This window comes from Rhinoderma darwinii (assembly GCF_050947455.1).
Source record: "Rhinoderma darwinii isolate aRhiDar2 chromosome 5 unlocalized genomic scaffold, aRhiDar2.hap1 SUPER_5_unloc_2, whole genome shotgun sequence".
In the NCBI taxonomy this organism is placed as follows: Eukaryota; Metazoa; Chordata; class Amphibia; order Anura; family Rhinodermatidae; genus Rhinoderma; species Rhinoderma darwinii.
In genome coordinates, this window is record NW_027461776.1 from 1,518 (window position 1) to 139,747 (window position 138,230).

Below are 138,230 nucleotides of genomic sequence, written 5' to 3' on the forward strand. Positions count from 1 at the left end.
TCTCACATTCCCGCATTGTTACATTGTATCTCACATTCCCGCATTGTTACATTGTATTTCACATTCCCGCATTGTTACATTGTATCTCACATTCCCGCATTGTTACATTGTATCTCACATTCCTGCATTGTTACATTGTGTCTCACATTCCTGCATTGTTACATTGTATCTCACATTCCCGCATTGTTACATTGTATCTCACATTCCCGCATTGTTACATTGTGTCTCACATTCCTGCATTGTATCTCACATTCCCGCATTGTTACATTGTATCTCACATTCCTGCATTGTTACATTGTGTCTCACATTCCCGCATTGTTACATTGTGTCTCACATTCCCGCATTGTTACATTGTATCTCACATTCCCGCATTGTTACATTGTATCTCACATTCCCGCATTGTTACATTGTATCTCACATTCCCGCATTGTTACATTGTATCTCACATTCCCGCATTGTTACATTGTATCTCACATTCCCGCATTGTTACAATGTGTCTCACATTCCCGCATTGTTACATTGTATCTCACATTCCTGCATTGTTACATTGTATCTCACATTCCCGCATTGTTACATTGTATCTCACATTCCCGCATTGTTACATTGTATCTCACATTCCCGCATTGTTACATTGTATCTCACATTCCCGCATTGTTACATTGTGTCTCACATTCCCGCATTGTTACATTGTATCTCACATTCCCGCATTGTTACATTGTATCTCACATTCCCGCATTGTTACATTGTATCTCACATTCCCGCATTGTTACATTGTGTCTCACATTCCCGCATTGTTACATTGTATCTCACATTCCCGCATTGTTACATTGTATCTCACATTCCCGCATTGTTACATTGTGTCTCACATTCCCGCATTGTTACATTGTGTCTCACATTCCCGCATTGTTACATTGTGTCTCACATTCCCGCATTGTTACATTGTGTCTCACATTCCCGCATTGTTACATTGTGTCTCACATTCCCGCATTGTTACATTGTATCTCACATTCCCGCATTGTTACATTGTATCTCACATTCCCACATTGTTACATTGTATCTCACATTCCCGCATTGTTACATTGTATCTCACATTCCCGCATTGTTACATTGTGTCTCACATTCCCGCATTGTTACATTGTATCTCACATTCCCGCATTGTTACATTGTATCTCACATTCCCGCATTGTTACATTGTGTCTCACATTCCCGCATTGTTACATTGTGTCTCACATTCCCGCATTGTTACATTGTGTCTCACATTCCCGCATTGTTACACTGTGTCTCACATTCCCGCATTGTTACATTGTGTCTCACATTCCCGCATTGTTACATTGTGTCTCACATTCCCGCATTGTTACATTGTGTCTCACATTCCCGCATTGTTACATTGTGTCTCACATTCCCGCATTGTTACATTGTGTCTCACATTCCCACATTGTTACATTGTATCTCACATTCCCGCATTGTTACATTGTGTCTCACATTCCCGCATTGTTACATTGTATCTCACATTCCCGCATTGTTACATTGTATCTCACATTCCCGCATTGTTACATTGTATCTCACATTCCTGCATTGTATCTCACATTCCTGCATTGTTACATTGTATCTCACATTCGCGCATTGTTACATTGTGTCTCACATTCCCGCATTGTTACATTGTATCTCACATTCCCACATTGTTACATTGTGTCTCACATTCCCGCATTGTTACATTGTATCTCACATTCCCGCATTGTTACATTGTATCTCACATTCCCGCATTGTTACATTGTATCTCACATTCCTGCATTGTTACATTGTGTCTCACATTCCCGCATTGTTACATTGTATCTCACATTCCCGCATTGTTACATTGTATCTCACATTCCCGCATTGTTACATTGTATCTCACATTCCCGCATTGTTACATTGTGTCTCACATTCCCGCATTGTTACATTGTATCTCACATTCCCGCATTGTTACATTGTATCTCACATTCCCGCATTATTACATTGTATCTCACATTCCCGCATTGTTACATTGTATCTCACATTCCCGCATTGTTACATTGTATCTCACATTCCCGCATTGTTACATTGTATCTCACATTCCCGCATTGTTACATTGTATCTCACATTCCCGCATTGTTACATTGTATCTCACATTCCCGCATTGTTACATTGTATCTCACATTCCTGCATTGTTACATTGTATCTCACATTCCCGCATTGTTACATTGTATCCCACATTCTCGCATTGTTACATTGTGTCTCACATTCCCGCATTGTTACATTGTGTCTCACATTCCCGCATTGTTACATTGTATCTCACATTCCCGCATTGTTACATTGTGTCTCACATTCCCGCATTGTTACATTGTGTCTCACATTCCCGCATTGTTACATTGTGTCTCACATTCCCGCATTGTTACATTGTATCTCACATTCCCGCATTGTTACATTGTATCTCACATTCCAGCATTGTTACATTGTATCTCACATTCCCGCATTGTTACATTGTATCTCACATTCCCGCATTGTTACATTGTATCTCACATTCCCACATTGTTACATTGTGTCTCACATTCCTGCATTGTTACATTGTATCTCACATTCCCGCATTGTTACATTGTGTCTCACATTCCCGCATTGTTACATTGTATCTCACATTCCCGCATTGTTACATTGTGTCTCACATTCCCGCATTGTTACATTGTATCTCACATTCCCGCATTGTTACATTGTGTCTCACATTCCCGCATTGTTACATTGTATCTCACATTCCTGCATTGTATCTCACATTCCCGCATTGTTACATTGTATCTCACATTCCCGCATTGTTACATTGTATCTCACATTCCCGCATTGTTACATTGTGTCTCACATTCCCGCATTGTTACATTGTGTCTCACATTCCCGCATTGTTACATTGTGTCTCACATTCCCGCATTGTTACATTGTGTCTCACATTCCCGCATTGTTACATTGTGTCTCACATTCCCGCATTGTTACATTGTGTCTCACATTCCCGCATTGTTAAATTGTGTCTCACATTCCCGCATTGTTACATTGTGTCTCACATTCCCGCATTGTTACATTGTGTCTCACATTCCCGCATTGTTACATTGTGTCTCACGTTCCCGCATTGTTACATTGTGTCTCACATTCCCGCATTGTATCTCACATTCCTGCATTGTTACATTGTATCTCACATTCCTGCATTGTTACATTGTATCTCACATTCCCGCATTGTTACATTGTATCTCACATTCCCGCATTGTTACATTGTATCTCACATTCCCGCATTGTTACATTGTATCTCACATTCCCGCATTGTTACATTGTATCTCACATTCCCACATTGTTACATTGTGTCTCACATTCCCACATTGTTACATTGTATCTCACATTCCCGCATTGTTACATTGTATCTCACATTCCCGCATTGTTACATTGAATCTCACATTCCCGCATTGTATCTCACATTCCCGCATTGTTACATTGTGTCTCACATTCCCGCATTGTTACATTGTGTCTCACATTCCCGCATTGTTACATTGTATCTCACATTCCCGCATTGTTACATTGTATCTCACATTCCCGCATTGTTACATTGTATCTCACATTCCCGCATTGTTACATTGTGTCTCACATTCCCGCATTGTTACATTGTATCTCACATTCCCGCATTGTTACATTGTATCTCACATTCCTGCATTGTTACATTGTATCTCACATTCCCACATTGTTACATTGTATCTCACATTCCCGCATTGTTACATTGTGTCTCACATTCCCGCATTGTTACATTGTATCTCACATTCCCGCATTGTTACATTGTGTCTCACATTCCCGCATTGTTACATTGTATCTCACATTCCCGCATTGTTACATTGTATCTCACATTCCCGCATTGTTACATTGTATCTCACATTCCCGCATTGTTACATTGTGTCTCACATTCCCGCATTGTTACATTGTGTCTCACATTCCCGCATTGTTACATTGTGTCTCACATTCCCGCATTGTTACATTGTGTCTCACATTCCCGCATTGTTACATTGTGTCTCACATTCCCGCATTGTTACATTGTGTCTCACATTCCCGCATTGTTAAATTGTGTCTCACATTCCCGCATTGTTACATTGTATCTCACATTCCCGCATTGTTACATTGTGTCTCACATTCCCGCATTGTATCTCACATTCCTGCATTGTTAAATTGTGTCTCACATTCCCGCATTGTTACATTGTGTCTCACATTCCCGCATTGTTACATTGTGTCTCACGTTCCCGCATTGTTACATTGTGTCTCACATTCCCGCATTGTATCTCACATTCCCGCATTGTTACATTGTATCTCACATTCCCGCATTGTTACATTGTATCTCACATTCCTGCATTGTTACATTGTATCTCACATTCCCGCATTGTTACATTGTATCTCACATTCCCGCATTGTTACATTGTATCTCACATTCCCGCATTGTTACATTGTATCTCACATTCCCGCATTGTTACATTGAATCTCACATTCCCGCATTGTATCTCACATTCCCGCATTGTTACATTGTATCTCACATTCCCGCATTGTTACATTGTGTCTCACATTCCCGCATTGTTACATTGTGTCTCACATTCCCGCATTGTTACATTGTATCTCACATTCCCGCATTGTTACATTGTATCTCACATTCCCGCATTGTTACATTGTATCTCACATTCCCGCATTGTTACATTGTTTCTCACATTCCCGCATTGTTACATTGTATCTCACATTCCCGAATTGTTACATTGTATCTCACATTCCTGCATTGTTACATTGTATCTCACATTCCCGCATTGTTACATTGTATCTCACATTCCCGCATTGTTACATTGTGTCTCACATTCCCGCATTGTTACATTGTATCTCACATTCCCGCATTGTTACATTGTGTCTCTCATTCACGCATTGTTACATTGTGTCTCACATTCCCGCATTGTTACATTGTATCTCACATTCCCGCATTGTTACATTGTATCTCACATTCCCGCATTGTTACATTGTATCTCACATTCCCGCATTGTTACATTGTATCTCACATTCCCGCATTGTTACATTGTATCTCACATTCCCGCATTGTTACATTGTATCTCACATTCCCGCATTGTTACATTGTGTCTCACATTCCCGCATTGTTACATTGTGTCTCACATTCCCGCATTGTTACATTGTATCTCACATTCCCGCATTGTTACATTGTATCTCACATTCCCGCATTGTTACATTGTATCTCACATTCCCGCATTGTTACATTGTGTCTCACATTCCTGCATTGTTACATTGTGTCTCACATTCCCGCATTGTTACATTGTATCTCACATTCCCGCATTGTTACATTGTGTCTCACATTCCCGCATTGTTACATTGTATCTCACATTCCCGCATTGTTACATTGTGTCTCACATTCCCGCATTGTTACATTGTGTCTCACATTCCCGCATTGTTACATTGTATCTCACATTCCCGCATTGTTACATTGTATCTCACATTCCCGCATTGTTACATTGTATCTCACATTCCCGCATTGTTACATTGTATCTCACATTCCCGCATTGTTACATTGTATCTCACATTCCCGCATTGTTACATTGTATCTCACATTCCCGCATTGTTACATTGTATCTCACATTCCCGCATTGTTACATTGTATCTCACATTCCTGCATTGTTACATTGTATCTCACATTCCCGCATTGTTACATTGTATCTCACATTCCCGCATTGTTACATTGTATCTCACATTCCCGCATTGTTACATTGTGTCTCACATTCCCGCATTGTTACATTGTATCTCACATTCCCGCATTGTTACACTGTGTCTCACATTCCCGCATTGTTACATTGTATCTCACATTCCCGCATTGTTACATTGTGTCTCACATTCCCGCATTGTTACATTGTATCTCACATTCCCGCATTGTTACATTGTATCTCACATTCCCGCATTGTTACATTGTATCTCACATTCCCGCATTGTTACATTGTATCTCACATTCCCGCATTGTTACATTGTATCTCACATTCCCGCATTGTTACATTGTATCTCACATTCCCGCATTGTTACATTGTATCTCACATTCCCGCATTGTTACATTGTATCTCACATTCCCGCATTGTTACATTGTGTCTCACATTCCCGCATTGTTACATTGTATCTCACATTCCTGCATTGTTACATTGTATCTCACATTCCCGCATTGTTACATTGTATCTCACATTCCTGCATTGTTACATTGTGTCTCACATTCCCGCATTGTTACATTGTGTCTCACATTCCTGCATTGTTACATTGTATCTCACATTCCCGCATTGTTACATTGTATCTCACATTCCTGCATTGTTACATTGTGTCTCACATTCCTGCATTGTTACATTGTATCTCACATTCCCGCATTGTTACATTGTATCTCACATTCCTGCATTGTTACATTGTGTCTCACATTCCTGCATTGTTACATTGTATCTCACATTCCCACATTGTTACATTGTGTCTCACATTCCCGCATTGTTACATTGTATCTCACATTCCCGCATTGTTACATTGTATCTCACATTCCCGCATTGTTACATTGTATCTCACATTCCCGCATTGTTACATTGTATCTCACATTCCCGCATTGTTACATTGTATCTCACATTCCCGCATTGTTACATTGTATCTCACATTCCTGCATTGTTACATTGTATCTCACATTCCCGCATTGTTACATTGTATCTCACATTCCCGCATTGTTACATTGTGTCTCACATTCCTGCATTGTTACATTGTATCTCACATTCCCGCATTGTTACATTGTATCTCACATTCCTGCATTGTTACATTGTGTCTCACATTCCTGCATTGTTACATTGTATCTCACATTCCCGCATTGTTACATTGTATCTCACATTCCCACATTGTTACATTGTGTCTCACATTCCTGCATTGTTACATTGTATCTCACATTCCCGCATTGTTACATTGTATCTCACATTCCCGCATTGTTACATTGTATCTCACATTCCCGCATTGTTACATTGTATCTCACATTCCCGCACTGTTACATTGTATCTCACATTCCCGCATTGTTACATTGTATCTCACATTCCCGCATTGTTACATTGTATCTCACATTCCCGCATTGTTACATTGTATCTCACATTCCCGCATTGTTACATTGTATCTCACATTCCCGCACTGTTACATTGTATCTCACATTCCCGCATTGTTACATTGTATCTCACATTCCCGCATTGTTACATTGTATCTCACATTCCTGCATTGTTACATTGTATCTCACATTCCCGCATTGTTACATTGTATCTCACATTCCCGCATTGTTACATTGTATCTCACATTCCCGCATTGTTACATTGTATCTCACATTCCCGCATTGTTACATTGTGTCTCACATTCCCGCATTGTTACATTGTATCTCACATTCCCACATTGTTACATTGTATCTCACATTCCCGCATTGTTACATTGTATCTCACATTCCCGCATTGTTACATTGTGTCTCACATTCCTGCATTGTTACATTGTGTCTCACATTCCCGCATTGTTACATTGTATCTCACATTCCCGCATTGTTACATTGTATCTCACATTCCCACATTGTTACATTGTATCTCACATTCCCACATTGTTACATTGTGTCTCACATTCCCGCATTGTTACATTGTATCTCACATTCCCGCATTGTTACATTGTATCTCACATTCCCGCATTGTTACATTGTATCTCACATTCCTGCATTGTTACATTGTCTCTCATTCCCGCATTGTTACATTGTATCTCACATTCCCGCATTGTTACATTGTGTCTCACATTCCCGCATTGTTACATTGTGTCTCACATTCCCGCATTGTTACATTGTGTCTCACATTCCCGCATTGTTACATTGTATCTCACATTCCCGCATTGTTACATTGTATCTCACATTCCTGCATTGTTACATTGTGTCTCACATTCCCGCATTGTTACATTGTGTCTCACATTCCCGCATTGTTACATTGTATCTCACATTCCCGCATTGTTACATTGTATCTCACATTCCCGCATTGTTACATTGTATCTCACATTCCTGCATTGTTACATTGTATCTCACATTCCCGCATTGTTACATTGTATCTCACATTCCTGCATTGTTACATTGTATCTCACATTCCCGCATTGTTACATTGTATCTCACATTCCCGCATTGTTACATTGTGTCTCACATTCCCGCATTGTTACATTGTATCTCACATTCCCGCATTGTTACATTGTAGCTCACATTCCTGCATTGTTACATTGTATCTCACATTCCCGCATTGTTACATTGTATCTCACATTCTCGTATTGTTACATTGTGTCTCACATTCCCGCATTGTTACATTGTATCTCACATTCCTGCATTGTTACATTGTATCTCACATTCCCGCATTGTTACATTGTATCTCACATTCCCGCATTGTTACATTGTGTCTCACATTCCCGCATTGTTACATTGTGTCTTACATTCCCGCATTGTTACATTGTATCTCACATTCCCGCATTGTTACATTGTGTCTCACATTCCCGCATTGTTACATTGTGTCTCACATTCCCGCATTGTTACATTGTGTCTCACATTCCCGCATTGTTACATTGTGTCTCACATTCCCGCATTGTTACATTGTGTCTCACATTCCCGCATTGTTACATTGTGTCTCACATTCCCGCATTATTACATTGTATCTCACATTCCCGCATTGTTACATTGTATCTCACATTCCCGCATTGTTACATTGTGTCTCACATTCCCGCATTGTTACATTGTATCTCACATTCCCGCATTGTTACATTGTATCTCACATTCCCGCATTGTTACATTGTATCTCACATTCCCGCATTGTTACATTGTATCTCACATTCCCGCATTGTTACATTGTATCTCACATTCCCGCATTGTTACATTGTGTCTCACATTCCCGCATTGTTACATTGTATCTCACATTCCCGCATTGTTACATTGTATCTCACATTTCCGCATTGTTACATTGTGTCTCACATTCCCGCATTGTTACATTGTGTCTCACATTCCCGCATTGTATCTCACATTCCCGCATTGTTACATTGTGTCTCACATTCCCGCATTGTTACATTGTATCTCACATTCCCGCATTGTTACATTGTGTCTCACATTCCCGCATTGTTACATTGTATCTCACATTCCCGCATTGTTACATTGTGTCTCACATTCCTGCATTGTTACATTGTATCTCACATTCCCGCATTGTAACATTGTATCTCACATTCCCGCATTGTTACATTGTATCTCACATTCCCGCATTGTTACATTGTGTCTCACATTCCCGCATTGTTACATTGTGTCTCACATTCCCGCATTGTTACATTGTGTCTCACATTCCCGCATTGTTACATTGTATCTCACATTCCCGCATTGTTACATTGTGTCTCACATTCCCGCATTGTTACATTGTGTCTCACATTCCCGCATTGTTACATTGTATCTCACATTCCCGCATTGTTACATTGTGTCTCACATTCCCGCATTGTTACATTGTATCTCACATTCCCGCATTGTTACATTGTGTCTCACATTCCCGCATTGTTACATTGTATCTCACATTCCCGCATTGTTACATTGTGTCTCACATTCCCGCATTGTTACATTGTATCTCACATTCCCGCATTGTTACATTGTGTCTCACATTCCTGCATTGTTACATTGTATCTCACATTCCCGCATTGTTACATTGTATCTCACATTCCCGCATTGTTACATTGTATCTCACATTCCCGCATTGTTACATTGTGTCTCACATTCCCGCATTGTTACATTGTATCTCACATTCCCGCATTGTTACATTGTATCTCACATTCCCGCATTGTTACATTGTATCTCACATTCCCGCATTGTTACATTGTGTCTCACATTCCCGCATTGTTACATTGTATCTCACATTCCCGCATTGTTACATTGTGTCTCACATTCCCGCATTGTTACATTGTATCTCACATTCCCGCATTGTTACATTGTATCTCACATTCCCGCATTGTTACATTGTATCTCACATTCCCGCATTGTTACATTGTATCTCACATTCCTGCATTGTTACATTGTGTCTCACATTCCTGCATTGTTACATTGTATCTCACATTCCCGCATAGTTACATTGTATCCCACATTCCCACATTGTTACATTGTGTCTCACATTCCCGCATTGTTACATTGTGTCTCACATTCCCGCATTGTTACATTGTATCTCACATTCCCGCATTGTTACATTGTGTCTCACATTCCCGCATTGTTACATTGTATCTCACATTCCCGCATTGTTACATTGTATCTCACATTCCCGCATTGTTACATTGTGTCTCACATTCCCGCATTGTTACATTGTGTCTCACATTCCCGCATTGTTACATTGTGTCTCACATTCCCGCATTGTTACATTGTGTCTCACATTCCTGCATTGTTACATTGTGTCTCACATTCCCGCATTGTTACATTGTATCTCACATTCCCGCATTGTTACATTGTGTCTCACATTCCCGCATTTTTACATTGTGTCTCACATTCCCGCATTGTTACATTGTGTCTCACATTCCCGCATTGTTACATTGTATCTCACATTCCCGCATTGTTACATTGTGTCTCTCATTCCCGCATTGTTACATTGTATCTCACATTCCCGCATTGTTACATTGTATCTCACATTCCCGCATTGTTACATTGTGTCTCACATTCCCGCATTGTTACATTGTATCTCACATTCCCGCATTGTATCTCACATTCCCGCATTGTTACATTGTGTCTCACATTCCCGCATTGTTACATTGTGTCTCACATTCCCGCATTGTTACATTGTATCTCACATTCCCGCATTGTTACATTGTATCTCACATTCCCGCATTGTTACATTGTATCTCACATTCCCGCATTGTTACATTGTGTCTCACATTCCCGCATTGTTACATTGTGTCTCACATTCCCGCATTGTTACATTGTATCTCACATTCCCGCATTGTTACATTGTATCTCACATTCCCGCATTGTTACATTGTATCTCACATTCCCGCATTGTTACATTGTGTCTCTCATTCACGCATTGTTACATTGTATCTCACATTCCCGCATTGTTACATTGTATCTCACATTCCCGCATTGTTACATTGTATCTCACATTCCTGCATTGTTACATTGTATCTCACATTCCCGCATTGTTACATTGTATCTCACATTCCCGCATTGTTACATTGTATCTCACATTCCCGCATTGTTACATTGTATCTCACATTCCCGCATTGTTACATTGTATCTCACATTCCCGCATTGTTACATTGTATCTCACATTCCCGCATTGTTACATTGTGTCTCACATTCCCGCATTGTTACATTGTATCTCACATTCCCGCATTGTTACATTGTATCTCACATTCCCGCATTGTTACATTGTATCTCACATTCCCGCATTGTTACATTGTATCTCACATTCCCGCATTGTTACATTGTATCTCACATTCCCGCATTGTTACATTGTGTCTCACATTCCCGCATTGTTACATTGTATCTCACATTCCCGCATTGTTACATTGTATCTCACATTTCCGCATTGTTACATTGTGTCTCACATTCCCGCATTGTTACATTGTGTCTCACATTCCCGCATTGTATCTCACATTCCCGCATTGTTACATTGTGTCTCACATTCCCGCATTGTTACATTGTATCTCACATTCCCGCATTGTTACATTGTGTCTCACATTCCCGCATTGTTACATTGTATCTCACATTCCCGCATTGTTACATTGTGTCTCACATTCCTGCATTGTTACATTGTATCTCACATTCCCGCATTGTAACATTGTATCTCACATTCCCGCATTGTTACATTGTATCTCACATTCCCGCATTGTTACATTGTGTCTCACATTCCCGCATTGTTACATTGTGTCTCACATTCCCGCATTGTTACATTGTGTCTCACATTCCCGCATTGTTACATTGTATCTCACATTCCCGCATTGTTACATTGTGTCTCACATTCCCGCATTGTTACATTGTGTCTCACATTCCCGCATTGTTACATTGTATCTCACATTCCCGCATTGTTACATTGTGTCTCACATTCCCGCATTGTTACATTGTATCTCACATTCCCGCATTGTTACATTGTGTCTCACATTCCCGCATTGTTACATTGTATCTCACATTCCCGCATTGTTACATTGTGTCTCACATTCCCGCATTGTTACATTGTATCTCACATTCCCGCATTGTTACATTGTGTCTCACATTCCTGCATTGTTACATTGTATCTCACATTCCCGCATTGTTACATTGTATCTCACATTCCCGCATTGTTACATTGTATCTCACATTCCCGCATTGTTACATTGTGTCTCACATTCCCGCATTGTTACATTGTATCTCACATTCCCGCATTGTTACATTGTATCTCACATTCCCGCATTGTTACATTGTATCTCACATTCCCGCATTGTTACATTGTGTCTCACATTCCCGCATTGTTACATTGTATCTCACATTCCCGCATTGTTACATTGTGTCTCACATTCCCGCATTGTTACATTGTATCTCACATTCCCGCATTGTTACATTGTATCTCACATTCCCGCATTGTTACATTGTATCTCACATTCCCGCATTGTTACATTGTATCTCACATTCCTGCATTGTTACATTGTATCTCACATTTCCGCATTGTTACATTGTATCTCACATTCCCGCATTGTTACATTGTGTCTCACATTCCTGCATTGTTACATTGTATCTCACATTCCCGCATAGTTACATTGTATCTCACATTCCCGCATTGTTACATTGTATCTCACATTCCAGCATTGTTACATTGTATCTCACATTCCCGCATTGTTACATTGTGTCTCACATTCCCGCATAGTTACATTGTGTCTCACATTCCCGCATTGTTACATTGTATCTCACATTCCCGCATAGTTACATTGTGTCTCACATTCCCGCATTGTTACATTGTGTCTCACATTCCCGCATTGTTACATTGTGTCTCACATTCCTGCATTGTTACATTGTGTCTCACATTCCCACATTGTTACATTGTGTCTCACATTCCCGCATTGTTACATTGTGTCTCACATTCCCGCATTGTTACATTGTATCTCACATTCCCGCATTGTTACATTGTATCTCACATTCCCGCATTGTTACATTGTGTCTCACATTCCCGCATTGTTACATTGTGTCTCACATTCCCGCATTGTTACATTGTGTCTCACATTCCCGCATTGTTACATTGTGTCTCACATTCCTGCATTGTTACATTGTGTCTCACATTCCCGCATTGTTACATTGTATCTCACATTCCCGCATTGTTACATTGTGTCTCACATTCCCGCATTTTTACATTGTGTCTCACATTCCCGCATTGTTACATTGTGTCTCACATTCCCGCATTGTTACATTGTATCTCACATTCCCGCATTGTTACATTGTGTCTCTCATTCCCGCATTGTTACATTGTATCTCACATTCCCGCATTGTTACATTGTATCTCACATTCCCGCATTGTTACATTGTGTCTCACATTCCCGCATTGTTACATTGTATCTCACATTCCCGCATTGTATCTCACATTCCCGCATTGTTACATTGTGTCTCACATTCCCGCATTGTTACATTGTGTCTCACATTCCCGCATTGTTACATTGTATCTCACATTCCCGCATTGTTACATTGTATCTCACATTCCCGCATTGTTACATTGTATCTCACATTCCCGCATTGTTACATTGTGTCTCACATTCCCGCATTGTTACATTGTGTCTCACATTCCCGCATTGTTACATTGTATCTCACATTCCCGCATTGTTACATTGTATCTCACATTCCCGCATTGTTACATTGTATCTCACATTCCCGCATTGTTACATTGTGTCTCTCATTCACGCATTGTTACATTGTATCTCACATTCCCGCATTGTTACATTGTATCTCACATTCCCGCATTGTTACATTGTATCTCACATTCCTGCATTGTTACATTGTATCTCACATTCCCGCATTGTTACATTGTATCTCACATTCCCGCATTGTTACATTGTATCTCACATTCCCGCATTGTTACATTGTATCTCACATTCCCGCATTGTTACATTGTATCTCACATTCCCGCATTGTTACATTGTATCTCACATTCCCGCATTGTTACATTGTGTCTCACATTCCTGCATTGTTACATTGTATCTCACATTCCCGCATTGTTACATTGTGTCTCACATTCCCGCATTGTTACATTGTGTCTCACATTCCCGCATTGTTACATTGTGTCTCACATTCCCGCATTGTTACATTGTGTCTCACATTCCCGCATTGTTACATTGTGTCTCACATTCCCGCATTGTTACATTGTGTCTCACATTCCCGCATTGTTACATTGTGTCTCACATTCCCGCATTGTTACATTGTATCTCACATTCCCGCATTCTTACTTTGTGTCCCGGTTCGCAGTCGTGATTTTGTTGCGGTGAGGATTCCGGGGGAGTCTCATCATCACCAGAACCTGCAGGAAACATTGATGAGGGGGGAGGGGATGTGACATTTCTCGTGTGACAGGTGACAAGAATTTTTTTCTTTCCAGATAAGGAACGGGAGACAAAAACGCAGCAAAAGAGGAGGAAGCTGAATTCTTTCTTTGATGTTAAAGAAGAGATTGGGCGGTGGGTGACGGAGATGATCAGTAATATTCCTCCTGTGTCTAAACTAACCTGTTATATTCGGGTGGCGGCCGCATGCGGTAACGGTCTCACTACCCCCCCCCCCCCTCACATTGCCTGTTTATTTCCCTCTGTATGAAGATTCTGTAGATCATAAGCTCAAAGTCACGCAAAAGCATTTACTGATACAGACAATGGAGCAGGGATGGGGAGGGGGATGCTCGGCAGTCCTATTACCCTACACAAGTATAGTGGAGTCAGCAGCATCCTAGGGTGGCTGATAACAGAGAACAATGACCCATGATTAGCTGCATGAGAAATGTTCCATATTCCGCTAGGTCCTGGATACTGGGACCTTCAGTCTTGTCAATGTGATAAATGGCTTCCTATTGAAACTATCGAGGGTCAGGGCAGGTTTCAGGATCACAATACACAAAAATACACACGACTATTCATGCCAAATATAGTCCACTTCCTTCATTGTTACATCATGTCTTATACTCCAGTCACAGCTAAACCTGCACTCATAATTCTGCTGTCCCATCATGTATTATACTCCAGTCACAGCTAATGCTGCATTCATAAATCTGCTCTTACACAATGTCTTATTATTATTATCACTATTCGAGGCTCCAGTCATAAGAAATTGATGGCCTATCCTCAGAATATCCAATACAAAGGAAGAGGTAACAGCACCAGAATATTTTGTAGAAATAGGAGTGCAAGGACTGGATCCAACAACAGCAAAAAAGGTAGATCCAGGCAGCACATCCAAAAAATGAGCCATCTATTCCCCCCTGCGAGGTTTCAGCTCCTCCGAGCCTCTCTCAGGTGTAGTGGAATATATCAAGGGACCGGTATTTAAAGTCATTTACAATTATCACACAATTAATTTATAAAGAAGTGCAAATACAATAATATATAAAACATTCCAAACATGACATATGAAAATATTTAACGTTCAGAGTAGAACAGCTGAAGGGAAGGAGTTCGCACTCATTGGGCTCGGTGGGCTAAGTGGCTGCTGTAATAAGTGGAGTTAATAAACCGGAGCTGAAAAGAGGAGTTAAAGTCCCTGTAAGTCTTCTCTCCTCTCCTCTTTCTCTTCTCTCCGCTTCCGTTCTCTCCTCTTCCGTTCTCTCCTCTTCCGTTCTCTCCTCTTCCGTTCTCTCCTCTTCCTCTTCTCTCTTCTAATTCTGCTATCCTCTTCCGTTCTCTCCTCTTCTACTTCTGCTATCCGCTTCCGTTCTCTCCGCTTCCGTTCTCTCCGCTTCCGTTCTCTCCGCTTCCGTTCTCTCCGCTTCCGTTCTCTCCGCTTCCGTTCTCTCCGCTTCCCGTTCTCTCCGCTTCCGTTCTCTCCGCTTCCGTTCTCTCCGCTTCCGTTCTCTCCTCTCCCTCTTCTCTCCTCTCCTTCTTCTCTCCTCTCCCTCTTCTCTCCTCTCCCTCTTCTCTCCTCTCCCTCTTCTCTCCTCTCCCTCTTCTCTCCTCTCCCTCTTCTCTCCTCTCCCTCTCTCTCCTCTTCCGTTCTCTCCTCTTCCGTTCTCTCCTCTCCCTCTTCTCTCCTCTCCCTCTTCTCTCCTCTCCCTCTTCTCTCCTCTCCCTCTTCTCTCCTCTCCCTCTTCTCTCCTCTCCCTCTTCTCTCCTCTCCCTCTTCTCTCCTCCCTCTTCTCTCCTCTCCTCTTCCGTTCTCTCCTCTTCCGTTCTCTCCTCTTCCGTTCTCTCCGCTTCTTCTTCTCTCTTTTTATCTTCACTCCTCTTCTCTTCTTCTTTACTCCTTTTCTTCTCTTTCTTCTTCTTCTCTCTTATTCTTCTCTCCTCTTCTTTTCTCCTCTAGGATAAAATCAACCAATCAAAATTTGAGATCTTTAACAGTTTGGCCGGCATTGACTAAATGTTGAGAAACCGGGAGATCAATTCTCCTGGTGCGTGTAGTCAATGTATGTTTATTTTTTCCCCCCGCATAGACGTGGTGGTGATGGGGTCGCCAAACTTAAACATAGGGAGTTGGAGTGGATCTTTAAATCAAATACACAAACACTTAATGGTCTCAAGCTTGAGTATAAAGCAAGTCCTGCGATGGGTTGACTCCCTGGGATACTGGGCGTCTGTCGGACTCCACGTGTTCTGCATTGCGCCCTCTCGGTCTGGACCCAGACATCAGATTATATCCATTACTTATAACATTACAGCTTCCTATTGTGAATAATTCCTCTCCGCGGCTCCGCGTGATATAGACATATATGCTTATTCCTCGTTTTAGCATTTTTCTCATGTGATCTGACCCTACGAATCTAAAATGATCTTTAATTGTCTTGAATGCCGAGGTTCTTCGTTAGTAAATGTCTGTAGTGTCATTTTGTATCCTCTGCACCTTTTATGACAAGGAACGTGATGTCTGATTATTGGGGATTTCTGCTTTGATACCAGGTCCTCTCCATTGTAGTTGGACGGAGTAGAGGATCTCACCTTTACAGGGCAGGATTATTGCTGTTACATTAGCCCTGGTTATGGATTCTACGAGCATGATCCGGGTTGGGTCTTCTTGGGACATAGAATAATTGTGGGATTATTTATAAACATTACTAATCTTCTTTTGGTTTAAGGATAAGCCACATTTCTCTGTAGTTCTATATAACCAGCATTTTCAAATTCGCTGCTTTGTATTAGCAGGAGATTACATGTGGGGAGGTATCAGGAGATTAGGGTAGAGATGTATGGAGGGGACAGGTTGTGGACAGGAGATTACATGTGAGGAGGTATCAGGAGATTAGGGTAGAGATGTATGGAGAGGACAGGTTGTGGACAGAAGATTACATGTGAGGAGGTGTCAGGAGATTAGGGTAGAGATGTATGGAGAGGACAGGTTGTGGACAGGAGATTACATGTGAGGTATCAGGAGATTAGGGCAGAGATGTATGGAGGGGACAGGTTGTGGACAGGAGATTACATGTGAGGAGGTATCAGGAGATTAGGGTAGAGATGTATGGAGGGGACAGGTTGTGGACAGGAGATTACATGTGAGGAGGTATCCGGAGATTAGGGTAGAGATGTATGGAGGGGACAGGTTGTGGACAGGAGATTACATGTGAGGAGGTATCCGGAGATTAGGGTAGAGATGTATGGAGTGGACAGGAGATTACATGTGAGGAGGTGTCAGGAGATTAGGGTAGAGATGTATGGAGAGGACAGGTTGTGGACAGGAGATTACATGTGAGGAGGTATCAGGAGATTAGGGTAGAGATGTATGGAGAGGACAGGTTGTGGACAGGAGATTACATGTGAGGAGGTATCAGGAGATTAGGGTAGAGATGTATGGAGAGGACAGGTTGTGGACAGGAGATTACATGTGAGGGGTATCAGGAGATTAGGGTAGAGATGTATGGCGAGGACAGGTTGTGGACAGGAGAATACATGTGAGGGGTATCAGGAGATTAGGGTAGAGATGTATGGAGGGGACAGGTTGTGGACAGGAGATTACATGTGTGGAGGTATCAGGAGATTAGGGTAGAGATGTATGGAGAGGACAGGTTGTGGACAGGAGATTACATGTGAGGAGGTATCAGGAGATTAGGGTAGAGATGTATGGAGAGGACAGGTTGTGGACAGGAGATTACATGTGAGGTATCAGGAGATTAGGGTAGAGATGTATGGAGAGGACAGGTTGTGGACAGGAGATTACATGTGAGGAGGTATCAGGAGATTAGGGTAGAGATGTATGGAGAGGACAGGTTGTGGACAGAAGATTACATGTGGGGAGGTATCAGGAGATTAGGGTAGAGATGTATGGAGAGGACAGGTTGTGGACAGAAGATTACATGTGGGGAGGTATCAGGAGATAAGGGTAGAGATGTATGGAGAGGACAGGTTGTGGACAGGAGATTACATGTGAGGAGGTATCAGGAGATTAGGGTAGAGATGTATGGAGAGGACAGGTTGTGGACAGGAGATTACATGTGGGAGGTATCAGGAGATTAGGGTAGAGATGTATGGCGAGGACAGGTTGTGGACAGGAGATTACATGTCAGGAGGTATCAGGAGATTAGGGTAGAGATGTATGGAGAGGACAGGTTGTGGACAGAAGATTACATGTGGGGAGGTATCAGGAGATTAGGGTAGAGATGTATGGAGAGGACAGGTTGTGGACAGAAGATTACATGTGGGGAGGTATCAGGAGATTAGGGTAGAGATGTATGGAGGGGACAGGTATTGGACAGGAGATTACATGTGAGGAGGTATCAGGAGATTAGGGTAGACATGTATGGAGAGGACAGGTTGTGGACAGGAGATTACATGTGAGGAGGTATCAGGAGATTAGGGTAGAGATGTATGGAGAGGACAGGTTGTGTACAGGAAATTACATGTGGGGAGGTATCAAGAGATTAGGGTAGAGATGTATGGAGAGGACAGGTTGTGGACAGGAGATTACATGTGAGGAGGTGTCAGGAGATTAGGGTAGAGATGTATGGAGGGGACAGGTTGTGGACAGGAGATTACATGTGAGGAGGTATCCGGAGATTAGGGTAGAGATGTATGGAGGGGACAGGTTGTGGACAGGAGATTACATGTGAGGAGGTATCCGGAGATTAGGGTAGAGATGTATGGAGTGGACAGGAGATTACATGTGAGGAGGTGTCAGGAGATTAGGGTAGAGATGTATGGAGGGGACAGGTTGTGGACAGGAGATTACATGTGAGGAGGTGTCAGGAGATTAGGGTAGAGATGTATGGAGAGGACAGGTTGTGGACAGGAGATTACATGTGAGGAGGTATCAGGAGATTAGGGTAGAGATGTATGGAGAGGACAGGTTGTGGACAGGAGATTACATGTGAGGAGGTATCAGGAGATTAGGGTAGAGATGTATGGAGAGGACAGGTTGTGGACAGGAGATTACATGTGAGGGGTATCAGGAGATTAGGGTAGAGATGTATGGCGAGGACAGGTTGTGGACAGGAGAATACATGTGAGGGGTATCAGGAGATTAGGGTAGAGATGTATGGAGAGGACAGGTTGTGTACAGGAAATTACATGTGGGGAGGTATCAGGAGATTAGGGTAGAGATGTATGGAGAGGACAGGTTGTGGACAGGAGATTACATGTGAGGAGGTATCCGGAGATTAGGGTAGAGATGTATGGAGGGGACAGGTTGTGGACAGGAGATTACATGTGAGGAGGTATCCGGAGATTAGGGTAGAGATGTATGGAGTGGACAGGAGATTACATGTGAGGAGGTGTCAGGAGATTAGGGTAGAGATGTATGGAGAGGACAGGTTGTGGACAGGAGATTACATGTGAGGAGGTATCAGGAGATTAGGGTAGAGATGTATGGAGAGGACAGGTTGTGGACAGGAGATTACATGTGAGGAGGTATCAGGAGATTAGGGTAGAGATGTATGGAGAGGACAGGTTGTGGACAGGAGATTACATGTGAGGGGTATCAGGAGATTAGGGTAGAGATGTATGGCGAGGACAGGTTGTGGACAGGAGAATACATGTGAGGAGGTATCAGGAGATTAGGGTAGAGATGTATGGAGGGGACAGGTTGTGGACAGGAGATTACATGTGTGGAGGTATCAGGAGATTAGGGTAGAGATGTATGGAGGGGACAGGTTGTGGACAGGAGATTACATGTGTGGAGGTATCAGGAGATTAGGGTAGAGATGTATGGAGAGGACAGGTTGTGGACAGGAGATTACATGTGAGGAGGTATCAGGAGATTAGGGTAGAGATGTATGGAGAGGACAGGTTGTGGACAGGAGATTACATGTGAGATATCAGGAGATTAGGGTAGAGATGTATGGAGAGGACAGGTTGTGGACAGGAGATTACATGTGAGGAGGTATCAGGAGATTAGGGTAGAGATGTATGGAGAGGACAGGTTGTGGACAGAAGATTACATGTGGGGAGGTATCAGGAGATTAGGGTAGAGATGTATGGAGAGGACAGGTTGTGGACAGAAGATTACATGTGGGGAGGTATCAGGAGATTAGGGTAGAGATGTATGGAGGGGACAGGTATTGGACAGGAGATTACATGTGAGGAGGTATCAGGAGATTAGGGTAGAGATGTATGAAGGGGACAGGTTGTGGACAGGAGATTACATGTGAGGAGGTATCAGGAGATTAGGGTAGACATGTATGGAGAGGACAGGTTGTGGACAGGAGATTACATGTGGGGAGGTATCAGGAGATTAGGGTAGAGATGTATGAAGGGGACAGGTTGTGGACAGGAGATTACATGTGAGGAGGTATCAGGAGATTAGGGTAGACATGTATGGAGAGGACAGGTTGTGGACAGGAGATTACATGTGAGGAGGTATCAGGAGATTAGGGTAGAGATGTATGGAGAGGACAGGTTGTGTACAGGAAATTACATGTGGGGAGGTATCAAGAGATTAGGGTAGAGATGTATGGAGAGGACAGGTTGTGGACAGGAGATTACATGTGAGGAGGTGTCAGGAGATTAGGGTAGAGATGTATGGAGGGGACAGGTTGTGGACAGGAGATTACATGTGAGGAGGTATCCGGAGATTAGGGTAGAGATGTATGGAGGGGACAGGTTGTGGACAGGAGATTACATGTGAGGAGGTATCCGGAGATTAGGGTAGAGATGTATGGAGTGGACAGGAGATTACATGTGAGGAGGTGTCAGGAGATTAGGGTAGAGATGTATGGAGGGGACAGGTTGTGGACAGGAGATTACATGTGAGGAGGTGTCAGGAGATTAGGGTAGAGATGTATGGAGAGGACAGGTTGTGGACAGGAGATTACATGTGAGGAGGTATCAGGAGATTAGGGTAGAGATGTATGGAGAGGACAGGTTGTGGACAGGAGATTACATGTGAGGAGGTATCAGGAGATTAGGGTAGAGATGTATGGAGAGGACAGGTTGTGGACAGGAGATTACATGTGAGGGGTATCAGGAGATTAGGGTAGAGATGTATGGCGAGGACAGGTTGTGGACAGGAGAATACATGTGAGGGGTATCAGGAGATTAGGGTAGAGATGTATGGAGGGGACAGGTTGTGGACAGGAGATTACATGTGTGGAGGTATCAGGAGATTAGGGTAGAGATGTATGGAGAGGACAGGTTGTGGACAGGAGATTACATGTGAGGAGGTGTCAGGAGATTAGGGTAGAGATGTATGGAGGGGACAGGTTGTGGACAGGAGATTACATGTGGGGAGGTATCAGGAGATTAGGGTAGAGATGTATGGAGGGGACAGGTTGTGGACAGGAGATTACATGTGGGGGGTATCAGGAGATTAGGGTAGAGATGTATGGAGAGGACAGGTTGTGGACAGGAGATTACATGTGTGGAGGTATCAGGAGATTAGGGTAGAGATGTATGGAGAGGACAGGTTGTGGACAGTAGATTACATGTGGGGAGGTATCAGGAGATTAGGGTAGAGATGTATGGAGAGGACAGGTTGTGGACAGGAGATTACATGTGAGGTATCAGGAGATTAGGGTAGAGATGTATGGAGAGGACAGGTTGTGGACAGGAGATTACATGTGAGGAGGTATCAGGAGATTAGGGTAGAGATGTATGGAGAGGACAGGTTGTGGACAGAAGATTACATGTGGGGAGGTATCAGGAGATTAGGGTAGAGATGTATGGAGAGGACAGGTTGTGGACAGGAGATTACATGTGAGGAGGTATCAGGAGATTAGGGTAGAGATGTATGGAGAGGACAGGGTGTGGACAGGAGATTACATGTGAGGAGGTATCAGGAGATTAGGGTAGAGATGTATGGAGAGGACAGGTTGTGGACAGGAGATTACATGTAAGGAGGTATCAGGAGATTAGGGTAGAGATGTATGGAGAGGACAGGTTGTGGACAGGAGATTACATGTGAGGAGGTATCAGGAGATTAGGGTAGACATGTATGGAGAGGACAGGTTGTGGACAGAAGATTACATGTGAGGAGGTATCAGGAGATTAGGTTAGAGATGTATGGAGGGGACAGGTTGTGGACAGGAGATTACATGTGAGGAGGTATCAGGAGATTAGGGTAGACATGTATGGAGAGGACAGGTTGTGGACAGGAGATTACATGTGAGGAGGTATCAGGAGATTAGGGTAGAGATGTATGGAGAGGACAGGTTGTGGACAGGAGATTACATGTAAGGAGGTATCAGGAGATTAGGGTAGAGATGTATGGAGAGGACAGGTTGTGGACAGGAGATTACATGTGAGAGGTATCAGGAGATTAGGGTAGAGATGTATGGAGAGGACAGGTTGTGGACAGGAGATTACATGTGAGAGGTATCAGGAGATTAGGGTAGAGATGTATGGAGAGGACAGGTTGTAGACAGGAGATTACATGTGGGGAGGTATCAGGAGATTAGGGTAGAGATGTATGGAGGGGACAGGTTGTGGACAGATTACATGTGGGGAGGTATCAGGAGATTAGGGTAGAGATGTATGGAGAGGACAGGTTGTGGACAGGAGATTACATGTGGGGAGGTATCAGGAGATTAGGGTAGAGATGTATGGAGAGGACAGGTTGTGGACAGATTACATGTGAGGAGGTATCAGGAGATTAGGGTAGAGATGTATGGAGGGGACAGGTTGTGGACAGGAGATTACATGTGGGAGGTATCAGGAGATTAGGGTAGAGATGTATGGAGAGGACAGGGTGTGGACAGGAGATTACATGTGAGGAGGTGTCAGGAGATTAGGGTAGAGATGTATGGAGAGGACAGGTTGTGGACAGGAGATTACATGTGAGGAGGTGTCAGGAGATTAGGTTAGAGATGTATGGAGGGGACAGGTTGTGGACAGGAGATTACATGTGAGGAGGTATCAGGAGATTAGGGTAGAGATGTATGGAGAGGACAGGGTGTGGACAGGAGATTACATGTGAGGAGGTATCAGGAGATTAGGGTAGAGATGTATGGAGAGGACAGGTTGTGGACAGGAGATTACATGTAAGGAGGTATCAGGAGATTAGGGTAGAGATGTATGGAGAGGACAGGTTGTAGACAGGAGATTACATGTGGGGAGGTATCAGGAGATTAGGGTAGAGATGTATGGAGGGGACAGGTTGTGGACAGATTACATGTGGGGAGGTATCAGGAGATTAGGGTAGAGATGTATGGAGAGGACAGGTTGTGGACAGGAGATTACATGTGAGGAGGTATCAGGAGATTAGGGTAGAGATGTATGGAGGGGACAGGTTGTGGACAGGAGATTACATGTGGGAGGTATCAGGAGATTAGGGTAGAGATGTATGGAGAGGACAGGGTGTGGACAGGAGATTACATGTGAGGAGGTGTCAGGAGATTAGGGTAGAGATGTATGGAGAGGACAGGTTGTGGACAGGAGATTACATGTGAGGAGGTGTCAGGAGATTAGGTTAGAGATGTATGGAGGGGACAGGTTGTGGACAGGAGATTACATGTGAGGAGGTATCAGGAGATTAGGGTAGAGATGTATGGAGAGGACAGGGTGTGGACAGGAGATTACATGTGAGGAGGTATCAGGAGATTAGGGTAGAGATGTATGGAGAGGACAGGTTGTGGACAGGAGATTACATGTAAGGAGGTATCAGGAGATTAGGGTAGAGATGTATGGAGAGGACAGGTTGTAGACAGGAGATTACATGTGGGGAGGTATCAGGAGATTAGGGTAGAGATGTATGGAGGGGACAGGTTGTGGACAGATTACATGTGGGGAGGTATCAGGAGATTAGGGTAGAGATGTATGGAGAGGACAGGTTGTGGACAGGAGATTACATGTGAGGAGGTATCAGGAGATTAGGGTAGAGATGTATGGAGGGGACAGGTTGTGGACAGGAGATTACATGTGGGAGGTATCAGGAGATTAGGGTAGAGATGTATGGAGAGGACAGGGTGTGGACAGGAGATTACATGTGAGGAGGTGTCAGGAGATTAGGGTAGAGATGTATGGAGAGGACAGGTTGTGGACAGGAGATTACATGTGAGGAGGTGTCAGGAGATTAGGGTATAGATGTATGGAGGGGACAGGTTGTGGACAGGAGATTACATGTGAGGAGGTATCAGGAGATTAGGGTAGAGATGTATGGAGAGGACAGGGTGTGGACAGGAGATTACATGTGAGGAGGTATCAGGAGATTAGGGTAGAGATGTATGGAGAGGACAGGTTGTGGACAGGAGATTACATGTAAGGAGGTATCAGGAGATTAGGGTAGAGATGTATGGAGAGGACAGGTTGTAGACAGGAGATTACATGTGGGGAGGTATCAGGAGATTAGGGTAGAGATGTATGGAGGGGACAGGTTGTGGACAGATTACATGTGGGGAGGTATCAGGAGATTAGGGTAGAGATGTATGGAGAGGACAGGTTGTGGACAGGAGATTACATGTGAGGAGGTATCAGGAGATTAGGGTAGAGATGTATGGAGGGGACAGGTTGTGGACAGGAGATTACATGTGGGAGGTATCAGGAGATTAGGGTAGAGATGTATGGAGAGGACAGGGTGTGGACAGGAGATTACATGTGAGGAGGTGTCAGGAGATTAGGGTAGAGATGTATGGAGAGGACAGGTTGTGGACAGGAGATTACATGTGAGGAGGTGTCAGGAGATTAGGGTATAGATGTATGGAGGGGACAGGTTGTGGACAGGAGATTACATGTGAGGAGGTATCAGGAGATTAGGGTAGAGATGTATGGAGAGGACAGGTTGTAGACAGGAGATTACATGTGGGGAGGTATCAGGAGATTAGGGTAGAGATGTATGGAGGGGACAGGTTGTGGACAGGAGATTACATGTGGTGGGTATCAGGAGATTAGGGTAGAGATGTATGGAGAGGACAGGTTGTAGACAGGAGATTACATGTGGGGAGGTATCAGGAGATTAGGGTAGAGATGTATGGAGAGGACAGGTTGTGGACAGGAGATTACATGTGGGGAGGTATCAGGAGATTAGGGTAGAGATGTATGGAGAGGACAGGTTGTGGACAGATTACATGTGAGGAGGTATCAGGAGATTAGGGTAGAGATGTATGGAGAGGACAGGTTGTGGACAGGAGATTACATGTGAGGAGGTATCAGGAGATTAGGGTAGAGATGTATGGAGAGGACAGGTTGTGGACAGGAGATTACATGTGGGGGGATATCAGGAGATTAGGGTAGAGATGTATGGAGGGGACAGGTTGTGGACAGGAGATTACATGTGGGAGGTATCAGGAGATTAGGGTAGAGATGTATGGAGAGGACAGGTTGTGGACAGGAGATTACATGTGGGAGGTATCAGGAGATTAGGGTAGGGATGTATGGAGGGGACAGGAGATTACATGTGAGGAGGTATCAGGAGATTAGGGTAGAGATGTATGGAGAGGACAGGTTGTGGACAGGAGATTACATGTGAGGAGGTATCAGGAGATTAGGGTAGAGATGTATGGAGAGGACAGGTTGTGGACAGGAGATTACATGTGGGGGGATATCAGGAGATTAGGGTAGAGATGTATGGAGGGGACAGGTTGTGGACAGGAGATTACATGTGGGAGGTATCAGGAGATTAGGGTAGAGATGTATGGAGAGGACAGGTTGTGGACAGGAGATTACATGTGGGAGGTATCAGGAGATTAGGGTAGAGATGTATGGAGAGGACAGGTTGTGGACAGGAGATTACATGTGAGGAGGTATCAGGAGATTAGGGTAGAGATGTATGGAGAGGACAGGTTGTGGACAGGAGATTACATGTGGGGGGATATCAGGAGATTAGGGTAGAGATGTATGGAGGGGACAGGTTGTGGACAGGAGATTACATGTGGGAGGTATCAGGAGATTAGGGTAGAGATGTATGGAGAGGACAGGGTGTGGACAGGAGATTACATGTGGGAGGTATCAGGAGATTAGGGTAGAGATGTATGGAGGGGACAGGTTGTGGACAGGAGATTACATGTGGGGAGGTATCAGGAGATTAGGGTAGAGATGTATGGAGAGGACAGGTTATAGACAGGAGATTACATGTGGGGAGGTATCAGGAGATTAGGGTAGAGATGTATGGAGGGGATAGGTTGTGGACAGGAGATTACATGTGAAGAGGTATCAGGAGATAAGGGTAGAGATGTATGGAGAGGACAGGTTGTGGACAGGAGATTACATGTCAGGAGGTATCAGGAGATTAGGGTAGAGATGTATGGCGAGGACAGGTTGTGGACAGGAGATTACATGTCAGGAGGTATCAGGAGATTAGGGTAGAGATGTATGGCGAGGACAGGTTGTGGACAGGAGATTACATGTGAGGAGGTGTCAGGAGATTATGGTATAGATGTATGGAGAGGACAGGTTGTGGACAGGAGATTACATGTGAGGAGGTATCAGGAGATTAGGGTAGAGATGTATGGAGAGGACAGGTTGTGGACAGGAGATTACATGTGAGGAGGTGTCAGGAGATTATGGTATAGATGTATGGAGAGGACAGGTTGTGGACAGGAGATTACATGTGAGGAGGTATCAGGAGATTAGGGTAGAGATGTATGGAGAGGACAGGTTGTGGACAGGAGATTACATGTGAGGGGTATCAGGAGATTAGTGTAGAGATGTATGGAGAGGACAGGTTGTGGACAGGAGATTACATGTGAGGAGGTATCAGAAACTAGGTTAGAGATGTATGGAGGGGACAGGTTGTGGACAGGAGATTACATGTGAGGAGGTATCAGGAGATTAGGGTAGAGATGTATGGAGAGGACAGGTTGTGGACAGAAGATTACATGCGGGGAGGTATCAGGAGATTAGGGTAGAGATGTATGGAGAGGACAGGTTGTGGACAGGAGATTACATGTGGGGAGGTATCAGGAGATTAGGGTAGAGATGTATGGAGAGGACAGGTTGTGGACAGAAGATTACATGTGGGGAGGTATCAGGAGATTAGGGTAGAGATGTATGAAGGGGACAGGTTGTGGACAGGAGATTACATGTGGGAGGTATCAGGAGATTAGGGTAGAGATGTATGGAGAGGACAGGTTGTGGACAGGAGATTACATGTGAGGAGGTATCAGGAGATTAGGGTAGAGATGTATGGAGAGGACAGGTTGTGGACAGGAGATTACATGTAAGGAGGTATCAGGAGATTAGGGTAGAGATGTATGGAGAGGACAGGTTGTAGACAGGAGATTACATGTGGGGAGGTATCAGGAGATTAGGGTAGAGATGTATGGCGAGGACAGGTTGTGGACAGGAGATTACATGTCAGGAGGTATCAGGAGATTAGGGTAGAGATGTATGGCGAGGACAGGTTGTGGACATGAGATTACATGTGGGGAGGTGTCAGGAGATTATGGTATAGATGTATGGAGAGGACAGGTTGTGGACAGGAGATTACATGTGGGAGGTATCAGGAGATTAGGGTAGAGATGTATGGAGAGGACAGGTTGTGGACAGGAGATTACATGTGAGGGGTATCAGGAGATTAGTGTAGAGATGTATGGAGAGGACAGGGTGTGGACAGGAGATTACATGTGAGGAGGTGTCAGGAGATTAGGGTAGAGATGTATGGAGAGGACAGGGTGTGGACAGGAGATTACATGTGAGGAGGTATCAGGAGATTAGGGTAGACATGTATGGAGAGGACAGGTTGTGGACAGAAGATTACATGTGAGGAGGTATCAGGAGATTAGGGTAGAGATGTATGGAGGGGACAGGTTGTGGACAGGAGATTACATGTGAGGAGGTATCAGGAGATTAGGGTAGACATGTATGGAGAGGACAGGTTGTGGACAGGAGATTACATGTGAGGAGGTATCAGGAGATTAGGGTAGAGATGTATGGAGAGGACAGGTTGTGGACAGGAGATTACATGTAAGGAGGTATCAGGAGATTAGGGTAGAGATGTATGGAGAGGACAGGTTGTGGACAGGAGATTACATGTGAGAGGTATCAGGAGATTAGGGTAGAGATGTATGGAGAGGACAGGTTGTGGACAGGAGATTACATGTGAGAGGTATCAGGAGATTAGGGTAGAGATGTATGGAGAGGACAGGTTGTAGACAGGAGATTACATGTGAGGAGGTATCAGGAGATTAGGGTAGAGATGTATGGAGGGGACAGGTTGTGGACAGATTACATGTGGGGAGGTATCAGGAGATTAGGGTAGAGATGTATGGAGAGGACAGGTTGTAGACAGGAGATTACATGTGGGGAGGTATCAGGAGATTAGGGTAGAGATGTATGGAGGGGACAGGTTGTGGACAGATTACATGTGGGGAGGTATCAGGAGATTAGGGTAGAGATGTATGGAGAGGACAGGTTGTGGACAGGAGATTACATGTGGGGAGGTATCAAGAGATTAGGGTAGAGATGTATGGAGAGGACAGGTTGTGGACAGATTACATGTGAGGAGGTATCAGGAGATTAGGGTAGAGATGTATGGAGGGGACAGGTTGTGGACAGGAGATTACATGTGGGAGGTATCAGGAGATTAGGGTAGAGATGTATGGAGAGGACAGGGTGTGGACAGGAGATTACATGTGAGGAGGTGTCAGGAGATTAGGGTAGAGATGTATGGAGAGGACAGGTTGTGGACAGGAGATTACATGTGAGGAGGTGTCAGGAGATTAGGTTAGAGATGTATGGAGGGGACAGGTTGTGGACAGGAGATTACATGTGAGGAGGTATCAGGAGATTAGGGTAGAGATGTATGGAGAGGACAGGGTGTGGACAGGAGATTACATGTGAGGAGGTATCAGGAGATTAGGGTAGAGATGTATGGAGAGGACAGGTTGTGGACAGGAGATTACATGTAAGGAGGTATCAGGAGATTAGGGTAGAGATGTATGGAGAGGACAGGTTGTAGACAGGAGATTACATGTGGGGAGGTATCAGGAGATTAGGGTAGAGATGTATGGAGGGGACAGGTTGTGGACAGATTACATGTGGGGAGGTATCAGGAGATTAGGGTAGAGATGTATGGAGAGGACAGGTTGTGGACAGGAGATTACATGTGAGGAGGTATCAGGAGATTAGGGTAGAGATGTATGGAGGGGACAGGTTGTGGACAGGAGATTACATGTGGGAGGTATCAGGAGATTAGGGTAGAGATGTATGGAGAGGACAGGTTGTGGACAGGAGATTACATGTGGGGAGGTATCAGGAGATTAGGGTAGAGATGTATGGAGAGGACAGGTTGTGGACAGATTACATGTGAGGAGGTATCAGGAGATTAGGGTAGAGATGTATGGAGGGGACAGGTTGTGGACAGGAGATTACATGTGGGAGGTATCAGGAGATTAGGGTAGAGATGTATGGAGAGGACAGGTTGTGGACAGGAGATTACATGTGAGGAGGTGTCAGGAGATTAGGGTAGAGATGTATGGAGAGGACAGGTTGTGGACAGGAGATTACATGTGAGTAGGTGTCAGGAGATTAGGTTAGAGATGTATGGAGGGGACAGGTTGTGGACAGGAGATTACATGTGAGGAGGTATCAGGAGATTAGGGTAGAGATGTATTGAGAGGACAGGGTGTGGACAGGAGATTACATGTGAGGAGGTATCAGGAGATTAGGGTAGAGATGTATGGAGAGGACAGGTTGTGGACAGGAGATTACATGTAAGGAGGTATCAGGAGATTAGGGTAGAGATGTATGGAGAGGACAGGTTGTAGACAGGAGATTACATGTGGGAGGTATCAGGAGATTAGGGTAGAGATGTATGGAGGGGACAGGTTGTGGACAGATTACATGTGGGGAGGTATCAGGAGATTAGGGTAGAGATGTATGGAGAGGACAGGTTGTGGACAGGAGATTACATGTGAGGAGGTATCAGGAGATTAGGGTAGAGATGTATGGAGGGGACAGGTTGTGGATAGGAGATTACATGTGGGAGGTATCAGGAGATTAGGGTAGAGATGTATGGAGAGGACAGGGTGTGGACAGGAGATTACATGTGAGGAGGTGTCAGGAGATTAGGGTAGAGATGTATGGAGAGGACAGGTTGTGGACAGGAGATTACATGTGAGGAGGTGTCAGGAGATTAGGGTATAGATGTATGGAGGGGACAGGTTGTGGACAGGAGATTACATGTGAGGAGGTATCAGGAGATTAGGGTAGAGATGTATGGAGAGGACAGGTTGTAGACAGGAGATTACATGTGGGGAGGTATCAGGAGATTAGGGTAGAGATGTATGGAGGGGACAGGTTGTGGACAGGAGATTACATGTGGGGGGTATCAGGAGATTAGGGTAGAGATGTATGGAGAGGACAGGTTGTAGACAGGAGATTACATGTGGGGAGGTATCAGGAGATTAGGGTAGAGATGTATGGAGAGGACAGGTTGTGGACAGGAGATTACATGTGGGGAGGTATCAGGAGATTAGGGTAGAGATGTATGGAGAGGACAGGTTGTGGACAGATTACATGTGAGGAGGTATCAGGAGATTAGGGTAGAGATGTATGGAGGGGACAGGTTGTGGACAGGAGATTACATGTGGGAGGTATCAGGAGATTAGGGTAGAGATGTATGGAGAGGACAGGGTGTGGACAGGAGATTACATGTGGGGAGGTATCAGGAGATTAGGGTAGAGATGTATGGAGAGGACAGGAGATTACATGTGGGGGGTATCAGGAGATTAGGGTAGAGATGTATGGAGAGGACAGGTTGTGGACAGGAGATTACATGTGAGGAGGTGTCAGGAGATTAGGGTAGAGATGTATGGAGAGGACAGGTTGTGGACAGGAGATTACATGTGGGGAGGTATCAGGAGATTAGGGTAGAGATGTATGGAGGGGACAGGTTGTGGACAGGAGATTACATGTGGGAGGTATCAGGAGATTAGGGTAGAGATGTATGGAGAGGACAGGGTGTGGACAGGAGATTACATGTGGGGAGGTATCAGGAGATTAGGGTAGAGATGTATGGAGAGGACAGGTTGTAGACAGGAGATTACATGTGGGGAGGTATCAGGAGATTAGGGTAGAGATGTATGGAGGGGACAGGTTGTGGACAGGAGATTACATGTGAAGAGGTATCAGGAGATAAGGGTAGAGATGTATGGAGAGGACAGGTTGTGGACAGGAGATTACATGTCAGGAGGTATCAGGAGATTAGGGTAGAGATGTATGGCGAGGACAGGTTGTGGACAGGAGATTACATGTGAGGAGGTATCAGGAGATTAGGGTAGAGATGTATGGCGAGGACAGGTTGTGGACAGGAGATTACATGTGGGGAGGTGTCAGGAGATTATGGTATAGATGTATGGAGAGGACAGGTTGTGGACAGGAGATTACATGTGAGGAGGTATCAGGAGATTAGGGTAGAGATGTATGGAGAGGACAGGTTGTGGACAGGAGATTACATGTGAGGAGGTATCAGGAGATTAGGGTAGAGATGTATGGAGAGGACAGGTTGTGGACAGGAGATTACATGTGAGGGGTATCAGGAGATTAGTGTAGAGATGTATGGAGAGGACAGGTTGTGGACAGGAGATTACATGTGAGGAGGTATCAGAAACTATGTTAGAGATGTATGGAGGGGACAGGTTGTGGACAGGAGATTACATGTGAGGAGGTATCAGGAGATTAGGGTAGAGATGTATGGAGAGGACAGGTTGTGGACATTAGATTACAGGTGAGGAGGTATCAGGAGATTAGGGTAGAGATGTATGGAGAGGACAGGTTGTGGACAGGAGATTACATGTGAGGAGGTATCAGGAGATTAGGGTAGAGATGTATGGGGAGGACAGGTTGTGGACAGGAGATTACATGTGAGGGGGTATCAGGAGATTAGGGTAGAGATGTATGAAGGGGACAGGTTGTGGACAGGAGATTACATGTGGGAGGTATCAGGAGATTAGGGTAGAGATGTATGGAGAGGACAGGTTGTGGACAGGAGATTACATGTGAGGAGGTATCAGGAGATTAGGGTAGAGATGTATGGTGAGGACAGGTTGTGGACAGGAGATTACATGTAAGGGGGTATCAGGAGATTAGGGTAGAGATGTATGGAGAGGACAGGTTGTGGACAGGAGATTACATGTAAGGAGGTATCAGGAGATTAGGGTAGAGATGTATGGAGAGGACAGGTTGTAGACAGGAGATTACATGTGGGGAGGTATCAGGAGATTAGGGTAGAGATGTATGGCGAGGACAGGTTGTGGACAGGAGATTACATGTCAGGAGGTATCAGGAGATTGGGGTAGAGATGTATGGAGAGGACAGGTTGTGGACAGGAGATTACATGTGGGAGGTATCAGGAGATTAGGGTAGAGATGTATGGAGAGGACAGGTTGTGGACAGGAGATTACATGTGAGGAGGTATCAGGAGATTAGGGTAGAGATGTATGGAGAGGACAGGTTGTGGACAGGAGATTACATGTGAGGGGTATCAGGAGATTAGTGTAGAGATGTATGGAGAGGACAGGTTGTGGACAGGAGATTACATGTGAGGAGGTATCAGAAACTATGTTAGAGATGTATGGAGGGGACAGGTTGTGGACAGGAGATTACATGTGAGGAGGTATCAGGAGATTAGGGTAGAGATGTATGGAGAGGACAGGTTGTGGACAGAAGATTACATGTGGGGAGGTATCAGGAGATAAGGGTAGAGATGTATGGAGAGGACAGGTTGTGGACAGGAGATTACATGTGGGGAGGTATCAGGAGATTAGGGTAGAGATGTATGGAGGGGACAGGTTGTGGACAGGAGATTACATGTGAGGAGGTATCAGGAGATTAGGGTAGAGATGTATGGAGAGGACAGGTTGTGGACAGAAGATTACATGTGGGGAGGTGTCAGGAGATTATGGTAGAGATGTATGGAGAGGACAGGTTGTGGACAGAAGATTACATGTGAGGAGGTATCAGGAGATTAGGGTAGAGATGTATGGAGAGGACAGGTTGTGGACAGAAGATTACATGTGAGGAGGTATCAGGAGATTAGGGTAGAGATGTATGGAGAGGACAGGTTGTGGACATTAGATTACATGTGAGGAGGTATCAGGAGATTAGGGTAGAGATGTATGGAGAGGACAGGTTGTGGACAGGAGATTACATGTGAGGAGGTATCAGGAGATTAGGGTAGAGATGTATGGGGAGGACAGGTTGTGGACAGGAGATTACATGTGAGGGGGTATCAGGAGATTAGGGTAGAGATGTATGAAGGGGACAGGTTGTGGACAGGAGATTACATGTGGGAGGTATCAGGAGATTAGGGTAGAGATGTATGGCGAGGACAGGTTGTGGACAGGAGATTACATGTGAGGAGGTGTCAGGAGATTAGGGTATAGATGTATGGAGGGGACAGGTTGTGGACAGGAGATTACATGTGAGGAGGTATCAGGAGATTAGGGTAGAGATGTATGGAGAGGACAGGGTGTGGACAGGAGATTACATGTGAGGAGGTATCAGGAGATTAGGGTAGAGATGTATGGAGAGGACAGGTTGTGGACAGGAGATTACATGTAAGGAGGTATCAGGAGATTAGGGTAGAGATGTATGGAGAGGACAGGTTGTAGACAGGAGATTACATGTGGGGAGGTATCAGGAGATTAGGGTAGAGATGTATGGAGGGGACAGGTTGTGGACAGATTACATGTGGGGAGGTATCAGGAGATTAGGGTAGAGATGTATGGAGAGGACAGGTTGTGGACAGGAGATTACATGTGAGGAGGTATCAGGAGATTAGGGTAGAGATGTATGGAGGGGACAGGTTGTGGACAGGAGATTACATGTGGGAGGTATCAGGAGATTAGGGTAGAGATGTATGGAGAGGACAGGGTGTGGACAGGAGATTACATGTGAGGAGGTGTCAGGAGATTAGGGTAGAGATGTATGGAGAGGACAGGTTGTGGACAGGAGATTACATGTGAGGAGGTGTCAGGAGATTAGGGTATAGATGTATGGAGGGGACAGGTTGTGGACAGGAGATTACATGTGAGGAGGTATCAGGAGATTAGGGTAGAGATGTATGGAGAGGACAGGTTGTAGACAGGAGATTACATGTGGGGAGGTATCAGGAGATTAGGGTAGAGATGTATGGAGGGGACAGGTTGTGGACAGGAGATTACATGTGGTGGGTATCAGGAGATTAGGGTAGAGATGTATGGAGAGGACAGGTTGTAGACAGGAGATTACATGTGGGGAGGTATCAGGAGATTAGGGTAGAGATGTATGGTGAGGACAGGTTGTGGACAGGAGATTACATGTGGGGAGGTATCAGGAGATTAGGGTAGAGATGTATGGAGAGGACAGGTTGTGGACAGATTACATGTGAGGAGGTATCAGGAGATTAGGGTAGAGATGTATGGAGAGGACAGGTTGTGGACAGGAGATTACATGTGAGGAGGTATCAGGAGATTAGGGTAGAGATGTATGGAGAGGACAGGTTGTGGACAGGAGATTACATGTGGGGGGATATCAGGAGATTAGGGTAGAGATGTATGGAGGGGACAGGTTGTGGACAGGAGATTACATGTGGGAGGTATCAGGAGATTAGGGTAGAGATGTATGGAGAGGACAGGTTGTGGACAGGAGATTACATGTGGGAGGTATCAGGAGATTAGGGTAGGGATGTATGGAGGGGACAGGAGATTACATGTGAGGAGGTATCAGGAGATTAGGGTAGAGATGTATGGAGAGGACAGGTTGTGGACAGGAGATTACATGTGAGGAGGTATCAGGAGATTAGGGTAGAGATGTATGGAGAGGACAGGTTGTGGACAGGAGATTACATGTGGGGGGATATCAGGAGATTAGGGTAGAGATGTATGGAGGGGACAGGTTGTGGACAGGAGATTACATGTGGGAGGTATCAGGAGATTAGGGTAGAGATGTATGGAGAGGACAGGTTGTGGACAGGAGATTACATGTGGGAGGTATCAGGAGATTAGGGTAGAGATGTATGGAGAGGACAGGTTGTGGACAGGAGATTACATGTGAGGAGGTATCAGGAGATTAGGGTAGAGATGTATGGAGAGGACAGGTTGTGGACAGGAGATTACATGTGGGGGGATATCAGGAGATTAGGGTAGAGATGTATGGAGGGGACAGGTTGTGGACAGGAGATTACATGTGGGAGGTATCAGGAGATTAGGGTAGAGATGTATGGAGAGGACAGGGTGTGGACAGGAGATTACATGTGGGAGGTATCAGGAGATTAGGGTAGAGATGTATGGAGGGGACAGGTTGTGGACAGGAGATTACATGTGGGGAGGTATCAGGAGATTAGGGTAGAGATGTATGGAGAGGACAGGTTATAGACAGGAGATTACATGTGGGGAGGTATCAGGAGATTAGGGTAGAGATGTATGGAGGGGATAGGTTGTGGACAGGAGATTACATGTGAAGAGGTATCAGGAGATAAGGGTAGAGATGTATGGAGAGGACAGGTTGTGGACAGGAGATTACATGTCAGGAGGTATCAGGAGATTAGGGTAGAGATGTATGGCGAGGACAGGTTGTGGACAGGAGATTACATGTCAGGAGGTATCAGGAGATTAGGGTAGAGATGTATGGCGAGGACAGGTTGTGGACAGGAGATTACATGTGAGGAGGTGTCAGGAGATTATGGTATAGATGTATGGAGAGGACAGGTTGTGGACAGGAGATTACATGTGAGGAGGTATCAGGAGATTAGGGTAGAGATGTATGGAGAGGACAGGTTGTGGACAGGAGATTACATGTGAGGAGGTGTCAGGAGATTATGGTATAGATGTATGGAGAGGACAGGTTGTGGACAGGAGATTACATGTGAGGAGGTATCAGGAGATTAGGGTAGAGATGTATGGAGAGGACAGGTTGTGGACAGGAGATTACATGTGAGGGGTATCAGGAGATTAGTGTAGAGATGTATGGAGAGGACAGGTTGTGGACAGGAGATTACATGTGAGGAGGTATCAGAAACTAGGTTAGAGATGTATGGAGGGGACAGGTTGTGGACAGGAGATTACATGTGAGGAGGTATCAGGAGATTAGGGTAGAGATGTATGGAGAGGACAGGTTGTGGACAGAAGATTACATGCGGGGAGGTATCAGGAGATTAGGGTAGAGATGTATGGAGAGGACAGGTTGTGGACAGGAGATTACATGTGGGGAGGTATCAGGAGATTAGGGTAGAGATGTATGGAGAGGACAGGTTGTGGACAGAAGATTACATGTGGGGAGGTATCAGGAGATTAGGGTAGAGATGTATGAAGGGGACAGGTTGTGGACAGGAGATTACATGTGGGAGGTATCAGGAGATTAGGGTAGAGATGTATGGAGAGGACAGGTTGTGGACAGGAGATTACATGTGAGGAGGTATCAGGAGATTAGGGTAGAGATGTATGGAGAGGACAGGTTGTGGACAGGAGATTACATGTAAGGAGGTATCAGGAGATTAGGGTAGAGATGTATGGAGAGGACAGGTTGTAGACAGGAGATTACATGTGGGGAGGTATCAGGAGATTAGGGTAGAGATGTATGGCGAGGACAGGTTGTGGACAGGAGATTACATGTCAGGAGGTATCAGGAGATTAGGGTAGAGATGTATGGCGAGGACAGGTTGTGGACATGAGATTACATGTGGGGAGGTGTCAGGAGATTATGGTATAGATGTATGGAGAGGACAGGTTGTGGACAGGAGATTACATGTGGGAGGTATCAGGAGATTAGGGTAGAGATGTATGGAGAGGACAGGTTGTGGACAGGAGATTACATGTGAGGGGTATCAGGAGATTAGTGTAGAGATGTATGGAGAGGACAGGGTGTGGACAGGAGATTACATGTGAGGAGGTGTCAGGAGATTAGGGTAGAGATGTATGGAGAGGACAGGGTGTGGACAGGAGATTACATGTGAGGAGGTATCAGGAGATTAGGGTAGACATGTATGGAGAGGACAGGTTGTGGACAGAAGATTACATGTGAGGAGGTATCAGGAGATTAGGGTAGAGATGTATGGAGGGGACAGGTTGTGGACAGGAGATTACATGTGAGGAGGTATCAGGAGATTAGGGTAGACATGTATGGAGAGGACAGGTTGTGGACAGGAGATTACATGTGAGGAGGTATCAGGAGATTAGGGTAGAGATGTATGGAGAGGACAGGTTGTGGACAGGAGATTACATGTAAGGAGGTATCAGGAGATTAGGGTAGAGATGTATGGAGAGGACAGGTTGTGGACAGGAGATTACATGTGAGAGGTATCAGGAGATTAGGGTAGAGATGTATGGAGAGGACAGGTTGTGGACAGGAGATTACATGTGAGAGGTATCAGGAGATTAGGGTAGAGATGTATGGAGAGGACAGGTTGTAGACAGGAGATTACATGTGAGGAGGTATCAGGAGATTAGGGTAGAGATGTATGGAGGGGACAGGTTGTGGACAGATTACATGTGGGGAGGTATCAGGAGATTAGGGTAGAGATGTATGGAGAGGACAGGTTGTAGACAGGAGATTACATGTGGGGAGGTATCAGGAGATTAGGGTAGAGATGTATGGAGGGGACAGGTTGTGGACAGATTACATGTGGGGAGGTATCAGGAGATTAGGGTAGAGATGTATGGAGAGGACAGGTTGTGGACAGGAGATTACATGTGGGGAGGTATCAAGAGATTAGGGTAGAGATGTATGGAGAGGACAGGTTGTGGACAGATTACATGTGAGGAGGTATCAGGAGATTAGGGTAGAGATGTATGGAGGGGACAGGTTGTGGACAGGAGATTACATGTGGGAGGTATCAGGAGATTAGGGTAGAGATGTATGGAGAGGACAGGGTGTGGACAGGAGATTACATGTGAGGAGGTGTCAGGAGATTAGGGTAGAGATGTATGGAGAGGACAGGTTGTGGACAGGAGATTACATGTGAGGAGGTGTCAGGAGATTAGGTTAGAGATGTATGGAGGGGACAGGTTGTGGACAGGAGATTACATGTGAGGAGGTATCAGGAGATTAGGGTAGAGATGTATGGAGAGGACAGGGTGTGGACAGGAGATTACATGTGAGGAGGTATCAGGAGATTAGGGTAGAGATGTATGGAGAGGACAGGTTGTGGACAGGAGATTACATGTAAGGAGGTATCAGGAGATTAGGGTAGAGATGTATGGAGAGGACAGGTTGTAGACAGGAGATTACATGTGGGGAGGTATCAGGAGATTAGGGTAGAGATGTATGGAGGGGACAGGTTGTGGACAGATTACATGTGGGGAGGTATCAGGAGATTAGGGTAGAGATGTATGGAGAGGACAGGTTGTGGACAGGAGATTACATGTGAGGAGGTATCAGGAGATTAGGGTAGAGATGTATGGAGGGGACAGGTTGTGGACAGGAGATTACATGTGGGAGGTATCAGGAGATTAGGGTAGAGATGTATGGAGAGGACAGGTTGTGGACAGGAGATTACATGTGGGGAGGTATCAGGAGATTAGGGTAGAGATGTATGGAGAGGACAGGTTGTGGACAGATTACATGTGAGGAGGTATCAGGAGATTAGGGTAGAGATGTATGGAGGGGACAGGTTGTGGACAGGAGATTACATGTGGGAGGTATCAGGAGATTAGGGTAGAGATGTATGGAGAGGACAGGTTGTGGACAGGAGATTACATGTGAGGAGGTGTCAGGAGATTAGGGTAGAGATGTATGGAGAGGACAGGTTGTGGACAGGAGATTACATGTGAGTAGGTGTCAGGAGATTAGGTTAGAGATGTATGGAGGGGACAGGTTGTGGACAGGAGATTACATGTGAGGAGGTATCAGGAGATTAGGGTAGAGATGTATTGAGAGGACAGGGTGTGGACAGGAGATTACATGTGAGGAGGTATCAGGAGATTAGGGTAGAGATGTATGGAGAGGACAGGTTGTGGACAGGAGATTACATGTAAGGAGGTATCAGGAGATTAGGGTAGAGATGTATGGAGAGGACAGGTTGTAGACAGGAGATTACATGTGGGAGGTATCAGGAGATTAGGGTAGAGATGTATGGAGGGGACAGGTTGTGGACAGATTACATGTGGGGAGGTATCAGGAGATTAGGGTAGAGATGTATGGAGAGGACAGGTTGTGGACAGGAGATTACATGTGAGGAGGTATCAGGAGATTAGGGTAGAGATGTATGGAGGGGACAGGTTGTGGACAGGAGATTACATGTGGGAGGTATCAGGAGATTAGGGTAGAGATGTATGGAGAGGACAGGGTGTGGACAGGAGATTACATGTGAGGAGGTGTCAGGAGATTAGGGTAGAGATGTATGGAGAGGACAGGTTGTGGACAGGAGATTACATGTGAGGAGGTGTCAGGAGATTAGGGTATAGATGTATGGAGGGGACAGGTTGTGGACAGGAGATTACATGTGAGGAGGTATCAGGAGATTAGGGTAGAGATGTATGGAGAGGACAGGTTGTAGACAGGAGATTACATGTGGGGAGGTATCAGGAGATTAGGGTAGAGATGTATGGAGGGGACAGGTTGTGGACAGGAGATTACATGTGGGGGGTATCAGGAGATTAGGGTAGAGATGTATGGAGAGGACAGGTTGTAGACAGGAGATTACATGTGGGGAGGTATCAGGAGATTAGGGTAGAGATGTATGGAGAGGACAGGTTGTGGACAGGAGATTACATGTGGGGAGGTATCAGGAGATTAGGGTAGAGATGTATGGAGAGGACAGGTTGTGGACAGATTACATGTGAGGAGGTATCAGGAGATTAGGGTAGAGATGTATGGAGGGGACAGGTTGTGGACAGGAGATTACATGTGGGAGGTATCAGGAGATTAGGGTAGAGATGTATGGAGAGGACAGGGTGTGGACAGGAGATTACATGTGGGGAGGTATCAGGAGATTAGGGTAGAGATGTATGGAGAGGACAGGAGATTACATGTGGGGGGTATCAGGAGATTAGGGTAGAGATGTATGGAGAGGACAGGTTGTGGACAGGAGATTACATGTGAGGAGGTGTCAGGAGATTAGGGTAGAGATGTATGGAGAGGACAGGTTGTGGACAGGAGATTACATGTGGGGAGGTATCAGGAGATTAGGGTAGAGATGTATGGAGGGGACAGGTTGTGGACAGGAGATTACATGTGGGAGGTATCAGGAGATTAGGGTAGAGATGTATGGAGAGGACAGGGTGTGGACAGGAGATTACATGTGGGGAGGTATCAGGAGATTAGGGTAGAGATGTATGGAGAGGACAGGTTGTAGACAGGAGATTACATGTGGGGAGGTATCAGGAGATTAGGGTAGAGATGTATGGAGGGGACAGGTTGTGGACAGGAGATTACATGTGAAGAGGTATCAGGAGATAAGGGTAGAGATGTATGGAGAGGACAGGTTGTGGACAGGAGATTACATGTCAGGAGGTATCAGGAGATTAGGGTAGAGATGTATGGCGAGGACAGGTTGTGGACAGGAGATTACATGTGAGGAGGTATCAGGAGATTAGGGTAGAGATGTATGGCGAGGACAGGTTGTGGACAGGAGATTACATGTGGGGAGGTGTCAGGAGATTATGGTATAGATGTATGGAGAGGACAGGTTGTGGACAGGAGATTACATGTGAGGAGGTATCAGGAGATTAGGGTAGAGATGTATGGAGAGGACAGGTTGTGGACAGGAGATTACATGTGAGGAGGTATCAGGAGATTAGGGTAGAGATGTATGGAGAGGACAGGTTGTGGACAGGAGATTACATGTGAGGGGTATCAGGAGATTAGTGTAGAGATGTATGGAGAGGACAGGTTGTGGACAGGAGATTACATGTGAGGAGGTATCAGAAACTATGTTAGAGATGTATGGAGGGGACAGGTTGTGGACAGGAGATTACATGTGAGGAGGTATCAGGAGATTAGGGTAGAGATGTATGGAGAGGACAGGTTGTGGACATTAGATTACAGGTGAGGAGGTATCAGGAGATTAGGGTAGAGATGTATGGAGAGGACAGGTTGTGGACAGGAGATTACATGTGAGGAGGTATCAGGAGATTAGGGTAGAGATGTATGGGGAGGACAGGTTGTGGACAGGAGATTACATGTGAGGGGGTATCAGGAGATTAGGGTAGAGATGTATGAAGGGGACAGGTTGTGGACAGGAGATTACATGTGGGAGGTATCAGGAGATTAGGGTAGAGATGTATGGAGAGGACAGGTTGTGGACAGGAGATTACATGTGAGGAGGTATCAGGAGATTAGGGTAGAGATGTATGGTGAGGACAGGTTGTGGACAGGAGATTACATGTAAGGGGGTATCAGGAGATTAGGGTAGAGATGTATGGAGAGGACAGGTTGTGGACAGGAGATTACATGTAAGGAGGTATCAGGAGATTAGGGTAGAGATGTATGGAGAGGACAGGTTGTAGACAGGAGATTACATGTGGGGAGGTATCAGGAGATTAGGGTAGAGATGTATGGCGAGGACAGGTTGTGGACAGGAGATTACATGTCAGGAGGTATCAGGAGATTGGGGTAGAGATGTATGGAGAGGACAGGTTGTGGACAGGAGATTACATGTGGGAGGTATCAGGAGATTAGGGTAGAGATGTATGGAGAGGACAGGTTGTGGACAGGAGATTACATGTGAGGAGGTATCAGGAGATTAGGGTAGAGATGTATGGAGAGGACAGGTTGTGGACAGGAGATTACATGTGAGGGGTATCAGGAGATTAGTGTAGAGATGTATGGAGAGGACAGGTTGTGGACAGGAGATTACATGTGAGGAGGTATCAGAAACTATGTTAGAGATGTATGGAGGGGACAGGTTGTGGACAGGAGATTACATGTGAGGAGGTATCAGGAGATTAGGGTAGAGATGTATGGAGAGGACAGGTTGTGGACAGAAGATTACATGTGAGGAGGTATCAGGAGATTAGGGTAGAGATGTATGGAGAGGACAGGTTGTGGACATTAGATTACATGTGAGGAGGTATCAGGAGATTAGGGTAGAGATGTATGGAGAGGACAGGTTGTGGACAGGAGATTACATGTGAGGAGGTATCAGGAGATTAGGGTAGAGATGTATGGGGAGGACAGGTTGTGGACAGGAGATTACATGTGAGGGGGTATCAGGAGATTAGGGTAGAGATGTATGAAGGGGACAGGTTGTGGACAGGAGATTACATGTGGGAGGTATCAGGAGATTAGGGTAGAGATGTATGGAGAGGACAGGTTGTGGACTGGAGATTACATGTGAGGAGGTATCAGGAGATTAGGGTAGAGATGTATGGTGAGGACAGGTTGTGGACAGGAGATTACATGTAAGGAGGTATCAGGAGATTAGGGTAGAGATGTATGGAGAGGACAGGTTGTAGACAGGAGATTACATGTGGGGAGGTATCAGGAGATTAGGGTAGAGATGTATGGCGAGGACAGGTTGTGGACAGGAGATTACATGTCAGGAGGTATCAGGAGATTAGGGTAGAGATGTATGGCGAGGACAGGTTGTGGACAGGAGATTACATGTGGGGAGGTGTCAGGAGATTATGGTATAGATGTATGGAGAGGACAGGTTGTGGACAGGAGATTACATGTGGGAGGTATCAGGAGATTAGGGTAGAGATGTATGGAGAGGACAGGTTGTGGACAGGAGATTACATGTGAGGGGTATCAGGAGATTAGTGTAGAGATGTATGGAGAGGACAGGTTGTGGACAGGAGATTACATGTGGGGGGTATCAGGAGATTAGGGTAGAGATGTATGGAGAGGACAGGTTGTGGACAGGAGATTACATGTGGTGGTATCAGGAGATTAGGGTAGAGATGTATGGAGAGGACAGGTTGTGGACAGGAGATTACATGTGAGGAGGTATCAGAAACTAGGTTAGAGATGTATGGAGGGGACAGGTTGTGGACAGGAGATTACATGTGAGGAGGTATCAGGAGATTAGGGTAGAGATGTATGGAGAGGACAGGTTGTGGACAGGAGATTACATGTGAGGAGGTATCAGGAGATTAGGGTAGAGATGTATGGAGAGGACAGGTTGTGGACAGAAGATTACATGTGGGGAGGTATCAGGAGATTAGGGTAGAGATGTATGGAGAGGACAGGTTGTGGACAGAAGATTACATGTGAGGAGGTATCAGGAGATTAGGGTAGAGATGTATGGAGTGGACAGATTACATGTGGGGAGGTATCAGGAGATTAGGGTAGAGATGTATGGAGAGGACAGGTTGTGGACAGGAGATTACATGTGAGGAGGTATCAGGAGATTAGGGTAGAGATGTATGGAGAGGACAGGTTGTAGACAGGAGATTACATGTGGGGAGGTATCAGGAGATTAGGGTAGAGATGTATGGAGGGGACAGGTTGTGGACAGGAGATTACATGTGGGGGGTATCAGGAGATTAGGGTAGAGATGTATGGAGAGGACAGGTTGTAGACAGGAGATTACATGTGGGGAGGTATCAGGAGATTAGGGTAGAGATGTATGGAGAGGACAGGTTGTGGACAGGAGATTACATGTGGGGAGGTATCAGGAGATTAGGGTAGAGATGTATGGAGAGGACAGGTTGTGGACAGATTACATGTGAGGAGGTATCAGGAGATTAGGGTAGAGATGTATGGAGGGGACAGGTTGTGGACAGGAGATTACATGTGGGAGGTATCAGGAGATTAGGGTAGAAATGTATGGAGAGGACAGGGTGTGGACAGGAGATTACATGTGGGGAGGTATCAGGAGATTAGGGTAGAGATGTATGGAGAGGACAGGTTGTAGACAGGAGATTACATGTGGGGAGGTATCAGGAGATTAGGGTAGAGATGTATGGAGGGGACAGGTTGTGGACAGGAGATTACATGTGAAGAGGTATCAGGAGATAAGGGTAGAGATGTATGGAGAGGACAGGTTGTGGACAGGAGATTACATGTCAGGAGGTATCAGGAGATTAGGGTAGAGATGTATGGCGAGGACAGGTTGTGGACAGGAGATTACATGTGGGGAGGTATCAGGAGATTACGGTAGAGATGTATGGAGGGGACAGGTTGTGGACAGGAGATTACATGTGGGGAGGTATCAGGAGATTAGGGTAGAGATGTATGGAGGGGACAGGTTGTGGACAGGAGATTACATGTGGGGGGTATCAGGAGATTAGGGTAGAGATGTATGGAGAGGACAGGTTGTGGACAGGAGATTACATGTGGGGAGGTATCAGGAGATTAGGGTAGAGATGTATGGAGAGGACAGGTTGTGGACAGTAGATTACATGTGGGGAGGTATCAGGAGATTAGGGTAGAGATGTATGGAGAGGACAGGTTGTGGACAGGAGATTACATGTGAGGAGGTATCAGGAGATTAGGGTAGAGATGTATGGAGAGGACAGGTTGTGGACAGGAGATTACATGTGAGGAGGTATCAGGAGATTAGGATAGAGATGTATGAAGGGGACAGGTTGTGGACAGGAGATTACATGTGAGGAGGTATCAGGAGATTAGGGTAGAGCTGTATGGAGGGGACAGGAGATTACATGTGAGGAGGGATCAGGAGATTAGGGTAGAGCTGTATGGAGGGGACAGGAGATTACATGTGGGGAGGTATCAGGAGATTAGGGTAGAGATGTATGGAGGGGACAGGAGATTACATGTGGGGAGGTATCAAGAGATTAGGGTAGAGATGTATGAAGGGGACAGGTTGTGGACAGGAGATTACATGTGAGGGGTATCAGGAGATTAGGGTAGAGATGTATGGAGAGGACAGGTTGTGGACAGGAGATTACATGTGAGGAGGTATCAGGAGATTAGGGTAGAGATGTATGGAGAGGACAGGTTGTGGACAGGAGATTACATGTGGAGGGTATCAGGAGATTAGGGTAGAGATGTATGGAGGGGACAGGTTGTGGACAGGAGATTACATGTGAGGAGGTATCAGGAGATAAGGGTAGAGATGTATGGAGGGGACAGGGTGTGGACAGGAGATTACATGTGAGGAGGTATCAGGAGATTAGGGTAGAGATGTATGGAGAGGACAGGTTGTGGACAGGAGATTACATGTGGGGAGGTATCAGGAGATTAGGGTAGAGCTGTATGGAGGGGACAGGTTGTGGACAGATTACATGTGGGGGGATATCAGGAGATTAGGGTAGAGATGTATGGAGGGGACAGGTTGTGGACAGGAGATTACATGTCAGGAGGTATCAGGAGATTAGGGTGGAGACGTATGGAGAGGACAGGTTGTGGACAGGAGATTACATGTGAGGAGGTGTCAGGAGATTAGGGTATAGATGTATGGAGGGGACAGGTTGTGGACAGGAGATTACATGTGATGAGGTATCAGGAGATTAGGGTAGAGATGTATGGAGAGGACAGGTTGTGGACAGGATATTACATGTGAGGAGGTATCAGGAGATTAGGGTAGAAATGTATGGAGAGGACAGGTTGTGGACAGGAGATTACATGTGAGGAGGTATCAGGAGATTAGGGTATAGATGTATGGAGAGGACAGGTTGTGGACAGGAGATTACATGTGAGGAGGTATCAGGAGATTAGGGTAGAGATGCATGGAGAGGACAGGTTGTGGACAGATTACATGTGAGGAGGTATCAGGAGATTAGGGTAGAGATGTATGGAGAGGACAGGTTGTGGACAGGAGATTACATGTGAGGAGGTATCAGGAGATTAGGGTAGAGATGTATGGAGAGTACAGGTTGTGGACAGATTACATGTGAGGAGGTATCAGGAGATAAGGGTAGAGATGTATGGAGGGGACAGGTTGTGGACAGGAGATTACATGTGAGGAGGTATCAGGAGATTAGGGTAGAGATGTATGGAGAGGACAGGGTGTGGACAGGAGATTACATGTGAGGAGGTATCAGGAGATTAGGGTAGAGATGTATGGAGGGGACAGGTTGTGGACAGATTACATGTGGGGGGATATCAGGAGATTAGGGTAGAGATGTATGGAGGGGACAGGTTGTGGAGAGGAGATTACATGTGAGGAGGTGTCAGGAGATTAGGGTAGAGATGTATGGAGAGGACAGGTTGTGGACAGGAGATTACATGTAAGGAGGTATCAGGAGATTAGGGTAGAGATGTATGAAGGGGACAGGTTGTGGACAGGAGATTACATGTGGGGAGGTATCAGGAGATTAGGGTAGAGATGTATGGAGAGGACAGGTTGTGGACAGGAGATTACATGTGGGGAGGTATCAGGAGATTAGGGTAGAGATGTATGGAGAGGACAGGTTGTGGACAGGAGATTACATGTGAGGAGGTATCAGGAGATTAGGGTAGAGATTTATGGAGAGGACAGGGTGTGGACAGGAGATTACATGTGAGGAGGTATCAGGAGATTAGGGTAGAGATGTATGGAGAGGACAGGAGATTACATGTGGGGAGGTATCAGGAGATTAGGGTAGAGATGTATGGAGAGGACAGGTAGTGGACAGGAGATTACATGTCAGGAGGTATCAGGAGATTAGGGTAGAGATGCATGGAGAGGAGAGGTTGTGGACAGGAGATTACATGTGAGGAGGTATCAGGAGATTAGGGTAGAGATGTATGGAGAGGACAGGTTGTGGACAGGAGATTACATGTGAGGGGTATCAGGAGATTAGGGTGTAGATGTATGGAGGGGACAGGTTGGGGACAGGAGATTACATGTGAGGCGGTATCAGGAAATTAGGGTAGAGATGTATGGAGAGGACAGGTTGTGGACAGATTACATGTGGGGGGTATCAGGAGATTAGGGTAGAGATGTATGGAGAGGACAGGTTGTGGACAGGAGATTACATGTGAGGAGGTGTCAGGAGATTAGGGTAGAGATGTATGGAGGGGACAGGTTGTGGACAGGAGATTACATGTGAGGAGGTATCAGGAGATTAGGGTAGAAATGTATGGAGGGGACAGGTTGTGGACAGGAGATTACATGTGAGGGGTATCAGGAGATTAGGGTAGAGATGTATGGAGAGGACAGGTTGTGGACAGGAGATTACATGTGAGGGGTATCAGGAGATTAGGGTATAGATGTATGGAGGGGACAGGTTGTGGACAGGAGATTACATGTGAGGCGGTATCAGGAGATTAGGGTAGAGATGTATGGAGAGGACAGGTTGTAGACAGGAGATTACATGTGAGGAGGTATCAGGAGATTAGGGTAGAGATGTATGGAGAGGACAGGTTGTGGACAGGAAATTACATGTGAGGAGGTATCAGGAGATTAGGGTAGAGATGTATGGAAGGGACAGGTTGTGGACAGGAGATTACATGTGGGGAGGTATCAGGATATTAGGGTAGAGATGTCTGGAGAGGACAGGTTGTGGACAGGAGATTAAATGTGGGGAGGTATCAGGAGATTAGGGTAGAGATGTATGAAGGGGACAGGTTGTGGACAGGAGATTACATGTGAGGAGGTATCAGGAGATTAGGGTAGAGATGTATGAAGGGGACAGGTTGTGGACAGGAGATTACATGTGAGGAGGTATCAGGAGATTTTGGTAGAGATGTATGGAGAGGACATGTTGTGGACAGGAGATTACATGTGAGGGGTATCAGGAGATTAGGGTAGAGATGTATGAAGGGGACAGGTTGTGGACAGGAGATTACATGTGAGGGGTTATCAGGAGATTAGGGTAGAGTTGTATGGAGAGGACAGGTTGTGGACAGGAGATTACATGTGAGGAGGTATCAGGAGATTAGGGTAGAGATGTATGGAGAGGACAGGTTGTGGACAGGAGATTACATGTGAGGGGGTATCAGGAGATTAGGGTATAGATGTATGGAGGGGACAGGTTGTGGACAGGAGATTACATGTGAGGAGGTATCAGGAGATTAGGGTATAGATGTATGGAGAGGACAGGTTGTGGACAGGAGATTACATGTGAGGAGGTGTCTGGAGATTAGGGTAGAGATGTATGGAGGGGACAGGTTGTGGACAGGAGATTACATGTGAGGAGGTATCAGGAGATTAGGGTAGAGATGTATGGAGAGGACATGTTGTGGACAGGAGATTACATGTGAGAGGTATCAGGAGATTAGGATAGAGATATATGGAGTGGACAGGTTGTGGACAGGAGATTACATGTGAGGGGTATCAGGAGATTAGGGTAGAGATGTATGGAGAGAACAGGTTGTGGACAGGAGATTACATGTGAGGGGTATCAGGAGATTAGGGTAGAGATGTATGGAGAGGACAGGTTGTGGACAGTAGATTACATGTGTGGAGGTATCAGGAGATTAGGGTAGAGATGTATGGAGAGGACAGGTTGTGGACAGGAGATTACATGTGGGGGGTATCAGGAGATTAGGGTAGAGATGTATAGAGAGGACAGGTTGTGGACAGGAGATTACATGTGGGGAGGTATCAGGAGATTAGGGTAGAGATGTATGGAGAGGAGAGGTTGTGGACAGGAGATTACATGTGTGGAGGTATCAGGAGATTAGGGTAGAGATGTATGGAGAGGACAGGTTGTGGACAGGAGATTACATGTGGGGGGTATCAGGAGATTAGGGTAGAGATGTATAGAGAGGACAGGTTGTGGACAGGAGATTACATGTGGGGAGGTATCAGGAGATTAGGGTAGAGATGTATGGAGAGGAGAGGTTGTGGACAGGAGATTACATGTGAGGAGGTATCAGGAGATTAGGGTAGAGATGTATGGAGGGGACAGTTTGTGGACAGGAGATTACATGTGAGGAGGTATCAGGAGATTAGGGTAGAGATGTATGGAGAGGACAGGTTGTGGACAGGAGATTACATGTGAGGAGGTATCAGGAGATTAGGGTAGAGATGTATGGAGAGGACAGGGTGTGGACAGGAGATTACATGTGAGGAGGTATCAGGAGATTAGGGTAGAGATGTATGGAGGGGACAGGTTGTGGACAGGAGATTACATGTGAGGAGGTATCAGGAGATTAGGGTAGAGATGTATGAAGAGGACTGGTTGTGGACAGGAGATTACATGTGGGGAGGTGTCAGGAGATTACATGTGGGGAGGTATCAGGAGATTAGGATAGAGATGTATGGAGAGGACAGGTTGTGGGCAGGAGATTACATGTGAGGAGGTATCAGGAGATTAGGGTAGAGATGTATGGAGAGGACAGGTTGTGGACAGGAGATTACATGTGTGGAGGTATCAGGAGATTAGGGTAGAGATGTATGGAGGGGACAGGTTGTGGACAGTAGATTACATGTGAGGAGGTATCAGGAGATTAGGGTAGAGATGTATGGGGAGGACAGGTTGTGGACAGGAGATTACATGTGTGGAGGTATCAGGAGATTAGGGTAGAGATGTATGGAGGGGACAGGTTGTGGACAGTAGATTACATGTGAGGAGGTATCAGGAGATTAGGATAGAGATGTATGGAGAGGACAGGTTGTGGACAGGAGATTACATGTGAGGAGGTGTCAGTTGATTAGGATAGAGATGTATGGAGAGGACAGGTTGTGGACAGGAGATTACATGTGAGGGGTATCAGGAGATTAGGGTAGAGATGTATGGAGAGGACAGGTTGTGGACAGGAGATTACATGTGAGGGGTATCAGGAGATTAGGGTAGAGATGTATGGAGGGGACAGGTTGTGGACAGGAGATTACATGTGTGGAGGTATCAGGAGATTAGGGTAGAGATGTATGGAGGTGACAGGTTGTGGACAGTAGATTACATGTGAGGAGGTATCAGGAGATTAGGGTAGAGATGTATGGAAGGGACAGGTTGTGGCCAGGAGATTACATGTGAGGAGGTATCAGGAGATTAGGGTAGAGATGTATGGAGGGGACAGGAGATTACATGTGAGGAGGTATCAGGAGATTAGGGTAGAGATGTATGGAGGGGACAGGTTGTGGACAGTAGATTACATGTGAGGAGGTATCAGGAGATTAGGGTAGAGATGTATGGAGGGGACAGGTTGTGGACAGGAGATTACATGTGAGGAGGTATCAGGAGATTAGGGTAGAGATGTATGGAGGGGACAGGTTGTGGACAGGAGATTACATGTGAGGAGGTATCAGGAGATTAGGGTAGAGATGTATGGAGAGGACAGGTTGTGGACAGGAGATTACATGTGAGGAGGTATCAGGAGATTAGGGTAGAGATGTATGGAGGGGACAGGTTGTGGACAGGAGATTACATGTGAGGAGGTATCAGGAGATTAGGGTAGAGATGTATGGAGGGGACAGGTTGTGGACAGGAGATTACATGTGAGGAGGTATCAGGAGATTAGGGTAGAGATGTATTGAGAGGACAGGTAGTGGACAGGAGATTACATGTGGGGAGGTATCAGGAGATTAGGGTAGAAATGTATGGAGAGGACAGGTTGTGGACAGGAGATTACATGTGAGGAGGTATCAGGAGATTACGGTAGAGATGTATGGAGAGGACAGGGTGTGGACAGGAGATTACATGTGGGGGATATCAGGAGATTAGGGTAGAGATGTATGGAGGGGACAGGTTGTGGACAGGAGATTACATGTGAGGAGGTATCGGGAGATTAGGGTAGAGATGTATGGAGGGGACAGGTTGTGGACAGGAGATTACATGTGAGGAGGTATCAGGAGATTAGGGTAGAGATGTATGGAGAGGACAGGAGATTACATGTGGGGGGTATCAGGAGATTAGGGTAGAGATGTATGGAGAGGACAGGTTGTGGACAGGAGATTACATGTGAGGAGGTATCAGGAGATTAGGGTAGAGATGTATGGAGAGGACAGGTTGTGGACAGGAGATTACATGTGAGGAGGTATCAGGAGATTACGGTAGAGATGTATGGAGAGGACAGGGTGTGGACAGGAGATTACATGTGGGGGATATCAGGAGATTAGGGTAGAGATGTATGGAGGGGACAGGTTGTGGACAGGAGATTACATGTGAGGAGGTATCGGGAGATTAGGGTAGAGATGTATGGAGGGGACAGGTTGTGGACAGGAGATTACATGTGAGGAGGTATCAGGAGATTAGGGTAGAGATGTATGGAGAGGACAGGAGATTACATGTGGGGGGTATCAGGAGATTAGGGTAGAGATGTATGGAGAGGACAGGTTGTGGACAGGAGATTACATGTGAGGAGGTATCAGGAGATTAGGGTAGAGATGTATGGAGAGGACAGGTTGTGGACAGGAGATTACATGTGTGGAGGTATCAGGAGATTAGGGTAGAGATGTATGGAGAGGACAGGTTGTGGACAGTAGATTACATGTGGGAGGTATCAGGAGATTAGGGTAGAGATGTATGGAGAGGACAGGTTGTGGACAGGAGATTACATGTGGGAGGTATCAGGAGATTAGGGTAGAGATGTATAGAGAGGACAGGTTGTGGACAGGAGATTACATGTGGGGAGGTATCAGGAGATTATGGTATAGATGTATGGAGAGGACAGGTTGTGGACAGATTACATGTGGGAGGTATCAGGAGATTAGGGTAGAGATGTATGGAGAGGACAGGTTGTGGACAGGAGATTACATGTGGGGAGGTATCAGGAGATTAGGGTAGAGATGTATGAAGGGGACAGGTTTTTGGACAGGAGATTACATGTGGGAGGTATCAGGAGATTAGGGTAGAGATGTATGGAGAGGACAGGTTGTGGACAGGAGATTACATGTGAGGAGGTATCAGGAGATTAGGGTAGAGATGTATGGAGAGGACAGGTTGTGGACAGGAGATTACATGTGGGGAGGTATCGGGAGATTAGGGTAGAGATGTATGGAGAGGACAGGTTGTGGACAGGAGATTACATGTGGGAGGTATCAGGAGATTAGGGTAGAGATGTATGGAGGGGACAGGTTGTGGACAGGAGATTACATGTGGGGAGGTATCAGGAGATCAGGGTAGAGATGTATGGAGAGGACAGGTTGTGGACAGGAGATTACATGTGAGGAGGTATCAGGAGATTAGGGTAGAGATGTATGGAGAGGACAGGTTGTGGACAGGAGATTACATGTGTGGAGGTATCAGGAGATTAGGGTAGAGATGTATGGAGAGGACAGGTTGTGGACAGGAGATTACATGTGAGGAGGTATCAGGAGATTAGGGTAGAGATGTATGGAGAGGACAGGTTGTGGACAGGAGATTACATGTGGGAGGTATCAGGAGATTATGGTAGAGATGTATGGAGAGGACAGGTTGTGGACAGGAGATTACATGTGGGAGGTATCAGGAGATTAGGGTAGAGATGTATGGAGAGGACAGGTTGTGGACAGGAGATTACATGTGTGGAGGTATCAGGAGATTAGGGTAGAGATGTATGGAGAGGACAGGTTGTGGACAGGAGATTACATGTGAGGAGGTATCAGGAGATTAGGGTAGAGATGTATGGAGAGTACAGGTTGTGGACAGGAGATTACATGTGAGGAGGTATCAGGAGATTAGGGTAGAGATGTATGGAGGGGACAGGTTGTGGACAGGAGATTACATGTGGGAGGTATCAGGAGATTAGGGTAGAGATGTATGGAGAGGATAGGAGATTTACATCAGGTTTTATAATCCAGTCACAGTTTTGCTGTTACACCTAGAGCTGCGCTCACAATTCTGCTTTTTCCTGATAGCTGACAGATTTCCTGGCTGTGCTGTGTTGCCTTTTGGGAGATGTTATGTTTACAGTAATTAGAAATAGAAAACACTACATCTCTCACAATGCAGTACACCAGAGGGTATTCATTTTGGGGTCGCTGCTGAGTTGTAAATACAGTGCTGGCAGATTCCACGAGGCAGCCAGAAGTTTTGTGAGTACAGCTTTGGAAGGGACTGGAGACCTGATGATGGAACTCAGGATCAGAATAAAGTAAATTAACCGTTTATGGCGATTATATGTGTGAAATGATGTTCAGAGACGACACTCCTCATCATCCCGCCCGGTGACTACACCCATCATCCCTGAGGATGCTCTTCCTCACTGAGCCTCCTCCTTCTGTCTTCAGGGGATCTTTTGGTTTTGTAAAACGCGTTGTGCACAAAGGAAACGGAGCCATATGTGCCGCCAAATTCATCCCGCTGAGGAGCAAGACCCGGCAGCAGGCGTACAGCGAGCGGGATATTTTATCGGAGGTGTCACATGACCGGGTCACTCTGCTACTCGATGCCTTTGAAACAAAAAAGTCATTAATTCTCATCATGGAAGTGTATCCTTTACTGGTGGGGGGGGGGGGCTGTGTTTATGGCGATCGTAGATCTGTGACGGCCCCTTATTTTCCTTAATGATGTCAGATGTTGCGGGGAAGAACTGCTGGATCGGCTCTTCCGGAAACACACAATCACAGAGAAAGAGGTAGGAGATTGTTCATTCTGTCTAAACGATGTCAGCCATATTAGCTCCTATGGGGCCAAAATGTCCGTCACCCGGTCACCGACCAAAGCTAAGCTACAAGTCTGTGTGTGTATGTAATCACTCCTGGCTACTCCTCCCCCTACTAGAAATGTCCCATTCCATATATATACACCATATACTGCCTGCAGCCTGTGACTACGGCTGTTGTGGACTGAAGTCAGGCTGCAGACTGCCCTGACATGCTGGGAGTTGTAGTTTCAGGCTGCAGACTGCCCTGACATGCTGGGAGTTGTAGTTTCAGGCTGCAGACTGCCCTGACATGCTGGGAGTTGTAGTTTCAGGCTGCAGACTGCCCTGACATGCTGGGAGTTGTAGTTTCAGGCTGCAGACTGCCCTGACATGCTGGGAGTTGTAGTTTCAGGCTGCAGACTGCCCTGACATGCTGGGAGTTGTAGTTTCAGGCTGCAGACTGCCCTGACATGCTGGGAGTTGTAGTCTCAGGCTGCAGACTGCCCTGACATGCTGGGAGTTGTAGTTTCAGGCTGCAGACTGCCCTGACATGCTGGGAGTTGTAGTTTCAGGCTGCAGACTGCCCTGACATGCTGGGAGTTGTAGTCTCAGGCTGCAGACTGCCCTGACATGCTGGGAGTTGTAGTCTCAGGCTGCAGACTGCCCTGACATGCTGGGAGTTGTAGCCTCAGGCTGCAGAGTGCCCTGACATGCTGGGAGTTGTAGTCTCAGGCTGCAGACTGCCCTGACATGCTGGGAGTTGTAGCCTCAGGCTGCAGAGTGCAGCAGTACAGTATAAAGCCGTCCCCATAAACATTTATACAAATCTCTTCCTTCACACATGACCATTAATAGCGCACACTGGATCATATATAGACAGTGATATAACTACCAGTGACCGAGGCATGCTGGGTAATGTGATGACATCATGGAGGGAGGAGTTACTGCATGCAGAGGACTATGGCTCCTCCCTTCCCAGAAGTCATTGCAGTGTGCAGCCGGGGGAATTACAAGATGAAAAAATGGAATGACACCGACCTGGGAGGGATTATAATCTGATCACTAGAAACGCACTTCAGGCCAAAAGGAACGAAGCGCAACCATCTGCAGCAGTCACACAGACTATCGCGTCTCGCTCAGACATGATCTCAGCGGCTCCTCTGTGCTGTATCTGCCATAATGATGTAGGTTCCCTTGTTCCCGGCTGCTCCATGCAGATCGTCAGGCAGAGAGACTGCAGCAGCACCCCCTTCTTCCCCTATCACAGCACACGCGCAGCGAGGGAGCGGAGCTGCAGCAGCATCCCCCTCCACCCCCTCCTCCGTCTACTGCCTGTGTTATTCTAGAGCGATTTTTGAGAATCTGAGGGGGTTTGTAAACATTTTGAAGGATCTTGCAGTGAAAGGGCAACTACAGGGGTATTTATAACCGGAGGGAAGATTTCTAGATTTGGGCTCAGAGAATTCATTTCTATACAATCCCAGAGACAGGACTTTATTCTTCTGTGACCTCCGACGAAACTGGAAACTCAACGCTAAACTAATAGTAAAGAAGTCTGGACTGACAGAAGAACAACCGACCAACATCGCTGGACTCCTGCCCCCGACATCTCACACAATGTCCACCGCGAGAGTCAAGAGAAGCGGCCAAATCAGCGGTTACTCCACCCATAATACCAGGGGCCAACTGAAATATGAGCGCTCCCGATAATGAGCCTGTAACCATGGAAATCCACAGCATTAATATTGTAAAAGGAAATGTCAACAGGCGACTCCACCCAAAATACCCCAAATACCTCACTCCCCAATATCTGTGTTAGATTACCCGATGTTACCTGTAATATAAATTGTCATCAGACATGAGATCCACACATCATATATACAGTAACAGCTATTCATCTATTACTACTGACAACCAGCCTGTATATCATGTGTGAGAGGTTGTCACAGCTCCGCCCCCTGTTACTGACATCACTGATATATAATATAATTACACTGTGATCAGACATGAGATCCACACATCTTATATACAGTAACAGCTATTCATCTATTACTACTGACAACCAGCCTGTATATCATGTGTGAGAGGTTGTCACAGCCCCGCCCCCTGTTACTGACATCACTGATATATAATATAATTACATGTGATCAGACATGAGATCCACACATCTTATATACAGTAACAGCTATTCATCTATTACTACTGACAACCAGCCTGTATAGCATGTGTGAGAGGTTGTCACAGCCCCGCCCCCTGTTACTGACATCACTGATATATAATATAATTACACTGTGATCAGACATGAGATCCACACATCTTATATACAGTAACAGCTATTCATCTATTACTCCTGACAACCAGCCTGTATATCATGTGTGAGAGGTTGTCACAGCCACGCCCCCTGTTACTGACATCACTGATATATAATATAATTACATTGTGATCAGACATGAGATCCACACATCTTATATACAGTCACAGCTATTCATCTATTACTACTGACAACCAGCCTGTATACCATGTGTGAGAGGTTGTCACAGCTCCGCCCCCTGTTACTGACATCACTGATATATAATATAATTACACTGTGATCAGACATGAGATCCACACATCTTATATACAGTCACAGCTATTCATCTATTACTACTGACAACCAGCCTGTATATCATGTGTGAGGGGTTGTCACAGCCCCGCCCCTTGTTACTGACATCACTGATATATAATATAATTACACTGTGATCAGAAATGAGATCCACACATCTTATATACAGTCACAGCTATTCATCTATTACTACTGACAACCAGCCTGTATACCATGTGTGAGAGGTTGTCACAGCTCCGCCCCCTGTTACTGACATCACTGATATATAATATAATTACACTGTGATCAGACATGAGATCCACACATCTTATATACAGTCACAGCTATTCATCTATTACTACTGACAACCAGCCTGTATATCATGTGTGAGGGGTTGTCACAGCCCCGCCCCTTGTTACTGACATCACTGATATATAATATAATTACACTGTGATCAGACATGAGATCCACACATCTTATATACAGTAACAGCTATTCATCTATTACTACTGACAACCAACCTGTATATCATGTGTGAGAGGTTGTCACAGCCCCGCCCCCTGTTACTGACATCACTGATATATAATATAATTACATGTGATCAGACATGAGATCCACACATCTTATATACAGTAACAGCTATTCATCTATTACTACTGACAACCAGCCTGTATATCATGTGTGAGAGGTTGTCACAGCCCCGCCCACTGTTACTGACATCACTGATATATAATATAATTACATTGTGATCAGACATGAGATCCACACATCTTATATACAGTCACAGCTATTCATCTATTACTACTGACAACCAGCCTGTATATCATGTGTGAGAGGTTGTCACAGCCCCGCCCCCTGTTACTGACATCACTGATATATAATATAATTACATTGTGATCAGACATGAGATCCACACATCTTATATACAGTCACAGCTATTCATCTATTACTACTGACAACCAGCCTGTATATCATGTGTGAGAGGTTGTCACAGCCCGCCCCCTGTTACTGACATCACTGATATATAATATAATTACATTGTGATCAGACATGAGATCCACACATCTTATATACAGTAACAGCTATTCATCTATTACTACTGACAACCAGCCTGTATATCATGTGTGAGAGGTTGTCACAGCTCCGCCCTCTGTTACTGACATCACTGATATATAATATAATTACACTGTAATCAGACATGAGATCCACACATCTTATATACAGTAACAGCTATTCATCTATTACTACTGACAACCAGCCTGTATATCATGTGTGAGAGGTTGTCACAGCCCCGCCCCCTGTTACTGACATCACTGATATATAATATAATTACATTGTGATCAGACATGAGATCCACACATCTTATATACAGTCACAGCTATTCATCTATTACTACTGACAACCAGCCTGTATATCATGTGTGAGAGGTTGTCACAGCCCCGCCCCCTGTTACTGACATCACTGATATATAATATAATTACATTGTGATCAGACAGGAGATCCACACATCTTATATACAGTAACAGCTATTCATCTATTACTACTGACAACCAGCCTGCGTATCATGTGTGAGAGGTTGTCACAGCCCCGCCCCCTGTTACTGACATCACTGATATATAATATAATTACACTGTGATCAGACAGGAGATCCACACATCTTATATACAGTAACAGCTATTCATCTATTACTACTGACAACCAGCCTGTATATCATGTGTGAGAGGTTGTCACAGCTCCGCCCCCTGTTACTGACATCACTGATATATAATATAATTACATTGTGATCAGACATGAGATCCACACATCTTATATACAGTGACAGCTATTCATCTATTACTACTGACCACCAGCCTGTATATCACGTGTGAGAGGTTGTCACAGCTCCGCCCCCTGTTACTGACATCACTGATATATAATATAATTACATTGTTATCAGACATGAGATCCACACATCTTATATACAGTCACAGCTATTCATCTATTACTACTGACAACCAGCCTGTATACCATGTGTGAGAGGTTGTCACAGCCCCGCCTCCTGTTACTGACATCACTGATATATAATATAATTACACTGTGATCAGACATGAGATCCACACATCTTATATACAGTCACAGCTATTCATCTATTACTACTGACAACCAGCCTGTATATCATGTGAGAGGATGTCACAGCCCCGCCCCCTGTTACTGACATCACTGATATATAATATAATTAGACTGTGATCAGACATGAGATCCACACATCTTATATACAGTAACAGCTATTCATCTATTACTACTGACAACCAGCCTGTATATCATGTGTGAGAGGTTGTCACAGCCCCGCCCCCTGTTACTGACATCACTGATATATAATATAATTACACTGTGATCAGACATGAGATCCACACATCTTATATACAGTAACAGCTATTCATCTATTACTACTGACAACCAGCCTGTATATCATGTGTGAGAGGTTGTCACAGCTCCGCCCCCTGTTACTGACATCACTGATATATAATATAATTACACTGTGATCAGACATGAGATCCACACATCTTATATACAGTAACAGCTATTCATCTATTACTACTGACAACCAGCCTGTATATCATGTGTGAGAGGTTGTCACAGCCCCGCCCCCTGTTACTGACATCACTGATATATAATATAATTACATGTGATCAGACATGAGATCCACACATCTTATATACAGTAACAGCTATTCATCTATTACTACTGACAACCAGCCTGTATATCATGTGTGAGAGGTTGTCACAGCTCCGCCCCCTGTTTCTGACATCACTGATATATAATATAATTACACTGTGATCAGACATGAGATCCACACATCTTATATACAGTGACAGCTATTCATCTATTACTACTGACAACCAGCCTGTATATCATGTGTGAGAGGTTGTCACAGCCCCGCCCCCTGTTACTGACATCACTGATATATAATATAATTACATTGTGATCAGACATGAGATCCACACATCTTATATACAGTAACAGCTATTCATCTATTACTACTGACAACCAGCCTGTATATCATGTGTGAGAGGTTGTCACAGCCCCGCCCCCTGTTACTGACATCACTGATATATAATATAATGACATGTGATCAGACATGAGATCCACACATCTTATATACAGTAACAGCTATTCATCTATTACTACTGACAACCAGCCTGTATATCATGTGTGAGAGGTTGTCACAGCTCCGCCCCCTGTTACTGACATCACTGATATATAATATAATTACATTGTGATCAGACATGAGATCCACACATCTTATATACAGTAACAGCTATTCATCTATTACTACTGACAACCAGCCTGTATATCATGTGTGAGAGGTTGTCACAGCCCCGCCCCCTGTTACTGACATCACTGATATATAATATAATTACATTGTGATCAGACATGAGATCCACACATCTTATATACAGTAACAGCTATTCATCTATTACTACTGACAACCAGCCTGTATATCATGTGTGAGAGGTTGTCACAGCTCCGCCCCCTGTTACTGACATCACTGATATATAATATAATTACACTGTAATCAGACATGAGATCCACACATCTTATATACAGTAACAGCTATTCATCTATTACTACTGACAACCAGCCAGTATATCATGTGAGAGAGGTTGTCACAGCCCCGCCTCCTGTTACTGACATCACTGATATATAATATAATTACATTGTGATCAGACATGAGATCCACACATCTTATATACAGTAACAGCTATTCATCTATTACTACTGACAACCAGCCTGTATATCATGTGTGAGAGGTTGTCACAGCCCCGCCCCCTGTTACTGACATCACTGATATATAATATAATTACATTGTGATCAGACATGAGATCCACACATCTTATATACAGTAACAGCTATTCATCTATTACTACTGACAACCAGCCTGTATATCATGTGAGAGAGGTTGTCACAGCCCCGCCCCCTGTTACTGACATCACTGATATATAATATAATTACATTGTGATCAGACAGGAGATCCACACATCTTATATACAGTAACAGCTATTCATCTATTACTACTGACAACCAGCCTGCGTATCATGTGTGAGAGGTTGTCACAGCCCCGCCCCCTGTTACTGACATCACTGATATATAATATAATTACACTGTGATCAGACAGGAGATCCACACATCTTATATACAGTAACAGCTATTCATCTATTACTACTGACAACCAGCCTGTATATCATGTGTGAGAGGTTGTCACAGCCCCGCCTCCTGTTACTGACATCACTGATATATTATATAATTACATGTGATCAGACATGAGATCCACACATCTTATACACAGTAACAGCTATTCATCTATTACAACTGACAACCAGCCTGTATACCATGTGTGAGAGGTTGTCACAGCCCCGCCCCCTGTTACTGACATCACTGATATATAATATAATTACACTGTGATCAGACAGGAGATCCACACATCTTATATACAGTAACAGCTATTCATCTATTACTACTGACAACCAGCCTGTATACCATGTGTGAGAGGTTGTCACAGCCCCGCCCCCTGTTACTGACATCACTGATATATAATATAATTACACTGTAATCAGACATGAGATCCACACATCTTATATACAGTGACAGCTATTCATCTATTACTACTGACCACCAGCCTGTATATCACGTGTGAGAGGTTGTCACATCTCCGCCCCCTGTTACTGACATCACTGATATATAATATAATTACACTGTAATCAGACATGAGATCCACACATCTTATATACAGTAACAGCTATTCATCTATTACTACTGACAACCAGCCTGTATATCATGTGAGAGAGGTTGTCACAGCCCCGCCTCCTGTTACTGACATCACTGATATATAATATAATTACACTGTGATCAGACATGAGATCCACACATCTTATATACAGTCACAGCTATTCATCTATTACTACTGACAACCAGCCTGTATATCATGTGAGAGAGGTTGTCACAGCCCCGCCTCCTGTTACTGACATCACTGATATATAATATAATTACATTGTTATCAGACATGAGATCCACACATCTTATATACAGTCACAGCTATTCATCTATTACTACTGACAACCAGCCTGTATACCATGTGTGAGAGGTTGTCACAGCCCCGCCCCCTGTTACTGACATCACTGATATATAATATAATTACACTGTGATCAGACATGAGATCCACACATCTTATATACAGTCACAGCTATTCATCTATTACTGCTGACAACCAGCCTGTATATCATGTGTGAGGGGTTGTCACAGCCCCGCCCCTTGTTACTGACATCACTGATATATAATATAATTACACTGTGATCAGACATGAGATCCACACATCTTATATACAGTAACAGCTATTCATCTATTACTACTGACAACCAGCCTGTATATCATGTGTGAGAGGTTGTCACAGCCCCGCCCCCTGTTACTGACATCACTGATATATAATATAATTACATGTGATCAGACATGAGATCCACACATCTTATATACAGTAACAGCTATTCATCTATTACTACTGACAATCAGCCTGTATATCATGTGTGAGAGATTGTCACAGCCCCGCCTCCTGTTACTGACATCACTGATATATAATATAATTACATTGTGATCAGACATGAGATCCAGACATCTTATATACAGTAACAGCTATTCATCTATTACTACTGACAACCAGCCTGTATATCATGTGTGAGAGGTTGTCACAGCTCCGCCCCTTGTTACTGACATCACTGATATATAATATAATTACATTGTGATCAGACATGAGATCCACACATCTTATATACAGTAACAGCTATTCATCTATTACTACTGACAACCAGCCTGTATATCATGTGTGAGAGGTTGTCACAGCTCCGCCCCCTGTTACTGACATCACTGATATATAATATAATTACACTGTGATCAGACATGAGATCCACACATCTTATATACAGTCACAGCTATTCATCTATTACTACTGACAACCAGCCTGTATATCATGTGTGAGAGGTTGTCACAGCTCCACCCTCTGTTACTGACATCACTGATATATAATATAATTACATGTGATCAGACATGAGATCCACACATCTTATATACAGTAACAGCTATTCATCTATTACTGCTGACAACCAGCCTGTATACCATGTGTGAGAGGTTGTCACAGCTCCGCCCCCTGTTACTGACATCACTGATATATAATATAATTACATTGTGATCAGACATGAAATCCACACATCTTATATACAGTAACAGCTATTCATCTATTACTACTGACAACCAGCCTGTATACCATGTGTGAGAGGTTGTCACAGCTCCGCCCCCTGTTACTGACATCACTGATATATAATATAATTACATTGTGATCAGACATGAGATCCACACATCTTATATACAGTAACAGCTATTCATCTATTACTACTGACAACCAGCCTGTATATCATGTGTGAGAGGTTGTCACAGCCCCACCCCCTGTTACTGACATCACTGTTATATAATATAATTACATTGTGATCAGACATGAGATCCACACATCTTATATACAGTAACAGCTATTCGTCTATTACTACTGACAACCAGCCTGTATACCATGTGTGAGAGGTTGTCACAGCTCCGCCCCCTGTTACTGACATCACTGATATATAATATAATTACATTGTGATCAGACATGAAATCCACACATCTTATATACAGTAACAGCTATTCATCTATTACTACTGACAACCAGCCTGTATACCATGTGTGAGAGGTTGTCACAGCCCCGCCCCCTGTTACTGACATCACTGATATATAATATAATTACACTGTGATCAGACAGGAGATCCACACATCTTATATACAGTAACAGCTATTCATCTATTACTACTGACAACCAGCCTGTATACCATGTGTGACAGGTTGTCACAGCCCCGCCCCCTGATACTGACATCACTGCCGAGTTACAGCAATATCTGAATATAATATTTTACACCTTGGCAGGACTGCGATTTACTGGGGACAACATGAGGTCTGCTGGGACTGTAAGGATTTGCAAATAGACAGTCCAAAACTTGGGGTACAACATTTCAGACAAGTGGGTGTATGAGAGGGGATGTGGCCCCAATGTAAAGTCCGTACCAGACCCCCAACTGTCACAGTCTATTTTAGGACTGACGTTCTCTTGTCTTGGGGTCCCTCAGGTCAGGCTCCAGAATCTGCACCTCAATATCTACATCTCTGGGGGGGTCATATTTCTGCTCTATGGGGGTGGGGAATGATTGAACAGTCACTATTGGGTGAGTATAATGTCTATGGAGCGGGGTCATTGTGCCGGGGGAGGGGGTGCACACGTCACATCTATGACATAACTGGATTTACCATCAAGTAATATATGATGACTTCTCTGTGCAGGTGAAGCTCTACATCCGTCAGCTGCTCGAGGCCGCCGCTTATCTCCATGACAAGAGCGTTCTGCACCTGGATATTAAGGTGAGTCCTCTGGATTATTGCAGTCACTGGAGTGGGGGGGGGGGTGACATTGATTTTGGTCGCTGGCACTGTATCGTGGCTCTGGCTGCATAAAGTAACTGTGTAAGATCGACCATTGATGCTCCGAGAACTTCTTCTACAATAAAAAAAAATGTTCCAAGACTCCAAGAACTTCACAGGACATTTATAGGGGGAGGGGCATTGACAACCTGCTGCCGGCTACCCATGGGGTTGATCTGGGTAACACATCACTGAAGAAAACAAGAACCTTATGGAAGAGAGAATCCAAATATGAACTGGTGAGTGTCCTTTAAGAAGTCACATGACAGACATGGCTCCTCCCAGGCGGTATGCGGCATATATTGTCACACAGGGTAGAGCTGGTACACAGGAGCTGACACTCTATATTATTGTCTCCTCTGCAGCCGTCAAACATTCTGATGGTTCACGCTGATCAGGACGACGTCAAACTCTGCGACTTTGGATTTGCTCAGAAGATAATTCCGTCTGAATTTCAGTACAGCAAGTTCGGATCTCCAGAGTTTGTGGCTCCAGAAATCGCCTTCCAGGCTCCCGTGTGTAAAGCCTCCGATATTTGGTACAGGAAAATAAACAGCCTGATCCGTGACATATGTGTATAATATCAGTGATGTGTGATATGTGTGTAATATCAGGGATGTGTGATATATGTGTATAATATCAGGGATGTGTGATATATGTGTATGATATCAGTGATGTGTGATATATGTGTATGATATCAGTGATGTGTGATATATGTGTATGATATCAGTGATGTGTGATATATGTGTATGATATCAGTGATGTGTGATATATGTGTATGATATCAGTGATGTGTGATATATGTGTATGATATCAGTGATGTGTGATATGTGTGTATAATATCAGGGATGTGTGATATGTGTGTAATATCAGGGATGTGTGATATATGTGTATAATATCAGGGATGTGTGATATATGTGTATGATATCAGTGATGTGTGATATATGTGTATGATATCAGTGATGTGTGATATATGTGTATGATATCAGTGATGTGTGATATATGTGTATGATATCAGTGATGTGTGATATATGTGTATGATATCAGTGATGTGTGATATATGTGTATAATATCAGTGATGTGTGATATATGTGTATAATATCAGGGATGTGTGATATATGTGTATGATATCAGTGATGTGTGATATGTGTGTATGATATCAGTGATGTGTGATATATGTGTATGATATCAGTGATGTGTGATATGTGTATGATACAAGTGATGTGTCATATATATGTGTATGATATCAGTGATGTGTGATATGTGTATGATACAAGTGATGTGTGATATATGTATATCAGTGATGGGTGATATATGTGTATAATATCAGTGATGTGTGATATGTGTGTATGATATCAGTGATGTGTGATATATGTGTATGATATCAGTGATGTGTGATATATGTGTATGATATCAGTGATGTGTGATATATGTGTATGATATCAGTGATGTGTGATATATGTGTATGATATCAGTGATGTGTGATATATGTGTATGATATCAGTGATGTGTGATATATGTGTATGATATCAGGGATGTGTGATATATGTGTAAGATATCAGTGATGTGTGATATGTGTATGATATTAGTGATGTGCGATATATGTGTATGATATCAGTGATGTGTGATATATGTGTATGATATCAGTGATGTGTGATATATGTGTATGATATCAGTGATGTGTGATATGTGTATGATATCAGTGATGTGTGATATATGTGTATGATATCAGTGATGTGTGATATGTGTATGATATTAGTGATGTGTGATATATGTGTAAGATATCAGTGATGTGTGATATATGTGTATGATATCAGGTATGTGCGATATATGTGTATGATATCAGGGATGTGTGATATGTGTATGATATCAGGGATGTGTGATATGTGTATGATATTACTGATGTGTGATATATGTGTATGATATCAGGGATGTGTGATATGTGTATGATATCAGGGATGTGTGATATATGTGTATGATATCAGTGATGTGTGATATATGTGTATGATATCAGTGATGTGTGATATATGTGTATGATACCAGTGATGTGTGATATATGTGTATAATAACAGTGATGTGTGATATGTGTGTATGATATTAGTGATGTGTGATATGTGTGTATGATATCAGGGATGTGTGACATGTGTGTAAGATATCAGTGATGTGTGATATATGTGTATGATATCAGTGATGTGTGATATATGTGTATGATATTAGTGATGTGTGATATGTGTGTATGATATCAGTGATGTGTGATATATGTGTAAGATATCAGTGATGTGTGATATATGTGTATGATATCAGTGATGTGTGATATATGTGTATGATATCAGTGATGTGTGATATATGTGTATGATATCAGTGATGTGTGATATATGTGTAAGATATCAGTGATTTTTGATATTTGTGTATAATATCAGTGATGTGTGATATGTGTATCATATTAGGGATGTGTGATATGTGTATGATATCAGTGATGTATGATATATGTGTATGATATCAGTGATGAGTGATATATGTGTATGATATCAGTGATGTGTGATATATGTGTATGATACCAGTGATGTGTGATATATGTGTATGATATCAGTGATGTGTGATATATGTGTATGATATCAGTGATGTGTGATATATGTGTATAATATCAGTGATGTGTGATGTATGTGTATGATATCAGTGATGTGTGATATATGTGTATGATATCAGTGATGTGTGATATATGTGTATGATATCAGTGATGTGTGATATATGTGTATGATATCAGTGATGTGTGATATGTGTGTATGATATCAGTGATGTGTGATATATGTGTAAGATATCAGTGATTTGTGATATATGTGTATGATATCAGTGATGTGTGATATATGTGTATGATATCAGTGATGTGTGATATATGTGTATGATATCAGTGATGTGTGATATATGTGTATGATATCAGTGATGTGTGATATATGTGTATGATATCAGTGATGTGTGATATATGTGTATGATATCAGTGATGTGTGATATATGTGTATGATATCAGTGATGTGTGATATGTGTGTATGATATCAGTGATGTGTGATATGTGTATCATATTAGGGATGTGTGATATGTGTATGATATCAGTGATGTATGATATATGTGTATGATATCATTGATGTGTGATATATGTGTATGATATTAGTGATGTGTGATATATGTGTATGATATCAGTGATGTGTGATATGTGTATGATATCAGTGATGTCTGATATATGTGTATGATATCAGGTATGTGTGATATATGTGTATGATATCAGTGATGTGTGATATATGTGTATGATACCAGTGATGTGTGATATATGTGTAAGATATCAGTGATGTGTGATATATGTGTATGATATCAGTGATGTGTGATATATGTGTAAGATATCAGTGATGTGTGATATGTGTGTATGATATCAGTGATATGTGATATATGTGTATGATATCAGTGATGTGTGATATATGTGTATAATATCAGTAATGTGTGATATATGTGTAAGATATCAGTGATGTGTGATATATGTGTATGATATCAGTGATGTGTGATATATGTGTATAATATCAGTGATGTGTGATATATGTGTATGATATCAGTGATGTGTGATATATGTGTATGATATCAGTGATGTGTGATATATGTGTATGATATCAGTGATGTGTGATATGTGTGTATGATATCAGTGATGTGTCATATGTGTGTAGGATATCAGTGATGTGTGATATATGTGTATGATATCAGTGATGTGTGATATATGTGTATGATATCAGTGATGTGTGATATATGTGTAAGATATCAGATATGTGTGATATATGTGTAAGATATCAGTGATGTGCGATATATGTGTATGATATCAGTGATGTGTGATATATGTGTATGATATCAGTGATGTGTGATATATGTGTATGATATCAGTGATGTGTGATATGTGTATGATATCAGTGATGTGTGATATATGTGTATGATATCAGTGATGTGTGATATGTGTATGATATTAGTGATGTGTGATATATGTGTAAGATATCAGTGATGTGTGATATATGTGTATGATATCAGGTATGTGCGATATATGTGTATGATATCAGGGATGTGTGATATGTGTATGATATCAGGGATGTGTGATATGTGTATGATATTACTGATGTGTGATATATGTGTATGATATCAGGGATGTGTGATATGTGTATGATATCAGGGATGTGTGATATATGTGTATGATATCAGTGATGTGTGATATATGTGTATGATATCAGTGATGTGTGATATATGTGTATGATATCAGTGATGTGTGATATATGTGTATGATATCAGTGATGTGTGATATGTGTATGATATCAGTGATGTGTGATATATGTGTATGATATCAGTGATGTGTGATATATGTGTATGATATCAGTGATGGTTGATATATGTGTATAATATCAGTGATGTGTGATATATGCGTGTATGATATCAGTGATGTGTGATATGTGTATGATACAAGTGATGTGTGATATATGTGTATGATATCAGTAATGTGTAATATATGTGTATGATATCAGTGATGTGTGATATATGTGTATAATATCAGTAATGTGTGATATATGTGTAAGATATCAGTGATGTGTGATATATGTGTATGATATCAGTGATGTGTGATATATGCGTATAATATCAGTGATGTGTGATATATGTGTATGATATCAGTGATGTGTGATATATGTGTATAATATCAGTGATGTGTGATATATGTGTATGATATGATTGATGTGTGATATATGTGTATGATATCAGTGATGTGTGATATGTGTGTTTGATATCAGTGATGTGTGATATGTGTGTATGATATCAGTGATGTGTGATATATGTGTATGATATCAGTGATGTGTGATATATGTGTATGATATCAGTGATGTGTGATATATGTGTATGATATCAGTGATGTGTGATATATGTGTATGATATCAGTGATGTGTGATATATATGTGTATGATATCAGTGATGTGTGATATATGTGTATGATATCAGTGATGTGTGATATATGTGTATGATATCAGTGATGTGTGATATATATGTGTATGATATCAGTGATGTGTGATATATGTGTATGATATCAGTGATGTGTGATATATGTGTATGATATCAGTGATGTGTGATATATGTGTATGATATCAGTGATGTGTGATATATGTGTATGATATCAGTGATGTGTGATATGTGTGTATGATATCAGTGATGTGTGATATGTGTATCATATTAGGGATGTGTGATATGTGTATGATATCAGTGATGTATGATATATGTGTATGATATCATTGATGTGTGATATATGTGTATGATATTAGTGATGTGTGATATATGTGTATGATATCAGTGATGTGTGATATGTGTATGATATCAGTGATGTCTGATATATGTGTATGATATCAGGTATGTGTGATATATGTGTATGATATCAGTGATGTGTGATATATGTGTATGATACCAGTGATGTGTGATATATGTGTAAGATATCAGTGATGTGTGATATATGTGTATGATATCAGTGATGTGTGATATATGTGTAAGATATCAGTGATGTGTGATATGTGTGTATGATATCAGTGATATGTGATATATGTGTATGATATCAGTGATGTGTGATATATGTGTATAATATCAGTAATGTGTGATATATGTGTAAGATATCAGTGATGTGTGATATATGTGTATGATATCAGTGATGTGTGATATATGTGTATAATATCAGTGATGTGTGATATATGTGTATGATATCAGTGATGTGTGATATATGTGTATGATATCAGTGATGTGTGATATATGTGTATGATATCAGTGATGTGTGATATGTGTGTATGATATCAGTGATGTGTCATATGTGTGTAGGATATCAGTGATGTGTGATATATGTGTATGATATCAGTGATGTGTGATATATGTGTATGATATCAGTGATGTGTGATATATGTGTAAGATATCAGATATGTGTGATATATGTGTAAGATATCAGTGATGTGCGATATATGTGTATGATATCAGTGATGTGTGATATATGTGTATGATATCAGTGATGTGTGATATATGTGTATGATATCAGTGATGTGTGATATGTGTATGATATCAGTGATGTGTGATATATGTGTATGATATCAGTGATGTGTGATATGTGTATGATATTAGTGATGTGTGATATATGTGTAAGATATCAGTGATGTGTGATATATGTGTATGATATCAGGTATGTGCGATATATGTGTATGATATCAGGGATGTGTGATATGTGTATGATATCAGGGATGTGTGATATGTGTATGATATTACTGATGTGTGATATATGTGTATGATATCAGGGATGTGTGATATGTGTATGATATCAGGGATGTGTGATATATGTGTATGATATCAGTGATGTGTGATATATGTGTATGATATCAGTGATGTGTGATATATGTGTATGATATCAGTGATGTGTGATATATGTGTAAGATATCAGTGATGTGTGATATATGTGTATGATATCAGTGATGTGTGATATATGTGTATGATATCAGTGATGTGTGATATATGTGTATGATATCAGTGATGGTTGATATATGTGTATAATATCAGTGATGTGTGATATATGCGTGTATGATATCAGTGATGTGTGATATGTGTATGATACAAGTGATGTGTGATATATGTGTATGATATCAGTAATGTGTAATATATGTGTATGATATCAGTGATGTGTGATATATGTGTATAATATCAGTAATGTGTGATATATGTGTAAGATATCAGTGATGTGTGATATATGTGTATGATATCAGTGATGTGTGATATATGCGTATAATATCAGTGATGTGTGATATATGTGTATGATATCAGTGATGTGTGATATATGTGTATAATATCAGTGATGTGTGATATATGTGTATGATATGATTGATGTGTGATATATGTGTATGATATCAGTGATGTGTGATATGTGTGTTTGATATCAGTGATGTGTGATATGTGTGTATGATATCAGTGATGTGTGATATATGTGTATGATATCAGTGATGTGTGATATATGTGTATGATATCAGTGATGTGTGATATATATGTGTATGATATCAGTGATGTGTGATATATGTGTATGATATCAGTGATGTGTGATATATGTGTATGATATCAGTGATGTGTGATATATGTGTAAGATATCAGTGATGTGTGATGTACGTGTATGATATCAGTGATGTGTGATATATGTGTATGATATCAGTGATGTGTGATATATGTGTATGATATCAGTGATGTGTGATATATGTGTATGATATCAGTGATGTGTGATATGTGTATGATACAAGTGATGTGTGATATATGTGTATGATATCAGTGATGTGTGATATATGTGTATGATATCAGTGATGTGTGATATATGTGTATAATATCAGTGATGTGTGATATATGTGTAAGATATCAGATATGTGTGATATATGTGTAAGATATCAGGTATGTGTGATATATGTGTAAGATATCAGTGATGTGTGATATATGTGTATGATATCAGTGATGTGTGATATATGTGTATGATATCAAAGATGTGTGATATATGTGTATGATATCAGTGATGTGTGATATATGTGTATGATATCAGTGATGTGTGATATATGTGTATGATATCAGTGATGTGTGATATATGTGTATGATATCAGTGATGTGTGATATATGTGTATGATATCAGTGATGTGTGATATATGTGTATAATATCAGGGATGTGTGATATATGTGTATGATATCAGTGATGTGTGATATATGTGTATGATATCAGGGATGTGTGATATGTGTATGATATCAGGGATGTGTGATATGTGTATGATATTAGTGATGTGTGATATATGTGTATGATATCAGTGATGTGTGATATATGTGTATGATATCAGGGATGTGTGATATGTGTATGATATCAGGGATGTGTGATATATGTGTATGATATCAGTGATGTGTGATATATGTGTATGATACCAGTGATGTGTGATATGTGTGTATGATATCAGTGATGTGTGATATATGTGTATGATATCAGTGATGTGTGATATATATGTGTATGATACCAGAGATGTGTGATATATGTGTATGATATCAGTGATGTGTGATATATGTGTATGATATCAGTGATGTGTGATATGTGTATGATATCAGTGATGTGTGATATATATGTGAATGATACCAGAGATGTGTGATATGTGTGTATGATATCAGTGATGTGTGATATATGTGTATGATATCAGTGATGTGTGATATATGTGTATGATATCAGGGATGTGTGATATATGTGTATGATATCAGTGATGTGTGATATATGTGTATGATACCAGTGATGTGTGATATGTGTGTATGATATCAGTGATGTGTGATATATGTGTATGATATCAGTGATGCGTGATATATATGTGTATGATACCAGAGATGTGTGATATATGTGTATGATATCAGTGATGTGTGATATATGTGTATGATATCAGTGATGTGTGATATGTGTATGATATCAGTGATGTGTGATATATATGTGAATGATACCAGAGATGTGTGATATGTGTGTATGATATCAGTGATGTGTGATATATGTGTATAATATCAGTGATGTGTGATATGTGTGTATGATATCAGGGATGTGTGATATGTGTGTATGATATCAGTGATGTGTGATATATGTGTATAATATCAGTGATGTGTGATATGTGTGTATGATATCAGGGATGTGTGATATATGTGTATGATATCAGTGATGTGTGATATATGTGTATGATACCAGTGATGTGTGATATGTGTGTATGATATCAGGGATGTGTGATATATGTGTATGATATCAGTGATGTGTGATATATGTGTATGATACCAGTGATGTGTGATATGTGTGTATGATATCAGTGATGTGTGATATATGTGTATGATATCAGTGATGTGTGATATATATGTGTATGATACCAGTGATGTGTGATATGTGTGTATGATATCAGTGATGTGTGATATATGTGTATGATATCAGTGATGTGTGATATATGTGTATGATATCAGTGATGTGTGATATATGTGTATGATATCAGTGATGTGTGATACATGTGTAAGATATCAGTGATGTGTGATATATGTGTATGATATCAGTGATGGTTGATATATGTGTATAATATCAGTGATGTGTGATATATGTGTATGATATCAGTGATGTGTGATATATGTGTATGATACCAGAGATGTGTGATATATGTGTATGATATCAGTGATGTGTGATATATGTGTATGATATCAGTGATGTGTGATATGTGTATGATATCAGTGATGTGTGATATATGTGTAAGATATCAGTGATGTGTGATATATGTGTATGATATCAGTGATGTGTGATATATGTGTATAATATCAGTAATGTGTGATATATGTGTATGATATCAGTGATGTGTGATATATGTGTATGATATCAGTGATGTGTGATATATGTGTATGATATCAGTGATGTGTGATATATGTGTATGATATCAGTGATGTGTGATATATGTGTATGATATCAGTGATGTGTGATATGTGTATGATACAAGTGATGTGTGATATATGTGTATGATATCAGTGATGTGTGATATATGTGTATAATATCAGTAATGTGTGATATATGTGTATGATATCAGTGATGTGTGATATGTGTGTATGATATCAGTGATGTGTGATATGTGTGTAAGATATCAGTGATGTGTGATATATGTGTATGATATCAGTGATGTGTGATATATGTGTATGATATCAGTGATGTGTGATATATGTGTATGATATCAGTGATGTGTGATATATGTGTATGATATCAGTGATGTGTGATATATGTGTATGATATCAGTGATGTGTGATATATGTGTATGATATCAGTGATGTGTGATATATATGTGTATGATATCAGTGATGTGTGATATATGTGTATGATATCAGTGATGTGTGATATATGTGTATGATATCAGTGATGTGTGATATATGTGTATGATATCAGTGATGTGTGATATATGTGTATGATATCAGTGATGTGTGATATGTGTATGATATCAGTGATGTGTGATATATGTGTATAATATCAGTGATGTGTGATATATGTGTATGATATCAGTGATGTGTGATATATGTGTATGATATCAGGGATGTGTGATATATGTGTATGATATCAGTGATGTGTGATATATGTGTATAATATCAGTAATGTGTGATATATGTGTATGATATCAGTGATGTGTGATATATGTGTATGATATCAGTGATGGTTGATATATGTGTATAATATCAGTGATGTGTGATATATGTGTATGATATCAGTGATGTGTGATATATGTGTATGATACCAGTGATGTGTGATATGTGTGTATGATATCAGTGATGTGTGATATATGTGTATGATATCAGTGATGTGTGATATATGTGTATGATATCAGTGATGTGTGATATATGTGTATGATATCAGTGATGTGTGATATATGTGTAAGATACCAGAGATGTGTGATATGTGTGTATGATATCAGTGATGTGTGATATATGTGTATGATATCAGTGATGTGTGATATGTGTGTATGATACCAGAGATGTGTGATATGTGTGTATGATATCAGTGATGTGTGATATATGTGTATGATATCAGTGATGTGTGATATATATGTGTATGATACCAGAGATGTGTGATATGTGGTGTTACATAGGACTGCACTTATACTAGTCCTTCTCAATGAATTATAAGATCATCAGAAAGTTTATTTATTTCAGTAATTCAATTCAAAAAGTGTCTCATATTCTATAGATTCATCACACACAGAGGGATCTATTTCCAGCATTGTTTTCTGTTAATATTGATGATTATGGGAACTCAGAAAAAGAGAATATTATAGAAGTACAATTCCAAAAATCATTTTTTATACCGAAATGTCGCCCTACTGAGAAGTCTGTCCAGTATCTGCCCTCGATTCTTGGTCGGGGCTCCGAATCCGCATGAATTACTGCATCAATGCGGAGCGGCATGTGGGCGATCAGCTTGTGGCACTGCTGAGGTGTTATCAATGCGGCGTGTCATGGAGGTGATCAGCCTGTAGCACTGCTGAGGTGTTTTATTAATGTGGCGTGGCATGGGGCCGATCAGCCTGTGGCACTTCTGAGGTGTTATCAATGCGGCGTGGTATGGAGGAGATCAGCCTGTGGCACTACTGAGGTGTTATCAATGCGGCGTCGCATGGGGGCGATCAGTCTGTGGCACTGCTGAGGTGTTATCAATGCGGCATGGCATGTAGGCTATAAGCCTGTGGCACTGCTCAGGTGTTATCAATGTGGCGTGGCATGGAGGCGATCAGCCTGTGGCACTGCGGAGATGTTATCAATGCGGCGTGGCATGGAGGCGATCAGCCTGTGGCACTGCTGAGGTGTTATCAATGCGGTGTGGCATGGGGATGATCAGCCTGTTGCACTGCTGAGGGGTTATCAATGCGGTGTGGCATGAGGGCGATCAGCCTGTGGCACTGCTGAGGTGTTATCAATGCGGCGTGGAGGCGATCAGCCTGTGGCACTGCTGAGGTGTTATTAATGCGGCGTGGCATGGGGACGATCAGCCTGTGGCACTGCTGAGGTGTTATCAATGCGGTGTGGCATGGGGGCGATCAGCCTGTGGCACTGCTGAGGTGTTATCAATGCAACATGGCATGGAAGCGATCAGCCTGTGGCACTGCTGAGGTGTTATCAATGCAACATGGCATGGAGGCGATCAGCCTGTGGCACTGCTGAGGTGTTATCAATGCGGCGTGGAGGCGATCAGCCTGTGGCACTGCTGAGGTGTTATTAATGCGGCGTGGCATGGAGGCGATCAGCCTGTGGCATTGCGGAGGTGTTATCAATGCGGCGTGGCATGGAGGCGATCAGACTGTGGCACTGCTGAGGTGTTATCAATGTGGTGTGGCATGAGGGCAATCAGCCTGTGGCGCTGCTGGCTGAGGTGTTATCAATGCGGCGTGGCATGGAGCTGATCAGCCTGTGGCACTGCTGAGGTGTTATCAATGTGGCGTGGCATGTTGGCGATCAGCCTGTGGCACTGCTGAGGTGTTATCAATGCGGTGTGGCATGGGGACGATTAGCCTGTGGCACTGCTGAGGTGTTATCAATGCGGTGTGGCATGGGGGCGATCAGCCTGTGGCACTGCTGAGGTGTTATCAATGCGACATGGCATGGAGGCGATCAGCCTGTGGCACTGCTGAGGTGTTATCAATGCGGTGTGGCATGGAGGCAATCAGCCTGTGGCACTGCTGACGTGTTATTAATGCGGCATGGAGGCGATCAGCCTGTGGCACTGCTGAGGTGTTATTAATGCGGCGTGGCATGGAGGCGATCAGCCTGTGGCACTGCTGAGGTGTTATCAATGCGGTGTGGCATGAGGGCGATCAGCCTGTGGCACTGCTGAGGTGTTATCAATGCGACATGGCATGGAGGCTATCAGCCTGTGGCACTGCTGAGGTGTTATTAATGCGGCGTGGCGTGGAGGCGATCAGCCTGTGGCACTGCTGAGGTGTTATCAATGCGACATGGTATGGAGGCGATCAGCCTGTGGCACTGTTGAGGTGTTATCAATGCGGCGTGGCATGGAGGCGATCAGCCTGTGTCACTGCTGAGGTGTTATCAATGCGATGTCGCATGGGGATGATCAGCCTGTGGCACTGCTGAGGTGTTATCAATGCGGTGTGGCATGGGGGCGATCAGCCTGTGGCACTGCTGAGGTGTTATCAATGCGGCGTGGAGGCGATCAGCTTGTGGCACTGCTGAGGTGTTATTAATGCGGCGTGGCATGGAGGCGATCAGCCTGTGGCACTGCTGAGGTGTTATCAATCCAGTGTGGCATGGGTGCGATCAGCCTGTGGCACTGCTGAGGTGTTATCAATGCAACATGGCATGGAGGCGATCAGCCTGTGGCACTGCTGAGGTGTTATCAATGCGGTGTGGCATGGAGGCGATCAGCCTGTGGCACTGCTGAGGTGTTATCAATGCAGTGTGGCATGGAGGCGATCAGCCTGTGGCACTGTTGACGTGTTATTAATGCGGCATGGAGGCGATCAGCCTGTGGCACTGCTGAGGTGTTATTAATGCGGCGTGGCATGGAGGCGATCAGCCTGTGGCACTGCTGAGGTGTTATCAATGCGGTGTGGCATGAGGGCGATCAGCCTGTTGCATTGCGGAGGTGTTATCAATGCGGCGAGGCATGGAGGCGATCAGACTGTGGCACTGCTGAGGTGTTATCAATGCGGTGTGGCATGAGGGCGATCAGCCTGTGGCGCTGCTGAGGTGTTATCAATGCGACATGGCATGGAGGCTATCAGCCTGTGGCACTGCTGAGGTGTTATCAATGCGGCGTGGCATGGAGGAGATCAGCCTGTGGCACTGATGAGGTGTTATCAATGCGGCGTGGCATGGGGGCGATCAGCCTGTGGCACTGCTGAGGTGTTATCAATGCGGCGTGGCATGGAGGCGATCAGCCTGTGGCACTGCTGAGGTGTTATCAATGCGGTGTGGCATGGGGACGATCAGCCTGTGGCACTGCTGAGGTGTTATCAATGCGGTGTGGCATGGGGGCGATCAGCCTGTGGCACTGCTGCGGTGTTATCAATGCGACATGGCATGGAGGCGATCAGCCTGTGGCACTGCTGAGGTGTTATCAATGCGGTGTGGCATGGAGGCGATCAGCCTGTGGCACTGCTGACGTGTTATTAATGCGGCATGGAGGCGATCAGCCTGTGGCACTGCTGAAATGTTATTAATGTGGTGTGGCATGGAGGCGATCAGCCTGTGGCACTGCTGATGTGTTATCAATGCGGTGTGGCATGAGGGCGATCAGCCTGTGACACTGCTGAGGTATTATCAATGCGACATGGCATTGAGGCTATCAGCCTGTGGCACTGCTGAGGTGTTATCAATGCGGCGTGGAGGCGATCAGCCTGTGGCACTGCTGAGGTGTTATCAATGCGACATGGTATGGAGGCGATCAGCCTGTGGCACTGCTGAGGTGTTATCAATGCGGCGTGGCATGGAGGCGATCAGCCTGTGTCACTGCTGAGGTGTTATCAATGCGATGTCGCATGGGGATGATCAGCCTGTGGCACTGCTGAGGTGTTATCAATGCGGTGTGGCATGGAGGCGATCAGCCTGTGGCACTGCTGACGTGTTATTAATGCGGCATGGAGGCGATCAGCCTGTGGCACTGCTGAAATGTTATTAATGTGGTGTGGCATGGAGGCGATCAGCCTGTGGCACTGCTGATGTGTTATCAATGCGGTGTGGCATGAGGGCGATCAGCCTGTGACACTGCTGAGGTATTATCAATGCGACATGGCATTGAGGCTATCAGCCTGTGGCACTGCTGAGGTGTTATCAATGCGGCGTGGAGGCGATCAGCCTGTGGCACTGCTGAGGTGTTATCAATGCGACATGGTATGGAGGCGATCAGCCTGTGGCACTGCTGAGGTGTTATCAATGCGGCGTGGCATGGAGGCGATCAGCCTGTGTCACTGCTGAGGTGTTATCAATGCGATGTCGCATGGGGATGATCAGCCTGTGGCACTGCTGAGGTGTTATCAATGCGGTGTGGCATGGGGGCGATCAGCCTGTGGCACTGCTGAGGTGTTATCAATGCGGCGTGGAGGCGATCAGCCTGTGGCACTGCTGAGGTGTTATCAATGCGACATGGTATGGAGGCGATCAGCCTGTGGCACTGCTGAGGTGTTATCAATGCGGCGTGGCATGGAGGCGATCAGCCTGTGTCACTGCTGAGGTGTTATCAATGCGGTGTGGCATGGGGGCGATCAGCCTGTGGCACTGCTGAGGTGTTATCAATGCGACATGGCATGGAGGCGATCAGCCTGTGGCACTGCTGACGTGTTATTAATGCGGCATGGAGTCGATCAGCCTGTGGCACTGCTGAGGTGTTATTAATGCGGCGTGGCATGGAGGCGATCAGCCTGTGGCACTGCTGAGGTGTTATCAATGCGGTGTGGCATGAGGGCGATCAGCCTGTGGCACTGCTGAGGTGTTATCAATGCGACATGGCATGGAGGCTATCAGCCTGTGGCACTGCTGAGGTGTTATCAATGCGGTGTGGCGTGGAGGCGATCAGCCTGTGGCACTGCTGAGGTGTTATCAATGCGACATGGTATGGAGGCGATCAGCCTGTGGCACTGCTGAGGTGTTATCAATGCGGCGTGGCATGGAGGCGATCAGCCTGTGTCACTGCTGAGGTGTTATCAATGCGGTGTGGCATGGGGCGATCAGCCTGTGGCACTGCTGAGGTGTTATCAATGCGACATGGCATGGAGGCGATCAGCCTATGGCACTGCTGAGGTGTTAACAATGCAGCGTGGCATGGAGGTGTTCAGACTGTAGCACTGCCGAGGTGTTATCAATGCGGCGTGGCATGGAGGCGATCAGCCTGTGGCACTGCTGAGGTGTTATCAATGCAGCGTGGCATGGAGGCGATCAGCCTGTGGCACTGCTGAGGTGTTATCAATGCGGCGTGGCATGAAGGTGATCAGCCTGTGGCACTGCTGAGGTGTTATCAATGCGATGTGGCATGATGGTGATCAGCCTGTGGCACTGCTGAGGTGTTATCAATGCGGCGTGGCATGGAGGAAATCAACCTGTGGCACTGCTGAGGTGGTATCAATGCGGCATGGCATGGAGGCAATCAGCCTGTGGCACTGCTGAGGTGTTATTAATGTGGCGTGGTATGGGGGCGATCAGCCTGTGGCACTGCTGAGGTGGTATCAATGCGGCATGGCATGGAGGTGATCGGTCTGTGGCACTGCTGAGGTGGTATGGAAGCCTAGGTTGCTTTGATATCGGTTTTCAGCTCGTCTGCATTGTTGGGTCTGGGGTCTCATCTTCCTCTTGACAATACCCTATAGATTCTCTATGGGGTTTAGGTCGGGCGAGTTAGCTGGCCAATCAGGTGCAGTGATACTGTGGGTATTACACCAGGTGTTGGTACTTTTGGCAGTGTGGGCAGGTGCCGAGTCCTGCTGGAAAATGAAATCAGCGTCTCCATAAAGCTGTCAGCAGAGCGAAGCATGAAGTGCTGGGAATGTCCTGCTAGATGCTGCACTGACTCTGGACCTGATATAACACAGTGACCAACACCAGCAGATGACAAGGCCCCCAAACCATCACTGACTGTGGAAACTTCACACTGGAGCGCAGGACACTTCACACTGGAGCACAGGACACTTGGATTGACGAGGCTTCCTCCAGAATCTGGGACCGAAATTTCCAATGAAACACAAAATTTAACTTCATCTGGACACAGGACTGTGGACACTGAGCAGCAGATCAGAACTTTAGCCCCGGTAAAACGCTTCTGACGTGGTCTCTGGGTCACGAGTGGCTTGACACAAGGAATGTGGCAGTTTTCTCCCATGTCCTGGATACGTCTGTGTGCCGCGGCTCTTGAAGCACTGAATCCAGCCGCCGTCCACTCCTTGTGAATCTCCCCCAGATTCTTGAATGGCCTTTACTTGACAATCCTGTCAAGGCTGCGGTTACCCCTGTTGCTTGTGCACCTTTTTCTACCACACTTTTTCCTTCCTCTCCATTAATCTGCTTGGATACAGCGCTGTGTGAACGGCTTCTTTTGCAATGTCCTTTTGTGGCTTCCCCTCCTTGTGGAGGTGTCACTGACCCTTCTGGACAACTGTGAGGTCCGCATCTTCCCCATGATAGTGGAGCCACTGAACCCGACAGTAGGACTATTTAGAGGCTTAGGAAACCTTTGCGGGTGTTTTGTGTTGATTCGCTGATTAGAGGGTCACACCAGGAGTCGACAAGCTGCAACTAACACCCAATATCCTCATTTTCTGAGACACTAAATTTTGGTTTTTCAGTAACTGTTCCCATAATCATCAACATTACAAGAAGAAACTGCTGGAAATAGATCCCTCTGTGTGTGATGAATCTATAGAATATATGAGATCCCTCTGTGTGTGATGAATCTATAGAACATACGAGATCCCTCTGTGTGTGATGAATCTATAGAATATATGAGATCCCTCTGTGTGTGATGAATCTATAGAATATATGAGATCCCTCTGTGTGTGATGAATCTATAGAATATATGAGATCCCTCTGTGTGTGATGAATCTATAGAATATACGAGACCCCTCTGTGTGTGATGAATCTATAGAATATATGAGATCCCTCTGTGTGTGATGAATCTATAGAATATACGAGATCCCTCTGTGTGCGATGAACCTATAGAATATATTAGATCCCTCTGTGTGTGATGAATCTATAGAATATATGAGATCCCTCTGTGTGTGATGAATCTATAGAATATATGAGATCCCTCTGTGTGTGATGAATCTATAGAATATACGAGATCCCTCTGTGTGTGATGAATCTATAGAATATACGAGATCACTCTGTGTGTGATGAATCTATAGAATATAGGAGATCCCTCTGTGTGTGATGAATCTATAGAATATGTGAGATCCCTCTGTGTGTGATGAATCTATAGAATATATTAGATCCCTCTGTGTGTGATGAATCTATAGAATATATGAGATCCCTCTGTGTGTGATGAATCTATAGAATATATGAGATCCCTCTGTGTGTGATGAATCTATAGAATATATGAGATCCCTCTGTGTGTGATGAATCTATAGAATATACGAGATCCCTCTGTGTGTGATGAATCTATAGAATATATGAGATCCCTCTGTGTGTGATGAATCTATAGAATATATGAGATCCCTCTGTGTGTGATGAATCTATAGAATATACGAGATCCCTCTGTGTGTGATGAATCTATAGAATATATGAGATCCCTCTGTGTGTGATGAATCTATAGAATATACGAGATCCCTCTGTGTGTGATGAATCTATAGAATATATGAGATCCCTCTGTGTGTGATGAATCTATAGAATATACAAGATCCCTCCGTGTGTGATGAATCTATAGAATATATGAGATCCCTCTGTGTGTGATGAATCTATAGAATATACGAGATCCCTCCGTGTGTGATGAATCTATAGAATATATGAGATCCCTCTGTGTGTGATGAATCTATAGAATATATGAGATCCCTCCGTGTGTGATGAATCTATAGAATATATGAGATCCCTCTGTGTGTGATGAATCTATAGAATATACGAGATCCCTCCGTGTGTGATGAATCTATAGAATATATGAGATCCCTCCGTGTGTGATGAATCTATAAAATATAGGAGATCCCTCTATGTGTGATGAATCTATAGAATATGAGAGATCCCTCTGTGTGTGATGAATCTATAGAATATAGGAGATCCCTCTGTGTGTGATGAATCTATAGAATATACGAGATCACTCTGTGTGTGATGAATCTATAGAATATAGGAGATCCCTCTGTGTGTGATGAATCTATAGAATATACGAGATCCCTCTGTGTGTGATGAATCTATAGAATATAGGAGATCCCTCTATGTGTGATGAATCTATAGAATATGTGAGATCCCTCTGTGTGTGATGAATCTATAGAATATATGAGATCCCTCTGTGTGTGATGAATCTATAGAATATATGAGATCCCTCTGTGTGTGATGAATCTATAGAATATATGAGATCCCTCTGTGTGTGATGAATCTATAGAATATATGAGATCCCTCTGTGTGTGATGAATCTATAGAATATACGAGATCCCTCTGTGTGTGATGAATCTATAGAATATATGAGATCCCTCTGTGTGTGATGAATCTATAGAATATATGAGATCCCTCTGTGTGTGATGAATCTATAGAATATACGAGATCCCTCTGTTTGTGATGAATCTATAGAATATATGAGATCCCTCTGTGTGTGATGAATCTATAGAATATACGAGATCCCTCTGTGTGTGATGAATCTATAGAATATATGAGATCCCTCTGTGTGTGATGAATCTATAGAATATACAAGATCCCTCCGTGTGTGATGAATCTATAGAATATATGAGATCCCTCTGTGTGTGATGAATCTATAGAATATATGAGATCCCTCCGTGTGTGATGAATCTATAAAATATATGAGATCCCTCTGTGTGTGATGAATCTATAGAATATATGAGATCCCTCCGTGTGTGATGAATCTATAGAATATATGAGATCCCTCTGTGTGTGATGAATCTATAGAATATACGAGATCCCTCTGTGTGTGATGAATCTATAGAATATATGAGATCCCTCTGTGTGTGATGAATCTATAGAATATACGAGATCCCTCTGTGTGTGATGAATCTATAGAATATATGAGATCCCTCTGTGTGTGATGAATCTATAGAATATACAAGATCCCTCCGTGTGTGATGAATCTATAAAATATATGAGATCCCTCTGTGTGTGATGAATCTATAGAATATACGAGATCCCTCCGTGTGTGATGAATCTATAGAATATATGAGATCCCTCTGTGTGTGATGAATCTATAGAATATACGAGATCCCTCCGTGTGTGATGAATCTATAGAATATATGAGATCCCTCTGTGTGTGATGAATCTATAGAATATATGAGATCCCTCTGTGTGTGATGAATCTATGGAATATATGAGATCCCTCTGTGTGTGATGAATCTATAGAATATACGAGATCCCTCTGTGTGATGAATCTATAGAATATATGAGATCCCTCTGTGTGTGATGAATCTATAGAATATACGAGATCCCTCTGTGTGTGATGAATCTATAGAATATATGAGATCCCTCTGTGTGTGATGAATCTATAGAATATACGAGATCCCTCTGTGTGTGATGAATCTATAGAATATATGAGATCCCTCTGTGTGTGATGAATCTATAGAATATATGAGATCCCTCTGTGTGTGATGAATCTATAGAATATATGAGATCCCTCTGTGTGTGATGAATCTATAGAATATACGAGATCCCTCTGTGTGTGATGAATCTATAGAATATATGAGATCCCTCTGTGTGTGATGAATCTATAGAATATACGAGATCCCTCTGTGTGTGATGAATCTATAGAATATAGGAGATCCCTCTGTGTGTGATGAATCTATAGAATATACGAGATTCCTCTGTGTGTGATGAATCTATAGAATATAGGAGATCCCTCTATGTGTGATGAATCTATAGAATATGTGAGATCCCTCTGTGTGTGATGAATCTATAGAATATATGAGATCCCTCTGTGTGTGATGAATCTATAGAATATATGAGATCCCTCTGTGTGTGATGAATCTATAGAATATATGAGATCCCTCTGTGTGTGATGAATCTATAGAATATATGAGATCCCTCTGTGTGTGATGAATCTATAGAATATACGAGATCCCTCTGTGTGTGATGAATCTATAGAATATATGAGATCCCTCTGTGTGTGATTAATCTATAGAATATACGAGATCCCTCTGTGTGTGATGAATCTATAGAATATATGAGATCCCTCTGTGTGTGATGAATCTATAGAATATACGAGATCCCTCTGTGTGTGATGAATCTATAGAATATATGAGATCCCTCTGTGTGTGATGAATCTATAGCATATACGAGATCCCTCTGTGTGTGATGAATCTATAGAATATATGAGATCCCTCTGTGTGTGATGAATCTATAGAATATACAAGATCCCTCCGTGTGTGATGAATCTATAGAATATATGAGATCCCTCTGTGTGTGATGAATCTATAGAATATACGAGATCCCTCCGTGTGTGATGAATCTATAGAATATATGAGATCCCTCTGTGTGTGATGAATCTATAGAATATATGAGATCCCTCTGTGTGTGATGAATCTATAGAATATACGAGATCCCTCCGTGTGTGATGAATCTATAGAATATATGAGATCCCTCTGTGTGTGATGAATCTATAGAATATATGAGATCCCTCTGTGTGTGATGAATCTATAGAATATATGAGATCCCTCTGTGTGTGATGAATCTATAGAATATACGAGATCCCTCTGTGTGTGATGAATCTATAGAATATATGAGATCCCTCTGTGTGTGATGAATCTATAGAATATATGAGATCCCTCTGTGTGTGATGAATCTATAGAATATATGAGATCCCTCCGTGTGTGATGAATCTATAAAATATATGAGATCCCTCTGTGTGTGATGAATCTATAGAATATATGAGATCCCTCCGTGTGTGATGAATCTATAGAATATATGAGATCCCTCTGTGTGTGATGAATCTATAGAATATACGAGATCCCTCTGTGTGTGATGAATCTATAGAATATATGAGATCCCTCTGTGTGTGATGAATCTATAGAATATACGAGATCCCTCTGTGTGTGATGAATCTATAGAATATATGAGATCCCTCTGTGTGTGATGAATCTATAGAATATACAAGATCCCTCCGTGTGTGATGAATCTATAAAATATATGAGATCCCTCTGTGTGTGATGAATCTATAGAATATACGAGATCCCTCCGTGTGTGATGAATCTATAGAATATATGAGATCCCTCTGTGTGTGATGAATCTATAGAATATATGAGATCCCTCTGTGTGTGATGAATCTATGGAATATATGAGATCCCTCTGTGTGTGATGAATCTATAGAATATACGAGATCCCTCTGTGTGATGAATCTATAGAATATATGAGATCCCTCTGTGTGTGATGAATCTATAGAATATACGAGATCCCTCTGTGTGTGATGAATCTATAGAATATATGAGATCCCTCTGTGTGTGATGAATCTATAGAATATACGAGATCCCTCTGTGTGTGATGAATCTATAGAATATAGGAGATCCCTCTATGTGTGATGAATCTATAGAATATACGAGATCCCTCTGTGTGTGATGAATCTATAGAATATATGAGATCCCTCTGTGTGTGATGAATCTATAGAATATATGAGATCCCTCTGTGTGTGATGAATCTATAGAATATACGAGATCCCTCTGTGTGTGATGAATCTATAGAATATATGAGATCCCTCTGTGTGTGATGAATCTATAGAATATACGAGATCCCTCTGTGTGTGATGAATCTATAGAATATAGGAGATCCCTCTGTGTGTGATGAATCTATAGAATATACGAGATTCCTCTGTGTGTGATGAATCTATAGAATATAGGAGATCCCTCTATGTGTGATGAATCTATAGAATATGTGAGATCCCTCTGTGTGTGATGAATCTATAGAATATATGAGATCCCTCTGTGTGTGATTAATCTATAGAATATACGAGATCCCTCTGTGTGTGATGAATCTATAGAATATATGAGATCCCTCTGTGTGTGATGAATCTATAGAATATACGAGATCCCTCTGTGTGTGATGAATCTATAGAATATATGAGATCCCTCTGTGTGTGATGAATCTATAGCATATACGAGATCCCTCTGTGTGTGATGAATCTATAGAATATATGAGATCCCTCTGTGTGTGATGAATCTATAGAATATACAAGATCCCTCCGTGTGTGATGAATCTATAGAATATATGAGATCCCTCTGTGTGTGATGAATCTATAGAATATACGAAATCCCTCCGTGTGTGATGAATCTATAGAATATATGAGATCCCTCTGTGTGTGATGAATCTATAGAATATATGAGATCCCTCTGTGTGTGATGAATCTATAGAATATATGAGATCCCTCTGTGTGTGATGAATCTATAGAATATACGAGATCCCTCTGTGTGTGATGAATCTATAGAATATATGAGATCCCTCTGTGTGTGATGAATCTATAGAATATACGAGATCCCTCCGTGTGTGATGAATCTATAGAATATATGAGATCCCTCTGTGTGTGATGAATCTATGGAATATATGAGATCCCTCTGTGTGGGATGAATCTATAGAATATATGAGATCCCTCTGTGTGTGATGAATCTATAGAATATATGAGATCCCTCTGTGTGTGATGAATCTATGGAATATATGAGATCCCTCTGTGTGGGATGAATCTATAGAATATATGAGATCCCTCTGTGTGTGATGAATCTATAGAATATATGAGATCCCTCTGTGTGTGATGAATCTATAGAATATACGAGATCCCTCTGTGTGTCATGAATCTATAGAATATATGAGATCCCTCTGTGTGTGATGAATCTATAGAATATACGAGATCCCTCTGTGTGCGATGAATCTATAGAATATACGAGATCCCTCTGTGTGTGATGAATCTATAGAATATATGAGATCCCTCTGTGTGTGATGAATCTATAGAATATATGAGATCCCTCTGTGTGTGATGAATCTATAGAATATATGAGATCCCTCTGTGTGTGATGAATCTATATAATATATGAGATCATCTGTGTGTGATGAATCTATAGAATATACGAGATCCCTCTGTGTGTGATGAATCTATAGAATATATGAGATCCCTCTGTGTGTGATGAATCTATAGAATATACGAGATCCCTCTGTGTGTGATGAATCTATAGAATATACGAGATCCCTCTGTGTGGGATGAATCTATAGAATATATGAGATCCCTCTGTGTGTGATGAATCTATAGAATATATGAGATCCCTCTGTGTGTGATGAATCTATAGAATATATGAGACACTTTTTGAATTGAATTACTAAAATTAATTAACTTTTTGATGATATTCTAATTCATTGAGGACTAGTATGTGGGATATCTGTTATATGTTATGTGTGATATATGTTATGTGTGATATATGTTATGTGTGATATATGTTATGTGTGATATATGTTATGTGTGATATATGTTATGTGTGATATGTTATGTGTGATATATGTTATGTGTGATATATGTTATGTGTTATATGTTATGTGTTATATGTTATATGTTATTTGTTATGTGTGATATATGTTATGTGTGATATGTTATGTGTGATATATGTTATGTGTGATATGTTAGGTGTGATATGTTATGTGTGATATGTTATGTGTGATATGTTACGTGTGATATATGTTATGTGTTATATATGTTATGTGTGATATATGTTATGTGTGATATATGTTATGTGTGATATGTTATGTGTGATATGTTATGTGTTATATGTTATATGTTATTTGTTATGTGTGATATATGTTATGTGTGATATGTTATGTGTGATATATGTTATGTGTGATATGTTAGGTGTGATATGTTATGTGTGATATGTTATGTGTGATATGTTACGTGTGATATATGTTATGTGTTATATATGTTATGTGTGATATATGTTATGTGTGATATATGTTATGTGTGATATGTTATGTGTGATATGTTATGTGTTATATGTTATGTGTGACATATGTTATGTGTGATATGTTATGTGTGATATATGTTATGTGTGATATATGTTATGTGTGATATATGTTATGTGTGATATATGTTATGTGTGATATGTTATGTGTGATATGTTATGTGTTATATGTTATGTGTGATATGTTATGTGTGATATGTTATGTGTGATATATGTTATGTGTGATATATGTTATGTGTGATATATGTTATGTGTGATATATGTTATGTGTGACATATGTTATGTGTGATATATGTTATGTGTGATATGCTATGTGTGATATGTTATGTGTGATATGTTATGTGTTATATGTTATGTGTGATATGTTATGTGTGATATGTTATGTGTGATATATGTTATGTGTGATATATGTTATGTGTGATATATGTTATGTGTGATATATGTTATGTGTGACATATGTTATGTGTGATATATGTTATGTGTGATATGTTGTGTGATATGCTATGTGTGATGTTATGTGTGATATCTGTTGTATGTTATGTGTGAGACATGTTTTATGTTATGTATGTTTGTTATGTGTGATATAACAGATATCACACATAACATATCACTGACATCACACCTAATGTACAATATATATCACACGTAACATAAAACATATCTCACACATAACACAATATATCACACAACATACAACATATCTCACACATAACAGATGTATCCCCTCTCCCGGTCACATCCCGGTCTGTATATATGTATAACATGTTGTCTCGCCTCCCCCGGTCACATCCCGGTCTGTATATATGTATAACGTTGTGTTGTCTCCCCTCCCCCGGTCTGTATATATGTATAACGTTGTGTTGTCTCCCCTCCCCCGGTCACATCCCGGTCTGTATATATGTATAACGTTGTGTTGTCTCCCCTCCCCCGGTCTGTATATATGTATAAAGTTGTGTTGTCTCCCCTCCCCCGGTCACATCCCGGTCTGTATATATGTATAACGTTGTGTTGTCTCCCCTCCCCCGGTCACATCCCGGTCTGTATATATGTATAACGTTGTGTTGTCTCCCCTCCCCCGGTCTGTATATATGTATAACGTTGTGTTGTCTCCCCTCCCCCGGTCACATCCCGGTCTGTATATATGTATAACGTTGTGTTGTCTCCCCTCCCCCGGTCTGTATATATGTGTAACATTGTGTTGTCTCCCCTCCCCCGTTCTGTATATATGTATAACGTTGTGTTGTCTCCCCTCCCCCGGTCTGTATATATGTGTAACGTTGTGTTGTCTCCCCTCCCCCGGTCTGTATATATGTATAACGTTGTGTTGTCTCCCCTCCCCCGGTCTGTATATATGTGTAACGTTGTGTTGTCTCCCCTCCCCCGGTCTGTATATATGTATAACGTTGTGTTGTCTCCCCTCCCCCTGGTCACATCCCGGTCTGTATATATGTATAACGTTGTGTTGTCTCCCCTCCCCCGGTCTGTATATATGTATAACGTTGTGTTGTCTCCCCTCCCCCGGTCACATCCCGGTCTGTATATATGTATAACGTTGTGTTGTCTCCCCTCCCCCGGTCACATCCCGGTCTGTATATATGTATAACGTTGTGTTGTCTCCCCTCTTTTCCGGTCTGTATATATGTATAACGTTGTGTTGTCTCCCCTCCCCCGGTCTGTATATATGTATAACGTTGTGTTGTCTCCCCTCCCCCGGTCTGTATATATGTATAACGTTGTGTTGTCTCCCCTCCCCCGGTCACATCCCGGTCTGTATATATGTATAACGTTGTGTTGTCTCCCCTCCCCCGGTCTGTATATATGTATAACGTTGTGTTGTCTCCCCTCCCCCGGTCACATCCCGGTCTGTATATATGTATAACGTTGTGTTGTCTCCCCTCCCCCGGTCTGTATATATGTGTAACGTTGTGTTGTCTCCCCTCCCCCGGTCTGTATATATGTATAACGTTGTGTTGTCTCCCCTCCCCCGGTCTGTATATATGTATAACGTTGTGTTGTCTCCCCTCCCCCGGTCTGTATATATGTATAACGTTGTGTTGTCTCCCCTCCCCCGGTCTGTATATATGTATAACGTTGTGTTGTCTCCCCTCCCCCGGTCTGTATATATGTATAACGTTGTGTTGTCTCCCCTCCCCCTGGTCACATCCCGGTCTGTATATATGTATAACGTTGTGTTGTCTCCCCTCCCCCGGTCTGTATATATGTATAACGTTGTGTTGTCTCCCCTCCCCCGGTCACATCCCGGTCTGTATATATGTATAACGTTGTGTTGTCTCCCCTCCCCCGGTCACATCCCGGTCTGTATATATGTATAACGTTGTGTTGTCTCCCCTCTTTTCCGGTCTGTATATATGTATAACGTTGTGTTGTCTCCCCTCCCCCGGTCTGTATATATGTATAACGTTGTGTTGTCTCCCCTCCCCCGGTCTGTATATATGTATAACGTTGTGTTGTCTCCCCTCCCCCGGTCACATCCCGGTCTGTATATATGTATAACGTTGTGTTGTCTCCCCTCCCCCGGTCTGTATATATGTATAACGTTGTTTTGTCTCCCCTCACCCGGTCTGTATATATGTATAACGTTGTGTTGTCTCCCCTCCCCCGGTCTGTATATATGTATAACGTTGTGTTGTCTCCCCTCCCCCGGTCTGTATATATGTATAACGTTGTGTTGTCTCCCCTCCCCCGGTCTGTATATATGTATAACGTTGTGTTGTCTCCCCTCCCCCGGTCTGTATATATGTATAACGTTGTGTTGTCTCCCCTCCCCCGGTCTGTATATATGTATAACGTTGTGTTGTCTCCCCTCCCCCGGTCTGTATATATGTATAACGTTGTGTTGTCTCCCCTCCCCCGGTCTGTATATATGTATAACGTTGTGTTGTCTCCCCTCCCCCGGTCTGTATATATGTATAACGTTGTGTTGTCTCCCCTCCCCCGGTCTGTATATATGTATAACGTTGTGTTGTCTCCCCTCCCCCGTTGTCAGATTTATAAATGTTCCTCTGGGCTCTGGACTGACGGGGTGTCATTACTTTTGCAGGCCCGTTGGGGTGATCAGTTACTTGTGGTGAGTTCTAAAACTGACAACTAAATGGAAGTTTGCGGTGACAGAGAGGTTGTCGCTTCCCTTCCCCCACACACAAGTGAAGAGCGAGCTCAACCCCCGGAGGACGGAGACCACGAGACGGCCGCTCGCTTATACGTGATCCGCGTCGTCCTCTCCTGTCAGGTTCTGGTCATCTGTTTCTTAGTTTCATGGCCGCCATTACTTCTCAGATAAGTGTTATCACCCAGCTTTCCCAGAGCCCTGAAGAGTAACGGAGTAACGTGTCCCCCATCACTGCAGCATCCCGCCATATTGGTTGTCCCCCATCACTGCAGCATCCCACCATATTGGTTGTCCCCCATCACTGCAGCATCCCGCCATATTGGTTGTCCCCCATCACTGCAGAATCCCACCATATTGGTTCTCCCCCATCACTGCAGCATCCCACCATATTGGTTCTCCCCCATCACTGCAGCATCCCACCATATTGGTTGTCCCCCATCACTGCAGCATCCCACAATATTGGTTGTCCCCCATCACTGCAGCATCCCGCCATATTGGTTGTCCCCCATCACTGCAGCATCCCACCATATTGGTTGTCCCCCATCACTGCAGCATCCCACCATATTGGTTGTCCCCATCACTGCAGCATCCCGCCATATTGGTTGTCCCCCATCACTGCAGCATCCCGCCATATTGGTTGTCCCCCATCACTGCAGAATCCCACCATATTGGTTCTCCCCCATCACTGCAGCATCCCACCATATTGGTTGTCCCCCATCACTGCAGAATCCCACCATATTGGTTGTCCCCCATCACTGCAGCATCCCACCATATTGGTTCTCCCCCATCACTGCAGCATCCAGCCATATTGGTTGTCCCCCATCACTGCAGCATCCCACCATATTGGTTGTCCCCCATCACTGCAGCATCCCACCATATTGGTTGTCCCCCATCACTGCAGCATCCCACCATATTGGTTGTCCCCCATCACTGCAGAATCCCACCATATTGGTTGTCCCCCATCACTGCAGCATCCCACCATATTGGTTCTCCCCCATCACTGCAGCATCCAGCCATATTGGTTGTCCCCCATCACTGCAGCATCCCACCATATTGGTTGTCCCCCATCACTGCAGCATCCAGCCATATTGGTTGTCCCCCATCACTGCAGCATCCCACCATATTGGTTGTCCCCCATCACTGCAGCATCCCACCATATTGGTTGTCCCCCATCACTGCAGCATCCCACATATTGGTTGTCCCCCATCACTGCAGCATCCCGCCATATTGGTTGTCCCCCATCACTGCAGAATCCCACCATATTGGTTGTCCCCCATCACTGCAACATCCCGCCATATTGGTTGTCCCCCATCACTGCAGCATCCGAGCATATTGGTTGTCCCCCATCACTGCAACATCCCGCCATATTGGTTGTCCCCCATCACTGCAGCATCCCGCCATATTGGTTGTCCCCCATCACTGCAGCATCCCACCATATTGGTTCTCCCCCATCACTGCAGCATCCCACCATATTGGTTGTCCCCATCACTGCAGCATCCCACCATATTGGTTGTCCCCCATCACTGCAGCATCCCACCATATTGGTTGTCCCCCATCACTGCAGCATCCCACATATTGGTTGTCCCCCATCACTGCAGCATCCCGCCATATTGGTTGTCCCCCATCACTGCAGAATCCCACCATATTGGTTGTCCCCCATCACTGCAACATCCCGCCATATTGGTTGTCCCCCATCACTGCAGCATCCGAGCATATTGGTTGTCCCCCATCACTGCAACATCCCGCCATATTGGTTGTCCCCCATCACTGCAGCATCCCGCCATATTGGTTGTCCCCCATCACTGCAGCATCCCACCATATTGGTTCTCCCCCATCACTGCAGCATCCCACCATATTGGTTGTCCCCATCACTGCAGCATCCCACCATATTGGTTCTCCCCCATCACTGCAGCATCCCACCATATTGGTTCTCCCCCATCACTGCAGCATCCCACCATATTGGCTGTCCCCCATCACTGCAGCATCCCGCCATATTGGTTCTCCCCCATCACTGCAGCATCCCGCCATATTGGTTCTCCCCCATCACTGCAGCATCCCACCATATTGGTTCTCCCCCATCACTGCAGCATCCCACCATATTGGTTCTCCCCCATCACTGCAGCATCCCACCATATTGGTTGTCCCCCATCACTGCAGCATCCCACCATATTGGTTGTCCCCCATCACTGCTGCATCCCGCCATATTGGTTCTCCCCCATCACTGCAGCATCCCACCATATTGGTTGTCCCCCATCACTGCAGCATCCCGCCATATTGGTTGTCCCCCATCACTGCAGCATCCCGCCATATTGGTTGTCCCCCATCACTGCAGCATCCCACCATATTGGTTCTCCCCCATCACTGCAGCATCCCACCATATTGGTTGTCCCCCATCACTGCAGCATCCCAGCATATTGGTTCTCCCCCATCACTGCAGCATCCCACCATATTGGCTGTCCCCCATCACTGCAGCATCCCGCCATATTGGTTCTCCCCCATCACTGCAGCATCCCGCCATATTGGTTCTCCCCCATCACTGCAGCATCCCACCATATTGGTTCTCCCCCATCACTGCAGCATCCCACCATATTGGTTGTCCCCCATCACTGCAGCATCCCACCATATTGGTTGTCCCCCATCACTGCTGCATCCCGCCATATTGGTTCTCCCCCATCACTGCAGCATCCCACCATATTGGTTGTCCCCCATCACTGCAGCATCCCGCCATATTGGTTGTCCCCCATCACTGCAGCATCCCGCCATATTGGTTGTCCCCCATCACTGCAGCATCCCGTCATATTGGTTCTCCCCCATCACTGCAGCATCCCACCATATTGGTTCTCCCCCATCACTGCAGCATCCCACCATATTGGTTGTCCCCCATCACTGCAGCATCCCACATATTGGTTGTCCCCCATCACTGCAGCATCCCGCCATATTGGTTGTCCCCCATCACTGCAGCATCCCACCATATTGGTTGTCCCCCATCACTGCAGAATCCCACCATATTGGTTGTCCCCCATCACTGCAGCATCCCGCCATATTGGTTGTCCCCCATCACTGCAGCATCCCGCCATATTGGTTGTCCGCCATCACTGCAGCATCCCACCATATTGGTTGTCCCCCATCACTGCAGAATCCCACCATATTGGTTGTCCCCCATCACTGCAGCATCCCACCATATTGGTTGTCCCCCATCACTGCAGAATCCCACCATATTGGTTGTCCCCCATCACTGCAGCATCCCGCCATATTGGTTGTCCCCCATCACTGCAGCATCCCGCCATATTGGTTGTCCCCCATCACTGCAGCATCCCACCATATTGGTTGTCCCCCATCACTGCAGCATCCCACCATATTGGTTGTCCCCCATCACTGCAGCATCCCACCATATTGGTTGTCCCCCATCACTGCAGCATCCCACCATATTGGTTGTCCCCCATCACTGCAGAATCCCGCCATATTGGTTGTCCCCCATCACTGCAGCATCCCGCCATATTGGTTGTCCCCCATCACTGCAGCATCCCGCCATATTGGTTGTCCCCCATCACTGCAGCATCCCACCATATTGGTTGTCCCCCATCACTGCAGCATCCCACCATATTGGTTGTCCCCCATCACTGCAGCATCCCACCATATTGGTTGTCCCCCATCACTGCGGCATCCCAGCATATTGGTTCTCCCCCATCACTGCAGCATCCCACCATATTGGTTGTCCCCCATCACTGCAGCATCCCGCCATATTGGTTGTCCCCCATCACTGCAGCATCCCGCCATATTGGTTGTCCCCCATCACTGCAGCATCCCGCCATATTGGTTGTCCCCCATCACTGCAGCATCCCGCCATATTGGTTCTCCCCCATCACTGCAGCATCCCGCCATATTGGTTGTCCCCCATCACTGCAGCATCCCGCCATATTGGTTGTCCCCCATCACTGCAGCATCCCGCCATATTAGTTCTCCCCCATCACTGCAGCATCCCACCATATTGGTTGTCCCCCATCACTGCAGCATCCCACCATATTGGTTCTCCCCCATCACTGCAGCATCCCGCCATATTGGTTCTCCCCCATCACTGCAGCATCCCACCATATTGGTTGTCCCCCATCACTGCAGCATCCCAGCATATTGGTTGTCCCCCATCACTGCAGTATCCCGCCATATTGGTTTTCCCCATCACTGCAGCATCCCGCCATATTGGTTCTCCCCCATCACTGCAGCATCCTGCCATATTGGTTCACCCCCATCACTGCAGCATCCCACCATATTGGTTCTCCCCCATCACTGCAGCATCCCGCCATATTGGTTCTCCCCCATCACTGCAGCATCCCGCCATATTGGTTCTCCCCCATCACTGCAGCATCCCACCATATTGGTTCTCCCCCATCACTGCAGCATCCAGCCATATTGGTTCTCCCCCATCACTGCAGCATCCCACCATATTGGTTCTCCCCCATCACTGCAGCATCCCGCCATATTGGTTCTCCCCCATCACTGCAGCATCCCGCCATATTGGTTCTCCCCCATCACTGCAGCATCCCGCCATATTGGTTCTCCCCCATCACTGCAGCATCCCACCATATTGGTTGTCCCCCATCACTGCAGCATCCCGCCATATTGGTTCTCCCCCAGCTCTGCCAGAAAAGATGGAACTAAGAAACAGGTGGATAGAACTTTTGTCAAATTGCCTTTTTTTTTATTTCGGGCTCTTCACTGCGGTCAATGTGTCCCCTCCGTGCCCTCCCCTCATATACCCGACATCAGAGTCATTTATATATATATATTCATACAGCATAACTATATATGACCTTTTATCTCTGCTGTTACATCGTGTCTAATACTCCAGTCACATCCAGAGCTGCAGTCACTATTCTGCTGTTACATCGTGTCTAATACTCCAGTCACATCCAGAGCTGCAGTCACTATTCTGCTGTTACATCGTGCCTTATACTCCAGTCACATCTAGAGCTGCAGTCACTATTCTGCTGTCACAGCATGTCTTATACTCCAGTCACATCTAGAGCTGCAGTCACTATTCTGCTGTCACAGCATGTCTTCTACTCCAGTCACATCCAGAGCTGCAGTCACTATTCTGCTGTCACAGCACGTCTAATCCTCCAGTCACATCCAGAGCTGTAGTCACTATTTTGCTATTATGTTCTAAGTTACACTCCAGTCACATCCAAAGCTGTAGTCATAATTTTGCTATTATGTTCTAAGTTATACTCCAGTCACATCCAGAGCTGCAAGTTGTGTCAGGATTCTACTAGTTGCCATTGGAAACAGACTGCAGTCATTCATGTGGCCGAACAGCTGATCTCTAACTGTGTATCTGATATCAGCCGCCCCCCCCCCTACATAAAGGTAAAGCCCCCAGATGTGTGAGGTCGTGTGGGCCTAGCAGTTGCCCCCTGTATGTGGAGATCGCCCCTCATTGCCCCCACTCCCCCCACCTGTAGTGTTTCCGTGTCCTCACTGTCATGGCGTCTGTTTTGCGCAGCCTGGTGAGCGCCTCCCCGTTTGCCGGTCAGAATGACAGAGAGACGTTACTGAACGTACAACAAGGGAAGATCAACTGGAGCTGCCCGGCCTTCACCCAGCTGAGCGCCGACGCTAGAGACTTCATGATGGCGACCGTCCAGATGTCTCCAGAGTGAGTGCCCGCGGGTACCGCTCCAGATACCGCACACGTGCCGCCTTTAAAGGGCCGGCGCAGTCATATGGAAAGGAAGCTGAATTATTATAATGGGAAAGTTCTTCTGCTTTCTAATAGTATTTCTATTTCAATTCCTCATCATTTTCAATACCTCTGCTTGCTGTCATTAAATAGGAACATTATTATTTCCATTCAGGGGCTGAAAACTCGTCCTGACATAAACCAGCTCACACAGCTGAGGGTTTGTTACAATGTATCAGTGTAGACATGCTATGCTCTCCCCTGGACTCCAGGCTGAAAGTTCTCACCTACACTGATACCCAGTAACAAACCCTCAGCTGTGAGATCATGCAAATTGGTAAATGAATCCCTAGGACAGTGGGGTCCTTCATCTCTGGAGCGTGGTCCGTGATTGGTCACATGTCCAGAAGCTGAATGTGCAGGGGTTGCTCCACATCAGCACCTGAATACAATGTTCCTCTTCCCATGATACTTTGTGACATTAACTGTTTGTGTTTTTGGTATCGGCAGCGCCCGTCCCAGCGCCAGCGATTGTCTCCGGCAGAAGTGGTTTGCGGTGAGTCGCGTTTCCTTTCTATATTTTGTGACTTATTGATGTAATGATTTATGTTTCCCGTCTCACAGGACTCGCGGTTATATCGTCATATTATTTCCTGTTACTTATATAGCGCCAACATATTCCACAGCGCTGTACAGAGATTCTCATCACGCACCCCGGAGCTCACAATCTAATTTTCCACAATACTAGGGACAATTCTATAGAAAGCACTGATCCCGCGCTACCCACCATCCTGACCACTGACCCCCGCGCTATCCTCCGTCCTGACCACTGACACCTGCGCTACCCACTGTCCTGACCACTGACACCCGCACTACCCACCGTCCTGACCACTGACCCCCGCGCTACCCACCGTCCTGACCACTGACCCCCTGCGCTACCCACCGTCCTGACCACTGACCCCCGCACTACCCACTGTCCTGACCACTGACCCCCGCACTACCCACCATCCTGACCACTGACCCCCGCACTACCCACTGTCCTGACCACTGACCCCCGCGCTATCCTCCGTCCTGACCACTGACACCTGCGCTACCCACCGTCCTGACCACTGACACCTGCGCTACCCACCGTCCTGACCACTGACACCTGCGCTACCCACCGTCCTGACCACTGACCCCCGCGCTACCCACCGTCCTGACCACTGACACCCGCACTACCCACTGTCCTGACCACTGACACCTGCGCTACCAACTGTCCTGACCACTGACACCTGCGCTATCCTCCGTCCTGACCACTGACACCTGCGCTATCCACCGTCCTGACCACTGACACCTGCGCTACCCACTGTCCTGACCACTGACCCCCGCGCTACCCACCGTCCTGACCACTGACCCCCGCGCTACCCACCGTCCTGACACCTGCACTACCCACTGTCCTGACACCTGCACTACCCACCGTCCTGACCACTGACCCCTGCGCTACCCACCGTCCTGACCACTGACACCTGCGCTACCCACTGTGCTGACCACTGACACCTGCGCTACCCACTGTCCTGACCACTGACACCTGCGCTACCCACTGTCCTGACCACTGACACCTGGGCTACCCACTGTCCTGACCACTGACACCTGCACTACCCACTGTCCTGACCACTGACACCTGCGCTATCCTCCGTCCTGACCACTGACACCTGCGCTACCCACTGTCCTGACCACTGACACCTGCGCTACCCACCGTCCTGACCACTGACCCCCGTGCTACCCACCGTCCAGACCACTGACACCTGCGCTACCCACTGTCCTGACCACTGACACCTGCACTACCCACTGTCCTGACCACTGACACCTGTGCTACCCACTGTCCTGACCACTGACACCTGCGCTACCCACTGTCCTGACCACTGACCCCCGCGCTACCCACCGTCCTGACCACTGACCCCCGCGCTACCCACCGTCCTGACCACTGACCCCCACGCTACCCACCGTCCTGACCACTGACCCCCGCGCTACCCACCGTCCTGACTACTGACACCCGCGCTACCCACTGTCCTGACCACTGACACCTGCACTACCCACTGTCCTGACCACTGACACCCGCGCTACCCACCGTCCTGACCACTGACACCTGCACTACCCACTGTCCTGACCACTGACACCTGCGCTACCCACTGTCCTGACCACTAACACCTGCGCTACCCACCATCCTGACCACTGACCCCCGCTCTACCCACCGTCCTGACCACTGACACCCGCGCTACCCACCGTCCTGACCACTGACACCCGCGCTACCCACTGTCCTGACTACTGACCCCCGTGCTACCAACAGTCCTGACCAGTGACCCCCGCGCTACCCACCATCCTGACCACTGACCCCCAGGCTACCCACCGTCCTGACCACTGAGTCCACACACTGCCCACCACGTGCTGACCACTGAGTCCCCACGCTGCCCACCACGTGCTGACCACTGAGTCCCCACGCTGCCCACCACGTGCTGACCACTGAGTCCCCACGCTGCCCACCACGTGCTGACCACTGAGTCCCCACTCTGCCCACCACGTGCTGACCACTGAGCCCCCACGCTGCCCACCACGTGCTGACCACTGAGCCCCCACGCTGCCCACCACGTCCCCACGCTTCCCCCCATGTGCTGACCACTGAGTCCCCACCATGTGCTGACCACTGAGTCCCCACGCTGCCCACCACGTGCTGACCACTGAGTCCCCACGCTGCCCACCACATGCTGACCACTGAGTCCCCACGCTGCCCACCACGTGCTGACCACTGAGTCCCCACGCTGCCCACCACGTGCTGACCACTGAGTCCCCACGCTGCCCACCACATGCTGACCACTGAGTCCCCACGCTGCCCACCACGTGCTGACCACTGAGTCACCACGCTGCCCACCACGTGCAAACCATTGAGTCCCCACGCTGCCCACCACGTGCTGATCACTGAGTCACCACGCTGCCCACCACGTGCTGACCACTGAGTCACCACGCTGCTTATCACGTGCTGACCACTGAGTCCCCATGCTGCCCACCATTTGCTGACCACTGAGCCCATCCTGCGGACTTTTTATCTGATTTTATTATTCCTTTACTGTATATTCCCTCATTATATCGCCTCAAATACTAGCGCTAGAGAGATAATAGGAACATTCAATATGGGGCCCTCTCCTGGTGCCTATGACCTTTTTTTCTTCTGTATGTGCCCCCAGTAGGCATAGAAACCCCCTAATTCCGGAATATGTGATGGCACCCCACACAGACAAGTCCTTCCCAAGTACCCATGAGGTAGGAATGTTTCCCATCATCTAATATTCCATATGAGGCCCGGATGTTACTGAGAGTGCAGCCAGGAATCTGATTACAAAATTCATGGTCTGCACAGCTGCACTTACATGACCTCCTCCTCCGTCGTCTTCTCCTCCTTTTCCGTCATCTCCTCCTGCTCCGTTATCTCCTCCTCCTCCTCCGTCTTCTCCTCCTCCTCCGTCATCTCCTCCTCCTCCTCCGTCATCTCCTCCTCCTCCTCCGTCATCTCCTCCTCCGTCTCCTCCACCTCATCTTCTCCTCCTCCTCCTACATCTTCTGCTCTTCCTCCTCCGTCTCCTCCACCTAATCTTCTCCTCCACCTCATCTTCTCCTCCACCACCATCTTCTCCACCTCTGACTTATTCTCCTCCACCTCTGTCTTCTTCTCCTCCCACCTCTGTCTTCTCCTCCTCCTCCTGTCTTCTCCTCCTCTATCTTCTTATCATCCTCCTCTGTCTTCTCCTCCTCCTCTGTCTTCTGCTCCTCCTCTGTCTCCTCCTCCTCTGTCTTCTCCTCCTCCTCCTCTGTCTTCTCCTCCTCCTCTGTCATCTCCTCTTCCTCTGTCATCGCCGCCTCCTCCTATGTCTTCTCTTCCTCCTCCTCCTCCCCCCTCCGTCCTCTCCTCCTCCTCCTCTGTCTCCTCCTCCTTTGTCTTCTCCTCCTCCTTTGTCTTCTCCTCCTCCTCTGTCTTCTCCTCCTCCTCTGTCTCCTCCTCCTCCAGCATCTCCTCCTCCTCCGTCGTCTACTCCTCCGTCGTCTTCTCCTCTGTCTTCTCCTTCTTCTCCTCTTCCTCCATCTCCTCCATTGTCTCTGCCGTCTTCTCCTCCGTCGTCTTCTCATCCTCTTCCGTCATCTCCTCCCCCTCCTCCGTCATCTCCTCCCCCTCCTTCGTCATCTCCTCCCCCTCCTCTGTCATCTCCTCCCCCTCCTCCGTCGTCTCCTCCTCCTCCCTCATCTCCTCCTCCTCCTCCGTCATCTCCTCCTCCGTCATCTCCTCCTTCTCCTCCATCATCTCCTCCTTCTCCTCCGTCATCTCCTCCTTCTCCTCCGTCTCCTCCACGTCATCTTCTCCTCCACCTCATCTTCTCCTCCACCTCCATCTTCTCCTCCACCTCCATCTTCTCCTCCTCCTCCATCATCTCCTCCTCCTCCGTCATCTCCTCCTCCGTCATCTCCTCCTCTGTCATCTCCTCCTCCGTCTCCTCCACCTCATCTTCTCCTCCACCTCATCTTCTCTTCCACCTCCATCTTCTCCTCCATCTTCTTCTCCACCTCTGTCTTATTCTCCTCCACCTCTGTCTTCTTCTCCTACACCTCTGTCTTTTCCTCCTCCTCTGTCTTTTCCTCCTCCTCTGTCTTCTCCTCCTCCTCTGTCTTCTCCTCCTCCTCTGTCTTCTTCTCCTCCTCTGTCTTCTCCTCCTTCATCATCTCCTTCTCCTCCTCCGTCATCTCCTCCTCCTCCGGAAGCTCCTCCTCCTCCTCCGTCATCTCCTCCTCCTCCGTCATCTCCTCCTCCTCCGTTATCGCCTCCTCCGTCTCCTCCACCTCATCTTCTCCTCCTCCTCCTCCATCTTCTGCTCATCCTCCTTCGTCTCCTCCACCTCTTCTTCTCCCCCACCTCTTCTTCTCCTCCACCTCATCTTCTCCTCCACCTCATCTTCTCCTCCACCTCCATCTTCTCCACCTCTGTCTTATTCTCCTCCACCTCTGTCTTATTCTCCTCCACCTCTGTCTTCTTCTCCTCCCACCTCTGTCTTCTTATCCTCCCACCTCTGTCTTCTCCTCCTCTATCTTCTTCTCCTCCTCCTCTGTCTTCTCCTCCTCCTCTGTCTTCTGCTCCTCCACTGTCTCCTCCTCCTCCTCTGTCTTATTCTCCTGTATCTTCTCCTCCGTTATCTTCTCCTCCTCCTCCTCTTCTGTCTTCTCCTCTTCCTCCGTCATCTCCGCCTCCTTCTATGTCTTCTCTTCCTCCTCCTCCTCTCCCTCCGTCCTCTCCTCCTCCTCCTCTGTCTCCGCCTCCTTTGTCTTCTCCTCCCCCTCCTCTGTCTTCTCCTCCTCCTCCGTCATCTCCTCCTCCTCCGTCATCTCCTCCTCCGTCGTCTCCTCCTCCGTCGTCTTCTCCTTTTGTCTTTTCCTCCATCTTCTCCTCCGTCTTCTCCTCCCCCTCCTCTGTCTTCTCCTCCTCCTCCGTCATCTCCTCCTCCTCCGTCATCTCCTCCTCCGTCGTCTCCTCCTCCGTCGTCTTCTCCTTTTGTCTTTTCCTCCATCTTCTCCTCCGTCTTCTCCTCCTCCTCTGCCGTTTTCTCCTCGTCCGTCATCATCTCCTCCTTCGTCCTCTCCTCCTCCGTCATCTCCTCCGTCATCTACTCAGTTTTCTCCGCCGTCTTCTCCTCCTCCGTCATCTCCCCCTCCTCCGTCATCTCCTTCTCCTCCTCCTCCGCCATCTCCTACTCCGTCGTCTTCTCCTCCGCCGTCTTCTCCTCCTCCGCCGTCTTCTCCTCTTCAGCCATTTTCTCCTCCTCCACCGTCTTCTCCTCCATCATCTCCTCCTCTGTCTCCTCCTCCTCCTCTGTCTCCTCCTCCTCTGTCTTCTCCTCCTCCTCTGTCTTCTCCTCTTCCTCCTCTGTCTTCTCCTCTTCCTCCTCTGTCTTCTCCTCTTCCTCCTCCGTCTTCTCCTCTTCCTCCTCCGTCTTCTCCTCTTTCTCCTCCGTCTTCTCCTCTTTCTCCTCCGTCTTCTCCTCTTCCTCCTCCGTCTTCTCCTCCTCCTCTGCCGTTTTCTCCTCCTCTGTCATCATCTCCCCCTCCTCCTCCGTCCTCTCCTCCCCCGTCATCTCCTCCTCCGTCCTCTCCTCCTCCTCCGTCATCTCCTCCGTCATCTACTCCGTTTTCTCCGCCGTCTTCTCCTCCTCCGCCATCTTCTCCTCCTCCGCCGTTTTCTCCTCTGCCGTGTTCTCCTCCTCCTACCGATTATCCTCCTCCCCATTCTTTTCCTTCTCCTCTTCCTGTTCTGTGTCACATTTGCAATCCATATTCTTCTATTCTGTATATTTCCCTGGAGTCATTAGTTTTATCTACCACTTCTTCCTTCTCCTTCTCCTCCGTCTTCTCCTCCTCCTCCGTCGTCGTCTTCTCCTCCTTCTCCGTCGTCGTCTTCTCCTCCTTCTCCGTCGTCGTCTTCTCCTCCTCCGTCGTCGTCTTCTCCTCCTCCGTTGTTTTTTTCTCCTCCTCCGTTGTTTTTTTCTCCTCCTCCGTCGTTTTTTTCTCCTCCTCCTCCGTCATCTCCTCCATCATCTCCTCCTCCATCTCCTCCGTTTTCTCCGCTGTCTTCTCCTCCTCCTCCTCCGTCGTCTTCTCCTCCTCCTCCATCGTCTTCATCTCCTCCTTCTCCTCTACTTCCTCCTTCTCCCATTTCTCCTTCTTATTTTCCTCCTCCTTTCTCTCTCTGTTCCTCTTCCTTCTCCACCTAATTTTTCTCCTCCTCCTCTTACTCTTTATCTCCCGCTTCTTCCTTCTTCGCTCCTCCCGCCTCCTTTAGGTTACTTTTTTTCTGGCTGTAAGACAACTTGCTGCAGGGACCTAGAGACCAAGAGTCCATCCCTCACCAACATGCCAAACATGAGAGGAATTAATAGAAGTCTTTGTAGATCTTTGCTTTATGTTTTGTTATTTATTTAGTTTTTTACTCTATTCAGTTTCCCTTTAATTCCATGGCCTTTTTACATTCTGATTGATTTACCACCGGGACCTTTGAAATACATATGAAGAAGATCGTGTGATGAGTCCCCTCTGACTGGCCGATGACAGCCCACATTCCCTCTTCTCTTCTATCGCTTGCGATGACTTTTCATTCTTGGTTGTGATAATTTGACAAATCACTGATTGTTTGCTCTTCCAGGTGAGCTCAAGCCCAGAGGACACTCGACCAATCAGCTCCAAGAACCTCAGATTCCTTGTGGCTCGCAGCCGTTGGCAGGTGCGTACGTGCCCTACATTGCAGCTACCCCTATGTAATGGGACTATGGATAACAATGTGCTGAATATTGGACTTTACAAATTCAATATGTTGAAGATCAGGTAATATTCTTATCAGCTGATTACGTGAAGCTTCTTATTCCTGCTCTATTCTCTATCAGATACTGACACATGAGAGACAGAAAGGAGCGGCTGTCATTTCTTATCCTATGAAGCAGCTGTCATTTATAATCCTGAGGAGCAGCTGTCATTTATAATCCTGAGGAGCAGCTGTCATTTATAATCCTGAGGAGCAGCTGTCATTTATAATCCTGAGGAGCAGCTGTCATTTATAATCCTGAGGAGCAGCTGTCATTTATAATCCTGAGGCGCAGCTGTCATTTATAATCCTGAGGAGCAGCTGTCATTTATAATCCTGAGGAGCAGCTGTCATTTCTTATCCTATGAAGCAGCTGTCATTTATAATCCTGAGGAGCAGCTGTCATTTATAATCCTGAGGAGCAGCTGTCATTTATAATCCTGAGGAGCAGCTGTCATTTATAATCCTGAGGCGCAGCTGTCATTTATAATCCTGAGGAACAGCTGACATTTATAATCCTGAGGAGCAGCTGTCATTTATAATCCTGAGGAGCATCTGTTATTTATAATCCTGAGGCGCAGCTGTCATTTATAATCCTGAGGAGCAACTGTCATTTATAATCCTGAGGCGCAGCTGTCATTTATAATCCTGAGGAGCAGCTGTCATTTATAATCCTGAGGAGCAGCTGTCATTTATAATCCTGAGGAGCAGCTGTAATTTATAATCCTGAGGAGCAGCTGTCATTTATAATCCTGAGGAGCAGCTGTGATTTATAGTCCTGAGGAGCAGCTGTCATTTATAATCCTGAGGAGCAGCTGTCATTTATAATCCTGAGGAGCAGCTGTCATTTATAATCCTGAGGAGCAGCTGTCATTTATAATCCTGAGGAGCAGCTGTCATTTATAATCCTGAGGAGCAGCTGTCATTTATAATCCTGAGGAGCAGCTGTCATTTATAATCCTGAGGAGCAGCTGTCATTTATAATCCTGAGGAGCAGCTGTCATTTATAATCCTGAGGAGCAGCTGTGATTCATGATTTTAAGAAGCAGCTGTCGTGTTTCTTCCAAAGGAGTAACTGCCACTTATTACCGAAAGCAGCTGTCACCTATAATCCAAAGGAGTAACTGTCATCTGACAGCCGATTTCTTTTGTGAAATCAACAAGAGCACTCTGATCAGACAGAGGAGGCAGCTGCACCTGAAGCAGCCGCTGCCTCTTCTCACCCTTGCAGTAATTTTGAGGGCCTAGAAATCGAACATCTTTTCACTGATGATACAGACGGGATCAGATTGTGCTGCTGAAAATACAAAGGGAGCCAAGACTGACTCATCACGGGGAAAGATTCATAATGTTCCTTCCGCGTTGTGATTCAGAAATGTGTGTTTGGGATAGGAAATGATTTTGCCCATAGAAACCAATCAGGTCACCGTTTTCATTGCCTATCCTGCCCAGCTGCAATATGATTGGTTGCGATGAAGAACATGACATATGCCTCTTGCTCCTCTGGTCCGTGGTCGTACACGGTGGATAGGCTGTCCGTTTAGATGAAGATCGGCGGCTTGCTCTTGGGTTGTGCATCGTATTTGTGGACATGACGTGTAACGTTTATTGCTTTTGTTTTTTCAGCGCTCGTTGATGTGTTATAAATCCATCCTGGTGATGAGGTCAATTCCTGAGCTGCTGAACGGCAAGCTGGCGAGTACGTCACTGGGAGTCCCCCGACACTTAGCGGAATGCAGCAGCTCCTCCAGCAGCAGCGGCTCGTCTTCCGATAATGAGGGCGACATTAGTCCCACTGCAAGAGATTGTAATCCTTCCCTCGAACTGCACTTGTCAATTTTCAAAATGTCTGAGAAGGAAACTCCACAAAAGCCACAGACGGGAGAATCTGAAATGGTCCAAGAAGATAAAGACGTCTTAGAAGACAAGAAGATGGAAAGTCCAGATGCTTCTCCAATGGCCGGACAGAAGCGTGAACCTGACCGTGTCGTTGTACCGGCTGAAAGTCAAAAGGGGCTGGAGGAAAATGACAACATTTTGGTTAATTCTCTGGAGACATCTCCAGGAAAGCGACTCATGTACAGATCGGCCACTATTGAAGTTGGGGGCCTAGCGTCTAAAAAGCCAAAGACTGGATCTTTTCTAAGGGGAACTTCTGCAGACAGTGCTCTGCCCCTTCAAAGAGCAGCCGACAACCCATCTCCAGTCTGTGTGCCGAGACAAAGTATCATCAATAGCACCTTCTACAGCCAGGATTCTGAAGGACCTGGCATGGCTCCACGCGATGGATCACTGAAGGAGAAGGAGTTCATCAAGCATCGGGAACGAGCTTGTAGGAGTCTGATGAAGGCCGGATATTCCCCAAAAATTCTGAGTGGTTTGAGAGAGCCACTTCTGGAACAGTTTACAATGGAACAAAGCAAGTTGTCTGTAGCCGACCACGATGGGCAACTCAACTCCCTTAAGAAATCTGCATCTTTTGACACAGTAAAGAGCTCCTCAAGGTCTTCGTTTAAAGTCTCCAGCAGAAGTCGTTCCCTTGATGACTATAAATCTAGACCGTTGAGTGTTTATAAAGGAACTGTTGTAGAAGAAGTAGATCAAGATCCTTTGAGTGTTGAACAAGGAACATTCAAAAAGATGGACACTGACACGAACCTTCATCCTGATGACTCTGTAAGACCCATCTCCGTACCCCCTGAGGTTCCTCAATATTCAGCACAAATAAAAATGTCTTCAACACAAAGGCCTCTATCTGCACCACCGACAGACAGGAACAGCACCATTATTGCCGTTTTCCATCAGCATCCTATACCGGATGCCACCGGAAGTAGAGAAAGACCATCGTCTGTAACAACAGAGGTAGAGGAAAGTACCATAATCGCATATGTGAAACCAAGACCAACTTCAGATACCTCAGTAATACAACTGTCCCCAGCAATGAGAAAAACAGACAAAGTGAAGGCTACACCTCAATCTCCTCAAAAGAGTCTCAAGGACGAAGGTCAATCCATAGACATTCAGGGTGGAGTGACGTTTACAGTCCAGAGTACTTCTATGGGAAATGACTTTCTTACTTCTGATACTTCTACAGGAAGGGATGACCGCACTGAACTCTTCTCAGGGGACAAGACGAGAAGTGAAGGGTCCTATGTTTGTGTTGAATCCAAGACAGAAAAGTCATTTCAGTTTGTAGAGATGAGCAAAGGTGACAACACGCGGGTGGCAGTGATACACCAAGGAAGTCGGGACGAACCCATCACAACTCGTGAAGAACATCACAGAAGTCCAGGGAAGAAGACTGAACCTGTCGTGGCACCAATGAAGGAACCTACAGCCACAAAATGGTCAGGAGATGAAGCCCTCCAAGATGTCAACATGACGGAGAGCACCGTCGCTCAGCTTGTGGATGGAGATCAATTCCAGGTGTCCGTCTGTCAGAAGCTCGAACTCTGGAAAGATCCCGGTGAAGTATTGTCTCCATCGGAAACATTAGAAACCAGTCAAAAAGTGCAACTACCGGGTCATTGTGATACGTCTCCTCAGGGGGGCGGTCAACGTATTGTTGGAAAAGATTTGCAATTTTCTCTAGTTAGTGATGAACACAGAGCTACGCTGGAGGACTTGGTTGGCGAGATGTCCTCTTTGTCAGATGAGATGGATGTGTTGGCAAGTGATCAAAGGCAGATTGGCCAAGGAGCTCCTTCTTTTCCTCCAATTAGTAATCAAAGGTCAGGACCACCAGCATTGCAAGATGTAGGCCATGAAATGGAGACAGACCCAAGCCCCGAGCAAATACCAAAAGAGCCACAAACCACATCAATCTCCCAGTGCAGCTTCTATGAGACTCTGTCTCGGGCCGAGGTCTCCCATGAGTCATTGGATGAGTTCACCATTGACAGCCGCAGCTCTAGTAAGACATTTATTTCCCATTCGGACAGCTCTGGTACAGGACGACGGTCTGACAACTTCTCGGACTTTGATGAGGCTGGAGGACGTTCAGAAGTGTCGCTGGTGGAGATCGGAGCAACTGACCAGGAGAAGTCATCAACAAGTCCTGAGCTTCGCCAGTTTGATGTTGGTGCCACACGTTCCCAGCTCCATGATTTTTACGACATACTTCCGCTTCCCCCGCAATCTTTGACAATAGAGGAACAGAAGTCTAATTTGTCATCTACAACATCACAGCGTTTGTCAGACTGTGGTGAGACCGTCATGGAAACCTCATTAGGAGGGACGGTGAAGGACACGAGGGCTGGTCCACCACTGCAGCCACCCGCAACTAAAGACAGAAAAACGGCAAGAAAACGCATCAAACTGTTTCGACCTCATGGGAAATCTGAAACCACAAGAAAAACCACAGAACCAAGTCTGAAGCAGAAAGTAAAGGCCTCCGTGGCCAACATTTCCCGGATCATCAAAGGAAAGCCGGGAAACGGGAGAGAAGGTGAGAAGAGAGCATACAGCAATGAAAATGATGACTAGTCTGAGCACGTATAGTGAATGACCCCCCCCCATGTATAGTGAATGACCCCACATGTATAGTGAATGACCCCCCATGTATACTGAATGCCCCCGCCCATATATACTGAATGACCCCCTATATATACTGAATGAACCCCCATGTATACTGAATGAACCCCCATGTATACTGAATGACCCCCCCATGTGTACTGAATGACCCCCCCATGTATACTGAATGAACCTCCAATGTATTGTATGACCCGTCTACATGACCCGTCTACATGACCCGTCTACATGACCCGTCTACATGACCGTACGTGACCCGTCTACATGACCGTACGTGACCCGTCTACATGACCGTACGTGACCCGTCTACATGACCGTACGTGACCCGTCTACATGACCGTACGTGACCCGTCTACATGACCGTACGTGACCCGTCTACATGACCGTACGTGACCCGTCTACATGACCGTACGTGACCCGTCTACATGACCGTACGTGACCCGTCTACATGACCGTACGTGACCCGTCTACATGACCGTACGTGACGCGTCTACATGACCGTACCTGACGCGTCTACATGACCATAACCGATCTATCTACGTGATTATACCTGACCCGTCTACAAGACCATACCTGACCCTTCTACAAGACCATACCTGACCCGTCTACAAGACCATACCTGACCCGTCTACAAGACCATACCTGACCCGTCTACAAGACCATACCTGACCCGTCTACAAGACCATACCTGACCCGTCTACAAGACCATACCTGAGCCATCTACAAGACCATACCTGACCCGTCTACAAGACTATACCATACCTGACCCGTCTACATGACCATACCATACCTGACCCGTCTACATGACCGTGCCTGACCCGTCTACATGACCGTGCCTGACCCGTCTACATGACCGTACCTGACCCGTCTACATGACCGTACCTGACCCGTCTACATGACCGTGCCTGACCCGTCTACAAGACCGTACCTGACCCGTCTACAAGACCATACGTGACCCGTCTACATGACCATACCTGACCCGTTCATGTTGTCATGCCATTCGTGTTATCAGCAGGTCCGTCAGAAGTGATGAAGCTTCCCATTGTTGAACACGCAGCAGTCAGCAGAATCTCTGGATCAGTCAAGAAAAAAGGGCTCCCAACCTTTAAACTGCCGAACCTCAGCACCAAGGACAAAGGTCAGCGCACCTGCAAAATGTAGAAACGGACAGATGGGGGCGCCGCAAAATGCACAAGGAGGATTCCAGAGGCGGCTGCAGGACCTCACATGTCACTGCCGCCCCTGCTGGTTCAGTGTCTGCCCAGGGCATGCTCTGTAGAGGTGGTGGAGTCCTGACTGCAGGCATTGTAGTTTCACGTCAAATGAACTGTATGAGACACAATGCAGTGCATTATGGGAGAATGATGGCTGTTAGGGGGGTATCTGTCTACAGAATACTGAGGGATTCCAAGTTAGGACCAGCAGAGCTGTGAATGCAGCACTTCATGTGACTGGAGTATAAGACCTAATGTAATAGCAGATTTGTGAATAAGACCTAATGTAATAGCAGAATTGTGAATGCAGCTCTAGATTTGACTGGAGAATAAAGACATGATGCAACAGTAGAACTATGAATGCAGCTCTAGATGTGACTGGAGTATAAGACAGCAGAATTGTGGCTGCAGTTGCGGTTGTGTATAAGACATGTTATTACAGTAGAATTGTGACTGCAGCTCTGGATGTGACTGGAGTATAAGACATGATAAAACAAGAGAATAGAGATTTCAACTCTTTGTGTGACTGGGGCATAAGACATGATGTAACAGCAGAACTATGAATGCAGCTCTGGGTGTGAGTGGAGAATGTATTCTTTATGTGTCGGTGATTATTTGATGTCTTTTAATGGAATCATCTCTTCGCTTTCAGCTCCTGCGTTTGTGGAGGAGCTGACAGACCAGACGGTTGTCGTGGGTCATCTAGTGACGTTATCCTGCAGGACGGCGCAGGCGGTGACAGGCGTGGAGTGGTATAAAGGTAAAGCGGACATTATTATGATCGCCGTTCACCAGACGTCACTTCTGGCTGGTTGGTTGGGTCTCAGACTCCGCCTCCTGCGTCTGATGTTGATCAGTGTTGGGGCGACTGTGAACCAGTCTTATCATGCATTAACACTGGGGACCCACTGACAGGAGGAGCTACGGAGTAACAATAACATGTGGCCCCCCCCTTGTGGTGAGTCGTGCGCTGTGCCCCGCATCACCTCTGATTCCTCATGGACAGCAGCGCCCCCCGGTGGTCATCAGAGACTCTTCCTTTTCTTTTTCCAGATGGGGTTTCCATCCGGAGCAGCGAGCGCGTCCTCATATCGTCCACCCTGAAGAACTATCACCTGCTAACTATCCTGGTGGTGACCGCGCCGGACCTGGGCATCTACGCCTGTGTGGCCACCAACGTGCTGGGCAGCGCCTCCACCTGCTGCATCATAAAAAAAGCCGGTAAGTGAGATTGGCGCAGATCTGGTCAGTGTAGTCACAGCGGCGATCTAGTCGAGCGGACGGCCACTCCCCGGTCTTTTCAACTTTGTCGTGTTTGGCGCAAAAAACGCATCATAAATTTGGCGCACATCAATTGCTTGTGCTGATGCGATGCAGAGCCGAGCGCTGAGGAGATGAGACTCACGTCTTGTCTCGCTCCCCCATCCGCTGCTGCAGAGAATGGCGCGTAACTCCCTGACTGGTTTATTTGCCCATAAACAGAGGCCCCCCCTCAATATGTCTCATAAGGAGGGGGCGGGGAAAGCTGATCCTCCTCTATGGACCCCATAAATGTGTAACGAAAAACAACGGGGAGGGAAAAAAATGGGGACAGAAAAGAACAGGCTCCTCTTAGGTAAATATCGTCAGGATGCGTAAAAGACGCGGCTATGTGAGCGAGTTATGTCGGCCCCTCACCTGTGTTTGACAGTCTATCCACAGTATACAAAGCCCCCGGACTGAAGGTAATTAGCAATAACAAGTAAAAGGATGTAGACTCCCTGTGGAAGCGCTCCTGTGTCTGCGGTGGTGGCGCTCCTGTGTCTGTGGTGGTGGCGCTCCTGTGTCTGCGGTGGTGGCGCTCCTGTGTCTGTGGTGGTGGCGCTCCTGTGTCTGCGGTGGTAGCGCTCCTGTGTCTGCGGTGGTAGCGCTCCTGTGTCTGTGGTAATAGCGCTCCTGTGTCTGTGGTGGTAGCACTCCTGTGTCTGTGGTGGTGGCGCTCCTGTGTCTATGGCGGTAACGCTCCTGTGTCTTCGGTGGTAGCGCTCCTGTGTCTGTGGTAATAGCGCTCCTGTGTCTGTGGTGGTAGCGCTCCTGTGTCTGTGGTGGTAGCGCTCCTGTGTCTTCGGTGGTAACGCTCCTGTGTCTGTGGTGGTAGCGCTCCTGTGTCTGCGGTGGTAACGCTCCTGTGTCTGTGGTGGTGGTGCTCCTGTGTCTGTGGTGGTAGCGCTCCTGTGTCTGCGGTGGTAACGCTCCTGTGTCTGTGGTGGTAGCGCTCCTGTGTCTGCGGTGGTAGCGCTCCTGTGTCTGTGGTGGTGGCGCTCCTGTGTCTGCAGTGGTGGCGCTCCTGTGTCTGTGGTGGTGGCGCTCCTGTGTCTGCGGTGGTGGCGCTCCTGTGTCTGCGGTGGTAACGCTCCTGTGTCTGTGGTGGTAGCGCTCCTGTGTCTGCGGTGGTAACGCTCCTGTGTCTGCGGTGGTAACGCTCCTGTGTCTGCGGTGGTGGCGCTCCTGTGTCTGTGGTGGTAGCGCTCCTGTGTCTGTGGTGGTAGCGCTCCTGTGTCTGCGGTGGTAGCGCTCCTGTGTCTGTGGTGGTGGCGCTCCTGTGTCTGTGGTAATAGCGCTCCTGTGTCTGTGATGGTAGCGCTCCTATGTCTGCGGTGGTAGCGCTCCTGTGTCTGTGGTGGTAGCGCTCCTGTGTCTGTGGTAATAGCGCTCCTGTGTCTGTGGTAATAGCGCTCCTGTGTCTGTGGTGGTGGCGCTCCTGTGTCTGCGGTGGTAGCGCTCCTGTGTCTGTGGTAATAGCGCTCCTGTGTCTGTGGTGGTAGCGCTCCTGTGTCTGTGGTAATAGCGCTCCTGTGTCTGTGGTGGTGGCGCTCCTGTGTCTGCGGTGGTAACGCTCCTGTGTCTGTGGTGGTGGCACTCCTGTGTCTGTGGTGGTGGCGCTCCTGTGTCTGTGGTGGTAGCGCTCCTGTGTCTGTGGTTGTAGCGCTCCTGTGTCTGTGGTGGTAGCGCTCCTGTGTCTGTGGTGGTAGCGCTCCTGTGTCTGCGGTGGTAACGCTCCTGTGTCTGCGGTGGTAGCGCTCCTGTGTCTGCGGTGGTAGCGCTCCTGTGTCTGTGGTGGTAGCGCTCCTGTGTCTGCGGTGGTACCGCTCCTGTGTCTGTGGTGGTAGCGCTCCTGTGTCTGCGGTGGTAGCGCTCCTGTGTCTGTGGTGGTAGCGCTCATGTGTCTGGTGGTAGCGCTCCTGTGTCTGCGGTGGTGGCGCTCCTGTGTCTGCGGTGGTAGCGCTCCTGTGTCTGTGGTAATAGCGCTCCTGTGTCTGTGGTGGTAGCGCTCCTGTGTCTGTGGTGGTAGCGCTCCTGTGTCTGCGGTTGTAGCGCTCCTGTGTCTATGGCGGTAATGCTCCTGTGTCTGCGGTGGTAGCGCTCCTGTGTCTGCGGTGGTGGCGCTCCTGTGTCTGCGGTGGTGGCGCTCCTGTGTCTGTGGTGGTAGCGCTCCTGTGTCTGCGGCTGTAACGCTCCAGTGTCTATGGTGGTAACGCTCCTGTGTCTGCGGTGGTAGCGCTCCTGTGTCTGCGGTGGTAGCGCTCCTGTGTCTGCGGTGGTAGCGCTCCTGTGTCTGCGGTGGTAGCGCTCCTGTGTCTGCGGTTGTAGCGCTCCTGAGTCTGCGGTGGTAGCGCTCCTGTGTCTGTGGTGGTGGCGCTCCTGTTTCTGTGGTGGTGGCGCACCTGTGTCTGTGGTCGTGGCGCTCCTGTGTCTGTGGTGGTGGCGCTCCTGTGTCTGCGGTGGTAGCGCTCCTGTGTCTGTGGTGGTAGCGCTCCTGTGTCTGTGGTAATAGCGCTCCTGTGTCTGTGGTGGTAGCGCTCCTGTGTCTGTGGTGGTAGCGCTCCTGTGTCTGCGGTTGTAGCGCTCCTGTGTCTATGGCGGTAATGCTCCTGTGTCTGCGGTGGTAGCGCTCCTGTGTCTGTGGTGGTAGCGCTCCTGTGTCTGTGGTGGTAGCGCTCCTGTGTCTGCGGTGGTGGCGCTCCTGTGTCTGTGGTGGTGGCGCTCCTGTGTCTGGGGTGGTAGCGCTCGTGTGTCTGCGGTGGTAGCGCTCCTGTGTCTGCGGTGGTAGCGCTCCTGTGTCTGCGGTTGTAGCGCTCCTGAGTCTGCGGTGGTAGCGCTCCTGTGTCTGTGGTGGTGCCGCTCCTGTGTCTGTGGTGGTGGCGCTCCTGTGTCTGTGGTGGTGGCACTCCTGTGTAAGTGGTGGTGGCGCTCCTGTGTCTGCGGTTGTAGCGCTCCTGAGTCTGCGGTGGTAGCGCTCCCGTGTCTGTGGTGGTGGCGCTCCTGTTTCTGTGGTGGTGGCGCACCTGTGTCTGTGGTCGTGGCGCTCCTGTGTCTGTGGTGGTGGCGCTCCTGTGTCTGTGGTGGTAGCGCTCCTGTGTCTGTGGTGGTGGCGCTCCTGTGTCTGTGGTGGTGGCGCTCCTGTGTCTGCGGTGGTGGCGCTCCTGTGTCTGCGGTGGTAGCGCTCCTGTGTCTGCGGTTGTAACGCTCCAGTGTCTACGGTGGTAACGCTCCTGTGTCTGCGGTGGTAGCGCTCCTGTGTCTGCGGTTGTAGCGCTCCTGAGTCTGTGGTGGTGGCGCTCCTGTGTCTGTGGTGGTGGCGCTCCTGTGTCTGTGGTGGTGGCGCTCCTGTGTCTGTGGTGGTGGCACTCCTGTGTCTGTGTTGGTGCCGCTCCTGTGTCTGCGGTGGTAGCGCTCCTGTGTCTGTGGTGGTAGCGCTCCTGTGTCTGTGGTGGTGGCGCTCCTGTGTCTGTGGTGGTGGCGCTCCTGTGTCTGTGGTGGTGGCGCTCCTGTGTCTGTGGTGGTGGCGCTCCTGTGTCTGTGGTGGTAGCGCTCCTGTGTCTGTGGTGGTAGCGCTCCTGTGTCTGCGGTGGTGGCGCTCCTGTGTCTGTGGTGGTGGCGCTCCTGTGTCTGGGGTGGTAGCGCTCCTGTGTCTGCGGTGGTAGCGCTCCTGTGTCTGCGGTGGTGGCGCTCCTGTGTCTGCGGTGGTGGCGCTCCTGTGTCTGTGGTGGTAGCGCTCCTGTGTCTGCGGTTGTAACGCTCCAGTGTCTATGGTGGTAACGCTCCTGTGTCTGCGGTGGTAGCGCTCCTGTGTCTGCGGTGGTAGCGCTCCTGTGTCTGCGGTGGTAGCGCTCCTGTGTCTGCGGTTGTAGCGCTCCTGAGTCTGCGGTGGTAGCGCTCCTGTGTCTGTGGTGGTGCCGCTCCTGTGTCTGTGGTGGTGGCGCTCCTGTGTCTGTGGTGGTGGCGCTCCTGTGTAAGTGGTGGTGGCGCTCCTGTGTCTGCGGTTGTAGCGCTCCTGAGTCTGCGGTGGTAGCACTCCTGTGTCTGTGGTGGTGGCGCTCCTGTTTCTGTGGTGGTGGCGCACCTGTGTCTGTGGTCGTGGCGCTCCTGTGTCTGTGGTGGTGGCGCTCCTGTGTCTGTGGTGGTAGCGCTCCTGTGTCTGTGGTGGTGGCGCTCCTGTGTCTGTGGTGGTGGCGCTCCTGTGTCTGCGGTGGTGGCGCTCCTGTGTCTGCGGTGGTAGCGCTCCTGTGTCTGCGGTTGTAACGCTCCAGTGTCTACGGTGGTAACGCTCCTGTGTCTGCGGTGGTAGCGCTCCTGTGTCTGCGGTTGTAGCGCTCCTGAGTCTGCGGTGGTAGCGCTCCTGTGTCTGTGGTGGTGGCGCTCCTGTGTCCGTGGTGGTGGCGCTCCTGTGTCTGTGGTGGTGGCACTCCTGTGTCTGTGGTGGTGCCGCTCCTGTGTCTGCGGTGGTAGCGCTCCTGTGTCTGTGGTGGTAGCGCTCCTGTGTCTGTGGTGGTGGCGCTCCTGTGTCTGTGGTGGTGGCGCTCCTGTGTCTGTGGTGGTGGCGCTCCTGTGTCTGTGGTGGTGGCGCTCCTGTGTCTGTGGTGGTAGCGCTCCTGTGTCTGTGGTGGTGGCGCTCCTGTGTCTGTGGTGGTGGCGCTCCTGTGTCTGTGGTGGTGGCGCTCCTGTGTCTGTGGTGGTAGCGCTCCTGTGTCTGTGGTGGTAGCGCTCCTGTGTCTGTGGTGGTGGCGCTCCTGTGTCTGTGGTGGTGGCGCTCCTGTGTCTGTGGTGGTGGCGCTCCTGTGTCTGTGGTGGTGGCGCTCCTGTGTCTGTGGTGGTGGTGCTCCTGTGTCTGTGGTGGTGGCGCTCCTGTGTCTGTGGTGGTGGCGCTCCTGTGTCTGTGGTGGTGGCGCTCCTGTGTCTGTGGTGGTGGCGCTCCTGTGTCTGTGGTGGTGGCGCTCCTGTGTCTGTGGTGGTGGCGCTCCTGTTTCTGTGGTGGTAGCGCTCCTGTGTCTGTGGTGGTAGCGCTCCTGTGTCTGTGGTGGTGGCGCTCCTGTGTCTGTGGTGGTGGCGCTCCTGTGTCTGTGGTGGTGGCGCTCCTGTGCCTGTAGTGGTGGCGCTCCTGTGTCTGTGGTGGTGGCGCTCCTGTGTCTGTGGTGGTGGCGCTCCTGTGTCTGTGGTGGTGGCGCTCCTGTGTCTGTGGTGGTGGCGCTCCTGTGTCTGTGGTGGTGGCGCTCCTGTGTCTGTGGTGGTGGCGCTCCTGTGTCTGTGGTGGTGGCGCTCCTGTTTCTGTGGTGGTAGCGCTCCTGTGTCTGTGGTGGTAGCGCTCCTGTGTCTGTGGTGGTGGCGCTCCTGTGTCTGTGGTGGTGGCGCTCCTGTGTCTGTGGTGGTGGCGCTCCTGTGTCTGTAGTGGTGGCGCTCCTGTGTCTGTGGTGGTGGCGCTCCTGTGTCTGTGGTGGTGGCGCTCCTGTGTCTGTGGTGGTAGCGCTCCTGTGTCTGTGGTGGTGGTGGTGGTGGTGCTCCTGTGTCTAGCGTTACCACCACAGACACAGGAGCGCTACCACTGGGAATCTACATCCTTTTAATTGTTATTCCTAAATGGACCCCATAAAGGAAGTAGGGGCCACCTCTCTGCTAGGTGTAAATCTTGAAGACTTGACTGATGCGAGAGCATTTACCCCTCAAATCAAAATCCCCAGTGAATTGTCCCGTAGTCGTCCTCTCCTGTCTCCGGTCTTACAACCAATATAGCCGCCATGACACCTCCCACAGGGTCATCCAGCTTTCCTGCAGTCCTGAGCGGTAAATCAAGTAATAAGAATGAGGAAAATAACGAACAATGACTGGTGATGATGATGGTGATGATGATGGTGATGATGATGATGATGATGTAACTTGTCACCTCTCAGAGATCCCGTGTTGCCCCAGCAGCCCAGAGGTAGCTCAGGTGTACAAGGACGGAGCACTGATCGTATGGAAACCAGTGGAGTCCAGCTCTCCGGTCACTTACTTCCTGCAGTACAGAAAGGAGGGTGAGGACCCTGAGATCCTACAGAAACCTCATTATATACACCTCAGCTGCTGCAGAACCTCATAATACACACCTCAGCTGCTGCACAACCTCACTATACACACCTCAGCTGCTGCACAACCTCACTATACACACCTCAGCTGCTGCAGAACCTCATAATACACACCTCAGCTGCTGCACAACCTCACTATACACACCTCAGCTGCTGCAGAACCTCATTATACACACCTCAGCTGCTGCAGAACCTCATTATATACACCTCAGCTGCTGCACAACCTCACTATACACACCTCAGCTGCTGCAGAACCTCACTATACACACCTCAGCTGCTGCACAACCTCATTATACACACAGCAGCTGCTGCACAACCTCATTATACACACCTCAGCTGCTGCACAACCTCATTATACACACCTCAGCTGCTGCACAACCTCATTATACACACCTCAGCTGCTGCACAACCTCATAATACACACCTCAGCTGCTGCACAACTTCATTATACACACCTCAGCTGCTGCACAACCTCATTATACACACCTCAGCTGCTGCACAACCTCATTATACACACCTCAGCTGCTGCAGAACCTCATAATACACACCTCAGCTGCTGCACAACCTCATTATACACACTTCAGCTTCTGCACAACCTCACTATACACACCTCAGCTGCTGCAGAACCTCACTATACACACCTCAGCTGCTGCACAACCTCATTATACACACAGCAGCTGCTGCACAACCTCATTATACACACTTCAGCTGCTGCAGAACCTCATTATACACACTTCAGCTGCTGCAGAACCTCATAATACACACCTCAGCTGCTGCACAACCTCATTATACACACCTCAGCTGCTGCACAACCTCATTATGCACACCTCAGCTGCTGCACAACCTCATAATACACACCTCAGCTGCTGCACAACCTCATAATACACACCTCAGCTGCTGCACAACCTCATTATACACACCTCAGCTGCTGCACAACCTCATAATACACACATTAGCTGCTGCACAACCTCATTATACACACCTCAGCTGCTGCAGAACCTCATAATACACACCTCAGCTGATGCACAACCTCATTATACACACCTCAGCTGCTGCACAACCTCATTATACACACATCAGCTGCTGCACAACCTTATAATACACACATTAGCTGCTGCACAACCTCATTATACACACCTCAGCTGCTGCAGAACCTCATAATACACACCTCAGCTGCTGCACAACCTCATTATACACACCTCAGCTGCTGCACAACCTCATTATACACACCTCAGCTGCTGCACAACCTCATTATACACACCACAGTCGCTGCACAACCTCATTATACACACCTCAGCTGCTGCACAACCTCATTATACACACCACAGCTGCTGCACAACCTCATTATACACACCTCAGCTGCTGCAGAACCTCATAATACACACCTCTGCTGCTGCACATCCTCATTATACACACCTCAGCTGCTGCACAACCTCATTATACACACCTCAGCTGCTGCAGAACCTCATTATACACACCTCAGCTGCTGCACAACCTCATTATACACACCACAGCTGCTGCACAACCTCATAATACACACCTCAGCTGCTGCACAACCTCATTATACACCCCTTAGCTGCTGCACAACCTCATTATACACACCTCAGCTGCTGCACAACCTCATTATACACACCTCAGCTGCTGCACAACCTCATTATACACACCTCAGCTGCTGTACAACCTCATTATACACACCTCAGCTGCTGCAGAACCTCAAAATACACACATTAGCTGCTGCAGAATATCATAATACACCCCTCAGCTGCTGCAGAACATTTTAATACCGCAGCTGCTGCACAACCTCATAATATACACCTCAGCTGCTGCAGAACATTATAATACACACCTCAGCTGCTGCAGAACGTCATAAAACACACCTCAGCTGCTGCAGAACATCATAATACGTATCTCAGCTGCTGCAGAACAATATAAAACACACAGCTCCTGCAGCACAACCTCAGTACACACCTCAGCTGCTGCACAACCTCATTATACATATCTCAGCTGCTGCAGAACATTATAATACACACCTCAGCTGCTGCAGAACCTCATAATACACATCTCAGCAGCTGCAGAACATTATAATACACACCTCAGCTGCTGCAGAACCTCATTATACACACCTCAGCTGCTGCAGAACCTCATTATACACACCATAGCAGCTGCAGAACCTCATAATACATATCTCAACTGCTGCAGAACATTATAATACACACCTCAGCTGCTGCAGAACATTATAATACACACATCAGCTGCTGCAGAACATCATAATACACACCTCAGCTGCTGCAGAACATTATAATACACACCGCAGCTGCTGCAGAACATCATAATACACACCTCAGCTGCTGCAGGACATCATAATACACACCTCAGCTGCTGCAGAACATCATAATACACACCTCAGCTGCTGCAGAACATTATAATACACACCGCAGCTGCTGCAGAACATTATAATACACACCTCAGCTGCTGCAGAACATCATAATACACACCTCAGCTGCTGCAGGACATTATAATACACACCGTAGCTGCTACAGAACAGCATAATACACACCTCAGCTGCTGCAGAACATTATAATACACACCTCAGCTGCTGCAGAACATTATAATACACACCGCAGCTGCTGCAGGACATTATAATACACACCTCAGCTGCTGCAGAACATTATAATACACACATCAGCTGCTGCAGAACATCATAATACACACCTCAGCTGCTGCAGAACATTATAATACACACCGCAGCTGCTGCAGAACATCATAATACACACCTCAGCTGCTGCAGGACATCATAATACACACCTCAGCTGCTGCAGAACATTATAATACACACCGCAGCTGCTGCAGAACATTATAATACACACCTCAGCTGCTGCAGAACATTATAATACACACCGCAGCTGCTGCAGAACATTATAATACACACCGCAGCTGCTGCAGAACATTATAATACACACCTCAGCTGCTGCAGAACATTATAATACACACCTCAGCTGCTGCAGAACATTATAATACACACCTCAGCTGCTGCAGAACATCATAATACACACCTCAGCTGCTGCAGAACATTATAATACACACCTCAGCTGCTGCAGAACCTCATAATACACACAGCTGCTGCAGAACATTATAATACACACCTCAGCTGCTGCAGAACATTATAATACACACCGCAGCTGCTGCAGAACATTATAATACACACCTCAGCTGCTGCAGAACATTATAATACACACCTCAGCTGCTGCAGAACATCATAATACATATCTCAGCTGCTGCAGAACATTATAATACACACCGCAGCTGCTGCAGAACATTATAATACACACCTCAGCTGCTGCAGAACATTATAATACACACCGCAGCTGCTGCAGAACATTATAATACACACCGCAGCTGCTGCAGAACATTATAATACACACAGCTGCTGCAGAACATTATAATACACACCTCAGCTGCTGCAGAACATTATAATACACACCTCAGCTGCTGCAGAACCTCATAATACACACCTCAGCTGCTGCAGAACCTCATAATACACACAGCTGCTGCAGAACATTATAATACACACAGCTGCTGCAGAACATTATAATACACACCTCAGCTGCTGCAGAACCTCATAATACACACCTTAGCTGCTGCAGAACCTCATAATACACACAGCTGCTGCAGAACATTATAATACACACCTCAGCTGCTGCAGGACATCATAATACACACCTCAGCTGCTGCAGAACATTATAATACACACAGCTGCTGCAGAACATTATAATACACACCGCAGCTGCTGCAGAACATTATAATACACACAGCTGCTGCAGAACATTATAATACACACAGCTGCTGCAGAACATTATAATACACACCTCAGCTGCTGCAGAACCTCATAATACACACCGCAGCTGCTGCAGAACATTATAATATATATATCAGCTGCTGCAGAACCTCATAATACACACCGCAGCTTCTGCAGAACCTCATAATATACACCGCAGCTGCTGCAGAACATTATAATACATATATCAGCTGCTGCAGAACCTCATAATACAGCTGCGTGTGGTGACTTGTTTGTAATTGGGCTTTTCCTTTTGACAGGTGAGGAGTGGCGGGCGCTGACTCTGGACATCTCTGACTGCTGCTACTCCACCCACAGCCTCTGTGAGGGACACATCTACTCCTTCCGCACCGCCTGTATCAGTAAAGCAGGGATGGGGCCGTACAGTAACCCGTCTGCTGGAGTGAGGATCGGGGGGCGGAGTCCAGGTCAGTCCATTACATAGAGCGGGGTGTATATATATATATATATATATATATATATATATAAATTAGCTCTTCTGCACACTCTCTCCATGCTCCTGAGTGGGCGGTCTCTTCCGTGTGATGTCAGAGCTGTCATGTGTGCTCTTAGCCAATTAGATGTCATCTTCTTCTTGCTGCTCCTCCTCCCCTCTTACAGCATTAGTCACAGACACAGAGAAGCTGCATCCCCCTCCTCCCCCTTCATAATGGCCGGACACCTTTTATTCTGTCTGGTGAATCCTCTCTGATACAATGTATCCAGTGTTTGCAGTCACATGACATAATATAGTAACATTGTGGAGTCGTTCACATTGTTTTTACGTAGGGCTGACCTTCATTGTTCCGGTGGGGTGGACAGTTGGGGCGCGTGACTTCACTGATCCCCTCATTGCCATGCGGACCAGATCACGTCGTCTTTATGTTTTCTTGTTTGTTACTGGAAATGATGGGTGTGATGCTTCATAATCGTGATGTCACCGCTCAGAAATCAGCTACATCACTGCTGTGTATTACATGTGTGAATGTTCAGTGCTGGGGGAAATATTCTCTTAAAGGGCCAGTAATCCTTGCAGTCCTGAATTTATTACAGTGCTAGACCGTTATATAATAGGAGCAGCTGATATCAGTCACATGATGTAAATGTCTCTGGAGGATATAATAGTACTGGAGTGTTATAAGAAGAGCGGCTGATATCAGTCACATGATGTAAATGTCTCTGGAGGATATAATAGTACTGGAGTGTTATAAGAAGAGCGGCTGATATCAGTCACATGATGTAAATGTCTCTGGAGGATATAATAGTACTGGAGTGTTATAAGAGGAGCGGCTGATATCAGTCACACATATGATGTAATGTCTCTGGAGGATATAATAGTACTGGAGTGATATAAGAGGAGCGGCTGATATCAGTCACACATATGATGTAATGTCTGGAGGATATAATAGTGCTGGAGTGATATAAGAGGAGCGGCTGATATCAGTCACACATGATGTAATGTCTCTGGAGGATATAATAGTACTGGAGTGATATAAGAGGAGCGGCTGATATCAGTCACATATGATGTAATGTCTCTGGAGGATATAATAGTACTGGAGTGATATAAGAGGAGCGGCTGATATCAGTCACATATGATGTAATGTCTCTGGAGGATATAATAGTACTGGAGTGATATAAGAGGAGCGGCTGATATCAGTCACATATAATGTAATGTCTCTGGAGGATATAATAGTACTGGAGTGATATAAGAGGAGCGGCTGATATCAGTCACACATATGATGTAATGTCTCTGGAGGATATAATAGTACTGGAGTGATATAAGAGGAGCGGCTGATATCAGTCACATATATGATGTAATGTCTCTGGAGGATATAATAGTACTGGAGTGTTATAAGAGGAGCGGCTGATATCAGTCACATATGGTGTAATGTCTCTGGAGGATATAATAGTACTGGAGTGATATATGAGGAGCGGCTGATATCAGTCACACATATGATGTAATGTCTCTGGAGGATATAATAGTACTGGAGTGATATAAGAGGAGCGGCTGATATCAGTCACATATATGATGTAATGTCTCTGGAGGATATAATAGTACTGGAGTGTTATAAGAGGAGCGGCTGATATCAGTCACATATATGATGTAATGTCTGGAGGATATAATAGTACTGGAGTGATATAAGAGGAGCGGCTGATATCAGTCACATATGATATAATGTCTCTGGAGGATATAATAGTGCTGGAGTGTTATAAGAGGAGCCGCTGATATCAGTCACATATGATATAATGTCTCTGGAGGATATAATAGTGCTGGAGTGATATAAGAGGAGGGGCTGATATCAGTCACATATGATGTAATGTCTCTGGAGGATATAATAGTACTGGAGGGATATAAGAGGAGCGGCTGATATCAGTCACATATGATATAATGTCTCTGGAGGATATAATAGTGCTGGAATGTTATAAGAGGAGCGGCTGATATCAGTCACACATATGATGTAACGTCTCTGGGGGATATAATAGTACTGGAGTAATATAAGAGGAGCGGCTGATATCAGTCACATATATGATGTAATGTCTCTGGAGGATATAATAGTAGTGGAGTGTTATAAGAGGAGCGGCTGATATCAGTCACACATATGATGTAATGTCTCTGGAGGATATAATAGTACTGGAGTGTTATAAGAGGAGCTGCTGATATCAGTCACATATGATGTAATGTCTGGAGGATATAATAGTACTGGAGTGTTATAAGAGGAGCGGCTGATATCAGTCACACATATGATGTAATGTCTCTGGAGGATATAATAGTGCTGGAGTGATATAAGAGGAGCGGCTGATATCAGTCACATATGATGTAATGTCTCTGGAGGATATAATAGTGCTGGAGTGATATAAGAGGAGCGGCTGATATCAGTCACACATATGATGTAATGTCTCTGGAGGATATAATAGTACTGGAGTGTTATAAGAGGAGCGGCTGATATCAGTCACACATATGATGTAATGTCTCTGGAGGATATAATAGTACTGGAGTGTTATAAGAGGAGCGGCTGATATCAGTTACACATATGGTGTAATGTCTCTGGAGGATATAATAGTACTGGAGTGTTATAAGAGGAGCGGCTGATATCAGTCACATATGATGTAATGTCTCTGGAGGATATAATAGTAGTGGAGTGATATAAGAGGAGCGGCTGATATCAGTCACACATGATGTAATGTCTCTGGAGAATATAATAGTGCTGGAGTGTTATAAGAGGAGCGGCTGATATCAGTCACGCATATGATGTAATGTCTCTGGAGGATATAATAGTGCTGGAGTGATATAAGAGGAGCGGCTGATATCAGTCACATATGATGTAATGTCTCTGGAGGATATAATAGTGCTGGAGTGATATAAGAGGAGCGGCTGATATCAGTCACATATGATGTAATGTCTCTGGAGGATATAATAGTGCTGGAGTGTTATAAGAGGAGCGGCTGATATCAGTCACACATGATGTAATGTCTCTGGAGGATATAATAGTACTGGAGTGATATAAGAGGAGCGGCTCATATCAGTCACACATATGATGTAAAGTCTCTGGAGGATATAATAGTACTGGAGTGATATAAGAGGAGCGGCTGATATCAGTCACGCATATGATGTAATGTCTCTGGAGGATATAATAGTGCTGGAGTGATATAAGAGGAGCGGCTGATATCAGTCACATATGATGTAATGTCTCTGGAGGATATAATAGTGCTGGAGTGATATAAGAGGAGCGGCTGATATCAGTCACATATGATGTAATGTCTCTGGAGGATATAATACTGCTGGAGTGTTATAAGAGGAGCGGCTGATATCAGTCACACATGATGTAATGTCTCTGGAGGATATAATAGTGCTGGAGTGATATAAGAGGAGCGGCTGATATCAGTCACACATATGATGTAATGTCTCTGGAGTATATAATAGTACTGGAGTGTTATAAGAGGAGCGGCTGATATCAGTCACATATATGATGTAATGTCTCTGGAGGATATAATGGTACTGGAGTGATATAAGAGGAGCGGCTGATATCAGTCACATATGATGTAATGTCTCTGGAGGATATAATAGTACTGGAGTGATATAAGAGGAGCGGCTGATATCAGTCACATATGATGTAATGTCTCTGGAGGATATAATAGTACTGGAGTGATATAAGAGGAGCGGCTGATATCAGTCACACATATGATGTAATGTCTCTGGAGGATATAATAGTGCTGGAGTGATATAAGAGGAGCGGCTGATATCAGTCACATATGATGTAATGTCTCTGGAGGATATAATAGTGCTGGAGTGATATAAGAGGAGCGGCTGATATCAGTCACACATATGATGTAATGTCTCTGGAGGATATAATAGTACTGGAGTGTTATAAGAGGAGCGGCTGATATCAGTCACATATATGATGTAATGTCTCTGGAGGATATAATGGTACTGGAGTGATATAAGAGGAGCGGCTGATATCAGTCACATATGATGTAATGTCTCTGGAGGATATAATAGTACTGGAGTGATATAAGAGGAGCGGCTGATATCAGTCACATATGATGTAATGTCTCTGGAGGATATAATAGTACTGGAGTGATATAAGAGGAGCGGCTGATATCAGTCACACATATGATGTAATGTCTCTGGAGGATATAATAGTACTGGAGTGATATAAGAGGAGCGGCTGATATCAGTCACACATATGATGTAATGTCTCTGGAGGATATAATAGTACTGGAGTGTTATAAGAGGAGCGGCTGATATCAGTCACATATATGATGTAATGTCTCTGGAGGATATAATAGTGCTAGAGTGATATAAGAGGAGCGGCTGATATCAGTCACACATATGATGTAATGTCTCTGGAGGATATAATAGTACTGGAGTGATATAAGAGGAGCGGCTGATATCAGTCACATATGATGTAATGTCTCTGGAGGATATAATAGTACTGGAGTGATATAAGAGGAGCGGCTGATATCAGTCACACATATGATGTAATGTCTCTGGAGGATATAATAGTGCTTGAGTGATATAAGAGGAGCGGCTGATATCAGTCACATATGATGTAATGTCTCTGGAGGATATAATAGTACTGGAGTGTTATAAGAGGAGCGGCTGATATCAGTCACACATATGATGTAATGTCTCTGGAGGATATAATAGTACTGGAGTGATATAAGAGGAGCGGCTGATATCAGTCACATATGATGTAATGTCTGGAGGATATAATAGTACTGGAGTGATATAAGAGGAGCGGCTGATATCAGTCACATATGATGTAATGTCTCTGGAGGATATAATAGTGCTGGAGTGATATAAGAGGAGCGGCTGATATCAGTCACATATGATGTAATGTCTCTGGAGGATATAATAGTGCTGGAGTGTTATAAGAGGAGCGGCTGATATCAGTCACACATGATGTAATGTCTCTGGAGGATATAATAGTGCTGGAGTGATATAAGAGGAGCGGCTGATATCAGTCACACATATGATGTAATGTCTCTGGAGTATATAATAGTACTGGAGTTTTATAAGAGCAGCGGCTGATATCAGTCACACATATGATGTAATGTCTCTGGAGGATATAATAGTACTGGAGTGATATAAGAGGAGCGGCTGATATCAGTCACTTATGATGTAATGTCTCTGGAGGATATAATAGTACTGGAGTGATATAAGAGGAGCGGCTGATATCAGTCACACATATGATGTAATGTCTCTGGAGGATATAATAGTACTGGAGTGTTATAAGAGGAGCGGCTGATATCAGTCACACATGATGTAATGTCTCTGGAGAATATAATAGTGCTGGAGTGTTATAAGAGGAGCGGCTGATATCAGTCACACATATGATGTAATGTCTCTGGAGGATATAATAGTACTGGAGTGATAGAAGAGGAGCGGCTGATATCAGTCACACATATGATGTAATGTCTCTGGAGGATATAATAGTACTGGAGTGTTATAAGAGGAGCTGCTGATATCAGTCACACATATGGTGTAATGTCTGGAGGATATAATAGTGCTTGAGTGATATAAGAGGAGCCGCTGATATCAGTCACACATATGATGTAATGTCTCTGGAGGATATAATAGTACTGGAGTGTTATAAGAGGAGCGGCTGATATCAGTCACATATATGATGTAATGTCTCTGGAGGATATAATAGTGCTAGAGTGATATAAGAGGAGCGGCTGATATCAGTCACATATATGATGTAATGTCTCTGGAGGATATAATAGTACTGGAGAGTTATAAGTGGAGCGGCTGATATCAGTCACACATGATGTAATGTCTGGAGGATATAATAGTGCTGGAGTGTTATAAGAGGAGCGGCTGATATCAGTCACATATGATATAATGTCTCTGGAGGATATAATAGTACTGGAGTGATATAAGAGGAGCGGCTGATATCAGTCACATATGATGTAACGTCTCTGGAGGATATAATAGTACTGGAGGGATATAAGAGGAGCGGCTGATATCAGTCACATATGATATAATGTCTCTGGAGGATATAATAGTGCTGGAATGTTATAAGAGGAGCGGCTGATATCAGTCACACATATGATGTAACGTCTCTGGGGAATATAATAGTACTGGAGTGTTATAAGAAGAGCTGCTGATATCAGTCACATATGATGTAATGTCTGGAGGATATAATAGTACTGGAGTGATATAAGAGGAGCGGCTGATATCAGTCACACATATGATGTAATGTCTCTGGAGGATATAATAGTACTGGAGTGTTATAAGAGGAGCGGCTGATATCAGTTACACATATGGTGTAATGTCTCTGGAGGATATAATAGTACTGGAGTGTTATAAGAGGAGCGGCTGATATCAGTCACACATATGATGTAATGTCTCTGGAGGATATAATAGTACTGGAGTGTTATAAGAGGAGCGGCTGATATCAGTTACACATATGGTGTAATGTCTCTGGAGGATATAATAGTACTGGAGTGTTATAAGAGGAGCGGCTGATATCAGTCACATATGATGTAATGTCTCTGGAGGATATAATAGTAGTGGAGTGATATAAGAGGAGCGGCTGATATCAGTCACATATATGATGTAATGTCTCTGGAGGATATGATAGTAGTGGAGTGTTATAAGAGGAGCGGCTGATATCAGTCACATATATGATGTAATGTCTCTGGAGGATATAATTGTACTGGAGTGTTATAAGAGGAGCGGCTGATATCAGTCACACATATGATGTAATGCCTCTGGAGGATATAATAGTACTGGAGTGATATAAGAGGAGCGGCTGATATCAGTCACACATATGATGTAATGTCTCTGGAGGATATAATAGTGCTGGAGTGATATAAGAGGAGCGGCTGATATCAGTCACATATGATGTAATGTCTCTGGAGGATATAATTGTACTGGTGTGTTATAAGAGGAGCGGCTGATATCAGTCACATATGATGTAATGTCTCTGGAGGATATAATAGTACTGGAGTGTTATAAGAGGAGCGACTGATATCAGTCACATATGATGTAATGTCTCTGGAGGATATAATAATGCTGGAGTGATATAAGAGGAGCGGCTGATATCAGTCACACATATGATGTAATGTCTCTGGAGGATATAATAATTCTGGAGTGATATAAGAGGAGCGGCCGATATCAGTCACATATGATGTAATGTCTCTGGAGGATATAATAGTACTGGAGTGTTATAAGAGGAGCCGCTGATATCAGTCACACATATGATGTAATGTCTCTGGAGGATATAATAGTGCTGGAGTGATATAAGAGGAGCGGCTGATATCAGTCACATATGATGTAATGTCTCTGGAGGATATAATTGTACTGGAGTGTTATAAGAGGAGCGGCTGATATCAGTCACATATGATGTAATGTCTCTGGAGGATATAATAATGCTGGAGTGATATAAGAGGAGCGGCCGATATCAGTCACATATGATGTAATGTCTCTGGAGGATATAATAGTACTGGAGTGTTATAAGAGGAGCGGCTGATATCAGTCACACATATGATGTAATGTCTCTGGAGGATATAATAGTACTGGAGTGTTATAAGAGGAGCGGCTGATATCAGTCACACATATGATGTAATGTCTCTGGAGGATATAATAGTACTGGAGTGATATAAGAGGAGCGGCTGATATCAGTCACATATGATGTAATGTCTGGAGGATATAATAGTACTGGAGTGATATAAGAGGAGCGGCTGATATCAGTCACATATGATGTAATGTCTCTGGAGGATATAATAGTGCTGGAGTGATATAAGAGGAGCGGCTGATATCAGTCACATATGATGTAATGTATCTGGAGGATATAATAGTGCTGGAGTGTTATAAGAGGAGCGGCTGATATCAGTCACACATGATGTAATGTCTCTGGAGGATATAATAGTGCTGGAGTGATATAAGAGGAGCGGCTGATATCAGTCACACATATCATGTAATGTCTCTGGAGTATATAATAGTACTGGAGTTTTATAAGAGCAGCGGCTGATATCAGTCACACATATGATGTAATGTCTCTGGAGGATATAATAGTACTGGAGTGATATAAGAGGAGCGGCTGATATCAGTCACTTATGATGTAATGTCTCTGGAGGATATAATAGTACTGGAGTGATATAAGAGGAGCGGCTGATATCAGTCACACATATGATGTAATGTCTCTGGAGGATATAATAGTACTGGAGTGTTATAAGAGGAGCGGCTGATATCAGTCACACATGATGTAATGTCTCTGGAGAATATAATAGTGCTGGAGTGTTATAAGAGGAGCGGCTGATATCAGTCACGCATATGATGTAATGTCTCTGGAGGATATAATAGTGCTGGAGTGATATAAGAGGAGCGGCTGATATCAGTCACATATGATGTAATGTCTCTGGGGGATATAATAGTACTGGAGTGTTATAAGAGGAGCGGCTGATATCAGTCACATATGATGTAATGTCTCTGGAGGATATAATAGTACTGGAGTGATATAAGAGGAGCGGCTGATATCAGTCACATATAATGTAATGTCTCTGGAGGATATAATAGTACTGGAGTGATATAAGAGGAGCGGCTGATATCAGTCACACATATGATGTAATGTCTCTGGAGGATATAATAGTGCTGGAGTGATATAAGAGGAGGGGCTGATATCAGTCACATATGATGTAATGTCTCTGGAGGATATAATAGTACTGGAGGGATATAAGAGGAGCGGCTGATATCAGTCACATATGATATAATGTCTCTGGAGGATATAATAGTGCTGGAATGTTATAAGAGGAGCGGCTGATATCAGTCACACATATGATGTAACGTCTCTGGGGGATATAATAGTACTGGAGTAATATAAGAGGAGCGGCTGATATCAGTCACATATATGATGTAATGTCTCTGGAGGATATAATAGTAGTGGAGTGTTATAAGAGGAGCGGCTGATATCAGTCACACATATGATGTAATGTCTCTGGAGGATATAATAGTACTGGAGTGTTATAAGAGGAGCTGCTGATATCAGTCACATATGATGTAATGTCTGGAGGATATAATAGTACTGGAGTGATATAAGAGGAGCGGCTGATATCAGTCACACATATGATGTAATTTCTCTGGAGGATATAATAGTACTGGAGTGTTATAAGAGGAGCGGCTGATATCAGTCACACATATGATGTAATGTCTCTGGAGGATATAATAGTACTGGAGTGTTATAAGAGGAGCGGCTGATATCAGTTACACATATGGTGTAATGTCTCTGGAGGATATAATAGTACTGGAGTGATATAAGAGGAGCGGCTGATATCAGTCACATATGATGTAATGTCTCTGGAGGATATAATAGTAGTGGAGTGATATAAGAGGAGCGGCTGATATCAGTCACACATGATGTAATGTCTCTGGAGAATATAATAGTGCTGGAGTGTTATAAGAGGAGCGGCTGATATCAGTCACGCATATGATGTAATGTCTCTGGAGGATATAATAGTGCTGGAGTGATATAAGAGGAGCGGCTGATATCAGTCACATATGATGTAATGTCTCTGGAGGATATAATAGTGCTGGAGTGATATAAGAGGAGCGGCTGATATCAGTCACATATGATGTAATGTCTCTGGAGGATATAATAGTGCTGGAGTGTTATAAGAGGAGCGGCTGATATCAGTCACACATGATGTAATGTCTCTGGAGGATATAATAGTACTGGAGTGATATAAGAGGAGCGGCTCATATCAGTCACACATATGATGTAATGTCTCTGGAGGATATAATAGTACTGGAGTGATATAAGAGGAGCGGCTGATATCAGTCACGCATATGATGTAATGTCTCTGGAGGATATAATAGTGCTGGAGTGATATAAGAGGAGCGGCTGATATCAGTCACATATGATGTAATGTCTCTGGAGGATATAATAGTGCTGGAGTGATATAAGAGGAGCGGCTGATATCAGTCACATATGATGTAATGTCTCTGGAGGATATAATACTGCTGGAGTGTTATAAGAGGAGCGGCTGATATCAGTCACACATGATGTAATGTCTCTGGAGGATATAATAGTGCTGGAGTGATATAAGAGGAGCGGCTGATATCAGTCACACATATGATGTAATGTCTCTGGAGTATATAATAGTACTGGAGTGTTATAAGAGGAGCGGCTGATATCAGTCACATATATGATGTAATGTCTCTGGAGGATATAATGGTACTGGAGTGATATAAGAGGAGCGGCTGATATCAGTCACATATGATGTAATGTCTCTGGAGGATATAATAGTACTGGAGTGTTATAAGAGGAGCTGCTGATATCAGTCACATATGATGTAATGTCTGGAGGATATAATAGTACTGGAGTGTTATAAGAGGAGCGGCTGATATCAGTCACACATATGATGTAATGTCTCTGGAGGATATAATAGTGCTGGAGTGATATAAGAGGAGCGGCTGATATCAGTCACATATGATGTAATGTCTCTGGAGGATATAATAGTGCTGGAGTGATATAAGAGGAGCGGCTGATATCAGTCACACATATGATGTAATGTCTCTGGAGGATATAATAGTACTGGAGTGTTATAAGAGGAGCGGCTGATATCAGTCACACATATGATGTAATGTCTCTGGAGGATATAATAGTACTGGAGTGTTATAAGAGGAGCGGCTGATATCAGTTACACATATGGTGTAATGTCTCTGGAGGATATAATAGTACTGGAGTGTTATAAGAGGAGCGGCTGATATCAGTCACATATGATGTAATGTCTCTGGAGGATATAATAGTAGTGGAGTGATATAAGAGGAGCGGCTGATATCAGTCACACATGATGTAATGTCTCTGGAGAATATAATAGTGCTGGAGTGTTATAAGAGGAGCGGCTGATATCAGTCACGCATATGATGTAATGTCTCTGGAGGATATAATAGTGCTGGAGTGATATAAGAGGAGCGGCTGATATCAGTCACATATGATGTAATGTCTCTGGAGGATATAATAGTGCTGGAGTGATATAAGAGGAGCGGCTGATATCAGTCACATATGATGTAATGTCTCTGGAGGATATAATAGTGCTGGAGTGTTATAAGAGGAGCGGCTGATATCAGTCACACATGATGTAATGTCTCTGGAGGATATAATAGTACTGGAGTGATATAAGAGGAGCGGCTCATATCAGTCACACATATGATGTAAAGTCTCTGGAGGATATAATAGTACTGGAGTGATATAAGAGGAGCGGCTGATATCAGTCACGCATATGATGTAATGTCTCTGGAGGATATAATAGTGCTGGAGTGATATAAGAGGAGCGGCTGATATCAGTCACATATGATGTAATGTCTCTGGAGGATATAATAGTGCTGGAGTGATATAAGAGGAGCGGCTGATATCAGTCACATATGATGTAATGTCTCTGGAGGATATAATACTGCTGGAGTGTTATAAGAGGAGCGGCTGATATCAGTCACACATGATGTAATGTCTCTGGAGGATATAATAGTGCTGGAGTGATATAAGAGGAGCGGCTGATATCAGTCACACATATGATGTAATGTCTCTGGAGTATATAATAGTACTGGAGTGTTATAAGAGGAGCGGCTGATATCAGTCACATATATGATGTAATGTCTCTGGAGGATATAATGGTACTGGAGTGATATAAGAGGAGCGGCTGATATCAGTCACATATGATGTAATGTCTCTGGAGGATATAATAGTACTGGAGTGATATAAGAGGAGCGGCTGATATCAGTCACATATGATGTAATGTCTCTGGAGGATATAATAGTACTGGAGTGATATAAGAGGAGCGGCTGATATCAGTCACACATATGATGTAATGTCTCTGGAGGATATAATAGTGCTGGAGTGATATAAGAGGAGCGGCTGATATCAGTCACATATGATGTAATGTCTCTGGAGGATATAATAGTGCTGGAGTGATATAAGAGGAGCGGCTGATATCAGTCACACATATGATGTAATGTCTCTGGAGGATATAATAGTACTGGAGTGTTATAAGAGGAGCGGCTGATATCAGTCACATATATGATGTAATGTCTCTGGAGGATATAATGGTACTGGAGTGATATAAGAGGAGCGGCTGATATCAGTCACATATGATGTAATGTCTCTGGAGGATATAATAGTACTGGAGTGATATAAGAGGAGCGGCTGATATCAGTCACATATGATGTAATGTCTCTGGAGGATATAATAGTACTGGAGTGATATAAGAGGAGCGGCTGATATCAGTCACACATATGATGTAATGTCTCTGGAGGATATAATAGTACTGGAGTGATATAAGAGGAGCGGCTGATATCAGTCACACATATGATGTAATGTCTCTGGAGGATATAATAGTACTGGAGTGTTATAAGAGGAGCGGCTGATATCAGTCACATATATGATGTAATGTCTCTGGAGGATATAATAGTGCTAGAGTGATATAAGAGGAGCGGCTGATATCAGTCACACATATGATGTAATGTCTCTGGAGGATATAATAGTACTGGAGTGATATAAGAGGAGCGGCTGATATCAGTCACATATGATGTAATGTCTCTGGAGGATATAATAGTACTGGAGTGATATAAGAGGAGCGGCTGATATCAGTCACACATATGATGTAATGTCTCTGGAGGATATAATAGTGCTTGAGTGATATAAGAGGAGCGGCTGATATCAGTCACATATGATGTAATGTCTCTGGAGGATATAATAGTACTGGAGTGTTATAAGAGGAGCGGCTGATATCAGTCACACATATGATGTAATGTCTCTGGAGGATATAATAGTACTGGAGTGATATAAGAGGAGCGGCTGATATCAGTCACATATGATGTAATGTCTGGAGGATATAATAGTACTGGAGTGATATAAGAGGAGCGGCTGATATCAGTCACATATGATGTAATGTCTCTGGAGGATATAATAGTGCTGGAGTGATATAAGAGGAGCGGCTGATATCAGTCACATATGATGTAATGTCTCTGGAGGATATAATAGTGCTGGAGTGTTATAAGAGGAGCGGCTGATATCAGTCACACATGATGTAATGTCTCTGGAGGATATAATAGTGCTGGAGTGATATAAGAGGAGCGGCTGATATCAGTCACACATATGATGTAATGTCTCTGGAGTATATAATAGTACTGGAGTTTTATAAGAGCAGCGGCTGATATCAGTCACACATATGATGTAATGTCTCTGGAGGATATAATAGTACTGGAGTGATATAAGAGGAGCGGCTGATATCAGTCACTTATGATGTAATGTCTCTGGAGGATATAATAGTACTGGAGTGATATAAGAGGAGCGGCTGATATCAGTCACACATATGATGTAATGTCTCTGGAGGATATAATAGTACTGGAGTGTTATAAGAGGAGCGGCTGATATCAGTCACACATGATGTAATGTCTCTGGAGAATATAATAGTGCTGGAGTGTTATAAGAGGAGCGGCTGATATCAGTCACACATATGATGTAATGTCTCTGGAGGATATAATAGTACTGGAGTGATAGAAGAGGAGCGGCTGATATCAGTCACACATATGATGTAATGTCTCTGGAGGATATAATAGTACTGGAGTGTTATAAGAGGAGCTGCTGATATCAGTCACACATATGGTGTAATGTCTGGAGGATATAATAGTGCTTGAGTGATATAAGAGGAGCCGCTGATATCAGTCACACATATGATGTAATGTCTCTGGAGGATATAATAGTACTGGAGTGTTATAAGAGGAGCGGCTGATATCAGTCACATATATGATGTAATGTCTCTGGAGGATATAATAGTGCTAGAGTGATATAAGAGGAGCGGCTGATATCAGTCACATATATGATGTAATGTCTCTGGAGGATATAATAGTACTGGAGAGTTATAAGTGGAGCGGCTGATATCAGTCACACATGATGTAATGTCTGGAGGATATAATAGTGCTGGAGTGTTATAAGAGGAGCGGCTGATATCAGTCACATATGATATAATGTCTCTGGAGGATATAATAGTACTGGAGTGATATAAGAGGAGCGGCTGATATCAGTCACATATGATGTAACGTCTCTGGAGGATATAATAGTACTGGAGGGATATAAGAGGAGCGGCTGATATCAGTCACATATGATATAATGTCTCTGGAGGATATAATAGTGCTGGAATGTTATAAGAGGAGCGGCTGATATCAGTCACACATATGATGTAACGTCTCTGGGGAATATAATAGTACTGGAGTGTTATAAGAAGAGCTGCTGATATCAGTCACATATGATGTAATGTCTGGAGGATATAATAGTACTGGAGTGATATAAGAGGAGCGGCTGATATCAGTCACACATATGATGTAATGTCTCTGGAGGATATAATAGTACTGGAGTGTTATAAGAGGAGCGGCTGATATCAGTTACACATATGGTGTAATGTCTCTGGAGGATATAATAGTACTGGAGTGTTATAAGAGGAGCGGCTGATATCAGTCACACATATGATGTAATGTCTCTGGAGGATATAATAGTACTGGAGTGTTATAAGAGGAGCGGCTGATATCAGTTACACATATGGTGTAATGTCTCTGGAGGATATAATAGTACTGGAGTGTTATAAGAGGAGCGGCTGATATCAGTCACATATGATGTAATGTCTCTGGAGGATATAATAGTAGTGGAGTGATATAAGAGGAGCGGCTGATATCAGTCACATATATGATGTAATGTCTCTGGAGGATATGATAGTAGTGGAGTGTTATAAGAGGAGCGGCTGATATCAGTCACATATATGATGTAATGTCTCTGGAGGATATAATTGTACTGGAGTGTTATAAGAGGAGCGGCTGATATCAGTCACACATATGATGTAATGCCTCTGGAGGATATAATAGTACTGGAGTGATATAAGAGGAGCGGCTGATATCAGTCACACATATGATGTAATGTCTCTGGAGGATATAATAGTGCTGGAGTGATATAAGAGGAGCGGCTGATATCAGTCACATATGATGTAATGTCTCTGGAGGATATAATTGTACTGGTGTGTTATAAGAGGAGCGGCTGATATCAGTCACATATGATGTAATGTCTCTGGAGGATATAATAGTACTGGAGTGTTATAAGAGGAGCGACTGATATCAGTCACATATGATGTAATGTCTCTGGAGGATATAATAATGCTGGAGTGATATAAGAGGAGCGGCTGATATCAGTCACACATATGATGTAATGTCTCTGGAGGATATAATAATTCTGGAGTGATATAAGAGGAGCGGCCGATATCAGTCACATATGATGTAATGTCTCTGGAGGATATAATAGTACTGGAGTGTTATAAGAGGAGCCGCTGATATCAGTCACACATATGATGTAATGTCTCTGGAGGATATAATAGTGCTGGAGTGATATAAGAGGAGCGGCTGATATCAGTCACATATGATGTAATGTCTCTGGAGGATATAATTGTACTGGAGTGTTATAAGAGGAGCGGCTGATATCAGTCACATATGATGTAATGTCTCTGGAGGATATAATAATGCTGGAGTGATATAAGAGGAGCGGCCGATATCAGTCACATATGATGTAATGTCTCTGGAGGATATAATAGTACTGGAGTGTTATAAGAGGAGCGGCTGATATCAGTCACACATATGATGTAATGTCTCTGGAGGATATAATAGTACTGGAGTGTTATAAGAGGAGCGGCTGATATCAGTCACACATATGATGTAATGTCTCTGGAGGATATAATAGTACTGGAGTGATATAAGAGGAGCGGCTGATATCAGTCACATATGATGTAATGTCTGGAGGATATAATAGTACTGGAGTGATATAAGAGGAGCGGCTGATATCAGTCACATATGATGTAATGTCTCTGGAGGATATAATAGTGCTGGAGTGATATAAGAGGAGCGGCTGATATCAGTCACATATGATGTAATGTATCTGGAGGATATAATAGTGCTGGAGTGTTATAAGAGGAGCGGCTGATATCAGTCACACATGATGTAATGTCTCTGGAGGATATAATAGTGCTGGAGTGATATAAGAGGAGCGGCTGATATCAGTCACACATATCATGTAATGTCTCTGGAGTATATAATAGTACTGGAGTTTTATAAGAGCAGCGGCTGATATCAGTCACACATATGATGTAATGTCTCTGGAGGATATAATAGTACTGGAGTGATATAAGAGGAGCGGCTGATATCAGTCACTTATGATGTAATGTCTCTGGAGGATATAATAGTACTGGAGTGATATAAGAGGAGCGGCTGATATCAGTCACACATATGATGTAATGTCTCTGGAGGATATAATAGTACTGGAGTGTTATAAGAGGAGCGGCTGATATCAGTCACACATGATGTAATGTCTCTGGAGAATATAATAGTGCTGGAGTGTTATAAGAGGAGCGGCTGATATCAGTCACGCATATGATGTAATGTCTCTGGAGGATATAATAGTGCTGGAGTGATATAAGAGGAGCGGCTGATATCAGTCACATATGATGTAATGTCTCTGGGGGATATAATAGTACTGGAGTGTTATAAGAGGAGCGGCTGATATCAGTCAC

At 45.1% G+C, this 138,230-nt stretch overlaps 1 protein-coding gene across 1 annotated transcript; it reads left to right on the forward strand.

The window, feature by feature from the left end:
- Positions 1-14,633: 14,633 nt before the first annotated feature.
- On the forward strand, positions 14,634-121,632 carry LOC142687175 (obscurin-like; the record flags this gene model as incomplete). Its single annotated transcript, XM_075847537.1, has 15 exons — positions 14,634-14,712; positions 53,435-53,635; positions 53,721-53,781; positions 63,761-63,838; positions 64,264-64,436; positions 91,118-91,144; positions 96,687-96,839; positions 97,374-97,419; positions 104,074-104,151; positions 105,856-108,676; positions 109,772-109,897; positions 110,626-110,733; positions 111,027-111,194; positions 117,179-117,301; positions 121,448-121,632. Coding segments are annotated over 15 exons (4,427 nt in total), but the record flags the coding sequence as incomplete, so codon positions are not given.
- Positions 121,633-138,230: the final 16,598 nt, after the last annotated feature.